The 118,524-nt window shown below is 43.7% G+C and overlaps 1 protein-coding gene across 2 annotated transcripts; it reads left to right on the plus strand.

Annotated features, from left to right (window-relative positions):
- Positions 1-16,714: 16,714 nt before the first annotated feature.
- TRIM2 (tripartite motif containing 2) lies at positions 16,715-99,523 on the plus strand. 2 transcript variants are annotated; one of them, XM_040418557.1, is made up of 12 exons: positions 16,715-16,823; positions 68,098-68,276; positions 69,951-70,188; positions 75,537-75,688; positions 76,028-76,208; positions 76,399-77,122; positions 81,220-81,323; positions 90,952-91,119; positions 92,056-92,224; positions 93,183-93,253; positions 94,364-94,504; positions 98,767-99,523. In XM_040418557.1, the coding sequence occupies exons 2-12, from the start codon at positions 68,143-68,145 to the stop codon at positions 98,917-98,919; spliced, it is 2,235 nt and encodes a 744-aa protein (XP_040274491.1). In that variant the 5' UTR covers positions 16,715-16,823; positions 68,098-68,142; the 3' UTR covers positions 98,920-99,523. The 2 variants fall into 2 exon arrangements, with proteins under 2 accessions (XP_040274491.1, XP_040274490.1); XM_040418556.1 differs by lacking the exon at positions 16,715-16,823 and adding an exon at positions 40,457-40,587.
- The last annotated feature ends 19,001 nt before the right edge of the window (positions 99,524-118,524 follow it).

Below are 118,524 nucleotides of genomic sequence, written 5' to 3' on the forward strand. Positions count from 1 at the left end.
TCTGCATAAAATGACTCCTCTCCCGGTGCTGCAGGATCATGTGCAGACCTGCAGTCTAACCATCAGAAAACATCTGCTGTATCAGCAGAAAGAAAGATTCTCTATACAGGTCTATGAGAGTCTGGATGTGACACAGCAGATGTATCAGTCCAGTGGACAGACTGCAGGTCACACGGTCCTGCAGCAGCGGGAGCCAAGTCATTTTATGCAGAATTAAGAGGCCGCTAAGGGCTTTCACTGTACTAACCTAACACTTGGCAATGTTACAAAAGAAGGGCCCAACTAAAAAAAATCCACAGTGCTTCTTAAAAAGACAAATGTAATAGCTTCATCCAGCCCACCTGAGGATTTCCTGGTGGACACAATGGTGGGTCCCAAAGGTCCAGCTGAAAACATCCCCATTTGCAGATGTCTTAGGCCAATTACTTGACACTAGGGTCTATTTCTTATGGGTTCATTCACAAATATCCTATTAGAGCTTACTCATGATGTGTCCAATGTGTACAATGCTAAGGTTTATGATGCTACAGTCCTGTTTTTCAGGACTGTATGAAAAGTGAACATCTTCTTTATAGACTGAGCGTTGGCACTCAATCAACCTAACCTATTCCCTCCTAACATTACATACAGCAATACAAAACTTACAGGGTAAGGCTCCATTCACACGTCCGCAAAATGGGTCCGCATCCGTTCCGCAATTTTGTGGAACGGGTGCGGACCCATTTATTCTCTATGGGGACGGAATGGAGGCGGACAGCACACGGTGTGCTGTCAGCATCCGCATTTGCGGTGCGCGGCCCCGATCTTTGGGTCCGCAGCTTTGCAAAAAGATAGAGCATGTCCTATTCTTGTCCGTAGCTTGCGGACAAGAATAGGCATTTCTATGGGGGTGCCGGGCTGGTGTGTTGCGGACACGCAATTTGCGGGTCCGCAACACACCACGGACGTGTGAATGCAGCCTAAGGCTACTTTCACACCTGCAGAACTGCCACCTGATCTAGCCGAGAATGCAAGGAATCAGCCGGACACGAACTGCAGCATGCAGAAGTTTTCTGTCCTGCTGATTCTGTGCATTTTTGCCAGATTGTGGCCAGGCATTCCACCTGCATCTAGCAGTGCCGGATCCCGTGAATCAATAACACAGATGTGAAGGTAACCTACATACCGCTTACATCCAATGATGTATTTTTTTATGTAGATGTTCTCTTCCCTCATGTTCTCCATTCAGACCAGACCGCCATGATGATTTCTGTATGCCATCTCTCGTCTCTGCAGAGTTTGACAAACACACATCTTAGTTTCCTACTTTTTCATCATCGTCGTCCCACATTCTCAACACCCCATCCTGCGACCGCCAATACGGTGTCCACTGTGCTCCACAAAACTATACTGCAGAAACAAATAAACCCCCTGAAAATACTAGTTATACACAGATAGTTATTAGCACACAGTGCCCTAAAAATAACTGTACCCAGCAAATAGTGCCCCTGACACTAATAGTGTAAACATAATATCCCCCAAAAAGAATTGTGCTAAGCTGATACTGTGCCAGGGCGCACCCATAGTAATAGTGCTTCTCAAAGTCCCACCAATAGAAATAACTATCTGCCAGAGTAGTAATAGTGCCCCCAACAGTAATAATGTCTCCACTGTGTCCCAGAAGTAATAATGCTCCCATAGTGCCCATACTATAATTCATGTTCCCCAGTTGTAATAAACCATAATGCCCCCACTGGTAATAATTCTATTTATAATGTGCACCAGTACAAAAAAATGCCCCATTGTGTGGCAGTAAAAAAAAAACAAAAAAAACTTTATCTTAGTGATCCCAGTAGAGCCAATCTTTCCATAGTGCCCTCATAATGTGTGCCAATGCCCACTACTGTGTGCCAGTACAAAAAACCTTTCTTAGTGTACCTAGTTCAACTTAGGTGCCCTTGAGCCCCTATAATTTGTGCCAGTATAAAATACTCCTATATAATGCCCCCAGTAGATTCCCCCATACTGCTCCTCTCACCCACTTCTACATAGTTCCCCCCATAATGTGTGCTAGTATATGGGGCCCCAAGTAGATGCCCCCATAGTGCTCCTCCTCTCCTCTCCCCCATACTGGGCAACTGCATAGTGTAAAAATAATGAAAAAAATAAACACACATACCGCACCACCATGCTGCTTTCAGCAATGCAATACAGGCCTCTCCTGGCCTCAATATTACCAGTGTTGACTCTTCTTGCTGTAATAGTCACTATCAGTGGTTAATACTCAGCATCAGTTACCAATACAGAAGTCTAAGAGAATTAAGAAACAGCTAAATATTATAATTAAAGGCTTCACACAACTGTAAAAGTTATATTTTTAGGCAAATTTAGTGCGACTCCTCTTTAAAGGGGAACTGAAAACTCTTTCTTTCCTGAATTCACATCCTGATGTTGTCTTGAAAATTACAGAAAAAGATACAAAACATCCTGCACAAAAAGATAACTAAATATGCAGGTGTATATGGCAACATTTATGAGAAAAAAAATCACGGAAAATAATGCAATAACACAATAGATGCAAACATTATAAATGGACTAAGCCCTCACTCTGATATGATAAAATATGAGACTCTAAGCCAATATATTTTGATCAAAACACATCTGTGCCCGCCTACCCACGCCAAGGTGGTCTCAGTCAGGCAGGTCCTACTCTAAACAAGCTATGCCGTCAGGCATCTATGTTCAGGAGAGCAGACCCTGCACATATTGTATGCTGCTCCTAGTTACCTCTGTGTGCATCAAACAACCAATGAGAGGAGGAGCACACACACCTATATGTACCACCTAATCAAAGTTGCATGTGGGATAGGTGGGGCACAAAGTGCACCAGAAGGCTACTCCCCAGATAATAGGAGCACGTTCACACTTAAAGATGCCACTCTTTCAACCATATAAATTTATCAAAAATCACAGAAAAAGATAAAAAAAAACATCCTGCACAATATGATAACTAAATGTGCGGGTGTACATGGCAACATTTATAAGAAAAAAAAAATCACGGAAAATAATTCACTAACACAATAGATGCAAACAATATGGACTCATTCTCATATGATAAAATCTGAGACTCTCAGCAAATATATTTGTGCCCGTCTACCTGCACCAAGGTGGTGTCACGGTTCCGCCTGTGACAGGGACCAGAAGATCGAGGAGACTGGCTGCATGTGATTAACAGCCTCTTTGGTTTCCCTTTGCCGTGTTGTTGCTGGGGATGACCACACCTCTTGTCTGAGGTGTAGCTTAAGTTGTCATTCCTTCTGCTCTATTTAGTCTGGCCTCACCCATCATGCTATGTGGTTGATAGCTCCTTTTGGCTGTTGAAGCGCTGCTATTGGTTCTCCTCTGGGTTCCTGCTCATTCGCATATGTCGGAGTTAAGTGTAATTCTTTCCTATTTGTTTGTGGTTTTCCCTTCCCTTTTGGTATTAGTCGTGAGGGGGTCCCCTGTTCCTTCATCTGTTTCCAGGGCCCTGTAGGGTGAGACAGGGCCTTAGGTTCCTGCGTATGAACATTCCTACCATCAAGGTCTGTTCATACTGTTAGCAGTCAGGGCTTGGCGTAGGGACTAGGATAAGGTGTGACCATTTCCGATTTCCTAGGTTCCAGACCTAATACCTTTTCCCTTCCCTTCTGTGTTCAGTGTGGAGTGTATTTACCACACTGCGCCATGACAGGTGGTGTCAGTCAGGCAGGTCCTACACTAAACCTACCTATGCCGTTGGGCATCTATGTTCAGGAGAGCAGACCCTGCACATATAGTGTGCTACTCCTAGTTTCCTCTGTGTGCATCAAGCAACCAATGAGAGGAGGAGCACGCATGTTGCTGGGTCTATAGGAAGAGTCACTATTGTTCGGGATAAAAGTGGCTGATAAAGATGCATACACATTCACCTGACTATTGGGGCTGTCATATGATGTGCCTGCAAATCTGGAATAATAGCCAGCTATTTAGGACAACAATCACGCCATCGTTATCATGGGTGTAGCACACTGTCATATATTAATTCATCCAGATAGCTAAAAATATATGATACATAAGCTAGTAAATATTAAAGTTTCATACAACAATGCACATATGTAATACACTGTTATATGTGCTGGCCATGTCCAGCTGCAGAATCCCATCTGCTAAAAAGTAATTGCCGTCTGCAAAGTTCCACTCCAGTGCCTTAAATCCTGCAAATGCAGAATTGCACCCAAATATGCAATCTGCTTCACTTCCCGTACTGCAGTATATCACAGGAAGTTACATTAAAAGAAACTGCTATAACTTAAACAAATGATTCCCTTCTAAACATCAATAAAATAACCGTTTAACCCTTAAAGGGGTTCTCCACTGCTTTATAAATGATGGTCTATCCTAAGGATAGGCCATGAATATCTGATCGATGGAGATAAGACACCAGAATTCTTGCTGGTTGGTAGGTGATCAAATACTAATTTCATGCAATAAAATGCTAATCAATTATTTAAAAATCATGCAATGTGATGTTCTGTATTTTTTTAGATTCCGTCTCTCACAGTTGAAGTGTACCTGCGATAACAATTACAGACCTCTCCATTCTTTTTAGGTGGGAAAACTTGCAAAATCGCCCGTGTATCAAATACTTATTTTCCCCACTGTATATGTGTCAGTCTCAAAACTTTTGGCCACAACTGCAGTTTTTACCTAATGCCCCCAGCCTGCCTTAGTATGTAAAAGATTCCTACTTACCTGCTCCCAATGGCTCTGGTTCCTGGCTTGTATTCTTCTGTCGCAGCATAGGCGTGGTCACATGCTCTCCTGCAGCCAACCTCATACACACAACAGGATTTAGGACAGAAGTAAAAAGGCCTTTTAGAAATGAATGATAGGGTTCTATAAGGGGAATTTATCATGCCCTGCATTCCAGAATATTAATTTTTGGGGCCTGCACTGGCCTACAGTAAAAATTTTATCCAGTGACCACCTAATGTACCTCCAGCCACATCATCACAAGTGCTTTTCTGTCAGGTTAATGTCTAATTTTTAGAGCCTGTACGCATAAAAATGGCCCCTGATTAAAATACATATTTTCTGTGGGAATTTTGCCAATGATCCCCCTCTGATATGTCATTGTCCATGTTGTGGGACTATATGTGCACTTCTAGTAAGTATTTGGTGACTGCCATTAAAGTCAATGGGGCCCGCCGCGAACACGCGGTTCGCGAACATTTGATCGCGAACGCACGTTCATGAACCGCCCGGCCTATGTTCGTCCATCACTAATCTCGGACTTTGACATCGCACTCTGTCTGGTTGCACAGTGCGCATGTCTTGGGACTTTGACTTTCTTTGCTAAATGTTCTCTCTACACAATTATGAACTTTACATCTAAGTGCTTCTTTTGGGTATAATGCACGTCTTTAGACTTAGGCCTCTATCAAACGAGCGTGACGGATTGGCTTCGGATGCGTTCAGTAAAACTCGCACCATTTTGCGAGCAAGTTCAGTCCGTTTTGTCTGCGATTGCGTTCAGTTGTTCCGTTTTTTCCACGCAAGTGCAATGCATTTTGATGTGTTTAACGCGTGTGATAAAAAACTGAAGGTTTACAAACAACATCTCCTAGCAACCATTAGTGAAAAACGCATTGCATCCGCACCTGCTTCCGGATGCAAAGCGTTTTTCACTGAAGCCCCATTCACTTCTACGGGGCCAGGGCTGCGTGAAAAACGCAGAATATAGAACATGCTGTGTTTTTCACGCAACGCAGAATGGATGTGTGAAAAAAAACGCTCATGTACACAGACCCATTGAAATTAACGGGTCAGGATTCAGTGGGGGTGCTATGCGTTCACGTCACGCATCGCACCTGCGCGGAAAACTTAGTTGTCTGAAAGGAGCCTTAGAGGAAGGCTAGCTGATCCATAGATCCCATAGGATTATTCTTCACTTATTGTAGCGCTGATATTAACTTGTGCTTAGTTCTATTATTAACTTATTATTATCTATGAATTATTGGTTTTTATCCCATAGTTTTTAACCTATTTTTGTCTTAATTTAATTATTAATGAAATCATAAATATTCTAATATTTATATTTAGTTATTTATTTTCTGGGAATTAAAAATATTATATTAAACCTATTTTATTAACTAATTTGAGATCATATCTCTTTGAAGGGAGGAAAGGAAAGGGATGTATTATTGGCCCATATGTGTTTTTTTTTATATTATTATTATTAATCTTTTCAACTGTTCTATTAATTTTCCGATCTGCTTTTTATACCTAAGTTTTGCCTTTTAGTACATAGTGTGGGTTTACTGATTTTATTCATTTATACGTGTGGTATATATCTTAAGGCTTCATTCACACGTCCATATAAAGGGTCCGCATCTGTTCCGCAAATTCATTCACTATGGGGACAGAATGGATGCGGAGAGCACACATGTGCTCTCCACATCCGCATTTCCGGAGCGTGCCCCCGATCTTCCAAGAGCTGTTTTGGTTATTCCACGCAATCTTTATGTTTTTTGGTGCGCTGAATCTGAAAATGACCTCCCTTTTGTCATAGGACATGACGTTTCCTGACAATTTAGGTAACTATGTTAAATAAGGCAATACCTCAAAATAAATGGAAATAGACTTATAAAATGTAAATTAAAAAATAATATTATTATTATTATTATTATTATTAATTCATGAAAATCCTTTTTTGAACTGAAATGAGCTCACCTTCACACATTAAACTCGATTCTTCTTCCCTGTGAGGCTCCTCTTGGTGCATTTACGCTTGTGAGTAGCATCTGGAATGTCTCTCTGAAGCATCCAACAGTAGTCTGCCATCATTGTAATGCTCCATTTTCCCTGGTATCTCCTTTCCATCTCTTTAATGTCTTGGTGGAATCGTTCACTTTGTTCCTTACTCACAGCTCCCAAATTTTCAGGAAAGTAGTCAAGGCGAAACATGTCGGGGGGGGCAGCGTTAAGGCTGGGTTCACACTTGAGCGTTTTACAGCGCGTTCAAACGCGCTGTAAAACGCTCAACACATGAAAACCAATGCTTCCCTATGGCCCTGGTTCTCACTTGAGCGTTTTACAGCGCTGAAAAACGCGCTGTAAAACGCCCTACGCTCAAACAAGTACTTGAGCTTCTTTGGGGCGTTTTGACGCGCGTTTGTGGCCATAGGACATTGCAGTCAATCACACAAACGCGCGTCAAACTCGCGTTTACTATTGCAAAAAACGCGCCTCAAAAACGCGCGTTAAACGCGCATATCAAAGACGCTCAGGTCTGAACCCAGCCTTAAAGTGATTTTAGGCAGATTGTGGACTGGGCATTTGCAAATACTCAGAAGCATACGATTAATGTAGCGCGACGGTTAATGTAGCGCAGGGACAGAGTGAGACTATAGTAAGCACGGACAGAGTGAGACTATATCCCTGCAACAGCCACATTACACTGTGAGGGAAACAGTGTTACTATTATAAATAACAAAAAGTAACCAGGCCCCACAGCTGATATTTTTAGATATTTTTATTTAGTCAGTAGTTGTTTCTGTTTACTAACAATAATAAAAGTTATGTTTTAAGATGTAGTAAAGAGCACATGTAATGAAAAGGCCTTATTGGTCTTATTGACCTTTTGAAAATAATGAGAGTTACAAATATGCCTTGACATGTTTGTTGGAACTGCAGGGGGCTGTCTTTGATTGCAGTGATGATGTGACTGAAGAAACAAGACTGTTAAAGACTCTGGACAGGAAGCAGAATACATGGAGAGATTTCAAAAAATTACATCCATTACGGTAAATCATCCACGCGATTTTTGTAAATAAAATGGTATAGAACAGTGGTGCCCAACCATTTTTCGTCTGAGGGTCGCACTAGACTTGGTATAAATTTCGCGGGCCGGAACCAGGTAGCTTTGCCAGAAAGAAATGCAAACGCTATGAGGGGGCACGTGTGGGCATAACTACTGTGAGGGGGCACATATCTGGGCATAACTACTGTGAGGAGGGCACATATCAGGGTATAACTACTGTGAGGAGGGCACATATCAGGGTATAACTACTGTGAGGAGGGCACATATCAGGGTATAACTACTGTGAGGGGGCATGTGTGAGCATTACGTCTGTGAAGAGGGCACATATCTTGGCATTATTACTGTGAGGGGGCATGTGATGTATACATGTGTGTAATGTATGTAGTGAAGTATGTGATGATCACACACTGCACTACATACATTACACACATGTATACATCACATACTGCGCTGTCACCTTCTTCTGCAGGTCTACCTTGATGTCTGGTCTTTAGGCTTCAGTCAGATCCTGTACCGCCATGCTTGCGCCGTGTGCCCGACACCACCAAGAGCTGGCCCCTCCTCCTTTCATCTCCCGCCGGCTTCTCCTACAGCAGGGCGCTCTATCGCTCTAGTGCCCGGCTAATCTTAACAATCAGGGGCGTAGCTGGAAATGACTGGGCCCCATAGCAAAACAAATGATGGGCCCCCCCCTCCCGGATCTCCCACCCCCACATACCTATCGGACCTCCCACCCCTTCCAGAGCTCCCACCCAAACACCCCTCCAGGACCTCCCACCCCAACATCCCCTTCAGTGTCCTCCACAGATACCACCCCCCCCCCTTCAGTGTCCTCCACAGATCCCCCCCCTTCAGTGTCCTCCACAGATAAACCCCCCCCCTTCAGTGTCCTCCACAGATACCACCCCCCCCCCCTTCAGTGTCCTCCACAGATACCACCCCCCCCCCTTCAGTGTCCTCCACAGATACCACCCCCCCCCCCTTCAGTGTCCTCCACAGATACCACCCCCCCCCTTCAGTGTCCTCCACAGATACCACCCCCCCCCCTTCAGTGTCCTCCACAGATACCCCCCCCCCTTCAGTGTCCTCCACAGATACCCCCCCTTCAGTGTCCTCCACAGATACCCCCCCCCCCCTTCAGTGTCCTCCACAGATACCCCCCCCCCTTCAGTGTCCTCCACAGATCCCCCCCCCCCTTCAGTGTCCTCCACAGATCCCCCCCCCCCTTCAGTGTCCTCCACAGATCCCCCCCCCCTTTCAGTGTCCTCCACAGATCCCCCCCCCCCCCCTTCAGTGTCCTCCACAGATCCCCCCCCTTCAGTGTCCTCCACAGATCCCCCCCACCCTTCAGTGTCCTCCACAGATCCCCCCCCCTTCAGTGTCCTCCACAGATCCCCCCCCCCTTCAGTGTCCTCCACAGATCCCCCCCCCCCTTCAGTGTCCTCCACAGATCCCTTCCCTTCAGTGTCCTCCACAGATCCCTTCCCTTCAGTGTCCTCCACAGATCCCCTGCATGACACGGCTTCGCGGACTGCATTTGGCCCGCGGGCCGTAGGTTGGGCATCACTGGTATAGAATATTCATATATAGGCCATGAATGTGTGATACTTTTTCTTGATGGTCGTGTCCCTTTACTAGGTAGGGTTATTTGCTCAGGAATCCCATAAAGTAGTGATAAAAAACAACAGCACTATGCGTATATTCACACATTGCTCTTGATGTGCGGTTGAGAACTTCATCTGAGAATCGTACTTGCTGTGGTATTTGTGATGCGGTTTTGGCCCACACAGTTTTAACAGGTGAAACCCATTTATTTTAAAATGCTGGTGGATTGCAGTCTATCAGAGATATTGATGAAGCAGTGAGTGTGAAAGAGCACTTACTGCCGTGGAGCACCGCAGCCTCTTCAAAGAGCTGATCTGTGGCGGCAGGGCCAGACTGGAAAGTAAAGTGACCCTGGAAAAAAAAAAAAGTGGCCCCATGATGTAGATGGGTCCAGATTGACAGAAGGCAGGGCAACACAAGTAGGCAGGAAAAAAAGAAGTAGTCGGGGCAAACAGTACCATAGTGGAGGCACTAAATACCACCCTAGCAGAACCAAATACCACAGTGCTGCACAATGTACTGCCCCAGCAGAACCAAATACCACAGTGCAGTAAAATATACTGCCCCAGCAGAACCAAATACCACAGTGCAGCACAATATACTGCCCCAGCAGAACCAAATACCACAGTGCTGCACAATGTACTGCCCCAGCAGAACCAAATACCACAGTTAAGAACAAAAAACGGTATGAAACCGTATCATCGTGCTGAGGACAACAATACAGTTGAATTCAGGAGGGCACCTGTGGCTGCCGGACAGCCATATAAGTATCTGATCCTCCTAGCATTTTAATTAATCAGATTAATATGAAATTAGCCAGTGGCGTGAGGAGGGTTCGGGGGGCCCCCTGGGCATTGCCCCACTGAGAAATTTCCCTGTAGGGTCTATGGCCAGTCCACCCCTGGGTGGCAGGGCCAAAAGTCAGACGTAGTCAGATACTGATGACCTACCCTGAGGATACGAAGAGATTTACTTTCTTCATTGATCTCTAACAAACCCCTTTAAGCATCGCACTCTCAGCTGTTGGAGATCGAGGGGCTGACATACTTTTCTGGCATATGAGCCCACTGGTCTCTCTTTCCAGCCATGTTCTACATGGTAAGGGAGACATGCATGTTCCTTTATTTGGCTGGACTTCTTTCTTTCATGTACTCTGGTCTAGGGTTTGGTCAACATTCGGAGAAGAGGAAGCTCTGTCTTTTGAAGGGCCACATGCTTATTTGACTATTTGATAACAATGACTTTGAGTTCTTTCATGTCACTGACAGTTTCCTGAATGTCTGCACAGACACCTTCACATCACAATAGCAGTTCCCAGGGGACTAATGCAATAGTGTATGCTTTGTATGGGAACACTCAGGACGCAATTGACTGGAAGTATACAATTTGTGTAACACAGTACTGAGCCATGTGTTTCATTTAGATCTTTTTAATGAAATATTAAAAAATGATTTACTCCATTGCCATATGTAGTAGTTATTAAAGCACATATTACACCAGCAATAGACATGGCACAAGGCGTACACGCTGGTCTAATTACATAGATGGCAATTAGACAGTTGAAGAACAGCTATTTAGTGTTGCAATATTTCTCCAAGGAATACTGTTTAAAATGGTACTTTATATCGCCGGAGGAAATCACTTTATATAAAATCACACAAGGATTAAATGGAGCTATTTGGTGGTGAATGGTCTGAAAATATGGAACTTACACATACCTGCACATATAAGGCCAATGCATGCTGGCTATACTTGAGGATATTGTGCACCATAGACAATATATTAGAAGTTTAGAATCTATTTTGCTTTTTCAAAGAAATAATATTTTTCTATAATGAAGGTATTTTCTGATAACGACACTGTTAGAGTATCACTAGTGTTTGCATGACTCTGACACAGCATCACTCCCGCTATTGCAAAGTAAATGGGATCTGAGCTGCAGTAACCCAGCACGGCCACTACACTCTGAACGGAGCTGTGCTTCCTGTTCCATTGACCGCACTAGTTCCAGCAGGAAATAGCTGATCGGACTGTATGAGGAGTGTCAGACCCTCACTGCTCGGATATTAATGACCTCTCCTGAGGATAGGTCCTCAATATCAGGAGCCTGGAAAACCCCTTTAACTGACAGTGTGATCTGGATTCCAGGTACTTTGTGGCAAGATAACTAATCAATTTAAAGGGGTTGTCTCACTTAAGCAAATGGCGTTTATCATGTAGAGAAGGTGAATACAAAGCACTTACTAATGTATTGCGATTGTCCATATTGCCTCCTTTGCTGGGTTTATTCACTTTTCCATCACATTATACACTTCTCGTTTCCATGGTTACGACCACCCTGCAATCTTGCAGCGGTGGTCATGCTTGCATACTATAGAAAAAAAGCGAAGGCCTCTCTGGTGGCTGGGACCACGAGAGTGAACATAGACCGGCGCGTTTTCCTATAGTGTGCAAGCACGGCCACCGTTGCTGGATTGCAAGGTGGTCGTAACCATAGAAACGAGCAGTGTATAATGCGATGGAAAAATGAATCCAGCCAGCAAAGGAAGCAATATGGACAATCACAATACATTACAAAGTGGCTTGTATTAATATTCTCTATATGATACATGCCTTTTGCTGAAGTGAGACAACCCCTTTAAGGTTTAGGGTACTTTCACACTAGCGTTTTCCGGTATTGAGTTCTGTCCTAGGGGCTCAATACTGGAAAAAATTTGATCGGTTTTATCCTAATGCATTCTGAATGGAGAGCAATCCGTTCAGTATGCATCAGTTCAGTCCCTCTTACGTTTTTTGGCCGGAGAAAATACCGCAGCATTTTTCTCTCCGGCCAAAAATCCTTAACACTTGCCAGAATGCCGGATCCGACATTCATTTCCATTGAAATGTATTAATGCTGGATCCGGTACTAAGTGCGCAAACATTTAAAAATGAGAAATAAATAAATACCGGATCCGTTTTTCCGTATGACAACCGGAAAGACGGATCCTGTATTGCAATGCATTTGTCAGAGGGATCCGCATCCAGATCCGTCTCACAAATGCATCTGTTTGCTGCAGTATTTTCTCCGTCCCAAATTCCGGAACTAATTTCCATTGAAATGCATTACTGCCGGATCTGGCATTAAAATTGCAGCATTGAAGGATCCGGTCTTCCGGTCTGCGCATGCACAGATCTTTAAAAATGTGAAAATAATAAGTACCGGATCCGTTTTTCCGGATGACACCGGAGAGACGGATCCAGTATTTCAATGCATTTGTCAGACGGATCCGGATCCGTCTACAAATGATATCCGTTTGCATACAGATTTCCTGATCCGGCAGGCAGTTCCGGTGATGGAACTGCCTGCTGGATCCTCACAAAGCAAGTGTGAAAGTACCCTCAGAGGCAGGATCACACCATTACCATCTGCTGTAAGTGTAGACAGCTCTGTTAGTGTAGGCAATGCGCCATGCTCACATTCTAGGACAGGTTGCTTGTGGCCATTTTAAATCAATCATTCTCGGAGAACCCCTATAACGATTTACTAGGCTGCTCCCTGTAGCACGTTAACCAGAACATTACACTGAAACCTAATCACACAAAATACCGCCTCTGCAGAACCAAATACCACAGTGCAGCACAAAATACCGCCTCTGCAGAACCAAATACCACAGTGCAGCACAAAATACCGCCTCTGCAGAACCAAATACTACAGTGCAGCACAAAATACTGCCTCAGCAAAACCAAATACCACAGTGCAGCACAAAATACTGCCTCTGCAGAACCAAATACCACAGTGCAGCACAAAATACTGCCTCAGCAAAACCAAATACCACAGTGCAGCACAAAATACTGCCTCAGCAAAACCAAATACCACAGTGCAGCACAAAATACTGCCTCAGCAAAACCAAATACCACAGTACAACACAAAATACAGCTTCTGGGAAACCAAATACCACAGTGCAGCACAAAATACTGCTTCCGCAAAACCAAATACCACAGTGCAGCACACAATATCGCCTCAGCAGAACCAAATACTGCAGTGCAGCACAAAATACCGCCTCTGCAGAACCAAATACCACAGTGCAGCACAAAATACTGCTTCCGCAAAACCAAATACCACAGTGCAGCACACAATATCGCCTCAGCAGAACCAAATACTGCAGTGCAGCACAAAATACCGCCTCTGCAGAACCAAATACCACAGTGCAGCACAAAATACTGCTTCCGCAAAACCAAATACCACAGTGCAGCACACAATATCGCCTCAGCAGAACCAAATACTGCAGTGCAGCACAAAATACCGCCTCTGCAGAACCAAATACCACAGTGCAGCACAAAATACTGCTTCCGCAAAACCAAATACCACAGTGCAGCACACAATATCGCCTCAGCAGAACCAAATACTGCAGTGCAGCACAAAATACTGCCTCACCAAAACCAAATACCACAGTGCAGCACAAAATACTGCCTCAGCAAAACCAAATACCACAGTGCAGCACAAAATACTGCCTCTGCAAAACCAAATACCACAGTATAACACAAAATACAGCTTCTGGGAAACCAAATACCACAGTGCAGCACAAAAAGTGTCCATGGGAACTTCATGATAATATCAGAGAAGAGAAGTCAGCGTATAAAGTAAGAGTTCACTTTGCTGGTGAAAGTCTCCATGATCAGAAGATTTTCCTGAATTCACGGATTGTTGTAACATAACACCACTATCTCCTAAGTCCTGAATGAAAGGGCTTGTCCATGTGACAGGCCTCAGCAGGGTGGACAGTGCTGATACAGCTTTGGGATGTGACTGTGCAGAGCTGATAAGTGCTCAGCTACCGAGAAAAGAAACACGTTCGCTTTATTGTATTGCATGGGCAGATTTTCTAATGAGATGGTGGCCGAGCTTCAGTCAGTTCCTGCTGGCTCTGGCATCTAAGATAGTTTCACACTATTAGGCCTCATGCACACAAACGTTGTTTGTTTCCGTCTCCGTTCCGTTTTTTTTGCGGATAGGATGTGGACCCATTCATTTCAATGTGTGGTGTCCACATCGGTATGTCTGTTCTGTAGCCCCACAAAAAAAAAAATTTGAAAATGTCCTATTCTTGTCCGTTGTTACAATGGATCCGCAAAAATACCCGGATGGCATCCGTTTTTTTTGCAGATCCGCAATTTGCCGACTGCAAAACACATACGGTCGTGTGCATGTAGCCTTAAAGGAATGCCCCTCAGGCTTTTTAAAGACACCCCCAAGCTCAAGAAGAAAAATTCACTGGGGAATGAACAGAACATTTACCTGGTGACCTCCCTTTTTATCTTTTCTGCTGCAGCTCCACAGATTCTTGTCTCCTCTTCTGTCATCCAAGATGGCTGCACAGCTTCTCAGACTACTCGATGTACACTGTGCATTAGTTGTCCAAGACTCCTCCTGCTTTTCCAGCCCTGCTCTTGGATTGGCCAGCACTGCACACATGAGCAAAGGCAACAGGAAGTGTCTTGGGCTACTGTATGCATCAGGTAGTCTCAGAAATTGTGCAACCATCTTGGTTAACGAAGGAGGAGCCCAGGAATTGGTAGATGTGTAGCTGGAAAGAAAGGCGCCAGGTAAGTGTTCTGTTCGCTCCCCAGTTTATGTGATGGTTGCTTTAAGGTGCCCATACTCATTATTTGGCTGAACCCCTCAATTTTAGCATCACTAGTCACCTCTAAATGCTAACATGTTTTTTAGGCTACATGCACATGACTGTGCCGTTTTTTGCGGTCCGCAAAAAACGGAAGCCGCCCGTGTGCCTTCCGCAATTTGCGGAACGGAACGGGCGGCCCATTGTAGAAATGCCTATTCTTGTCCGCAAAACGGACAAGAATAGGACATGCTACATTTTTTTTTGCGGGGCCACGGAACGGTGCAACGGATGCGGACAGCACACGGAGTGCTGTCCGCATCTTTTGCGGCCCCATTGAAGTGAATGGATCTGCACCCGAGGTGTAAAAAATGCGGCTCGGATGCGGACCACAAAAACGGTCGTGTGCATGAGGCCTAATTGTGCTCCTCAGTGGATTAAAAAGACAGAAAACCGCAACCTGGTGTGAAGACGTTCATGAGTAAGGACTGGATTAGTCTGAAAGGTATTATTTGGCAGTCATTGCCTGGAACATGTTCACCCCATGTCGCAATTTTACGCTGTTTTAAGGCATGTCATTAAAGAAGAAACTATTTGGTGTGACACAGCATTTTGTCCTCTGTAATTTGGATCTGTTTCTATAGAACCGGAGGCACTGTATGTGCCTATAGCAGACAGTCTACGGGCGCTGTATTATAGATTTGTGCAGCTATCATGACTCCTCTTCATACACTTCCACCCTTAGGCCCCTTTCACACGAGCGAGTTTTACGCTCGGGTGCAACGCGTGACATGAATGCATAGACCCCGCACTGAGTCCTGACCCATTCATTTCAATGGGTCTGTGTACATCAGTTCTGCGTTGCGTGAAAAACACAGCATGTTCTATATTCTGCGTTTTTCCCGCAGCCCTGACCCCATAGAAGTGAATGGGGCTTCAGTGAAAAACACATTGCATGTCCGGATGCAATGCGTTTTTCACTGATGGTTGTCTAGGAGATGTTTTTTATCACGCTCGTGAAAAACGCATCAAAATGCATTGCACCCGCACGGAAAAAAACTAAACGCTATCGCAGAAAAAACTGACTGAACTTGCTTGCAAAATGGTGCGAGTTTCACTAAACGCATCCGGAGCCAATCCGCCACGCTCGTGTGAAAGAGGCCTAAGGCATTACTTGCGGATTTTGTTGTGGACTTTGACGCGGATTTGTCCCAGGTGAATTGCAAAGGATGAAATCTGCACTGAAAATCGGCGCAAACAGTTGACATGCCGTGGATTTCAGGTCAGTTTCCACGCAGAAAAATTTCTGTGTAGTTGAGATTTTAAAAATCTCTTTTACTTAGCTTGTATTATATCCAAAAACCTGCATGGAAATTCTGCGCATAGTGCGCACCATGTGCGTATACTCTTCGGGACACAAACCACTAAATATCTGCCTCCTCCTCAATAGGTCTATAGATTATTTCAGTCTCCAATGTGATAAGCCATTTAGCATTAGTTAGCATAGTTCTAAGCACGGTGCCGATCCCTGATAGACTGTAACATTAGCACAGCCGCCGCCAAAGGCACTTTCTAAGAAAGATGAGCAGTGTAATGGCATGGCACAAGGCAGGAGCCACCATTGGCTGACACTCCCACCATCCTCCTCCTCCCTCCCTGAGCTGACAAGCTGTTTGTGCTGAGAGGAGCCTTTCACTCTGCGGCTGAATGAGGACATTGGGGCTGATCTTTCACAGGACCCACATCAGATGGTATTTGAGATGCACATGATAGGATGAAGCCATGGAGTACCAGTGAGTACCTCTCCCTGTCCGCTGTGTAGGCACACAATGTGCTGCTATATAGTGACTGACTTTCCATTCATAGAATTGTCCCAGCAGCTGTTACCGGACAGCACTATCTATGAGGCTCCACTCTACATGGTCATATAATATTCCTGCTCGCCTACTGGCTTTTAATACTCCTGATACTGATCGTGGGGGCTTCCTGAGTACTAGGCTGTTAATTACTTAGTATGATCACATACTGGCAGGCATTAAAGGGGTTGTCCGGGATTTCAATGTTGGATGGCCTAGATTGGTGGGTTTCCAAGACCACCATTGATTAGCTGTTACCATGTAGCAGGTGATCGGTGGAGGGAACAGGGTGTCGAACCCAAGTTGATCTGATCTTGATAAGGATAGACCGTCAATATCAACCTTCCAGACAACCCCTTTAATGCAGTGCTGTCAAGAATAATTCTATACCTTGTGATACAAGTAATTATAGACACTATAAAGATTTTGAAGCCAGGTATAGATCAGAAAGGGAGAGTAAATATACAGGACAGGTACTACCTCATCTGTTTTCTGAATCCACTCCTGGTTTTGGCTCCAAAAACTGCATCAGAAAACCTGAGCGTGTAACCCCAGACTAAAACTAGAGCCGTCAAGCTGGTAAAACTTTCATTCAATCCTTGGTTAGGTTTTTCCTGGAAAAGCTGGGTGACAATCAATATGGCCACCATAAAAGGTCCCTCAGGGATTCTCGCACAGCTTTCCTAGAAGCTGCTAATCTGCTTAGGTAAGTAGCAATAAAATGCCCACCTTCTAAGGGCTCATGCACATTTCTGCAGTACTTTTGCAGAACAACAATAGGACATGTTCTATTTATTTGCGGGGTCGCGGAATGGACCTGTGGATGTGGACAGTACAATGTGTGCTGTCCTCCTTTTTTGAGGCCCCATTGAGATGAATAGGTTTGCACCCAATCTGCAAAAAACACGGATCAGATGTGGACTGAAATTATGGTGATGTGCATGAGCCCTTAGACTGTCTTATTTTTTTAGTCGCATTTACTACTGAAAATTAGCCTGTTTTGAAGGCATTTTCACCTCGTTCGACTATTTAGATATTTTTTTTGACTAATTGAGAAGTTTTCTAACTTTTGAGTGTATTTTACAACCTATTTATGTAGGTGCGCCTTATTCTGTGCCCGATTTAGTCTCAATATCAGTCTAATTTTCACTCCACTCCAGGGCTGGCGTACTTTTCTACATCTGTTTTGAGTGGTGTGTTGTGCCACATTTTGGCAAAAAGGTCGCTCTTTCATGGAGACGTGTGCCTACTTTCAGCTCGCTTGCACCACATTTTCATGTGCATACTAATTAGACCAGTCTTGGTGAATATGAACCCGTCATACTGATAAAGAACCACTAGAGGTCAGACTAATGCGAATACACCTAGTCTAATTCATGAAGTGCTGTGAGACTTTTGATAAATAGTTGGCAAAAGACCAACAGGTGAAGCAACTACGCCTAATTGAAAGCCTAAAAATAGATAAATGTGGCCCATGGTGTTTTTTACTTTCAATATGCAGCATGTTCCAGCTGATCCATGTTGTTCCTTTTAGGCCTCATGCACACGACCGTTCAGTTTTTTGCGGTCCACAAACCGCGGATCCACAAAAAACAGAAGCCGCCTGTGTGCCTTCCGCAATTTACGGAACGGGCAGCCCATTGTAGAAATGCCTATTCTTGTCCGCAAAACGGACAAGAATAGGACATGTTATATTTTTTCAAAACTGACTGTAATTGCGTGCCTACTAGCACGATTTTCCCTGATTGCAGACGCAACGCTTTCAGACCTAATCCGGACACGCTCGTCTGCAAGGGGCCTAAGGGTTACATAGCATCATAAATCAATATAATGCTATGTGACCCTGGCAGTGCTGAGTTCAGGCCTGTTGTGTTTTTTTTTTTTTTTTTTCTTCTCCCCCCTGTTCTTCTGACAGATCAGAAGAACAGAAAGAAAAAAGAAAAACAGCACATTTGGCATCCGTGTAAGCCATTTCCATCTGAGATCTGTTTTCTTCTACAGACGGCAACACACCAACTGTCATGTGCATGAGCCCTAATGCACAGGATACTTTTTCTTTCTTTTTTTCACCCTGATCAGAAACGGTGATGCTCTGATTGGTTGCTATGGGCAACTAAGACAGTTTTCGCGTTAGACAGCTTTGATGAATGAGGCCCAGTACTGTATGTCATTTTGTACTGTGATCTTGTGTGGAATTTCATTACACGATATGTATCGCCCTGGAGCCCTGACTTTACCTGCCAAGCTTGCTATAGAAGGGTTTCTGTCATGAGAAATAACGTAGACTGACATTAGGGATGTGCTAATATGAGCAGAACATAACAGTATGTTTTATAACTCCCTGCCTGCCGCCGTTCTCTCAAGGCTACATGCACACGAACGTTGTTTGTTTCCGTTCCGTTTTTTGGGGGTTTTTTTTGCGGATAGGATGCAGACCCATTCATTTCAATGGGTCCACAAAAAACGCGTGTGCTGTCTGCATCAGTATGTCCGTTCCGTTGCCCCGCAAAAAAAATAGTGCATGTCCTATTTTTTTCTAGTTTGCGGACAAGGATAGGCATTATTACAATGGATCCGCAAAAAAAAAAAAACAATGCCATACGGAACGTCATCCTTTTTTTTTTTGCGGATCCCTTGTAATAATGCCTATCCTTGTCCGCAAACTAGAAAAAAATAGGACATGCACGGTGTGCTGTCCACATTTTTTGCGGACCCATTGAAATGAATGGGTCCGCATCCTATCCGCAAAAAAAACTGAATGGACACGGAAACAAACAACGTTCGTGTGCATGTAGCCTAAAATAAACACTTTTAAATATGCTAATGATCTAGGTGTTACTGGGGCGTTGCTTCAGCATCTAGAGGCTCCGTCTTCTCGCCCTTTGGCACGCCCAGGTCCAGTTGATTGACTTTCCAGTTCTCCTCAGTGTCCTGTAAATCCTGCACCGTCCAGTTTAGTATTCAGCGCAGGCGCAGTGAGGAAGCCGGCAGCAGGAGCGCGTCATTCACTTACTGCACCTGCGCCAAATTCTAAACTGGACGGCGCGGGATTTACGGGACACTGAGGAGAACTGGAAAGTCAATCAACTAGACCTGGGCGTGCCAAAGGGTGAGAAGACGGAGCCTCTAGGTGCTGAAGCAACGTCCTAATAGCACCTAGAGGCTCATTACCATATTTTAGAAGTCTTTATTTTAAGAGAACGGCGGCAGGCAGGGAGTTATAAAGCATACTGTTATGTACTGCTGATATTAGCACATCGCAAATGTCAGTCAGCTACATAACCTTATTTACAGACGTTAGGACAGAAACCCTTTAATAAGTTAAGTGAAGCTTGCGGACGAGCGTTGTTCTCATCTGTGTGCACATGTACTGATCACTATTGGGTGCCTTCACTCGTGGCAGAAAATCCGCCAGATAATACACAAGTGTGGATCTTTGCGATGGTGCAGATATCTATGTGAACTTTGATGTGGATTTCTGTGCAAATTACAATTCAATTAAGGCCTCTTTCACACAAACGATACGGATTGGCTCCGGATGCGTTCAGTGAAACTCGCACCATTTTGTAGGCAAGTTCAGTCAGTTTTGTCTGCGATTGGGTTCAGTTGTTACATTTTTTACCACGCGGGTGCAATGCGTTTTGATGCGTTTTTCACGAGCGTGATAAAAAAACTGAAGGTTTACAAACATCTCCTAGCAATCATCAGTGAAAAAAACGCATTGCGGATGCAAAGCGTTTTTCACTGAAGCCCCACTCACTTCTATGGGGCCAAGGCTGCGTAAAAAACGCAAAATATAGAACATGCTGCGTTTTTCACGCAGCCCAGAACTGATGCGTTAAATAAAACGCTCATGTACACAGACCCATTGAAATGAATGGGTCAGAATTCCGTATTTCCGTTCCACAAGAAAAAAAATAAAACATGTCCTATTATTGTCCGCATTTCGGACAAGGATAGTACTGTTCTATCAGGGGCCAGCTGTTCCGTTCCACAAAATATGGAATGCACATGGATGCCTTTCGTGTTTTTTGCGGACAGCAAAATGCATACGGTTGTCTATGAGCCCTAATTAAGAGTAACTGCAGTGCGGCACCCCTGATTTGGCCACGAACTTGTAATGGCACCTTTTAAAGGGGTTATCCAAAAGCTGACTGTAAACCCTAGCCTGTTATACCTGTTGAAAAAAAAAATCATGCTCTGCTTTTCCCCCGGTTCTCCGTTCTGGGGCTCTGGCTTCCTTTAGGAATCTTCCAGTCCCTGTCCTGTGATCTCAGAGATGGACAAGGTCATGCGTGTTACTGCAGCCAATGGCTGGCCTCAGTAGTGACCTATCCCTAAGTGGCATGTGACCCAGCAGTGACGTGCTGCTTGGTGACATGTTACCGCTGGGGCCAGTCATTGGCTGCATCGTCTGTCTGTTTACAGGACGGCTACCAAAGACCCCTGATGGGAGGCAGGAAGCGGGAATGGACCAGTGGGGAGCAGGGGAGTTTGTATTCAACAGTTACAGCAGGCTGGGGATGTAAGTTTAAAAAAAAAGTCCAAAAAGATGGATAGCGCTGTTTTGCCAACACTTTCTGAAGAAAATGCAAGTGTTAAGAGACGCAGGCCAAGATCTACTAATCCTATAGATGGAGTAAACGGACTGTCTACACCTGCAGCAGATTTATCACTGCGGGGCACATTTACTGATGGACTTGCGACACTTTTAGGGCTCGCGCAAAAAACGGATCCGCGAAAAATACGGATGATGGCCGTGTACATCCCGTATTTTGTGGAACAGAACAGCTGGCTGCTAATAGAACAGTCCTATCCTTGACCGTAATGCGGACAATAATAGGACATGTTCTATGTTTTTGCGGAACGGAAATACAGAAACTGAATGCACACTGAGTAACTTCCGTTTTTTTTATTTTTTTTTTTATTGCGGACCCATTGAAATGAATGGTTCCGCATACGGTCACGGAAAGAAAATACGTTCGTCTGCATGAGCCCTTAGACATAAAAATTGTCGTAAGAAACCCTGACACAAAACACGGCAAAAACTGCAGGTGGCAAGGAATGGCATGTGCTTATTCTGGCATTTTTAACTGGTAGAAACAAAATGGAGCCAAACTGGTGTGTGAGGACTCTCAGGGATGTTCATGTCTAATGAATTGAAATACTAAGCATCAACTTTGCTAGTTCCGTAAATGTCAGCTTCTACTTTTCCATGGGCAGTCTTAATTTAAAGGTCACCTGTTGTTCATCCCCCTTTCAATGGTTTATTCATTCATTTATTCTACATTTTTTTTTGGGGGGGGGGGGGAATCTTTGGGAGCAATGCTGCTGGTATTGTTTCAGGAGTCTGTGGGCCCTAAATTACCAGAAAGTGACTGTAAAATGTATGATCATGGGTACAATGGATTCATTGTGGGGAAATGTTTGACCTTCCGATGACTATGTATTCTCTTGTGTTCAATCATTTATTTCTGTGGTGTTGTTTTTTTATAGTTTATTAGATATAGTTTGTTTTCTTATAAAGTTACCTCCATTTATATTGTAAGTGTTAAAGCAAAATATCTGTTTCAGGTTATGGCCATATGGGGCAGATTATAACGAGATTATGTGACAAAATACGTGTTGATTCCACTGCAAAATCTGCATGTTATGCCTCTTTCACACGACCGTATGGCTTTTTCAGTGTTTTGCGGTCCATTTTTCATGGATCCGTGGTTCCGTTTTTTTTTGTTTCCATTGTGTTTCTGTTCCATTTTTCCGTATGGCATATACAGTAATTACATAGAAAAAAAATGGTCTGGGCATAACATTTTCAATAGATGGTTCCGCAAGAACGGATACGGAAGACATATCAATGCATTTCCGTATGTGTTCCATATTTTTTTTTTTTTTTAAGGACCCATTGACTTAAATGGAGACACGGAATGTGATTTGCGGGCAATAATAGGACATGTTCTATCTTTGAACGGAAATATGGCAATGGAATGCATATGGAGTACATTCCGTTTTTTTTGCAGAACCATTGAAATGAATCGTTCCGTATGCGGAACAAAAAAAACGGCCCGTTTACGGAACGGAAAAAACGTTTGAGTGAACGAGCCCTTAGGCCTAGTTCACACGAACGTTGTTTTTGCAGGTGTACGGCCCGTTTTTTTGTGTTCCGTATACGGAACCATTCATTTCAATGGTTCCGGAAAAAAAAACAGAATGTGTTCCGTATGCATTCCGTTTCCGTATTTCCGTTTTTCCACTCCGTGGAAAGATAGAACATGTCCTATATTTGGCCGCAAATCACTTTCCGTGGCTCCATTAAAGTCAATGGGTCCGCAAAAAAAACGGAACACAAACGGAAATGCATCCGTATGATTTCCGTATCTGTTCCGTTTTTGCTTTAAACATCTATTGAAAATGTTATGCCCAGCCCAATTTTATCTATGTAATTACTGTATACTGTATATGCCATACGGAAAAACAGAACGGAAAAACGGAATGGAAACGGAAACACAACGGAACTCCAAAACGGATCCGTGAAAAACGGACCGCAAAAAACTATAAAAGCCATACGATCATGTGAACTAGGCCTTATGCTCAGATTTTTGCAGTGTATGTTCTGCTGGTTTCTTTCTGCATTGCAAATCTATTGTGGATAGGAACTCTGTTTCTGCTGCAGGTTTTTTCTACGGTGTGAGATTTTGTAACCTCTCTGGTATAATGAGGGTATGTTTGCGTGGATTTTTTTTTTTTTTCGGTCCTGAAATAAACCTGTTCAGGTTTTTAGGATGCATTATTTTATTTTTTTTCACACCTTTTTTATGTGGATTTGAAATGGATTTTCATTCCTGCCCTTTTTAATGGGAATTGAGGACACAGAATCCACACCTAATCTGCATTAAGAATGGACATGTCAATTGTTCTTTGTAAAACTGCACGTGGAAAAAAAGCGCAATACGTTTTAACATGCAGCTTCCCCATTAAAATCAAGGGGGAAAATATGCATGCATTTTTGGCATGGAATCTGCGCAAAAAAAAAAAAAACCTCACCACGCACGTACCCTTAGATACTGCTGATTTTCTACTGGCAAATCCAAAGCAGAAAAAAGAGGATCGGGATATGCAATGATGGCGAACCTTTTAGAGACCGAGTGCCCAAACTGCAACCCAAAACCCATTATTTATCGCAAAGTGCCAACACGGCAATTTACCCTGAATACTACAGTCCAATAGTATATCTTTCAAGCACTTTATCATTTAGCTAGAATAGCCGGCCTGCATTCAGTGCGCTGCCTGTGCTGTTCATAGCATGTCCTGCGCTGATAAATGGCAGGAAAGGTCTAAGGCATATTGGTACAACATCGACTTTTTCCAGGGTGTGGGTGCCCACAGAGAGGGCTCTGAGTGCCGCCTCTGGCACTCATGCCATAGGTTCTCCACCACTGGGATAGGGCATAACTATGGCTACTTTCACACTCGTGTTTTGTGCGGATCCGTAATGGACGGATCCATTCAGATAATGCAACCGTCTGCATCCGTTCAGAACGGATCCGTTTGTATTATCTGTAACAAAGCCAAGACGGATCCGTCTTGAACACCACTGAAAGTCAATGGAGGACGGATCCGTTTTCTATTGTGCCATATTGTGTCAGTGAAAACGGATTCGTCCCCATTGACTTACATTGTGTGCCAGGACGGATCCGTTTGGCTCAGTTTCATCAGACGGACACCGTCCGTCTCCAAAGCGGAATGGAGACTGGACTGGTGAAAACTGATGCGTTCTGAGCGGATTCCTTTCCATTCAGAATGCAAACTGATCCGTTTGGACCGCTTGTGAGAGCCCTGAACGGATCTCACAAACGGAAAGCCAAAACACCAGTGTGAAAGTAGCCTAATTGGTGAGGGTCTGACTGTCGGGACCCCACCAATCCCAGGAATGAGGATCCTAAGTTGCTCTGATTGGCAAGGGTCCAACCACTGGGACCCCCACCGATCCGGATAATAGGATTCCCATCCTGATAGAGAAACAGGCCTAATGCTCACAACACCCTGGTGCTCTTCATTCTGTATGGGACCACCAGAGACAGCTGAGCACATTGCAGTCCCATAGAGAATGAATGGAGTAGCAAGGACCATGCTCAGCCTGCCTCTCTATCAGAGTTGCACCCTATAGAAAAAGCACTGACCTACGTGAGCTCTCGCGGTTCTGGTAACCAGAGAGACCGGCGCTTTTTATATAGTGTGCAAGCACGTCCACCGCTGATGGATTGCAGGGTGGTCGTACTATGGAAACAAGCAGTGTATAATGTGGTGGAAAAATGAATCCAGCCAGTAAATGAGGCAATATGGGCAATCACAATACATTAGTAAGTGCCTTGTATTAACTTTCTCTACATGATAAATGCCACTTGCTGAAGTGACCCAACCCTTTTAAGGGGATTGTCCAGAAAATCCAAATTAACTTGAAACTAGCTCACAATGGGGTACAAAAATTGAAAAAAAAAAAGCATACTCTTCTCTCTAGCCCAACGCTTCAGCACTGCCCAGGCTCTCTCCCACCGCTACTTCCTGACCCCTCTCAACATGCAGGAAATGCTACTATGTAGTAACCCTCCTGAGCCACTGATTGACTGGGCAGGGACTGTGTGTTGAGAAGGACCAGAGCGCGGGGAACCTGGGCGGCATTGGATCTTCTTTTTGACTGCAGAAGTGACATGCCAGTATACTGCAGCCTGCCTGTGGTCTTGTACTATATACTGCTGAAGCAGTGATTGGCTGCTGCAGTCACATGAGGCAAACGGGCGCATCATCGCAGGCGCGAAGAACATGATTGCTGCTGTAGGGAGGATCAGCAAAGCAGAACTGAAGCAAATGGGTTTGAGTGTGTATAATTTCTTTTATTTTAACACCTTTCCGGCAGTGTTTTTTTTTTTGTTTTGTTTTTTAACTCTGACAACCCCTTTAATGTATTCAAAGCACAGGTTGCCAGTAAAGCACTAAAGTAGATAGGACCACCATCCATCTTATGTATGTGGTTGTAACTTCCTGTGCTTTTTACTTTTATTGCGTTCAGACTTGGACTAGAAGATCATTATTTTTTTTATTTTTTTATTTTTTATAGCTTTTTTTCCCCCTCGTTTCTGAAAAAGATCAAGTTACTAATCTGCACATTGAAACAATTCCCCATAACTCATGAGAAGTTCTGAAAAGAAGCACAATTCTTCTGAGGGCTACACTAGAAAATCTGTTCTGTGTTCCAGTCGCTGAACAAGTGAATGATGCCAGTGTTTCAGTGGTACCAGTTTGTGCTTTTGGCAGTCATGCCTCTCTACAACTTAAGCAAGCAGCCAACTTTTTTTTTTATTTTTATAAATTTGCATTCTAATATTATAATATTATCCAACGAGGATTGGCTGCCATGTTGGATTTTTTTTTGATTGATCATTTATTGTTGTACCAAAGGTTCGTGTCTCTGGAGTTGGTGGGCGACTATTCACTCTTTCACACCCACAGGGGCCTTTGGCCACAACAAATGGCCATTTTATGGAAGGCACCAGGGGTGTTATCTGCTATCTGACCAATAGTTACTAGTCCAGTAGATGTTTTTTTTTGTCTACTTTCAGCTCTGCTGTGAGGCATCTAACATAGTAACATAGTAACATAGTACATAAGGCCGAAAAAAGACATTTGCCCATCCAGTTCGGCCTGTTATCCTGCAAGTTGATCCAGAGGAAGGCCAAAAACCCTGTGAGGTAGAAGCCAATTTTCTCCACTTTAGGCCTCATGCACACGACCGTTGTGTGCATCCGTGGCTGTTGTGCCGTTTTCCGTTTTTTTTCGCGGACCCATTGACTTTCAATGGGTCCGTGGAAAAAACGGAAAATGCACCGTTTGGCAGCCGCATCCGTGAGCCGTGTTTCCTGGCCGTGAAAAAAATATGACCTGTCCTATTTTTTTCACGGCCAATGGTTCACGGACCCATTCAAGTCAATGGGTCCGTGAAAGAACACGGATGCACACAAGATTGGCATCCGTGTCCGTGATCCGTGGCCGTAGGTTAGTTTTTATACAGACGGATCCGAAGATCCGTCTGCATAAAAGCTTTTTCAAAGCTGAGCGTGAAAACTCAGAACCGACAGTATATTCTAACACAGAAGCGTTCCCATGGTGATGGGGACGCTTCTAGTTAGAATACACTACAAACTGTGTACAAGACTGCCCCCTGCTGCCTGGCAGCACCCGATCTCTTACAGGGGGCCGTGATCAGCACAATTAACCCCTTCAGGTGCGGCACCTGAAGGGGTTAATTGTGCTGATTACGGCCCCCTGTAAGAGATCAGGGCTGCCAGGCAGCAGGGGGCAGACCCCCCCCCCCCCCCTCCCCAGTTTGAATATCATTGGTGGCCAGTGCGGCCCCCCACCCTCCCTCTATTGTAATAATTCGTTGGTGGCACAGTGTGCGCCCCCCCCCTCCCTCCCGCTATTGTAATAATTCGTTGGTGGCAGTGTGCGCCCCCCATCGGCCCCCCCTCCCTCTATAGCATTAACAACATTGGTGGCCAGTGTGCGGCCTCCCATCTCTCCCCCCCCCCCCCATCATTGGTGGCAGCGGAGTTCCGATCGGAGTCCCAGTTTAATCGCTGGGGCTCCGATCGGTAACCATGGCAACCGGGACGCTACTACAGTCCTGGTTGCCATGGTTACTTAGCAATAGTACAATAGTAGAAGATTCATACTTACCTGCTCCAGGCTGCTGCTGCGATGTTCGTGTCCGGCCGGGAGCTCCACCTACTGGTAAGTGACAGGTCTGTGCGGCGCATTGCTAAATGAACTGTCACTTACTAGTAGGAGGAGCTCCCGGCCGGACACGAACCTCGCAGCTCCCAAGCTCCCAGGTAAAGTATGAATCTTTTACTATTGTACTATTGCTAGTAACCCGCTGCCACCAATGATGGGGGGGGAGATGGGAGGCCGCACACTGGCCACCAATGTTGTTAATGCTATAGAGGGAGGGGGGGCCAATGGGGGGCGCACACTGTGCCACCAACGAATTATTACAATAGAGGGAGGAAGGGGGGGGGGGCGCACACTGTGCCACCAACGATTTATTACAATAGAGGGAGGAGGGGGGGGGGGGCCGCACTGGCCACCAATGATATTCAAACTGGGGAGGGGGGGGGGGGTCTGCCCCCTGCTGCCTGGCAGCCCTGATCTCTTACAGGGGGATATGATAGTACAATTAACCCCTTCAGGTGCGGCACCTAAGGGGTTAATTGTGCTGATCACGGCCCCCTGTAAGAGATCGGATGCTGCTAGGCAGCAGGGGGCAGTCATGTACACAGTTTGTAGTATATTCTAACTAGAAGCGTCCCCATCACCATGGGAACGCCTCTGTGTTAGAATATACTGTCGGAAATGAGGTTTCACGATCTCACTCATATCCGACAGTATATTCTAACATAGAGGCGTTCCCATGGTGATGGGGACGCTTCAAGTTAAAATATACCATCGGATTGGAGAAAACTCCGATCCGATGTTATAAAAGGGACTCCAGACTTTACATTGAAAGTCAATGGGGACGGATCCGTTTGAAATGGCACCATATTGTGTCAACGTCAAACGGATCCGTCCCTATTGACTTGCATTGTAATTCAGGACGGATCCGTTTGGCTCCGCAGGGCCAGGCGGACACCAAAACGACTTTTTTTTCATGTCCGTGGATCCTCCAAAAATCAAGGAAGACCCACGGACGAAAAAACGGTCACGGATCACGGGAAAACGGAACCCCGTTTTGCGGACCGCAAAAAAATACGGTCGTGTGCATGAGGCCTTAGGGGAATAAAAAATTCCTTCCCGACTCCAATCAGGCAATCAGAATAACTCCCTGGATCAACGACCCCTCTCTAGTAGCTATAGCCTGTAATATTATTAAAGGGGTTATCCGAGTTATGGGAAAAAAAATAAAACCTAACAAAATTAATCAGGATATACATATACATTAGTCAAGCTTGATTTTTTGAAAAAAGAACATCCTCACACCTTTTCCAGGTTCTGTTATTGCTGTGTTTACATGCAGCAGTAACAATAATGACTCATCTCTCCCTCATGAATATTTGTGGGAGGGGTTGATTTCAAAAGAAAACCCTCCACCCCGCCCCCCCTCCCCCCAATATAATAAATGGGGATGGAGTGGCAGCACGGTGGGACATATGTACTAGCGGCAGGGCCAGTCCGGCAAGGTGACAGGCTATTCAACTGCTGTAACAGCCTGCCGATAATATAAAAGTATCATAAGCCAGTGTTTCACAACCAGTGTTCCTCCAGCTGTTGCAAAACTACAACTCCCAGCATGCCTGGACAGGCATGCTAGGAGTTGTAGTTTTGCAAAAGCTGTAGGCACAACGGTTGGGAAACAATGCCATAAGCTATATTAGATTCATATACCTATATCTTGATAGAGATATAGGATTTATATATTAGCTAATAAACTTTTGAATAAACACCTATTTCTGTTGTAGCTGATATAACCTTATTATACATTATTTACTTTTTTCTTCAAGTGGGCGGTCTTCACTGGAACGGAGCAGCCAGCCATACAAGTGCCGAATGAAGAGCTGCGGCAGTGGTGAGGATCGCGCATATGCGATCAGCTATTAGCCGCAGGGAGGAACTTGGAGGGAGCCGCGGCACAAGTGAGGATCGCGCATGCGCGATCAGCTATTAGCCGCAGTTAGAAAGTTGGAGGTAGCCGCGGCACAAGTGAGGATCGCGCATGCGCAATCAACTCACAGCCGCACGGACTGTAAGGCTAAGTTCACACGAACGTGCGTGACCCGTGGCCGTATTGCGGCCCGCAAATCGCGGGCCGCAATACACGGCCACAGTTCCGTGTGAATTCCGCATCACGGATGCGGACCCATTCACTTCAATGGGTCCGCTAATCCGGAATCGCGGAACGGCCGCACGGGACTGGACCCCTCGGAAGCACTACGGAGTGCCTCCTGGGGTTACGTCCCGTTGTTCCGTTCCGCTAAAAGATAGAACAAGTCCTATCTTTTCGCGGAACGGCCGGATCGCGGACCCATTAAAGTAAATGGGTCCGCGATCCGATGCGGCTGACCTACGGCCGGCGAACAAGCATTGCGGCCCGCTATTTGCGGGCCGCTTCACAGGCACGGGTCACACACGTTCGTGTGAACCCGGCCTAATGCAGAGAGGTGGGGGCGTGGCCAAGGCTGATGACGTTCCGTTGACATGGCTTAGTCACTCCCACAAGCAGAGAGCTCCATGTCAACGGAACGTCACAGCTGATGACGTGGGCGGTCACATGACTGTTTAGTGTAGCAGAGAAACGGCACAAGATAGGTACAGCAAGTGATTTAGGAAAACTAAGGTATAGGAGAAATAAAGCCATAAAGATAAGGTTAAGTTAACTCGGATAACCCCTTTAAGCTCCAGAAATACGTCCAGGCCCCTCTTGAATTCCTTTATTGTACTCACCATCACCACCTCCTCAGGCAGAGAGCTCCATAGTCTCACTGCTCTTACCGTAAAGAATCCTCTTCTATGTTTGTGTACAAACCTTCTTTCCTCCAGACGCAGAGGATGTCCCCTCGTCACAGTCACAGTCCTGGGGATAAATAGCTGATGGGATAGATCTCTGTACTGACCCCTGATATATTTATACATATTAATTTGGTCTCCCCTCAGTCGTCTTTTTTCTAAAGTGAATAACCCTAATTTTGATAATCTTTCAGGGTACTGTAGTTGCCCCATTCCAGTTATTACTTTAGTTGCCCTCCTCTGAACCCTCTCCAGCTCTGCTATGTCTGCCTTGTTTACAGGAGCCCAGAACTGTACACAGTACTCCATGTGTGGTCTGACTAGCGATTTGTAAAGTGGTAGGACTATGTTCTCATCACGGGCATCTATGCCCCTTTTGATGCAACCCATTATCTTATTGGCCTTGGCAGCAGCTGCCTGACACTGTTTTTTGCTGCTTAGTTTGCTGTTTATTAAAATTCCTAGATCCTTTTCCATGTCAGTGTTACCGAGTGTTTTACCATTTAGTATGTACGGGTGACTTGCATTTTTCCTTCCCATGTGCATAACTTTACATTTGTCAGTGTTAAACCTCATCTGCCACTTATCTGCCCAAGCCTCCAATCTATCCAGATCCCTCTGTAGTAGTATACTGTCCTCTTCAGTGTAAATTACTTTACACAGTTTAGTGTCATCTGCGAAAATTGATACTTTACTATGCAAGCCTTCAACAAGATCATTAATAAATATATTGAAGAGAATAGGGCCCAATACTGACCCCTGAGGTACTCCACTAGTGACAGTGACCCAATCTGAGTATGTACCATTAATAACCACCCTCTGTTTTCTATCACTCAACCAGTTACTTACCCACACACAGATGTTTTCTCCCAGTCCGAGCATTCTCATTTTATATACTAACCTTTTATGTGGTACAGTGTCAAATGCTTTAGAGAAGTCCAGATATACGACATCCATTGATTCGCCGCTGTCAAGTCTAGAACTTACCTCCTCATAGAAACTGATTAAATTAGTCTGACATGACCGATCCCTCACGAAGCCATGCTGATATGGCGTTATTTGCTTATTTCCGTTGAGATGCTCTAATATAGCATCTCTCAGAAAACCTTCAAACAGTTTACCCACAACAGATGTTAAACTTACCGGCCTATAGTTTCCAGGCTCTGTTTTTGGCCCCTTTTTGAATATTGGCACCACATATGCCACGCGCCAATCCTGTGGGACATTCCCTGTCAGTATAGAGTCTGCAAATATCAGAAATAAGGGTCTGGCTATGACATTACTTAATTCCTTTAGGATACGGGGGTGTATGTCATCCGGTCCTGGCGATTTGTCTATTTTAATCTTTTTAAGTCGCTGATGTACTTCTTCCTGGGTCAGACAGGACACTTTTAATGGGGAATTTATTTTTGCATTCTGCATGTCATCTGACAATTTATTTTCCTCAGTGAATACATTGGAGAAAAAAATATTTAACAGCTTTGGTTTCTCCTCGTCGCTCTCTGCGACTCCCCCCTCATTACTGTTTAAAGGGCCGACACCTTCAGATTTATACTTTTTAACATTTATATAATTGAAGAACATTTTAGGGTTAGTTTTACTCTCTTTGGCAATTAATCTCTCGGTCTCTAGTTTGGCCGCTTTTATTTGTTTTTTGCATGTTCTATTTTTTTCCTTATAGTTTTTCAGTGCTTCCGTGCTACCCTCCTGTTTTAGTGTTTTATATGCTTTCTTTTTGTCATTTATTGCTTTCTTTACAGTTCTATTTATCCACATTGGTTTCTTTTTGTTCCTTAACCTTTTATTCCCATATGGTATGTACCTCTCACAATGAGTTTTTAGGATGTTTTTAAAGATATCCCATTTTGTGTCTGTATTTGTGAGGACTTTGTCCCAGTTAGTTTGGCCTATGGCCTCTCTTAGTAGGCTAAATTTAGCTTTTTTGAAGTTTGGTATTTTTGTTCTTCCCTGTAGAAACGCTCTTTTGAATGATAATTTGAAGGTTATTACTTTATGGTCACTATTTCCCAGGTGTCCCCCAACCTGCACGTCTGATGTTCTGTCAGGTCTATTGGTTAATACTAAGTCCAGTATGGCCGTCCCTCTAGTCGGGTCCTGAACCAGTTGGGAGAGGTAATTGTCTTTGGTTATTGCCACGAACCTGTTTCCCTTATGAGATATACAAGTTTCAGTTTCCCAGTCTATATCTGGGTAGTTGAAGTCCCCCATAATAACCACCTCATTATGATTTGCCGCCTCGTCTATCTCGTTTAGTAGGAATGCAGAACAGAAGATCTGCCAGAAGCTGAACTTGTAGATCTGGTTTGGTTAGGTGTTGCATGCCGCAAAATGTTTTACCAGGTAAAATCTGAAACTTGGATTTAATAAAAAAAAATCCAGGAAGATTAGAAAGAACATTCTTCAAGCCCCTGAATAAGTACTAATGTGTATGAGCAGGGTCATTTCTAACTAGGCCTACAAGATGTGCTAATGGTATAAAATGTTACTTGGTATGTGGGTGCAATTATGGACTTGAATGGACATTCCAGTATCCTTAGGCCATATTCACATGCAGCAGATTTCATTGCAGAATCATCTTTGAAAATATGCAAATATCAGCACAATGGATATAAATAAAAATGAAACCATTCAAAAGAAAAATTTCTGGACCAGAATTTTATATCTGTGGCTAGATTGAAGGGAACCTGTCATTGGGTTCATGCTGCCTGATCCATGGGCATTATAAAATATTGAGAAAGTATAGTTTGAATACAAGCCAGGAATGGGGGGATGAGTCAGCTGTGTGGCATCTCCCTGCCATGCTTGATTGACAGGTCTTTCCTTGGGCAAACATGGAGAGCAGGGCAGGGACAAGTGACTCAGCAGAATCATCTCCTCATTTTCAATTAATTTTTAAAATGGGGTCCACATTTACTAATCTAGGAGTACCTAAAGGTTGCAAAATGTGGTGCAAATTGGCAAAATTTAGTGCGTTTTTGGAGTGGTGCCTTTTAGAAGAAGTTTCTATCCTTGCATCACATTTATCGTCTAGTCTGAGTCACTGTGATTGTTGGTTTCTTAGACAGGCTAAGTTTATGACCTCTATAGGATAGCAAATTTGTCCCAATGTTTTCTTTGAAATGGCTTAGCGTTTCAGAGTTAACCGAGCTCCCTGTCATGAGGGACCCTGTCAGGACTTCATCCTGCCCCTGGTTCAGACAGCATGAACCTGATGACCGAGTCAATTGAGCTTGTGACCCTCTATGAATAAAACTGTTCACTTAGGCTACCTTCACACATGTGGCACAGCAATCCGACAGGCTGTTCCTGAAAAGAACGGCATGTGGAAGTTCTCTGAATCCGGCATAGCTGGATAGTGCCGCATGCCTGCCAAACCTCTTGACTGTAATGGGAACCAACGGGAATCCGGCAGCTCCTTAGCATAAATGCAAGGATTTAGGAAGTCAAAAATTGCTGCGTGCAACTTCTTTTTTTCCTGCTGAATCCTGGCATCTATGCCGGGGAGTGGCCAGATCCCTGCTGGTTCTCATTATAGTCAATGGGGTGTGGCAGGCAAGTGGCACTTTTTGGCTATGCTGGAACCAGAGACCCCTGGCAGGCTGTCTTCTGCCAGAACAGCCTGCCGGATTGAAGTGCCGCATGTGTGAAAATGGCCTAACCTGCTGTATGGCCAGCAAATCATTGATTTCAGTTGAGCCATTGCAATTGTTCAGGGCATGTCTGATGAACATAACATAAGATAATACAACTTGACAGTGCCCTTGTAAGGACAATAGCCTAGAATGTGTAGTGGGTGTTTCATTTCAGGAAAAACGTGGATAGATCCGGCACCCAAATAAAAACTCCAGAACTGTTCTGAGTTAATAAAGGAATTAGTTTTTATTTGGGCGCCGAATCTATCAAATTTCTTTTTTATTGGTGTTTCATTTAATGTGTCCTAATAGAAAACATGATGAATCTGCTCTTGTCTTACACGTGGCTGTATATTCACTAATATACAGTAAGTAATGTAAAATATGCAGTAGAACTTGTTGAGATCCTGAACTGAAGAGAATGTTATGTGGAACCAGATTCCTAAGCCTGTTTTCTGTTCCTGTAAAATATATGCTTAAAGGGGTTATCCAATACTGCAAATACCACCCACAATGCCCGGGCCCCTCCTATAGTCGATATTTACCCGGTCTCCAGATCCCTGCACGCCCACCGCTGCATCTCCCCGTCGTGCAGATCAAAACATATGGGGGGGGGGGCTAGTAGTTATTCCCCCTTCATGCCACGGCACAGTATTTATGCCCACATTGTAATATGCCCTGTTATGTGCCCCCAGTAATTTGCCGTCTTGTGCCCTCACACAAAGTAAAAAGATCCGCAATACATGGGTCCGGTCCGTGGCCATTCCGCATCACGGATGCGGACCCATTAATTTTAATGGGTCCACAAATCAGGAGATGCGGAACGGAACCACGCAACGGAACACTACGGAGTGCTTTTTGAGGTTCCGTGCTTCCGCACCGCAAAAAGATAGAACCAGTTCTATCTTTTAGCGGAACGGAGGGATCGCGGACCCATTCAAGTAAATGGGGCCGCGATCCCTATGCGGCTGCCACACGGCAGGTGCCCGTGCTTGGGGAACTGCAATTTGCGGTCCACAGCACGGGCACGGGCTTCACACGGTCGTGTGAACAAGCCCTTACCTTGTTCCTAGCAGCAGCAGGACATTGGCTGCTCTGGTCTGTGGAAGAGGTGGAGCTGAAGCTAACTGTCGATCGACCCCCCCCCCACACTGACCAGAGGTGTGGAGAGTCGGCAGGGGGGAGGAATGATGAAGCAGGGAGCCAATGCTGGCTCTTTGCTTCCTCATTACAGGCAACTGTCTCTGCTTCTTCCCTGCGCCGGACGGAGGAGTGGGAGTCTGAAAGCCAAGCTGTTCAGCCACTCTATACAGTGATGATGAGTGCTCCATATAAATGAAGCTAAATGAGTGCTGATAAACTTACTATATCGTCCATCAGTGCCTGCTACTGACGAAAAATCTGCCAGTGTAAATGTGCCTTTACTCTCAGTAAGGCCCCAGGACCATATTTTTCATCCATGGGATGCCTGCAATTTCTGAGGATCAAACGCTGACCCATACATTTTTATGGGGCCATGAATACATACTTATGCTCTATGGATCTGGGTGGCCATTTCGCAAACTATAGAACATGTCCTATTCTTGTCCATACTACAAGTGAGAATAGTCCTTTCTATTGATGAGTGAGAAAAATGCAGAATGTGCAAGGAAGGTATCGGTATTATGCTGATCCCTGGTTTGTGGACTGAAGTACAGATACAGTCCTGTGCGTGACGATACATAATCGTGCTGAAGATTTTTTGCTATTATGGAATGGAAGGAAATTCATACACGAAAAACAAAGGGGAAAATGGGCTAAACTCATGAGTTGTTTATTTAAAAAACAGGATAATGATAACTTAAAGGCTATGAACACCTTTTGGGGCATATTTTTATAATTTCATTTTATTCTTTTTAAATAAAAATCATTGTTTCAGTTGGTCTTTACTAAAGATGTTCAGTTATTTTTGTACTACGGCCTTCAGTTTCAGTGTATCTGCAGACTGACTTGCTTTCTATTTTACTGTAAATCTGTCAGACAGAAGCTCTGACAGCTCAATGTGTGAACTTATCTCTGAACTCCTGACAGCTCATAAGCACTCACACAAAGCTAAATTCTTATCAGTTTGATAGGAATATGGCTTAATGAGTGGTAATATTGCATAGGTCTCTCTCATGACACTAAAACAACCTTGACTCATCAAGGCGCATGGGGGGGGGGGGGGGTAGTCCTCATTCAAGATTTCAATGTGAACTACAGTAACATTGACAGTGGCTGCCCTTTCTAATCGGGAGGCATTTGGCAGATTTTTCAAGCCGACCCAGTGCACTTGCTTGGCTTGGGACCACCACAGTGGCACTTTCCACTCTGCAATGAAGTTAAAGGCCAACTCTTGATTTAATTCCATGGATACAAAGTGATAGTTATATCCTGTGGATATGCTAAAAATGATCTAGATGGCAATACTTTAATACACCATTAAAGGGGTTGTGTCACTTCAGCAAATGGCATTTATCATGTAGACAAAGTTAATATAAGGCACTTACTAATGTGTTGTTATTATCCATATTGCCTCCTTTGCTGGCTAGATTAATTTCCCCATCACATTATACACTGCTCGTTTCCATGGATACGACCACCCTGCAGTCCAGCAGAGATGGCCGTGCTTTCCCATTATAGAAAAAAGTGCGCACTCCCACGGTCCCGACCCCCCAGAGAGGCCGGCGCTTTGTCCTATAGTGTGCAAGCACGGCCGCCACTGTTGGATTACAGGGTGGTCGTAACCATGGAAACGAGCAGTGTATAATGTGATGGAAAAATGAATCCAGCCAGCAAAGGAGGCAATATGGACAATAACAATACATTAGTAAGTGCCTTGTATTAACTTTCTCTACATGATAAATGCCAATTGCTGAAGTGAGACAACATCTTTAACTCTAACATTAATTCCATGACACTAAGGCTACATGCACACGACCATTCCGTTTTTTGCGGTCTGCAAACCGCGGATCCGCAAAACACAGCGTCCGTGTGCATTCCGCAATTTGCGTAACTGCACGGACAGCCATTAATATACCTGCCTATTCTTGTCCGCAAAGCGCAGACAAGAATAGGACATGTTATATTTTTTTTTGCGGGGCCACGGAATGGAGCAACGGATGCGGACAGCACATGGAGTGCTGTCCGCATGTTTTGCGGCCCCATTAAAGTGAATGGGTCCGCATCTGAGCTGCCAAAACTGCTGCTCGGATGCGGACCAAAACAGCCGTGTGCATGAGGCCTAAAATGGACAAGAATAGGACATGTTCTATATTATTATTATTTTTTGCGGGGCTACGGAACAGACATACTGATGCGGACAGCACACTGTGTGCTGTTTGCATTTTTTGCGGACCCATTGAAATGAATGGGTCTGCATCCCATTCGCAAAAAAAATGGAACAGACACAGAAACAAAATACAGGGAGTGCAGAATTATTAGGCAAGTTGTATTTTTGAGGATTAATTTTATTATTGAACAACAACCATGTTCTCAATGAACCCAAAAAACTCATTAATATCAAAGCTGAATATTTTTGGAAGTAGTTTTTAGTTTGTTTTTAGTTTTAGCTATTTTAGGGGGATATCTGTGTGTGCAGGTGACTATTACTGTGCATAATTATTAGGCAACTTAACAAAAAACAAATATATACCCATTTCAATTATTTATTTTTACCAGTGAAACCAATATAACATCTCAACATTCACAAATATACATTTCTGACATTGAAAAACAAAACAAAAACAAATCAGTGACCAATATAGCCACCTTTCTTTGCAAGGACACTCAAAAGCCTGCCATCCATGGATTATGTCAGTGTTTTGATCTGTTCACCATCAACATTGCGTGCAGCAGCAACCACAGCCTCCCAGACACTGTTCAGAGAGGTGTACTGTTTTCCCTCCTTGTAAATCTCACATTTGATGATGGACCACAGGTTCTCAATGGGGTTCAGATCAGGTGAACAAGGAGGCCATGTCATTAGATTTTCTTCTTTTATACCCTTTCTTGCCAGCCACGCTGTGGAGTACTTGGACGCGTGTCATGGAGCATTGTCCTGCATGAAAATCATGTTTTTCTTGAAGGATGCAGACTTCTTCCTGTACCACTGCTTGAAGAAGGTGTCTTCCAGAAACTGGCAGTAGGACTGGGAGTTGAGCTTGACTCCATCCTCAACCCGAAAAGGCCCCACAAGCTCATCTTTGATGATACCAGCCCAAACCAGTACTCCACCTCCACCTTGCTGGCTTCTGAGTCGGACTGGAGCTCTCTGCCCTTTACCAATCCAGCCACGCGCCCATCCATCTGGCCCATCAAGACTCACTCTCATTTCATCAGTCCATAAAACCTTAGAAAAATCAGTCTTGAGATATTTCTTGGCCCAGTCTTGACAATTCAGCTTGTGTGTCTTGTTCAGTGGTGGTCGTTTTTCAGCCTTTCTTACCTTGGCCATGTCTCTGAGTATTGCACACCTTGTGCTTTTGGGCACTCCAGTGATGTTGCAGCTCTGAAATATGGCCAAACTGGTGGCAAGTGGCATCTTGGCAGCTGCACGCTTGACTTTTCTCAGTTCATGGGCAGTTATTTTGCGCCTTGGTTTTTCCACACGCTTCTTGCGACCCTGTTGACTATTTTGAATGAAACGCTTGATTGGTCGATGATCACGCTTCAGAAGCTTTGCAATTTTAAGAGTGCTGCATCCCTCTGCAAGATATCTCCCTATTTTTGACTTTTCTGAGCCTGTCAAGTCCTTCTTTTGACCCATTTTGCCAAAGGAAAGGAAGTTGCCTAATAATTATGCACACCTAATATAGGGTGTTGATGTCATTAGACCACACCCCTTCTCATTACAGAGATGCACATCACCTAATAAGCTTAATTGGTAGTAGGCTTTCGAGCCTATACAGCTTGGAGTAAGACAACATGCATAAAGAGGATTATGTGGTCAAAATACTAATTTGCCTAATAATTCTGCACGCAGTGTATGTTCGTGTGCATGTAGCCTTACACAGCTATAAAGTTTTGATAGATCACAATATAGGTGACAAATCATGTTTAGGCTACATGCACACGAATGTTTTGTTTCCGTTCCGTTTTTTTTTGCGGATAGGATGTGGACCAATTCATTTCAATGGGTCCGCAAAAAATGCGGACAGCACACCGTGTGCTGTCCGCATCAGTATGTCCATTCCGTAGCCCCGCAAAAAAAATAGAACATGTCCTATTCTTGTCCGTTTTAGGCATTGTTAGAATTGATCCGCAAAAAAAACACGGATGCAATGCATTCGTGAGACGGATCCGCATCCGGATCCGTCTACAAATGGTTTCCGTTTGCATACAGATTGCCAGCGACGGAACTGTCTGTCGGAATCCAGCAACGCAAGTCTGAAAGTACCCTTAGGCCTCTTGCACACGACAGTATGGCTTTTTCAGTATTTTGCGATCCGCAAAAAATACAGATGACGTCCGTGTGCATTCCGTTTTTTTGCAGAACGGAACAGCTGGCCCCTGATAGAACAGTACTATCCTTGTCCGTTATGCGGACAATAATAGGACATGTTCTATCTTTGAACGGAAAAATGGAAAGATGGAAACGGAAGGCATACGGAGTACCTTCCGTTTTTTTTGCGGATCTATTGAAATGAATGGTTCCGTATACGGTCCGCAAAAAAAACGGAATGTAAACAAGAAAAAAAACGTGTGTGCAAGAGGCCTTAGGGCTTGTTCACACGACCGTGCTGTGTTTTGCGGTCTGCACATTGCGGATCCGCAAAACACAGATGCCGCCTGTCTGCCTTCCGCAATTTGCGGAACGGACGGCCCTTTATAGAAATGCCTATTCTTGTCCACCAAACGGACAAGAATAGGACATGACATAATTTTTGCGGGGCCACGGAACGGAGCAACTGATGCGGACAGCACACTGAGTGCTGTCCGCATCCTTTGTGGCCCCATTTAAGTAAATGTGTCCGCACCCGAGCCGCAAAAAAATGTGCCTCTTATGTGGAACCAAACCACGGTTGTGTGAATGAGCCCCAACTCTGTTTTCAGTACAAATACCGGGAGATCCGTCCTTGCTTCTCTCAGCTGCAGCCCACGCATGTTTCTGCTTTAACTGCTTCCCTGTACGGGGGACTGAAATAATAATTACATTAGATAGTCGTTACTAGAAAACATATGACGTAATGCCATTGTAATGAGCCAAGGGGAACCAGGTGGTTAATCTTTTTGCTCTTTCTGGCACTGAAAAGGTTAACTCCGAAAGGCAAGGTAGGAGGGAATTTGTCAGCTATTTTTAATATGCAAGTGGTTGATATTAGCTCAGCCTCCCATGTCACTGGAAGGAGTATGTGCTTCATCACAGATGACCAATGCAGAGGCAGGACTGTTGTTGTCCTCGTCATGGTGGGCGCCTGCATGTAAACAAGAGCGAGGGCACAGCTGCTGACACCCCTGTACTGTGTTCCCAGGTAAGTGTCCCTTCAGACAGGCAGGGATTGGAGCCCCAGAGTTACCCTGTGGGGGCATGCTTTGTGGGTACGCTCAGGAATGCCTGTGATTTTTAAGTTTTACTATAGTTTTGCTTCAGCACCCGCAGTATTTTTCATAGTAACGTCTATGTTCCCAGCAGGGCGTGGTGCGACATCGTGGGGGCTGTTTATACATTTCACATATAAACCACTATAAGGCGACGCAGATAAAAGCATTGTGACGTTTCCTGTTCAGGCGTCCCGTGCTGTGTGCCTTCAGGAGGCGATGCTGGATAGAAGGATCAGGAAGCGAGGGGGGACATGACCGTTCTTTGTCGTCCGTCCAGTGCCAGCAATCTGGTGTTGTGTGCAGGATGGGTCTAGTCTTTCAGGCTTACATATTGGGAATGCAGTAGAGATACTTTACATAGTCTTCTTGTGCTGTTCAACATTGTCTATAGAAAGAAAGGGTTCTTTTCCATACAGCACAAGCTTGTTTGGCGGCATTTGCATCTCTCAGCAGAATGACAGGTGCCCGATTTGTCAGCAGTATATCAACCACACATCACTGATTACACAGGGAGACAATCGGTAGAATGGAATGGGAAGGTGACGGCAGTATCATTCCTCTCCCATATACTTTGCATCTGCCTGTGTAATGTGGTGATGCAGATTAGCACGGATTGATGCGTTCATAGGCTGGGTTGCAGTTAGTACTAGTTCACACGAACGTGTGTGATCCGTGGCCGTATTGCGGCCCGCAAATTGCGGTCCGCAATACACGGCCACAGTTCCGTGTGCATTCCGCATCACGGATGCGGACCCATTCACTTCAATGGGTCTGCAAATCCGGAATTGCGGAGCGGCCGCACGGAACGGGACCCCTCGGAAGCACTACGGAGTGCTTCCGTGGGGTTGCGTCCCATACTTCCGTTCCGCAAAAAGATAGAACATGCCCTATCTTTTTGCGGATCGCGGACCCATTAAAGTGAATGGGTCCGCGATCCGATGCGGCTGACCTACGGCCGGCGATCGTGCATTGCGGGCCGCAGCACGGGTCACACACATTCGTGTGAACTCTGCCTTAACTGGGTTGCAATTAGAGGGGTTTTCCACGATATTTTAACTGATAACCTATACGCTGGATAGTAGAAAAGGGAATGAAAGCAGCACACACCATGGTCTCATCGGGTCACCAGAATGCATCAGGCGCCAAAAACCAGATATATGCCCAATCCCTAAACTAGAGGTATGGTATCACTGTCATATATGTGCTCTGCCCCAATTCCTTGGAGGTGGAGATTTATATGTCATGTACCATTGGATAGATGGACCCTTGCTCCCGGTGCCCCGTTTGTCGTTATGTCCGCAAAGCTTTATATGTTACCTTGGCAACGGTGACGCAGTGTGATGTCACATTTGCGTGCGACTCTTGGTCTTGGTGCCGGCGCTGCAGCTTGTAGAGTTACGCATTGTGACGGGCTCACGCGGGACTTCTGCGAGATCTGCAGCGTGGTTGCCGTGGGGACATGTAAACAGTGAGTAGCGCGAGCCTGCGCAGTACAGGCGGGGACGCGATTGTCGGGCGGGAGTAAGTGATTCCAAGGTGCAACCTACCCAGGTGAGACAGTTGATTTATGCAAAAGAGGGATTACTATTGTGACCAATCACGATTGGTTTTGTGAGGCAGGTGAACGTATACTATTGGCTGATGTCATTTGAGGAGGGTTGGTGGTTATCCTATTTAATGTTGGTATATTTCACAGTTTGATTATGCTTGATAAAGGCTGGTTACAGCCGAAACGTTGCACTTTATTTGTATACATGCTGTGAAGCTTTTGCAAGAAAAAAGAAAAAAAACGGAGATCCTGCTGTGACTCTTCTACTTCAACCTATACGCTGGATAGGTCACCAGTGTATGATCGGTGTGGGTCCAACGCCCAATACCCCCGCCGATCAGCTGTTTGAGATGGCACCGGCACTCGCAGTAGCGACGCGGCCTTCTCTCAGCGCACTAAGCACAGCGCCGCACATTGTATAGCAACTGTGCTTGGTATAGCAGTCACATGGCCTAGGGCCATAGGCAATTCTTTCAGAAGGCCACGGCACTAGTGCTGGTGCCTTCTCAAACAGCTGATTGGTGGTGGTCTCAAGTGTTGGACCCCACCAATCAGATATTGATGACCTATCCTCTGATATCTGATCAGTTGATATATCTCAGATAACCCCTTGAAACACATTTAGGGCTCATGCACAGGACTGTTGTTTTAGTCCGCAGAACATGTCCTATTCTTGTTCATATTAAGGACAAGGATAGGACAGTTCTTTTATTAGTCGGATGTTCCCTTCTGCAAAATGTGGAAGGAACACGACCAGTATCTAGGAACGGACCAAAACAACGGTCGTGTGCATGAGGCCTTAGGCCTCATGCACACTACAGTATTGCTTTTTCAGTGTTTTCGTTTTTTGTTTCCGTTGTGTTTCCGTTTCCTTTCCATTTTTCCATTATGTTTTTCCGTATGCCATATACAGTAATTACATAGAAAAAATTGGGCTGGGCATAACATTTTCAATAGATGGTTCAGCAAAAACGGAACGGATACGAAAGACATACGGATGCGTTCAGTTTTTTTTTGCGGACCCATTGACTTAAATAGAGCCAAGCACCGTGATTTGCGGACAAGAATAGGACATGTTCTATCTTTTCACGGCACAGAAATACTGAAACGGAATGCACACGGAGACACTTCAGTATTTTTTGCTGAACCATTGAAATGAATGGTTCAGTATATGTTCCGTATACTGAACTCAAAAAACGTCCAGTATACTGAACGCAAAATACTGTCGTGTGCATGAGCCCTTATTCTTACTGTCAAATTTGATGGAATCTGCAATAGAGGCTCTGATGCTGATTTTGAGCATAGCCCAAGACCTGTATTTCTCATAGTAGAATGATGGTACAACTAGAGGCCTTAGAATGGAAAATGTCTAATGCTCTTCATTGTTGGTCAACTACCTGGTGTTCTGCAGTGCAATAAGCGTATAAGCATATTGTAGTCAGCCATTTGTTTGAACCATTATGTATCCGAATGTGGGCGCTATCCAGCTCAGCTCGGGCTGTGCAATGTATTGAGGAGCTGCCTCTACGTCCATCCTTTAGAGTTTTATTGGATGGATAAATGAGACATGTTTATAGTATTATGCAAATGACTAGACATTTGTTCATTCAGGACCTGCAGATCCCATCTGTATTACTAATCGCCTTAACCATATTCATCCATTATTTCTTTGTCGGTTTCATGGCCAATTACCTTGCATGGCATACTGTTTTTTTTTTTTTTTTATTGTTCTACTTGACCCTGCTAAATAAAAATTATGCAAATTTTCCGCTATAAATCTGAATGTATACTAATATACCAGATAACCTTAGTTGGAGAATTCATAAATAATTTTTGAGGCCTAAAATTATCTTCTTTGTGTTTTAAGTGTAGATGGTGGCATATGAATAATGTTGAGAAATATAAGATTATGCCCGTAGGACAGCACAGAAAATTTCACTGTGATACAATAAAACTTGGATGACATATGACCGGCTCGCCATCGGTGATTCCTGAGCCAAAGAGTCGGAGTGCCCCTGGCAGTTTTGCTGGGAACTTTAATTTTTGCAAAGGGTATACACACATTTGGACATCGATGCCAATGTACAAGGCCTGAAGGAGCAGTATAGAACGTGTATGGTCGGCTTTAGACCAGTTTTTTTTTATGCAAGAACCCAGTACAACAAACTTTTGATCTTTTTGACTATGACAATATTGAAAACTGATTTGAGTCTGTAATATGGTGCACCCTCCTGAACCTAGAAAATCATAGAAGTGCCACATGTAGACCATAACTAGACTTTTTCTGTCCGACTTGGCATAATGGGCCCACCGCAAAATTAAAAGATGATATCAATTGACGCGTGTACTCAGGGCTAGAGATAGGGAACAGCTCTGCAGAGGAAGGTTTGCTCCTTTTGGCCAAGTGACAAAAATGAGCCATCGGCATCGGGTCTCTATTGGCTGTGTGATATGCAGGTATACAAAGCATGATTTTGAGTAGTCACACTGACTAAAAGCAAAATAGAGTAACCTCTTTTGTCAAATGCATCGCAGTCATGTGCTGAGATTCCTTCTTGTACTTATCTTCTGAAAACAAAAGCAAATTGGTGTCATAAATTTTGCAAGAACAATGTGTATAAATAATTAAAATGATTGCCTTACTTAAGCAAATAACACTTATCATGTAGTCATAATTAATACAAGGCACTTCCTAAGGTGTTGTGATTGTCCATATTGCTTCCTTTGCTGGCTGGATTCATTTACCCATCACATTATACACTGCTCGTTTCCTGAGGTTACCAGCACCCTGCAATCCAGGAGTGGTGGCCGTGCTCGCACACTATAGGAAAAAGCATGGCCTCTATGGTGGCCGGGACCATGGGAGTAGACATAGGCAATGTTGTGCAACAGCTCCAATCCCAGCCACCTTGTATCTGTGCTGCAGCGGCGGCCATAACCCCTGAAAACGAGCAGTGTATAATATGATGGAAAAATGGCTCAAGCCAGTAAAGGAGGCAATATGGATAATAACAATACAATAGTAAGTGCCTTATATTAACTTTCTCTACCTGATAAATGCCACTTGCTGAAGTGAGACAGCCTCTTTAAGGCCTCCACAGCGTGACATCCTAAGAATCTCTTTAAAGCTTGGAATCTATGCAAGGTATTTATTTCTTGTTTGCTGACGATTAAAAAAAAGTATGTGACCTATATTAGACTGTGAATTTTCACATCTCATGGAACATTTCGTTTCTGAGGATCACAGCAGGGTCTCTGTACGTACATTGAATAAGTTTCCAACGCTGGAGGAAGTGAACATGACATAATGTGTGTTCAGACTGATAAAGAGGCTTGTACAGCCTCAAAACGCGCTATGCTAAATGTAAAATAAATTATTACCCATTTCTTACACTCATACAGACATCTATCTGAATTCGACCCATAGACATTGAATGGAGTTGAGCACCACCTTGATAGATGGCTGCACATCTTCATGTGCTTAGGTATGTGGTGCAGGTCCTGGAGGTCCTAGTTTCTGCATATAGGTTAGGACAGTGTACTCTGTAGATAATGCAATGCAGAAAACTGTATTGAAGCGTTAGTACAGGCTGTGCGTTTCAGGCAAAAAACATTTATCACGCCAATGAAGTTACGGTGAGTGGCCAGTCGTTGCCCAAGGAGCTTTATGCCATGAATGGAGTGGTGGTTATTCATGCACCCTACCACTCTATTTAAATTGGGGAACCCCATTTTTGTGATTGGCAGGGTGTCCCAGCAGTTGGAACCCTAGAGATCATACATTTATGTCCTATCCTGTGAACCGGTGATGAATGGTGTTTATAGAAAAAACCCTGTAAGGCAGCCAAACCCTCCAATTTCAGAAGGACTGTCCGACCACATAATGGCCCACCGTTACTAATGTGATTGCCACTAGACTTTGTTGTAAATTGCACCAAAATGTGGCACAATGGTGCATTTGGTTTTAGAGAAATCCACTGTGCCATGTAATAGGCCAACCTGAACCAATGTGTTTTTGGGGCATGTCTAAAACTGTGGTTGTTGGGAGTTAACTTGTCTGGGGTAGAGCATTCCAGAGAATTGGTGCAGCTCAAGAAAAGACTTTAGGACAAGAGTGAGAGGTTTGGACTGAGAAGCAGTTTAGGGGGTGCAGCACTGTGAAGATCTTTTGTGGGTGAGAGTAACGAGTGAGAAGTTTAAATTAAATCCTATACTGTATTGGAAACCAGTGCAATGACTGGCACAGGGTGGAGGCATCGGAGTAGTAGTTAGACAGATAGATGAGCCTGGTTGCTGCATTGTGGATAGATTGGAGAGGAGAGCATTTAGTGATGGGAAGACCAATTAGTAATGAATAGTTGGTGTGATCTTTATGTAATTGTTCACCACCAGCGGTACACCTGCTTTTTCCCAGGATGCACTTAATAAAGGCTTGAGAATCTGCACAGGTGTTTGCACATTTTGTCCAGCTAGGATTTGTACAGTAGTCTGAAAAGCATGTCCTTCAAATGGTAAGGACACCCTGATTGATTCACTGTAAGTGTGCCTGCACACAGTGTAGATTTGTGTGCAGAAATCTGCACTGAAACTGCACAAAAAATGCACATAAATCTGCACTATTTATCTCGGCTTTTAGTGCAAATTTTCTCTTTTTATGTTAACAACCCGATTGAAAACCACTCTACAGAAGGTGCGGAATCGCACAGACAATTGACATGCTGTGGATTTGAAAATCTGCACAACAGGTCAATGTCCACACCTAAGAAAAAAAGCAAAGTGTACATTAGATACGTCTAATCTCATTCACTTTGCTTTTATTGTATTACGCTGTAGATTTTCCACTCAAAATCTGCGCAAAAAACATGTGTAATCCGCACCATGCGCAGCCATCCTAAACCTCTAGACTGTAGAGAACCTTTCATGTATCTGAACTCCAGGTACATCAGTCTTCTGTCAGTCTAGTTGTATACACAATGGGGACCATTCAGGGGCGGATTGGCCATAGACCCTACAGGGAAAATTCCCAGTAGGCCAATGCCCAGAAGGCCGCCTAAACCCTCCTCTTGGCCAAAAGCATATAATGATCTGATGCACTCGGCATTCATTAATTTAGGCAGTATTTTGTGCTGCACAGTGGTATCTGGGGCTACGTTTATTTTTTTATTTTTTGTCCAGGGCCACTTTAAGTTCCCTGTCTGCCCCTGGGGTCATTTTATTATTCAGAAAAACACCTATATTAGGCGTATTTCAGGCGCAGATTGCGGAGCAACGATTAATGGTGCCGCAGTCTGCGACTTCTCACTGCTCACGCCAGGTCTAAATAAGTCGGCGTAGCGTGGGCTTGGAAAGGAACGGGCCGGCTGTGAATTCTTACTATTATAGCATTCTCGAAATCTTTTTTTCTTGTAGTTGGGCTTTTCATTTTCCATGTTTCTATGTATTTTTGTTTAATATCAGTTTGGTTTAGATGCATGCGTTGCACCCCATATGCTCTTTGCTGTTTACAATTCTTTTCTTTTTAGTGTTGTTTTTTTTTTCTTCTTAAAGTATATTTTAAAGTAACATCTGGCTGTATAACAAAAGTGAAAAAAAGCTCTGTATTGTGGTTTTCTGGTTTAAAAAAAATAATAATAATTTTGGAGCATGCCATGTTTGCAATTTTTTATTTTTTTTACTTTTCTCTCACCACTTTTGAAAAGTGGGTGGGAAAAGAAGGGTGGTTAGCTAGGCGAGTAGGTATACGCCGGATTTCTTAAATGTAACTTTTAAAAATGACCTAAAAACTTTTTTTTTTTAAAGAGGTGCCAAATATATAAAACAACGTGCAACGTTTGATAAATTTGTCTTGATAAAGCCTCAAGCGAAACTGACTGCACAAATTCTTGTGGCTAAATTTACCCCAATGTGTGGAACCACTGTAAGGGCTCATGCACACAACCGTTGTTGCTTTCTACTCCTCATTTTGCAGACCGGAATGGCCAACCCATAATAGAACAGTCCTATCCTTGCCCGTAATGTAGACAATAATAGAACATGTTGTATTTTTTTGCAGAATGGACATACAAACACGGTACGCACATGGACTCCTTTCAATCTTTTGCGTCCCCATTGAAGTGAATGGTTCCGTCTACGGGAGGCAAAAAAAAAACATAACGGAAACAGACAAAAAATACGTTCGATGCATGAGCCCTAAAGCATTTTTCTATTTCATAGGGCTGATGGCAGCTCTATTACAGCACTGTACAAAATGACACCATAAGGCCTCATGCACATGACTATTTTGTGGTCCGTGGGTCCCATTGTCATATGGATGTGGACAGCACACAGTGTGCTGAGCACATTTTAGTGACCCCCGTTAAAATGAATGGGTCTGCATTCAAGCCACAAAAAAATGCAGATCAGATGTGGAAATAAATATGGTTGTGTGCATGAGGCCCTGTCTAGTTTTATGCATCCATATTTCCTGACCACATCAGAAGTATGTTTGTAGGGCAAAGAAGTAGTCAAACCTATACTTTGAATGGGCCAAACACCCTAGAAGAGTGCATGGATAATTGTAGCTTGGCTGACTATGATGTGTTGCTGGAAAGTCAACAGCAGATGGGTCTAAACATATGGCTGTGTACAGTATAAGGTTGTAAGAAATAACAAGAAAACTTCCCCTGTAAGCATCCGTCTACCACAAAGCCCAAGGCCTCATTCATAACAACCATATTTTTGGTCCTTGTCCTTTCCACATTTTTTTCATCACACATGGACTCCTTCATTTCTATGGATCTGCAAAAAAAAAAAAAAAAAGGGGTAGCATGCATTTGGGCCATATATTATAGAACCTGAGCTGTCCTATTTTTGTCCGTTTTGAGGACAAGAAAACAAGATTTCTTTCCAGCGAGTCCAGTGAAAATTGCGGGATGCACACAGACTGCATCCGTATTTTGTGGATCCATGATTTGCAGACCGCAAAGCGGATACGGTCATTTGCAAGAGGCCTTAGGGTGTATTCAAATACAGTATATCTATTGGTGCAATTTAAAAATGTAGTCAAATTTGTATCTAGAAAAAAGTGTTTCTGCCATTATTTACACTGGTTTCGCAATGTTGTATTTGCCCAGCAATTTTTACAGGTGAAACCTGTAAAATGTGTTTCACCGGTAAAACCTGCGTGAAGAAGTACTGCAGCGGAAAATTGGCAAATTGAAGTAAAATGAATGCTTTTTGTTCAGATGTAGCTTTGATGCAGTTTTGAGCCGCATATCAGCTGCTATGTCTGCTGTGACCATAGAAAGAACAGCCGGCGTCGGAGTTCTTTTCCCTGCTGTATCGGTCACCTGGCACACGTTATTGCGGATGTCTGATTTAATTTGACAGATGAACTCTGCTCTGTAAAATGAAAGCAATAACCTTGGTAAAAGGATGGCAAGCAGATAGTTCATGAATTAATCATTAAACCAGCTATGCACTTTAGGTTTTGCTTTAAAGGGGTATTCCCATCTTAGAAATTTATGGGATATCTCAAGGATATTAAAGATGCGGGTCCCACCTCTGGGAGCTGTACAGATCTCCAGAATGAGGGTCCCTTGACCCATCAGCCCACCTCGTGAGGCGCCAGGTGACCACTGTATCCAGAAGGATGAGTGAAGAGGTGGCCCCTCATGTGCTCAGCTCTCTCCATTCACTTCTATGGGGGTTATGGAAACTGCTACTTGCAGTAATTAAGTGTGGTCACCATCTTTCCATGCACACTCCTGGATGTGGGTACCAGCAGCCACTGCCCTAGGAGGTCAAGGGACCCCCATTCTGGAGGTGGGACCCACATCTAGCAGACATTTAGAGTATACCCTATGAATATTGTACTGGAATTATCCTCAGCAAACAATTTCATTTTCTACATTTTGTCCTTTGTAGGAGTAAACCCGAGCCACTGGTTGCACCCTGATGGGTATAGATACAGGCACACTGGTACACAGGGAAGCGCGGATGATAGTCCAACAGGACACAGTGCCCCTGCTGTTAGCTGAGCAATGTAAGTGGCAGGGCCAGGCACAGTATGTGTCCCAGTCTACACCCAGCAGTGCCATCATTGGCACTTCCCCTATATTGCTGACCTCGACCTTCTCACTTTACAACAAACATATTGAAATCAATGGGGGTCATTTACAAAATGCGCTAGGCAGTTTTTGGCACATAAAAAGCTACTTTTTAAATTTTTTTACATTTTAATGCCTGTACAACAATAATTTTATTCTGTTCTCGCCACTTGGGAGTGGCAGGGGCTGTGACATCGGGCATGACACATTTACTAAATTTCTTGTATGGGAGCGGGTGTAAAAGTGGAGTAAAAACTACTCCAGTCGGGCACGGACTGCTGGAGATCCGCCTAATTTATGTCATAAATTATCCTTGTTCTATGGTAACGCAAGAACAAATCTAAGACCGGCGTACAAAACATACAAATCTTGTTAAAAATTTAACCAAATGAGATACACATGCATATGCCATTTTCCTTTCATGTTATTATGTATATAGAAAAAATAACCTAAAGGTCCCCATACACCTTCAATATCTCCCAGACAGCTAGATGGCAGATTATAAGCCCCATGCTGTTGAATGGATCAGCAGCACATATGCGTGACTGTTTAACTAGTGAAACCAGGGAACCCCGGGCCCTCATTCTTGTAATCAGTGGGGGTCCTTTTGGATCGGGACTACGGCAGTTTTGTGGTGTAGAACAGCACTGAAATCTACGCCCGGAGTCCATTTCAGTTCAAGCTACACGGTGGGGTTCCGATCTGTGCTTCCGTTCCGCAAAAAATAGAACTTGTTCTATCTTTTTGCGGAACAGACGGATCACGGGCCCATTTAAGTTGAATGGGTCTGGATCCATCCCGGCCGCTGCACGGACTTTACCCATGCATTGGGGACCGCAAATTGCAGTCCCCAATGCACGGAACGGAACCACTACAGCCGTGTGCAAGAGACCTAAGGATGAGTGAGAGAGGAACAAATTAAAAACGGATGAATTTCATAGACTTTTTATTTTTTTATCCCAACCCCTGCAGTGCCCCATAGTATAGTTAATGCCCCATTTCTGCCCCCCATTATAAAATGTCCCGTTTCTGGCCCTGCTATTATAAATTGTCCCCTTTTTAGTGCAGACAAAAAAATGACCTCTGCCATAACCCTCTCTTCTCTCTGCAGGCAGCAGGACCATCGTGTGACGTCATCACGCTGGGAGCGCAGGTCCTGCTGCCTCAAGTGAGGAGCGAGTGTTCTAGCGCGTGCAAATGGAAGAAACAAGTGTTGTGTTTGTTTGTTTTTTCGTTTTAACCCCAGAAAGGCCCTTTTTGTCACAGTTAGGGTTGTGTGCATGAGGCCATTAGCGAGAGGTCATATCTGGCCTTTATACTTTCTCTCCTTTTATGATCAACTCTTGATTTTAGCCTTCAAACCTGCATCAGAAAACGTGATCGTGTGATCGTGTGGCCGTACCGTTGCAGGAATTCTCTTTTTTTTTTTTTATGTTTCCTTGACTCATTTTGGAACATTGCTTGGCTTGTAATAAAAATCGTTACTGGAGATTTGTGTGCGATCTGGATGATTTTTAGTCTTTATGGGCTTTCTTTGTGTGGCACGGAGCCTCTTTTCTTTTAGGTGAACTTGTTGTGTGGTCATTGTTCCTTGACTCGGCTCCTGCTGTAATAGCCCCCCTCCTGCCGCTCGCACTAGCCCACTCATCTCCCTCACTTAGCTGATTGATGCTGGAAGGGTGGGAAACGACGACGAATCTCTTTGCTGATCACTGCTGCATCCCTTTCCCACAATGCTTTGCTTGGGCTGCTGCAGTCTTTCAGTACCAGCTTCGGGAGGTTAAAAGATGAACTGAATCCACACCGAGGAATCCTATCGGGGACTCCAATGTAATCGGTGACCCAGAACTGATTTTTTTTGTTGTCCTCCTCACCTGATGACGACACATCTGCCGCCCGTCTTCTAGCTGCTTCATTTTCATCATACGTCACTCCTGTACCAGGAATACAGCCTCTCTCATTAATGCAGCCTCCTCTATGGAAATGGCTTTAATGCTGTGATTGGCGTCCCTGCCTCTCCCATCTGCACATTTGGGAATCTCTCGTAGCAGCAACAGTTATGCTGAAACCACTGGGGTTTTTTGTACCTTGTATCTGCGACAGGATTGCGGCACTGGCTGACTGCTGACTCTGTATTTCTCTGCGATGATGATGGGTAGGTTACTGCTGTTTGGGTGACATTGCAATTTTGCAAGAGAATGGGGGTTTTATGTAAGTGCACCTGCCTGTCCAGTGTAATACAGCTGCGTGTATGGAGGACGTGATGTGAAAGCCTTGAGCAGAATACAATGTGGAGCGGTGCGTATATGAATATACTGGAATACATTTCCATATGGAATATCAGATTTTAAAAGCATTGTGAACAAAAAGCAGCTTTCCTCGGGGACTGGCACTCCTCCCTCTTTTAATTGCCTGTCTTGAATCTGGAGGCACAAGGGATTGTTGGAAGCCTCTCTATTCACAATAGCTTGTTGGATGAATGGAGATAGCAGCCCCCTGACCTTGGTAGCCTGGCTCAGTGATGTTCCTGGGTGGGAAGCAGCTGGCATAGCAAAAACGACAAGCTCTTGGCAGCTGCCCTGCATTCCCCGGGAAGCCACTGGAATGACTTCGGGTACACATTTCTATTACATAATATAGGTGTTGATGTTGCATTAATAATGCTTGATGAGATTGGTCTGAAATGTTAGTGTACTGTATAGACCTTTACATGTGTGGTCTTTACCCCGTCCACGCCCTGATGTATTTTGGGCCTTCATGCCCACAGCTAAATTTCATCTTTTGGAATGCACCGTTCTAGGGGCATATTCACACGTAGCATTCATTGGGAGGGGGGTAATGCAGGAATGCACGCGTTCAGTATCCGTAGCTAAAACGGTTCATTTTTGGTGGAGGTTCCTGAAGTTAGGTCATCAATTTGTACAGACTGGTAAACCCCTTTAATCCTCTGTATACATTGTGTAACATATCATGTCATCACTCAAGTACAGAAAATATGGATATGGACAGAACACATATACATTGGTTTTAGTGTGTTCATTCACACATTTTTGTTTTTCTGTGGGTCACTGGAAAAAGAATGGCGATATGCCCTGCTTTGGTCTGACCAAACAGGCCCATAGACATCTATAGGTCTGTGAACACCACTGGACGCCATTCATGTTCAGACTGTATTTCGCTAACCGTTGTGAGGAGGTGCTTGGGAAATCCCCCTTTCAGCCTACCAGTGGAAAATGGATCACACACGCACAGCAAAAACCAGACACGCTGACCAAAAACAGGCTTGTCATGCACACAGGGAGATTATAGATTGTCTGCTGCCTGAGATAAAAATTAAAAGGGCCCCACATCTTCCAGTGCCACATTCTCAATCCAACCCCTACACCCCAGCCCTAGTGCTAAAGAGCTATTTGGATGGACATTACATTCAGTACTACCAAACATACAGGAGAATACAGCACTACATACCTATTACATCCAGTGTTGTCACCTCTGATACAGACTTTCTCTTTCCTCATCTTCTCCATTTGCTCCATGGAGCAACTGGTTTGCCACACAGACATCTTAGGTTCCTCACTTTTCCATCACCCTCCTCATCCTGGTGCCCCAACAGTGTTATCCTGCCACTCTCTCCAATGCCCGAAAAATGCTGAATATAGAACATGCTGCGTTTTTCACGCAACGCAGAACTGATGCATGGAGAAAAAAAACCGCTCATGTACACAGCCCCATTGAAATGAAAAGGTCAGGATTCAGTGCGGGTGCTATGTGTTCACGTCACGCATTGAACCCGCGCGGAAAACTCGCTCATGTGAAAGGGGCTTTAGGGGGAAGCCTCAGCCTAGCTTTACCCATGGAGGGCCCAGTATGTCACCAGATCTCCAAAAAAGGCCTTTGCCCTGCGTTATTCAGCGCAGGGCAAAGAAGAGCATCGGAGTATAAAATTCTCCAATGCTCGTATCAGGGGAGCTGCCTGAGTGAAAACAGGGATACTGTATGTCCGGTTAAGCTCTGAACCCGGACAACCCCTTTTTAAATGCACTTTCTGGCATGTGAAATGCATTTATGTGATGCAGGATGTCTAAAATTGGCGTCAGTGGATTAACAGTTGTGTAATGGTAACTGCCCATTAAATCGGGTGTTGCTAGACATTTTTTATAGAGGGACATTTAAGTAAGACACAAATAATATCTTTGGAACAAATTATTTTTTTCTTTGCATTGCCATATTCTGACCTCTTTGGGAGGTGAAGTGGTAAAAAAAATGGCGAATTGGCCATTTTGATCTTTTTTTCCGTTACGGCATTCACACATCTCTCATTAGCGAGTGCCATCTTTAAAGATTCGACTTCTGCCGTGCACATACGGTAGCAGTTGGGGAAGTAGTTGGGGTGCTTAGTAGCTTTAAGTACAAAAAACCCTATATTTTACACAGGGTAGATCTATAGTGCAGTGGTAAATCTCCTGCCTGCCCACCAAAGACCTGTAAAATAGTTTACTAAGTAATTGTTGGGAATTTATCATGAGGAGAATATTTAAAGTCAGTTTTGCCTGAGTCTGTGTTGGAGTACTTTATGCCACATCTATCAAATGTCTCATGTTACTTGATAAATTTGTCTTAACCTTAAAGGGAACCTGTCATCTACTTCATGCTGACCTCACTGAGGTTTCACTGATGAGCTAAAAGTGGTTGCTGAGAACCAGCATCATAATTATTGCAGCCCAGGCCTTGAAAAGAGTCACATCCACCTGAGAAGAGTCATGGTTATTCATCATCTCCTGCACTCTCACCCTGTCACGGATGGTGTTGCAGAAAGCTGGAACTTATAAATAAACATCCGACTGGCTTGATCCCAAACTAAGGAGCATATGGGTGAGCCCTATAAAACCTCTAGAGCTCTCCCTGACTGCTATGTCCATGCAAAGATCTTTATGGTAGACGATTGCATGTCCACGTACCTTATACTATGTGACACCGGAAAACCCTATAATAGTGAGGGGACACGACCACCGGCTCCCTGCACTTAATACGGACGGAGTCAGGGTCACCTACAATCAAGCCAGCAAGTAAACACAAATAAAGGAAACAGACTTATCTGAGGAATCAAGAGAAGGAGTGAACAACTCATCCAGGAAGAAGTATAAACCGCAAAGTGAGGCAGTATGGGATGGAATATAAAGGGAGACAATCAGTGCAAATAGATGACAGCTGGGAGAAGGAAAGGAGATGACAAAGTGAAACCAAAACAAAGAACTTCATGCAAGAGGTAGCGAAGAACGTCTAACAGACCTTCTCCCAGAGCTGGCGGTGACACACCCATCTGCTGATGATTGGCAGTTCTCTACTAGAGAGAAAGGGAGAAAACTAGGTAGAAGACTGTCAGTCATCAGCAGGTGGGCAGGAGAGCAGGAATTCATGAATAACCAGGACTCTTCTCAGGTGGCCGGGACTCTTTTCCAGGCCCAGTCTGCAATAATTGTGATGTTGGTTTTCAGCAACCACTTGCTTATAAATGACAGACCGCTGAAATCAACTCATCTGTCTGTACTTCATACTGCCGTTAGTATGGGCAGCAGAAAGTTGATGACAGGTTCCCTTTAAACGTAACACTCACCCTCCTTTTTTTTTTTTTTTTTAAAGACAAAAAGTCTCAATTATAAATCTGGAGTGAAACTTATTAACATAGCTAACCCTCCCCCCCTTCCCATCCACATTACAAAACGAGTGAGTGGTGTAAAAATAAAAAAACTCAACATTTTGTGTAATCACTTAAATTTTGCGCAAGTGAGTGCAAACAGTCGTAAAAGCCCTATTTTTGACTTTTTAAGGCCAGAATTCTGAAGGAAAGGTATAATAAATGAGGGCCCATGTGCCAACATAGAAGGGAAGCCTCATTAGTATTCACTGAACTGAATAATTATGATGATAATAAAGTGGCTGAGACAGGGCCCCTGAGTGCAGTACCGCTACAGCCCTGATGACGGCCCTGGGCCTGTGTTCTCATTTATGAATGGAGCAGTGGACATACATGTTATCCATTCAACTCTATGGAGCTGCCGGAGATAGCTGAGTGCTTGTATGCGGTTATCTCCAGAAGTCCCATACAGCTGAGTGGTGTGGTGGGCACACGTGGGAAAATGGCCCCCGTTCTTGAGCCTTGCGGATGAACCAGCATCAGACACATCCATTATCCACAGGGTATAAATCCTTTGGTATGCAGTGAAGACTGGGCTCAGCCTTGTAAAATGACATTTAATGTTCCTTTATGATCTCAAGCCTTGCTATAGACCCTATAAAAAGTGTGACCAGTAAAATGTGCACATGCATGCTGCGGTGTAGTGTAACATCATGATTGAGACTGTACAGATCCGTGTAGCAAAGGTCAGAGACAGATTTCTGTAAATTATTAAATTGCAAGTGCATCAATAGAGGTGCACAGTGTCGTGCTTTTGATGCCAGATGGAGATGCACCTTTAAATGACCCCAGCATGTGTAACAGATGGGTCTGAGCTATTTCATAAAATTAGATCTTATCTCTCAGCCAGTGAGTCTTTGGCAGAGCTGTATTTTATCCATGGGTTGACACCAGCCAAAAGCAATTTGTGAATTTGTGCATTATTTGCATTTATCCCTGTCTTCTGCACAGCAATCTGTTTGGGATTCGCAGAATATTTATATATATATATATATATATATATATATATATATATATATATAACCTCTACAGCACTCTCCCCTTAACACTGACCTCCATAGCAGACCATCCGCTTAACTGTGACCTCTACAGTTCCCTGTCCCCTTAACAGTGACATGCCAAGCGCCCGCCCCTTTAACAGTGACCTCCACAGCATCTTGTCCCCTTATCAGTGACCTCCACAGCGGCCGCCGCTTTATTAGTGTCCTCCACAGTACCCCATCTCCTTAATAGTGATTTCCACAACACCCCGTCCCCTTAACAGTGGTCTCTACAGCAATCTGCCCCTTAACACTGACCTCCATAGCAGGCCTCTGGGCACACAAAAGTTATTTTTTTTCCGTTTCCGTTTTTTGCGTTCCGTATATGATCCGTATACGTAACCATTCATTTCAATGGGTCTGCAAAAAAAAACCTGAATGTACTATGTATGCATTCCGTTTCCATATTTCCGTTTTTCCGTTCAAAGATAGAACATGTCCTATTATTGTCCGCATAACGGACAAGGATAGTACTGTTCTATCAGGGGCCAGCTGTTCCATTACGCAAAAAATGGAATGCACACGGACGTCATCTGTATTTTTTTGCGGATCTGTTTTTTTGCGGACCGCAAAGTACTGAAAAAGCCATACGGTCGTGTGCAATAGGCCTCACAGTAGCCTGCCCCTAGGTTAGCCAAAGGTCCGGTTTTAGGCTGGACAGTCCAGCTTTTAGACTCCCTATCCTCCGTCCAGGCCCTGCACCTGACTATGTTCTTTTGAACAGCTCACTCTCAGACAGCAGCACTGTGCTGTCTGAGCATGAGCTGCAGTGAGAAAGTCACCATCCCTCCCACTCCTTCAGCTGATAGAAGTAGATTTTTACCTTCATTTTTTTTCAATCCCTGTCGGCTGTGGAGTGGGGGGGCATGGCCTAACTGGATCAAGGGCGTGACTTAGCGGGACCTTGGGGCGTGTTTTTAAGTCCGTCTTTTGAGGGTGGCACGAATGGCGACCCTACCTGCCCCCTGAACTGTGACCTCCACAGCACTCCGCTCCCTTAACGGTGTCATCCACAGCGCCCTACCCCTTTAAAGCTGACCTGCAGCAGTGAAGAAAAATGGCTGGGTTGTTATGGAAACCTGGTGTAAAACTGTGTGTTAGGGCTCGTTCACATGAACGTACTTTGCGTTGCGTATACGGGCCTATTTCCTGCATTCCGCATATGGTCCGTATACGGAACTATTCATTTCAATGGGTCCGCAAAAGATGCGGACTGCACTCTGTGTGCTGTCCGCATCCGTTGCTCCGTTCCGTGGCCCCGCAAAAATTATGAGTCCTGTCCTATTCTTGTCCGTTTTGCAGTCAAGAATAGCCATTTTTATAATAGGCCTCCCTCCTGTTCCGTTCTGCAAATTGCGGAAGGCACACGGACGCCATCCGTGTTTTGCGGATCCGCAATTTGCGGAACGCAAAAAATGGCACGGTCGTGTGAACGAGCCCCTATGTGGAGACTAAGGACCTGCGAGTTTCTATTGGCTGATAAGGGTAATGTGACAGTGTGTATGGCAGTTGGGATATGAAGAGAAAGACCTGCAGGCTTCTATTGGCTAATGTAGATCATGTGATGTGCCATATTTGCATTTTTTTTTGGGCAATATCTCAGAAACAGTACATCCTAGAGAGCTGAGACCCGGTCTAAAACCTTCCCAGACACCTGATGTACCTGTGTGCCAAATTTTGTGATTGTAAACACGACGATGCTGATTCCTTTAGCGGACATACATGCATACATACACTCAGCTTTATATATTAGATATATATATATATATATATATATATATATATATATATATATATATATATATATATATGTAGTTATATATAGTTTTATGTTAAGACTTTCAGTATAACGTGTAATTTATTGGTATCTGCTCATTCTAGGCCTAGGATCAAGTCCAGTGGGCGGTCTTACTCAGTGAATGACAACCTCCCTTGTATGACTCTGACAACTATCTTACCATGTAATCTATGAACAGGACCGGCCACTAGACTCAAGCCCAGAAGGAACAGATTTAAAGGGGTATTTCGGTGCCAAAAAGTTATGCCCTGTCCACCATCTAATGAATGGTGAATAACTTGTAATGGAATACCCCTTTTAAATGTATGAATTAATAATATGAGCTCATCAGCGGTATTTCAGCAGCCAGATTCCAGCCTCACCATGACTAAATAGCCTTTTTATTCCCAAATGAATATAGAGCACACAAGCATACCCTTCTGAATACAAATTTCTGTTCTGCTTTCATCTTCTCTAGGACTTTTAGACTTTTTATGTTTCTGGAAACACACTATAAAAGGGGATGCAGTGAACTGTGGTTGACCGAGTACTGCTTGAAGCACATTTCCTTTTTCTATGAAAATCTTTGTATCTTCAGGTGTTTAATAAAAATGATGTGTTTATTAGGGGTTAACTGCATAAATGGAAAGGTAAGTTATGTCTAGGTTGCTAGAAATACTCTTGCAACCATATAGGCTATACATTTGGATTAAATGTGGTGTGTCTGACACATCTCAAATGCGCTAATAAACGTTTGGTCATTTAAGCGCTGGGGTCCTAGGTTTGGATCTGACCAAGGACAACCTCTGCATGGAGCTTGTATGTTTCCACCATGGGTTTTCTCCGGGTTCTCCGGTTTCCTCCCACACTCCAAAGACATACTGATAGGGACCTTAGATTGTGAGCCCCATTGGGGACAGAGTGATGCTAATGTCTGTAAAGCGCTGCGGAATATGTCAGCGCTATAGAGGTGAGTAAATAAATAAATGTTTGACTCTCTCTACAATTTAATTGGGCATGTTTCTGTATCAGATGAGGAAGAAACTGGAGATCTCATGGTTGACTGCCAGGAAGAGCTGAAAGAGGGATGAGAAACGATCCTCTGGGTGGCACAAATATGACGCCCATGAAGGGAACACAGATACTGAATGCCTGGAAAGATGGAACTCTTTGGGAGGAATTTTTACACTCCAAAAAGTTACAAAATAGGGCCCCAGTGACTGTTTGGGTTACTTGTGCAAAGAATTTGCAACTTTTTGCATTTTATCACCACTCAATACAGTTTTTAAAAGCGGGTGGGAAAGTGAGCATGGTTAGCTATGTTAATGAGTTTTTCTCCAGATTTATCACTGCAGCTTTTTAAAAACTCCCAATGCAAACTCAAAGAAAACTGATTTCAAATCTTACCCTCATGATAAATTCCCCCTTTATGTTTTTGTAAAAAGATTAATGTCTAAATGCATACTAGACTTGCTGTATTTCGGATGAGTTCAACATTTCAATGTTAAGCCAGCATTCATCCAGCAGATGGAAAGGGGAAGAGGGGGATCAGACATGTTGAGGAAGATGAGGCACCACCATAGGTGTCTGAAAGCAACTTATTTTTTACTGACCCACGGTCAGTAAAACAAATACTGAAATTTAAACAGACATTTAAATCAATGGGTACGTGTGCTGTCCGCAGAAAATGCAGTCAGCACACGTCAGTGAAAAACGGAAATGTGAACAAGGCCTTAGAATAAGAGGAATGGTAACACCCATTTGTAAGAAATTTTCAAGAAGAATAACAGAGGCATGGTACAGAATTCTAAGAAAGGATGCTCCAGAATATGTTTGTCATAGGCAAATCACATACTTACTAAAACAGCACTGATGGGTCAAATGTCATGATGTGTATTTAGCTTTATTTATAAGTTGCAAAATGAAAGTCTAGTTCACATGGTCAGTGATTGTGATCCAAAACCAGGTGCAGGTCAACCACACAGAACAGGTACAACCCTTTCCATTATACCTCATCACTCCTTTCCAGGTTTTAGCTCACTGATGGAAATCGGAGACCAAACACTGACTGTGTGAAAAAGTCCTTATGAAGAGAAGCCAATCTTTTTTTTTTTTACCAAGAATACTACACAAGTGCATACAGCAGGGTCACGAAAAGAAGTGGCGCAGAAGCATTTCTCTTTGTTTTGTCACACAGCAAATGCCAAGAATTTGTACAGCAAAATCTCACGACCCATACATACCAGACATGCAGTGAAATAGAAAAGGTTGACTTGAGACCATCATTTAGCGATTGCTTTCCGTTACTTCTGTGACACGAGTGCAGACTGAAAATGGTATTCCAAATGGCAAAGCCCAGACCCCATGGACACCATTAACATAAGATGTCTAAATAAGTCATCTGTACAATGGACAAGGCTGAATTATAAATAATTTGATATGAAGGTGGCTTTTTCTTTTATCGTTATTTTATAGCTCAAAAAGTTAAAAGGGCTGGATATTTATAGTATTTTGATAGGATATGCCATAAATGTCCAAGAGGTGTGGGTCCCAAGCTCCTATCTCAAGAATGAGTCCCAACCGTGAATGGAGAGGATGCTGCACATGCACTGCTTTCTCCATTCACTAATAGTGCACTCATTTCAGAAAAGAGTGTTGTACACATGGGACAACACCTTTTAAATGGGCACTGTACTTTCAATAAACTTTATAAATAAAATAGAACAGGTGAATATAAGAAACTTTGTAACATATCTGATCAGAGAAAAAGGCTTCTACTTTCAGGTTCTTTTCTGCCCCCCCATTTTTGCTGGGCATGCATATTTTAGCACTGCTAGGAAAGGATGTCTATGCAGTTGGATCCTGCCTATAATGAATTCTGTTAGACTGGATTTACAATGCATCATAGCCCATGCTGGGGGGTAGAAGTATGAAACTCTCAATGGCATTCAAATGTATACGGTAATGAGTACATTTACTTCAATGAGGCAGAGACCAAAGGATTCATTTGGAATGTATACTTCTGGCAGAAAGACCAAAAACAGATGCCAGCCTAAATTCATCTTTAGAGACGTGATAGATCGTCAGCTTACTGAGGGATCAGGTTACATGTTGCCTATAGAAGTGTATGGAGAGAGTAGGGAGGAGAAGGTGGCAAAGACAAAGGTGGTAATACCTTTTCTATCTCATCCGGTGTTAAATTCACAGCTACACTGCCCAGTAACGCTTTATAATATTCTCCATGCTGCTGCTTCTGAAATCGGGATGCAGGATCTCTTCTTTGCTTGTGCAGTGTATAGGTGACATCATAGCAGCTAGTCTACAAACTTACAGGAAACTGGAAATTAGAGAAAGAGCCTATAGAGGGCTAACTATACACTTTTTTAATAGCCGATTTGTGCAACAGCTATTCCTAAAGAACTCCACACATGCACACTTAGTTCGGCCAAGTGTATATGTGTTGTCCATGAGGAAAGGAAAAAATCACGGAGACATGCACTACGTTGATCCGTGATGCGGACCAAGCACGCCCACTGAAGTCTATGGGTCCGTAAAAATCATTGACACACATCCATGTTGTGTCCATTTTTCACTGAAGTCTAATAGGAGATTCTTTGGAAATAAATTTTCAGCTGAACAACGTCTGTGAATTACGGATGACACACGGACAGCTTCACGGATGAAACACGGACGTGATACTGACACCAAAATGTGAACGAGGCCTAATGCTGGCAGTACTAATTATACTATGGCAGTAGGAACGCACAGGAAACACCCAGTTCTCAATTTTTTTATATAATTTATAGATTTTTAGAAGGAATAACAGAGTAGCAGTACAAGACAAATTTCTAATAAAGAGTTTCCAGAATTGGTATTCCGTTGGGAATGCAGGTATTTACTAAAAAAGGATATGTCAATACTGGTGACAATGACAAGCCATCTTGGCCTGGGTTTATGTGGAGTAATTTTAGCTTCATTCAATCAGATGTCAGGCTGAGATCTGTATTTAAATGCAGAGACTGAACTAGAAAAAAAATGTTTCTCCATCAACAAAGTATAGCCTAGCTTATTTCCCAATGAGTGCTTGCATGGTTCAGCCTCATTTCAATACTAGCTTTCTTTAAACCCATGGTGACATTTGACGTTACTGTGCATCATAATGCTGGAAAGGGTTTATGGAGTGGGAACAGAAACTGTGCCCGATCCATCTGCAGCAGGTGCCGGCTGCCACACACCTACATGACTGGGATCGGAGATAATGCCAGTCCCGGTCATTTAAACTGTCAAATGCTGCAGTCAATACCAACTGCGGCAGCTAAACAGTTAGGGACAAAAAAGTGTTCCCTCCGTCCTCAATTGTCGCTCCCCACACCCCTGGCAACACAATTATGGGGTGTCAATCATTGTCCTGGCAGGGCTTAAGAAGAAAATGTCACAAACAGCATAGGGTTACAATGCTAAATGACTGCAGTTTATGATATAGGGCAGTGGTGCAAGAGGCGGCACTCAGAGCCCTCTCTGTGGGCACCCGTGCCCTAGAAAGTCTATGGCAGGCATACTCAAACTGCGACCCTCCCGCTGTTGCAAAACTACAACTCCCAGCATGCCCGAACAGCCTACAGGTATCAGCCTACAGCAGGGCATTATGGGAGTTGTAGTTTTTACAACAGCTGGAGGGCCGCAGTTTGAGGATGCCTGGTCTATGGTGTACCAATATGCCTTAGACTTTTCCTGCCATTCATCAGCGCAGGGCGCACTATGAACAGTACAGGCAGTGCACTGAATGTAGGCAGGCTATTATAGCTAAGTGATAAAGTACATGGAAGATATACTATTGGACTGTAGTATTCAGGGTAAATTGCCGTGTTGGCACTTTGCAATAAATAAGTGGGTTTTGGGTTACAGTTTGGGCACTCTGTCTCTAAAAGGTTTACCATCACTGATATAGGAGGACTAAAAATAAAAGTAGTAAAAAAAATTTTTTACCTATGAAAATAAACATACTTTATATTGCTGCTTCTGAAAATTTGACTCAACATAAGGTTTGACCTTATTATTGGGGAAAGTCATTGTAAACATCCGGTAAGCTGCTGTCATGGGTTCTGCGACATTTCACAGCAAAAATAGCAAAGCATGCAGCACTATTCTTGCCGTCAAAGTGAGAACTTCAAAGGACCCCATTAAAGTCAAAGCGTTTGTGGGTGACTGTTTGGATCTGTGGGAGCGAGTGTGATGATCGCCTGGGCAGATTTTACAGTAGAATAGTTCTTGGTTGTAAGCAGCGTTTTTCAGTCCGCAATGGGGTGTGGAGCAAGACAGACCCGTCCTGACACACAATGTAAGTCAATGGGGACGGATCCGTTTTCTATGACACAATCTGGCACAATAGAAAACTGATCTGTCCCCCATTGACTTTCAATGGTGTTCAAGACGGATCCGTCATGGCTATAGAAGACATAATACAACCGGATCCGTTCATGACGGATGCATGCGGTTGTATTATTGTAACAGAAGCGTATTTTCAGATCCATGACGGATCCGCTAATAAACGCTAATGTGAAAGTAGCCTTAGGCCCCTTGAAGACAAGCGTTCCTCCCGCAGCGAGTCCGCATCGCAGCTCCTGGCCTGACCTCCCAGCACTGACTGGATTCACATAGCATCACAAATCAATATAACGCTATGTAACCCTCACAGTTCTGGAATGAACTGGATAACACTGGCAGCATTGTGCCAGTGTTATCCAATACATTCCAGAACTGTAAGGGTTACATAGCATCATAAATCAATATAATGCTATGTGACCCCCAGCAGCGCTGGGAGGTCAGGCCGGGAGCTGCGTTGTGGACCCGCTGCGGGAGGAACGCTTGTCTTCAAGGGGCCTTACAGTACCAAATGCAGAGTACTCATCAGGCAGTCTGAGAAGTGGTGAGCCATCTTAGGAGCCTTCAGCTGGAAAGAGGAACAGGAGAGCACCATGTAAGTATCCTGCTCATTCTCCTGATTTTCTTTGTTCTTAATCTGGAAGGTCACTTTATGGACAGTTTACAGTACAAACCCAAAATTACTGATAACCTTTTTTTATTTCTATGAATGTGATCCCTCCAGAAGTGGGGTGGAAGGTGCAGAACTATGATGTACAGGGCTCTTCTAGTAGACTATGCATTACACTTTTTTCTGTGCACCTTGATGCTGAGATTGCTTACTCGGTAGTATTTGTTGGGTCAGACAGCCTGTACTGTAGTAATGTGCCTATGATGCAAATGTGCAGCCAGAAATAAGCTTGGTGTGATTTGCATCATGACTACCGTATATCATGCCTCAGTGTTTCCAGGACCAAACACTTTAGGTGCTCACGGACCTGTCGACTGAACCGTCATTCTTATCCAGGTTATATCTATAACAGGAAATACAAGAATGGTTATACCTTCTGTAGGGAGTAAAGCCCTGGACCACAATATTTTCAATGCAGATTCTCTGATATCTGCTTCTGGACATGTCTAACTCTGGCCACAGACATAATGGCACCATTTACTATTGTGGCATGATTTGCACCAAAATTTGGTACAATTTGGCGCATCTCCTTTTAGATATAGTCTGAAGAAAGTAAGCCAAAAATAATAATGCAAATATATAAAGATGTGATGGCACACTCACATGTGGTAAAAAATGGAATAATGAGTATCTTGATTATGATAAAATTATGTTTAATAATGATAAAAAAAGAAGAATAAAACCCCAAAAATGGTTATGGAAGGTATGCTGTATGGTCACAATTGGAAGGTATTTTTGAACTTGTGGGATTCTATGTGCAAACGGAGTACATATAAAAGTCAAAAAGAATAATGCACTGCACCAATTCCGCAGTGAGGATGTGACTTTGTTGGAACGGGGTGTGACACCGTGGAAGAAAAGGGCGTGGCTTGGGATGCACCATTTTGTGCCTAAATTTGGTCACAAAATTCAGTTGAAAAATAAGCCAACCAGAGTTAGAAAAAAGTGTTTAGCCGTGCACCAAATTTATCATCCAGCAGGCGCCACTAAGATAAATCTTGTGCAAGACATCTCTACACAGGCCGATTATCGGGGGAATTCCAAGGAACATCTGTTCACAAAAATTGCCCCATCTAAAGGTGCCACCGATAACCTGATGAACAAGCAAATGTTCACTCATTGAGGGAAAGCGTCGCTGATGTGGAAACCAAATTCATAATTTCTGAGATTTTATTTAAAAAGGGATCTACTGCCTAGAAACAATGAATCTGTGTGGGGACCAGTGCTTGCAGTAGTGATCTTTCATCAACGTACACAGGAGATGATTGCCACATATACAGTTGCAAGAAAAAGTATGTGAACCCTTTGGAATGATATGGATTTCTGCACAAATTGGTCATAAAATGTGATCTGATTTTCATCTAAGTCACAACAATAGACAATCACAGTCTGCTTAAACTAATAACACACAAAGAATTAAATATTACCATGTTTTTATTGAACACCATGTAAACATTCACAGTGCAGGTGGAAAAAGTATGTGAATCCTTGGATTTAATAACTGGTAAAACCTCCTTTGGCAGCAATAACTTCAACCAAACGTTTCCTGTAGTTGCAGATCAGACGTGTACAATGGTCAGGAGTAATTCTTGACCATTCCTCTTTACAGAACTGTTTCTGTTCAGCAATATTCTTGGGATGTCTGGTGTGAATCGCTTTCTTGAGTTCATGCCACAGCATCTCAATCGGGTTGAGGTCAGGACTCTGACTGGGTCACTCCAGAAGGCGTATTTTCTTCTGTTTAAGCCATTCTGTTGTTGATTTACTTCTATGCTTTGGGTCGTTGTCCTGCTGCAACACCCATCTTCTGTTGAGCTTCAGCTGGTGGACAGATGGCCTTAAGTTCTGCCGCAAAATGTCTTGATAAACTTGGGAATTCATTTTTCCTTCAATGATAGCAATCCGTCCAGGCCCTGACGCAGCAAAGCAGCTCCAAACCATGATGCCCCCACCACCATACTTCACAGTTGGGATGAGGTTTTGATGTTGGTGTGCTGTACCTCTTTTTCTCCACACATAGTGTTGTGTGTTTCTTCCAAACAACAAAATTTTAGTTTCATCTGTCCACAGAATATTTTGCCAGTACTGCTGTGGAACATCCAGGTGCTCTTGTGCAAACTGTAAACGTGCAGCAATGTTTTTTTTTGGACAGCAGTGGCTTCCTCTGTGGTATCTTCTTATGAAATCCATTCTTGTTTAGTGTTTTATGTATCGTATATTCGCTAACAGGGATGTTAACATATGCCAGAGACTTTTGTAAGTCTTTAGCTGACACTCTAGGATTCTTCTTCACCTCATTGAGCAGTCTGCGCTGTGCTCTTGCAGTCATCTTTACAGGACGGCCACTCCTAGGGAGAGTAGCAGCAGTGCTGAACTTTCTCCATTTATAGACAATTTGTCTTACCGTGGACTGAGGAACAGCAAGGCTTTTGGAGATACTTTTATAACCCTTTCCAGCTTTATGCAAGTCAACAATTCTTAATCGTAGGTCTTCTGAGATCTCTTTTGTGCGAGGCACCATTTACATCAGGCAATGCTTCTTGTGAAAAGCAAACCCAGAACTGGTGTGTGTTTTTTATAGGGCAGGGCAGCTGTAACCAACACCTCCAATCTCATCTCATTGATTGGACTCCAGTTGGCTGATGCCTCACTCCAATTAGCTCTTGGAGATGTCATTAGTCTAGGGGGTTCACATACTTTTTCCACCTGCACTGTGAATGTTTACATGGTGTGTTCAATAAAAACATGGTAACATTTAATTCTTTGTGTGTTATTAGTTTAAGCAGACTGTGATTGTCTATTGTTGTGAATTAGATGAAGATCAGATCACATTTTATGACCAATTTGTGCAGAAATCCATATTATTCCAAAGGATTCACATACCTTTTTCTTGCAACTGTAAATGCAGCTCTCACCTCTTCTCATGATCAATAATTGGGGACAAATGGTTTGCTCCCGATAATTGCCTGGCCATGTAAATGGGCCTTAAGTTTACAAAGTCTATTAAAAAAGATTAGCAAATGTTCCTCATTCATTCTACAGTCCCAATACACTGATAAATGGGAAGAAAGCTGTGATATACCATGATGACAAAGTGGTTTTATTAACAGCATGTTTTAAAGAAAGGTTCTTTAGAGGTTGTAAATGCTGTGGTTTTTTTTTTACTTGTATTACTCATTTTATATCCATCCAAATACCATACCTGATTTTATGTAACATCATTTTTTATCTCTTTCTTAGTGTGCAAGGTGGAAGGGAACGTAACCCACATGTCAGTGGTCTAGGATGGCCAGTGAAGGTTCCAATATCCCCAGCCCTGTGGTGCGCCAGATTGACAAGCAGTTTCTAATCTGCAGTATATGCCTCGACCGATACAAAAATCCCAAAGTACTTCCTTGTCTTCACACGTTTTGTGAGAGGTGAATTGCATACTGCTTATTCTTTGAGCTTTGCCATTCCTGGTCATTTAAGCTATGCTTCATATGTGTGTAATCCTCAAAGTTGCTGCCATATCCCATTGCACCAGTGATAAGGTTTAAGATGCGCATAAACATTACTACCTGTTTCTAGGGGTAACAAATCCTACTTCAAAGGTTGCATTCGGGCAAGAATAAATTGGACAGGTTTTCCTGTTTATCTTGTTTTCCTAGAGATGAAAGTGTGTGTTATTAGGATATTGGAAAATGTCAGGTGAACCAAAGAACATTGGCGCAGTTCTATCTGGCAGCTATATGCTACTGGTCCTTTTGTGTTTTTTTTTATTTAAGGGAACCTGCCATGATGAAGATGCAGCATGTTATAGAGCTGTGCAGATTACTATATAATTTTTATAAGAATAGGTTCAGTACAGTTTACTAATGTAAGTTAGCGATCATTGATAAGTACCACCTGCTTGACTCCCAAACCCAGACTGCGCAGAGATTCAATATTAATAAATTAATACGTTACACTGAATCTTTTCACACAAAACTATATATTAATCTGCTCAGCTCCTCCTGCTCGATCACATGCTGCCTGCAGACTGGACACTGTGTTCAGTGTGACGGGTTCTCTTTTTAAATATTCTCGGTTATTGGTCACACTCTATGATGAAACAAATTGGGCTACTTTCACATCTGCGGCTGGCTATTCCGCCAAGGAATGCTGATTCTCAACATATTTGCTGGGTAGCTACTGGATCTCCGCCAGCCCCCATATAGTCAATGGGCTCCAGCGGGCAGGCAGCAGTAATCCAGCATTGACGAATCCAGAGAACTCTAGCAGGCTGTTCTATGGCAGAACAGCCTGCCGGAGAGGCATTCTCAGGTGTGAAACTAGATCATCAATACTGGTCCACACAATCAGGTGTGCACCTAGCCTTTCTGCTGCTTGAGGCGAAAACTAAAATGGTGCCTCTCCCTCCCCAATGCCAATTTCTTAACCTAACCCCTTCCCTTCGACTGCCCTTCTCTTGCCCCTACCTGGTGCTGCCTCACCTGGCCTTATTGGTGGTGCAGCCCTGCACACAATATTAAAATAGCCTGGACTGTGGATATATCAGCCGACACATTTCGTTGGGTGCTGATGAATAGGGTCTGACCCTCCATCAAGTACCAGGGACCTCTTTGAGCAGTGCCCTGGTGGGAGGGCATCCTCTCAGATCCCTATATAAAAAGAATGACCTAAAATTCTAGAATAATTCACAGCTAGTTGTATGATCTAATTCTGCTCCAGAAAACCCTGTGAATAATACTTTAGCTAAAATACTTTCTAGTAATAAAAAACATAAATGATGACACAATTGCTAATTTCAGCCAAGTTAATATAAGGCACTGACTTTTTGTTTTATCACCCATATTTCTGCGACCAGCCAAGCTGCTAATTACCGTGACCCATGATCTTGCTGGTTAATGTCACTGGACATTTTGACCTGAGTGTAATGCCTTGGTTTAGTTTCAGAAATCTTATGTTAATAAAGTTAATATGTTTATATGTTAATAAACTCTGCTCATAAACTGCTCAGAGATGGTGTGGTGACAGGCGATGCTGCCAGTATTTTGCCTTGATTCTGGACAAGGTGTCATTTTTGTACTATCCTTTCTGTCACATTTCAGGTGTTTGCAGAATTATATTCCAGCTCACAGCTTGACCCTCTCTTGCCCGGTCTGCCGCCAGACCTCCATACTACCCGAGAAGGGTGTCTCTGCGCTACAGAATAACTTCTTCATTACTAACCTGATGGACGTGCTGCAGCGGAGTCCAGATAATGGTATAGAAGAGTCCTCCATTCTGGAGACAGTAAATGCTGTTGCTGCCGGAAAGCCTTTGTCATGTCCCAATCATGATGGAAATGTAAGAATTTTTTTATTTTTTTTTAACATGCATTATATATAATGTCTATTATATAAATGATGCTATGATAACCATCTAAACCAATTGCTTTTGTTGACTCTCTGCAATAGTGATGCCCTTCTGGCAACGTAGGTGCTGCATGCAGCATTGTGTACCTGATGTCTAGACGTGGGCCTAAAGGCAAGGCAAACCCATAGACCTCTTTCAGATGGGCGTTGTGGGAAAATGTGCGGGTGCGTTGCGGGAACATGCGCGATTTTTCCGCGCCAGTGCAAAACATTGTAATGCGTTTTGCATTCGCGTGAGAAAAATCGTGCATGTTTGGTACCCAAACCCGAACTACTTCACAGAAGTTCGGGCTTGGGATCGGTGTTCTGTAGATTGTATTATTTTCCCTTATAACATGGTTATAAGGGAAAATAATAGCATTCTGAATACAGAATGCATAGTAAAATAGCGCTGGAGGGGTTAAAAAAATAATAATAATAATTTAACTCGCCTTAATCCACTTGATCGCGAAGCCCGGCATATCCTTCTGTCTTCATGTTAGCTGTGTGCAGCAACAGGACCTGTGGTGTCGTCACTCCGGTCATCACATGATCCATCACCATGGTCATGTGATGGACCATGTGATGACCGGAGTGACGTCACCACAGGTCCTGTTGCTGCACACAGCTAAGATGAAGACAGAAGGATATGCCGGGCTTCGCGATCAAGTGGATTAAGGCGAGTTAAATTATTTTTTATTTTATTTTTAACCCCTCCAGCGCTATTTTACTATGCATTCTGTATTCAGAATGCTATTATTTTCCCTTATAACCATGTTATAAGGGAAAATGATAATGATCGGGTCTCCATCCCGATCGTCTCCTAGCAAACGTGCGTGAAAATCGCACCGCATCCGCACTTGCTTGCGCAACCCCATTCACTTCTATGGTGCCTGCGTTGCGTGAAAAACGCAGAATATAGAACATGCTGCGATTTTCACGCAACGCACAAGTGATGCGTGAAAATCACCGCTCATGTGCACAGCCCCATAGAAATGAATGGGTCATGATTCAGTGCGGGTGCAATGCGTTCAACTCGCGCATCGCATCCGCGCGGAATACTCGCCCGTGTGAAAGGGGCCATAGGGTCCGACTGCTTTGCCCCAGAATATTGATCAGGTCATATTACGCCTATAAAAAAAATTTGCCCCAAAGTAACACCTGTGTATATTATATATCACATACACCGCTAACAAAAGAATTACCGCAATACACAGGACTCGAATATAAAAATTGTAGCAATATTAATTCAAAATGCACAATCAAAATTAAAAAAGTATCATCAGCAGCAAACATATATAGATATCCTCGGACATACTGATGGTACTTTATTATTGGCAGGCATAAAAAAACACCACTTTAGCCACGTAATGGGAAAATGTAATGTCCACAAATATATACCAGAGAAAGTAATAAGTATAGTAATAGGAATACAGACCAGTAAGGCCCCGCACCGGATATGGATAGGTGTGTATATGGATGTGTATTTATGCCATTATAAGGATAGGGTGTTGTTTGTATTATACTATTAGTACAATCAGTATGTCCCTGGATATCTATACATGCTTGCTCCTGATGATACTTTTTAATTTTGATTATGTGTATTTTGAATGAATACAGTGTTACAATTTTATATACTCAAGTCCTGTGTATTAATTCTTTTGGTGGAGGTGCAGCGCACATTCTAAGAAAAGAGGCTCCAGACGTGTTATTCTATGGAACAGATATGTCAGATATGATAGATCCTCATTAAAGGGACATCTCTGTCTGAAAGGGGTATTTTTTAAAAACTGAATATTCCTAGAAAACATTTTGTAAAGAATTTTTGGCTGTTTTTCATTTTGCGTTTTGGCAGTAGTATACCATTGAAAATTAAATGCAAAATATTGTCCTTTTGTAGCACAGAGAGAGAAAACACATGACTGATTTTGTAAACACACTGAAAAAATCAGCATGGAATCCATGTGTGGTTTTTTTTTTCAGCGCTTTTTATTTTTTTTTGCATGTTTTTTTTTTTTAAACAATTGGTGTTCACTTACACACTTAAGGCTTCTTTCACACGGGCGTTGCGGGAAAATGTGCGGGTGCGTTGTGGGAACACCCGCGATTTTTCCGCGCGAGTGCAAAACATTGTAATGCGCTTTGCACTCGCGTGAGAAAAATCACGCATGTTTGGTACCCAAACCTGAACTTCTTCACAGAAGTCCGGGCTTGGGTTAGGTGTTGTGTAGATTTTATTATTTTCCCTTATAACAGGGTTATAAGGGAAAATAATAGCATTCTGAATACAGAATACATAGTAAAACATCGCTGGAGGGGTTAAAATAAATAAATAAATTAACTCACCTTCTCCTCTTGTTCGCGTAGGTCCCGGTCTCTTCTTTACTTCTTTAATGATGAGCTGTGGGCTAAAGGACCTTTGGTGACGTCAGATCACATGCTCCAATCACATGGTACATCACCGTGGTGATGGACCATGTGATTGGAGCATGTGATCTGACGTCACCACAGGTCCTAGCCGATAGTTCATCTTTTGAGAAGTAAAGAAGAGAGCGGGAACTACGCGAACAAGAGGAGAAGGTGAGTTAATTTTTATTTATTTTTTTAACCCTCAATTGATCACCTACTAAGCATTCTTTATTCAAAATGCTATTATTTTCCATTATAACCATGTTATAAGGGAAAATAATATAGTGAATAGACTGTCACCTAGCAACCATGCGTGAAAATTTCACCGCATCCGCACTTGCTTGCGGATGCTTGCGATTTTCACGCAACCCCATTCACTTCTATGGGGCCTGCGTTGCGTGAAAAACGCAGAATATAGAGCATGCTGCGATTTTCACGCAACGCACAAGTGATGCGTGAAAATCACCGCTCATGTGAACAGCCCCATAGAAATGAATGGGTCGGTATTCAGTGCGGGTGCAATGCGTTCAACTCACGCATCGCATCCGCGCGGAATACTCGCCCGTGTGAAAGGGGCCTTACAGTACTAAGCTCATTTTCAGCTCACAGCAGAAATGCTCCAAAATCAGCGCCAAAAAACTCAGTGTGAACTGGCCCTTATATAGATAAGTAACCCACTATTAGTTTACTGCTGCTGCAAGGGAAAATGACAGATCAGTAGAATTGGGATGGCTGTATAACTGCTTGATTGTTATTTTGATAGACCTAGATAAAGATGATCACAGAAGACCATTGCCCTTATCAGTATAATTTGTGATGCTCTAACGGAGTCACTCATCCCCTTCCCTCTCTGGTCACAGTCATTTAGATCATTCACTGAGAAAGTCAAGCGAAGCTGTTTGCGGTACCAATCTCCTGTCAGTGAATGAAAATATTTGCAAAGCCAGAAAAGTTGTCTCGCTCAATGCTGAAGAATGGAAACAAGTGTATCCAGTGTAGGCATGTCCTCTCCTGCATAACGGAAACGGGACGGATCTATTTTGCAGCCCATAGACTTCTATTATGACGGAATGAATAACGGAATGCCTCTAATTGCATTCCATTATGAATTCCGTCATAGAATTGCGTTCTGCTCCGTGGTAACGGAATCCATAATGCAATTCACCTTTTACCACCAAACGAAGCATGAACGAATTTCATAAGCAGAAATTCACTCATCTCTAATCCTAAGTAAAAAACTAAAACTGATATTAAAATATAATGAGATCCAATTAGCTGCTAACTTGATGGTGATGGATGAGATGTTTCTTGATGAGGGGCAAACAGCCTGAAACAGCTGTCTGCAGATGAGGTGCTGGTTTATTTAATATCCGAGTTCTGTCTGAAGGCCTATTTAAAGGGTCGAACACTGTCTTATAGGATAGCTGCCTTTAAACTGGTGGCATTAGAGGCCGAGCTTGTTAGGAGCTCATTTGCATCCCTTTCTTCTTGGCATTCACATGCAGTTCTGTAGATGAAGGCATGCAGTATTATTGCCCCAGTTACTGGTATCCTGGATTGCATGAAGAGTAGTTTACGTTTTGGACGAGTGGATTCCTGTCTATATAGTGTCGTGTGAATGGACAATGAGCAGAAGGAAGTGAAAGGGGCTGATTAAATAGGATCAGAAGTAATTCTGCTTGTCATCTGTACAATCTTGTTAGTTGAACCCACCTAATCCTTTTGACCTTTAATTATAAGAAAATGTTAATTCCTGAGTACTCTGTGTTATGATTAGAGAGTTGGACTGGCCCCAGTAGCTTGAGATTTTCTAGACCTGTCTACTGAAATAAGAGGGCATGTGCAACAAGATACCATCTAGATCACAGATAAGGGTGTTATAACATCCTTTTCGTCAAGTTTTCCTGAGCAGTGTCCTCTGGCATGTCCCTTGTATTATGTACTATGGGGGAAGATCATTTATGGTTTTAAGGACAATTAAGCCTAATAACACAAATCTGTACTTCAATAGTTCTGCAAATTGGCATTAGCCATCATAATGGCAGACTTTGTAAACCCCCATAGTAGAAAAAATGAATTAATGGGATATATATCTAGGTGTAGTGCTTAAGGGGAATGGTCATTTCATTGTCTGTTATCATGTGTTATTAAATAATAATCATTATAATAATAATAATGGAGAGCTACAATAATAGTGCATTTTATGGGTTTTCCTGCCTCGGGGTGTTGTATTATTATGTGACAGCATGCACAGACAATTAATGGCCATACTTCTAAAGCCCCACACATTAAAAGTACACTACACCTAGATATACCTTATGAACTAGAGTTTTCTTCTATGAAGGGATTACAGAGTTCTATCATCATGATGGCAATGACGCCACTGCAAATGCCGCTACGTGTGACAGAACCTTGAAAGGGCTCATACACTTTAGATACCTATTCACTGTACAGTCCTCTCGCCTGACTCCCCCATACAGGTGCATGCTCAGCTAGTACATGCATGTGTTTTCGATGGAGAGAGCAGAGTAAGTCTCTGTTGCTAGACACCTCTGTAGGTGGCCTACCTTCCGCAGGGAGAGTCTAGTGACCCATATACACATTAGATAGTCAGCCAGTCCCACCCGATACATTGTCACAACTGTCTACAACTGGGTTTTCTCCAGTATTGTAATGTAACACTGTGTGAGGAAGAAATCAGCCATGTTCTTCTAACTCCAGACAAACCCTTTAATAGTTGCTATAGCAAAAACTATTGGTTCATGTTTGATTAGAAGAAGATAAACATTACAGTAATCAAGCAGATTAAGTGTTTTTTTTTATGTAAAAGTTTTTATATAATGTATGATTAAGAATAACTAATCTTTTGCCGCTTGGTTTTCTTTGTGGCAGGTGATGGAATTTTACTGCCAGTCATGTGAGACTGCAATGTGCCAAGACTGTACTGGAGGGGAGCATGCCGAGCACCCCACCGTGCCACTCAAAGATGTGGTGGAGCAACATAAGGCCGCTCTGCAGGTTCAGCTGGATGCCGTCAAGAAGAGGTATCTGTTTCTTTCCGAGCAGGCCTGCTCTTTGATGTAGTGCCCTGCTCCATGACGTGATTAATTGGACTTTGTGTCTTGGTTCTTTGCCATAAATAAATGTGTTTCTTACCAAAAGCAATTACCATTACATTGCAAATAACTAGATCAAATGCACAATTTGACTCCTTGACCAACAGCTTACTTCTAGAGCAGGGCTGTAATACTGAAATATACAGAAAAATATAAATATCCATGTACTCTTTGGAATCTTGCGTGATTTAGATGTATTTTTGGTGCATTCGAATTGTGATTGTTTTAGTAGATATACTTTTGTAAAGTTTCTTTACATCTTTTCAGATTACCAGAAATAGACTCTGCACTACAGGTTGTATCTGAAATCGTCAATCAGCTTGCTGCACAGAAGTCCAGCATTGTTGATGAAATTCATTCAACCTTTGAGGACCTACAGAAAACGCTTAATGTTCGGAAGAGCGTACTGCTCATGGAACTGGAAGTGAACTATGGGCTGAAACATAAGGCAAGCTACTTATTTAGAGGAAAGAATAAAATTGCATGCATATGCAGCTCACGTTTCCAATATAGTATATACAATCTGATCTGTAAAGAGTGTTATCTCTCAGTAGCCAACACTGTGACTTGTGTGTTTAAGGAAGGGCATGGCTTTCTAGTTAAATAGCTAACCACTGCGTTCTGTACTTTGGTCTTAGGTCCTCCAGGCCCAGCTAGACACCTTAATTGAAGGACAGGATAGCATTAAAAGTTGTAGCACGTTTACAGCACAAGCACTTAACCATGGAACGGAGACAGAGGTCTTACTAGTGAAGAAACAGATGAGCGATAAGTTAAATGAATTGGCCGAGCAGGATTTCCCATTACAACCGCATGAGAATGACCAATTGGACTTCATTGTGGAAACTGAAGGCTTGAAAAAGTCTATTCACAATCTTGGAACTATACTGACTACAAACGCTGTGGCTTCGGAGACTGTGGCCACTGGTGAAGGGTTGAAACAGAGCATGGTTGGTCAGCCTATGTCTGTTACAATTACTACAAAGGACAAAGACGGTGAACTGTGCAAAACTGGGAGTGCCTATATTTCAGCCGAGCTGTTTACGCCTGACGGTAGTGTCACAGATGGAGAAATTCTAGACAATAAAAATGGCACCTATGAATATTTGTATACAATTCCAAAGGAGGGGGACTTTACTCTGTCTCTGAGACTATATGATCAGCATATCAAAGGAAGCCCCTTTAAACTGAAGGTGGTGAAGTTTGCAGATGTGTCCCCCACAACCGAGGGGGTCAAGAGAAGAGTGAAGTCTCCTGGCAGTGGACACGTCAAACAGAAGGCAGTGAAGAGACCAGCAAGTATGTACAGTACAGGCAAGAGGAAAGAAAACCCAATAGAGGATGATTTGATATTTCGAGTAGGTAAGTCAAATCTGTTAAATAATACTTGTGCAAGTAAAACCATTTTTTTTTCAAATGGTACCCTGAAGAATGTATAATGTAGAATTGTGGTGACAAGTAATAGGGTATAAGATGACAACTCTGCTTTAGTGAGGAAGTAGGAGTGAACCTTACCACTTATCAAACCTGAATCTTCCATGTAAGTAAACCTTGGAGAGGCAGATCATAGTTGGAGCTTTGGTGGAGCTACTACATTGTGATGAAAAGGAGTTATTTCTACCAATAACAAAAATAAGTTGTTAGATAAAAACCGTGTAAATCAGAAATCAAGCCAGCACTACCCGGTCCAGTCCGCAAACAATCCAATCTTTATTTGGCTTCATATAAAAATATATCTCAACATGGAAAGATCTTAACAGATCGTAGTCATGGTGGGAGTTAGATATATAAATCCAGTATGCCTGCATCTAAGGCTACTTTCACACTGGCGTTTCTGGGTGCGCTTGTGAGATCTGTTTCAGGGGTCTTAAAAGCGATCCAAAACGGATTGGTTCAGCCCCAATGCATTCTGAATGGATAAGGATCCGTTCAGAATGCATCAGTTTGGCTGCGTTCGGTCTCCGTTCCACTTTTGAGGCGGACACCAAAATGCTGCTTGAAGCATTTTGGTGTCCGCCTGACGATGCGGAGCCAAACTGATCCGTCCCCACTTGCAATGTAAGTCAATGGGGACGGATCAATTTTCACTGACACAATATGGTGCAATTGAAAACGGATACGTCCCCCATTGACTTTCAATGTAAGTCAGGATGGATCCGTTTTGACTAAGACTTTTTTTTTTTTAAAGAATAATGCAAACTGATCCGTTCTGAACGGATACAAGTGTTTGCATTTTTGGTGCGGATCTGTCTGTGCGGATACAAGACGGATCCGCACCGAACACAGGTGTGAAAGTAGCCTAACTCATACCTTGTCTAAGATGTGTTAGATCGAAACATGTTGGTTGCAAAACCGCTTTCCATGTGGATATGTATATTTTTATGAAGCCAAATAAAGATTGAAGATTTTATATTCATCTCAGTGCTGGGCATCTTTTCTCTTTTGCTCCTTGATAAAAACTGTGCCTGATCCATCACTAACCATGTACAAAGTATTGTAATTATTGTATAATATTGTGGCTGGTTTTTGCCTTATACCAAATCCACACAACATACTTTGCTCATTCATTCCTGTAACTTCTACTTGTGGTTTACTTTCTAAAATACTGCACTTTAAATAGAAAATAAAAGAATTAAAAAAGTAACCTTAAAATAACAGTAAAGCAAGGTAAATACAGTTGTGAAAAAGAAAAAACGAATTAAAGAAGAATCTGATTTATTCACAAAAAGAACACAACCAACTCTATAAGTCACAAACCTAATTTGATAAAACAGCATACTGTATTGAATCATATATTGTTACCATTGATGACTGTAGTGAGAGGTTCGGATTAAGGTGGATTTGCACAACGTATAGCAGGAGTAGGGTGGTAGACACAGATGAGTGAGGAAAGATAGGTGGGTGTAGTACTGTAGTGAGCTTTGTGGGCGAGAGTGAAAAGTTTAAATTTAATCTTATACTGTATGGGTAATTAATGCAATGACTGGCAGAGTAGTAGTTAGACAGATGGATGAGCCTGGCTGCTGCTTTTAGGATGGATTTTTTAGAGGGGAAAGTTTAGTGAGGGGAAGACTGATTGCGTTACTGTTATCATGCTAAGAATGGATCAGGACAACAATGAGAGTTTTTGTAGTTTCCACAGAAAGAAACGGGCGGATTATAGAGATGTTTTTGTGGTGCAGGCGGCTTGAGTTGGCAAGCAATTGAATATAGGGGGTGAAGGAAAAATCAGTGTCATCTATGACACCGAGGCGGTGGGTGTGCTGACTAGGAGTTATGGTAGTACCACACACTTAGAGGGAAATATTATGCTATTATGCACGGATCAGCAAATTATGGATACCGACCATATGCATCCTTCACTTTCCTCAGTCCCTATTTTAGAAATGGCTATTCTTGTCTGCAAAATGGACAAGAATAGGGCATATTCTATAATTTTGCAGAATAGCCACATGGATGCAGAGAGAATAAGGATGACATCTGTTACTATAATAGTAGATTGTAGAATTGGGATGACAGATTATTTATTTTATGCGCATATTCCACAGAACTTTACAGCCATTAGCTTCCAACTGTCCCCAATGGGGCTCACAATCTAAGGTCCCTATCAGTATGTCTTTGGAGCGTGGGAGGAAACCGGAGAACCCGGACGAAACCCACACAAACATGGGGAGAACATACAATGTCCATGCAGATGTTGTCCATGGTCGGACTCAAACCCAGGACCCGAGCGCTGCAAGGCACCAGTGCTAACCACTGAGCCCAAGTGCTGCCCGTTACAGTTCTGTTGCTCTCTTGATATTCCTAGATAAGGGTGTCCACAGAAGAGCACTGCATTGATCAGTGTAATCTGTGATGCTCTGAGTCACTCATCCCCTTCCCTCTCTGGTCACAGTGAATGGTCTGAGTGAGAAAATCAAGCGAGGCTGTTTGCCATGCTGTCAGTATATGTATATATAGGTTGCTACGTAGTGGCACAACTACATCATATGTGCATGCTGTATCTCACTATTAGGGCTTGTTCACACAACCGTGTGCTGCCTGTGCCTGTGCTGTGGACCGCAAATTGCGGTTCGCAATGCACGGACACCGACAGTGGGGCAGACGCATGCGGATCGCGGACCCATTCACATGAATGGGTTCGCTATCCGTCCGTTCCACAAAATGATATAGAACTTGCTTTATTTTTGCGGTGCGGGAGTATGGAACGGAATCCCATGGACCGTTCCGTGCTTCCGTTCCGCATCTCAGGATTTGCGGACCCATTCAAGTGAATGGGTTCGCATCCGTGATGCAGAATGCACACAGCCGATGCCCCATGTATTGCGGATCCGCCGTACGCGGCAACGGAGGGGCAGCGGCCGCATGAATGAACCCTTAATCTTGTCCTGGACATGCACATCAGTCTGTATGTTTCTTTTGTTGTAGAAATATAAATAGTTGTAATCTGCTCGCATCAAAGTTTGTGTAAGGAAAAAGGTAAATCCCTTTTCTCTCAGCCGCAGTCAGAGACAGACCCAGGTGCTACCATCTTGATTGAAATTCTGAGCAACTCCTTCCCGCCCTGCTCAGTCTGTGTCTTTTATTTACTCACAAAAGATGTAAAAGGGGCTGGCCCAAGACAAGGATACAGGAAGTGATAACATGCAGGAAGTGATGTCAAAGGACAGGGAGGGGCAATCAATGTGGCCGGGCAGAGAATGCACACACCCCATCCCTGTATAAGGAAGGATGAGTCATGTCCATTGTCCGATCAGCCAGGTGGCCGCCCACCCCCCATCACTGTCAGCATGGACCTCATTCAATACTGCTCAAAGCGACCAGTATCTAGTGAAGATCATTCTACTGGTTCTTATAGGTTTGAGATTATCTGCGAGACATTGCTACGGCTATTGTCAGTATACGGTACGAGTATACCGACCAGGCAGATATGCGTGTCTTAAAAGCAGATATGTATCCAGAAAGGGATAGCGAAGCCGCAGCAGAGGTATAATATGCATCTCTCGTTATGCAGACTTCACTTCTCTAATGTGTATAGACATTTGAAGGGAAGAAGCCCAGTGCTTACACTTAGTGCTCACAAACCGGCAAACGCCCCCCTACACTCTGAGAACACGTCTCCAAGCCCATGAGAAGGTTTTCATACTGACAGTTTTACCACTGGTCCCGATTCAGCCAAAGTACCCTCTGCTAGAGCGCTCTTTGGCTAAATCCGACACAGGGAGACAGATGACAATCTATAAAAACACACACACACATCCTAAAGTAAAATGTCCGCATAATAAAATTTCCACAACACTTTCTCTACTAGTCTGTTACAGATGCAAATTTTTAGCAGGTTCCTACCGTGCCCACCACTGTTTGATGTGCACCACGCACATGTTTTCCTATTGAAAGGGAATGATGTACAGAAAGGGTTTATTGTGATTCGGCTTTCTTTTTATTTTAATCATATTTAGGTACAAAAGGAAGAAATAAGGGAGAATTTACTAATCTTCAAGGAGTAGCTGCATCGACCAATGGAAAAATATTGATAGCGGATAGCAACAACCAATGTGTCCAGGTATGTTTGTTTTCTATTCCTGAGTGCTCATATTCATTCTTATTGGTGGGATTGTTAGATTGGTGGGGGTCCGACTGCTGAGACCTATTTTATTGGATCCTGTGGATAGCTGATAAATGATGTTTGTGGGTCAACCCCCAAACAAAGCTAGAACCCCCCTGTACCTCCATCGAACCAGAGATCTCTCCATGCATTGCTCCAATTGTTCTGCTAAATTTATTTCAAGCTGGAAGCTGAGGGCATGTCCTTTCTGCGACAGCTCTCTCCCTATTCCAGCTCAGGAGGGCAGGTCACAACTTTTAACAGTAAATACAGCTGGCAGCAGGTGAACAATGGAACTAAACATTGTGACCACCTCAGTAGGTGAACACGGTGGGGTGCCATTATAACGGAATAAAGAGAATATCTCACAACTGGAGCATTTGTGTAACAGAAAATTACAAAAGTAACTAGTTTTTTTTAATGCCGAATTATATTAAAAGAACATTTAATGGTGGCACAACTCTTTTAGGTCACTACTGTGGCATAAAAAAGTCACCAATTATGGAGCAAGCCATATGTGCACCATAATATGTGATTTTATTTTTTATTTTTTTATTTTTTTTAGGCTTCTTGCCACTTTTCTGACATGGCGAGAAATAGGTGCTGGAGCTTAGCGGGAGGGGGCAGGGCTTTACACGGCCCACTGGATTTACTATAACTTATGCTAGAAACTGCGGTAAGTTATAGCTGACATCTGCGCCAGTCCCCAAGCTGGCATAGACTTCAGTTTCTGGCACACCGCAGGGCAGAGATGCCCTTTTAATGAATTAGGTGCATCTCATGCCAGTGCTTGTAGTAAGGACTCAATTCATCTTAGATATATCTGAACATCGCCTTTTTGGATTTCACCTTTTCAATGTAGTGATCACCCAGTTTCACTCCGCAGCCTGTGATTAAACCTGCCATGCTACCCACTTGTTCTTCTCTGACCAGCTGCTCATGTAATGGGTTGAGTACTGCATTAATGGAGATGCAGCTCTGCTTTCATACTACAGGATATGAACTCCTTTCACATTCTGATCTCAGAGCATCGAGTGGAAATTTCCACTGTATTCATTTGCCTGCTGACATTAGAGGAATGATGTGGATGTAAATCATTTTAGTGCAGTACTTCCTGTGGATTGTGGCTTCAGGCTTATTGGTTTGAAATCTGAATGCATTTCTACACCTCACATTACACCATGATGTCTATTACACACATAATAAAGTGTATAATGGTATATATGTGTGTGGAAGTGTGCAAATGAAGGAATAAATGAACCAAGATGAGGTTTAGTGTAGTAAAACCAAATGACTATTATAATGGGTTTAAGCCCTTGTCACGATCACCCTCGCTGGGGTTCATGTGATGTGTGGGTTTGGCTTGGCGGCCAATACAAAAACAACCGATTTATCTAAATTATTACTATTCCCCAGTAATACCTCAGCACTGCCTCCACTAAGGTTTGTTTCACGAGCTCACACTCTTACAGGAAACCTTCAGTTACTCCCTGCTATCTCTATATAATGCAAATTTGTTAGTTACTTTGTTATTACAATTTCCTCCCAAACTGTTATCTAAGCAGGTAGCCTTATGTGCATCGAGCTTAGCATGTAGATCCGTTCAAGAACACAAGACGGAATTTATTAAATGGAGTTTAATATGACGAAAACAGTTACAATGTATGTGTGTGTGTGTGTGTGTGTGTGTGTGTGTGTGTGTGTGTATATATATATATATATGTATAATGTATGTGTTCTGCGATCACTCAAACACGTAACCATCGATTTCAACGAAACTTGGTATACACATCCCTTGCTACCTGGAAAGACATCTTGTGGAGGTCACAGCTCTCTAGGACGTACCGTTCCTGAGATATTCCCAGAAAATGACCTGCATTAGCCAATACAAGCCTTCAAGTCTTTCTCTTCATATCCCAACTGCCATACACACGGTCACATGTCCCTTATCAGCCAATAATCGGTAGGTGGGCGGGCGGCGGGACGTTCAAATCTTGGCAAAGCTCCTCTCCTCCTCCTTTTGTGCCCGGGGAGCAAAGGAGAGAGGAACGCTGCCGCTGCACGTGTGGATCTCAGCCAGCATCACCCCATCTGTGCCTCAGAACTCATCCGTGCCCCAGCACCCCTCATCTGATCAGCCAGGTAATTAGGGAAAGGCTAGGGAAAGGTTGGGCTAGGCAGGGATATAAAAAGGAAAGTTAGTGGGAAAAAAAACTTTGATTGCATCACCCTAAATAGGGTGTCTGGGGTCCACAGCACAGCTGTGTGACCCTAGACCCCCCAGGGGTGCTGCCGCTCGCCCCTCCCCCCCCCAACTTTTTTGGGGCACAGGCAGTTTTGTTTTTTTTGGTGCGTACGCTGACTGTGGCCGGCACTCTTAGCGTCCGGCCACTGTTAGCGCATCGCACACCCCACCGCTGATCAACTTCGGACGGTTGATCAGCGGTTTTAGATTTTTTATTTTTTTTGTCACATTTTTTCCCCTTTTTTTAGTTAGTCTTTTTTTTTTCTGTTAGATTTAGGGATAAGTATGCGAACACCTGTGCCCCCCCCCACACACGCACACTGAATAAAGATTTACACACACGCGCGCACACACACGCAGACACACACTCCCCTATGGCCCGCCGGATGTTCTCGGCCGAGGAGGCATACGCCCAGCTTGCCTCTGAGTCCAAGAGTCCTAGTGAGGACGAGGATGACCCCACTTTCCTGTTGTCATCCGCATCCTCCTCATCATCTAGCGATGATGAGCCCCCAAGGCGGCGGAGACGCCGCCAGTCGGAGCAAGGGGACCACTATGCTAGGGACCCTGTGGCCCACCCTAGTACGAGCAGCTCTGGGGCTCGTACTAGTTTTCCGGCCCACCAGTTAAATCCACCGGAGCCCCCTGCTGGTGAACTTGTCTGGTGTACCCCAGAGCGATTTGAGCCCGTGATTCCTGATTTTGTAGGCCAACCAGGAATCCAGATTTCCACAGTGGGCTTCACTGAATATGACTTTTTTTGTCTTTTTTTCAGTGACCAACTGGTAAATCTAATGGTGGAGCAAACAAACCTACGCCCAACAGTTTGTTCAACACCCGGGCTCCTTTTTGGCTAGGCCCGGTGGCTTGACCCTGGTCAGTGCAGCCGAGAAGAGGACATTTTGGGGCCTTGTGCTGCACATGGGCCTAGTCAAGAAACCTAGTGTCAGGCATTACTGGAGTGGGGATGTCCTCTACCAGACCCCACTTTACAGTACGGCCTTTGTACCCGGTTTGAGGTCATCCGGAAATGCCTGCATTATTCAGATAATGCAGCATGTCCCCCCCAAGGTGATCCTGCCTATGACCGCCTGTACAAAATCAGGCCGGTCATCGATCACTTTGTGGCCAAATTTGTACAGGCCTATGTACATGGAAGGGAGGTCGCGGTTGATGAGTCTCTCATTGCGTTCAAGGAGAGACTCATTTTCCGCCAGTATGTTCCCTCTAAGCGGGCGAGGTATGGCGTGAAGCTGTACAAACTTTGTGAGAGTACCTCAGGGTACAGTTACATGTTTTGTGTGTACGAGGGGCGAGATTCCCGTATTCAACCCCCAGAATGTCCCCCCACTCTGGGTGTTAGCGGGAAACTTGTGTGGGACCTTATGCACCCACTGCTAGATAAAGGTTATCACCTGTACGTGGATAACTTTTATACTAGTATCCCCTTGTTCTAGTCCCTCACCGCCAGATCCACGTCCGCTTGTGGGACCGTACGTAAAAATCAACGCAGCCTCCCTGCCCACCCCCTCCAGGTACCTATCCCCAGGGGTGAGACCCGTGCACTTACCAGTGAAAACCTGTTCCTGGTCAGATATAAGGACAAGAGGGATGTCCTTGTACTGTCCACAATTCATGATAACGGCATCACCCCTGTCCCTGTTCAAGGTACTGCCGCAACGGTCCTTAAGCCCGATTGTATCATGGACTACAATCGGTATATGGGAGGAGTTGATCTCTCTGATCAAGTCCTCAAGCCATATAACTCCATGCGCAAAACCCGGGCATGGTACAAAAAAGTTGCGGTCTACTTGGTGCAGGTTGCCTTGTACAACTCTTTTGTGCTGTCTCGGAGCGCTGGCAACACTGGGACATTCCTTCAGTTCTATGAGGCAGTCCTCAAGGCCCTGATCTTTTCAGACCGGGAAAGAGCAGGCTGGAGTACCTCGGGAACTGGAGGCGCCCGGATCGTCCCTGGCCAACACTTTTCAGGTGTGGTCCCCCATACTGGAAAGAAGGGACGGACCCCAAAAAAGTGCAGAGTGTGTTGCAGGAGGGGGATACGGAAGGACACCACTACTCAGTGCAACATGTGCCCCGATCATCCGGGCCTCTGCATTGACGGTTGCTTCAGGGAGTACCACACTTCCATGGAGTACTAAATTTATATCCCAATTTAGCCACTGACAATCGGATAAAAAACTGGTTCTCAGTCTTGAGACACTAAAACAAACAAACCAAAAATTTAAAAAAATATTATTTAGTAAAACTAAAATAAATAAAAAAGTTGACTTATTAGGTATCGCCGCGTCCGTAATAATCTGCTCTATAATTAATTGTAATAGCAAGCGATCAAAAAGTCATATGCCCCCCAAAATAGCGCCAATAAAACCGTCCTCTCATCCTGCAAAAAATGAGCCCCTACATAAGATAATCGGCTAAAAACTAAAAACAAAAAGACTCTTACACTCACCTAAAGAATTATTAGGAACACCTGTTCTATTTCTCATTAATGCAATTATCTAGTCAACCAATCACATGGCAGTGCTTCAATGCATTTAGGGGTGTGGTCCTGGTCAAGACAATCTTCTGAACTCCAAACTGAATGTCAGAATGGGAAAGAAAGGTGATTTAAGCAATTTTGAGCGTGGCATGGTTGTTGGTGTCAGACGGGCCGGTCTGAGTATTTCACAATCTGCTCAGTTACTGGGATTTTCACGCACAACCATTTCTAGGGTTTACAAAGAATGGTGTGAAAGGGAAAAACATCCAGTATGCGGCAGTCCTATGGGCAAAAATGCCTTGTGGATGCTAGAGGTCAGAGAGAATGGCCGACTGATTCAAGCTGATAGAAGAGCAACGTTGACTGAAATAACCACTCGTTACAAACCGAGGTATGCAGCAAAGCATTTGTGAAGCACAACACGCACAACCTTGAGGCGGATAGGCTACAACAGCAGAAGACCCCACCGGGTACCACTCATCTCCACTACAATTAGGAAAAAGAGGCTACAATTTGCACGAGCTCACCAAAATTGGACTGTTGAAGACTGGAAAACTGTTGCCTGGTCTGATGAGTCTCGATTTCTGTTGAGACATTCAAATGGTAGAGTCCGAATTTGGCGTAAACAGAATGAGAACATGTATCCATCCTCTGATGGTGCATTATCCTGCTGGAAATAGCCATGTCACAAAGCTCGAATCATTTCAAATTGGTTTCTTGAACATGACAATTAGCTGTACTAAAATGGCCCCCACAGTCACCAGATCTCAACCCAATAGAGCATCTTTGGGATGTGGTGGAATGGGAGCTTCGTGCCCTGGATGTGCATCCATCAAATCTCTATCAACTGCAAGATGCTATCCTATCAATATGGGCCAACATTTCTAAAGAATGCTATCAGCACCTTGTTGAATCAATGGCACGTAGAATTAAGGCAGTTCTGAAGGCAAAAGGGGGTCCAACACCGTATTAGTATGGTCTTCCTAATAATTCTTTAGGTGAGTGTATATACAGTTGCAAGAAAAAGTATGTGAACCCTTTGGAATGAAATGGATTTCTGCACAAATTGGTCATAAAATGTGATCTGATCTTCATCTAAGTCACAACAATAGACAATCACAGTCTGCTTAAACTAATAACACACAAAGATTAAATATTACCATGCTTTTATTGAACACACCATGTGAACATTCACAGTGCAGGTGGAAAAAGTATGTGAACCCTTGGATTTAATAACTGGTTGAACCTCCTTTTGGCAGTAATAACTTCAACCAAACGTTTCCTGTAGTTGCCGATCAGACGTGCACAATGGTCAGGAGTAATTCTTGACCATTCCTCTTTACAAAACTGTTTCAGTTCAGCAATATTCTTGGGATGTCTGGTGTGAATCGCTTTCTTGAGGTCATGCCACAGCATCTCGATCGGGTTGAGGTCAGGACTCTGACTGGGCCACTCCAGAAGGCGTATTTTCTTCTGTTTAAGCCATTCTGTTGTTGATTTACTTCTATGCTTTGGGTCGTTGTCCTGTTGCAACACTCATTTTCCATTGAGCTTCAGCTGGTGGACAGATGGCCTTAAAGAGGACCTTTCACTACAATAAAAAAAATCTAAACTAAGCATACAGACATGGAGAGCGGCGCCCAGGGATCTCCCTGCACTTACTATTATCCCTGGGTGCCGCTCCGTTCTCCCGGTATAGGCTCCGGTATCTTCAGATTTTTGGCTCAACTGGCCAACCAGCTCAACCGGCTCGTCTCCTTCTCCCAGGCTGGAGTGCTGGCCAATCGCAGCGCTCAGCTCATAGCCTGAGAGAAAAAAAAAACTCTCAGGCTTTGAGCTGAGCGCTGCGATTGGCCAGCGCTACAGCCTGGGAGAAGGAGACGCCGGCAGGCTCCTCCGAGTTGAGCCCCGAAAATCTGAAGATACCGGAGCCTATACGGGAGACGGAGCGGCGCCCAGGGATAAAAGTAAGTGCAGGGAGATCCCGGGGCGCTGCTCTCCATGTCTGTATGCTTAGTTTAGATTTTTTATTGTAGTGAAAGGTCATCTTTAGTTCTCCTGCAAAATGTCTTGATAAACTTGGGATTCATTTTTCCTTCGATGATAGCAATCCGTCCAGGCCCTGACGCAGAAAAGCAGCCCCACACCATGATTGCCCCCCACCACCATACTTCACAGTTGGGATGAGGTTTTGATGTTGGTGTGCTGTGCCTCTTTTTCCTCCACACATAGTGTTGTGTGTTTCTTCCAAACAACTCAACTTTGGTTTCATCTGTCCACAGAATAATGTTGCCAGTACTGCTGTGGAACATCTAGGTGCTCTTGTGCAAACTGTAAACAAGCAGCAATGTTTTTTTTTGGACAGCAGTGGCTTCCTCTGTGGTATCCTCTCATGAAATCCATTCTTGTTTAGTGTTTTACGTATAGTAGATTCACTAACAGGGATGTTGGCATATGCCAGAGACTTTTGTAAGTCTTTAGCTGACACTCTAGGATTCTTCTTCACCTCATTGAGCAGTCTGCACTGTGCTCTTGCAGTCATCTTTGCAAGACGGCCACTCCTAGGGAGAGTAGCAGCAGTGCTAAACTTTCTCCATTTATAGACAATAATAAATAAATGTCTTACCGTGGACTGATGAACAGCAAGGCTTTTGGAGATACTTTTATAACCCTTTCCAGCTTTATGCAAGTCAACAATTCTTAATCGTAGGTCTTCTGAGAGCTCTTTTGTGCGAGGCATCATTCACATCAGGCAATGCTTCTTGTGAAAAGCAAACCCAGAACTGGTGTGTGTTTTTTTATAGGGCAGGGCAGCTGAAACCAACACCTCCAATCCCATCTCATTGATTGGACTCCAGTTGGCTGACACCTTACTCCAATTAACTCTTGGAGATGTCATTAGTATAGGGGTTCACATACTTTTTCAAGCTGCACTGTGAATGTTTACATGGTGTGTTCAATAAAAACATGGTAACATTTAATTCTTTGTGTGTTATTAGTTTAAGCAGATTGTGATTGTCTATTATTGTGACTTAGATGAAGATCAGATCACATTTTATGACCAATTTGTGCAGAAATCCATATCATTCCAAAGGGTTCACATACCTTTTCTTGCAAGTGTGTGTGTGTGTGTGTGTATGTATGTATGTATGTGTGTGTGTGTGTGTATATATATATACACACACACACACACACACACACACACACACACACACACACACACACACACACGTGAAACTCGAAAAATTCAAATATTGTGCAAAGTTCACTTATTTCAGTAATGCAACTTAAAAGGTGAAACTAGTATATGAGATATATTTCAAGCCTTTATTTGTTATAATTTGGATGATTATGGCTTACAGCTAATGAAACCTCAAAGTCACAATTTTGAGGTACCCTTTGCTCAGGGGGTATGGATTAATTAGCTGACTAGAGGGTGACACTTTGAGCCTAGAATATTGAATCTTTTCACAAAATTCAAATTTTAAGCTGCAATAATGCAATTCCTTTTAATTTGCATTACTGAAATAAATGGACTTTTGCACAATATTCTAATTTTTTGAGTTTCACGTGTACGTGTGTGTGTATGTGTGTGTGTGTGTATATATATATATATATATATATATATATATATAATATATATATATATATATATATATATATATACAAAAAATGGAACTAAAGACATACAGAAATATATTGCACAACAGTTTCTAAAATTAAAAGAAAATAAACCCAGAAACCTAACACTCACGTTGATGACCTAGGCTAGATTATTGAGTTTTATGATGCCAGTCCTGTGTTATCTTGGGTTACTGAGATGTGACAGCTAGAAGACCACTTCAAAGGCCCTAGATGAGCAGACACAAATCTGAAAACACAAACATATACACATGACTCACAGGGAGGGAAAGAGCTGGGACCCAAATTAATATCAATATTGCAACAGCTCTGAATGGGGTTCTCCGGGGCTATAGATCTTGATGACCTATCCTCTGGATTGCGCATCAATATTAGATTGGTGGGAGATCTGGCACCTGCACCGATAAGCTGTTTTGGGCTGCAGTGGCATGATACACCTCTATCCTGAAATACTACATCCACTGACTTCACGTCCATCAGTCTGAATACCGGGTTTCCATTCTAGTTTATGGACTGGCACATCACTTCCACAGGCCAGGACAGGGGAGGTGCTATGGACAGAGCCAGAACTATTCATCTCCCAGGCACACGTGCAAACTCCTTAACCCACCTCATCTGCGCTTACGTTATGAAGACGAATGGTTATTTCCCTGTCAACAGCTTCTCATCCATTCTGGGCCATGGAAGTGACATGCCCGTCCATATACCAGACCAGAAACCTGGTATTCAGACTGAAGGATGTGATGTCATGTGAGATTTTTAAAGATAGGCTTGTCACATTCCAGAGCAGCCGAGCCACACAACTTCGAGATGGTAAGTATATCGGAAACCTTTTTTTCTGCAGCCAAGTTACAATTACCGTAATTAAGGTGGGTTGTATGGGTTCCCTTTAAATAGATCTGACTTGATAAGGCTGTTGCACTCCATATCTGAATGGCTGTATAATCCTTTAAAAAAAAAAAATCCATCTTGATATTAAAAAGTGCATTTTATGAGTGAAATTTTTATAAGTAAATCATCATGCCTCAAATGTATGTTGATCTATTCTTTACTTTTTCATTTTTATGGAAACTTTCAGAAACACAAATTGAAAAAAAAAAGTAAATATAAATGTACAGATTCAGGAATTCACAGTAGAATCACTGTAATAAGAGTTTTATAAAAGCTTCAACAGTTATCAATAATTTATATTGCAGATATTTTCAAATGATGGCCAATTCAAAAGCCGCTTTGGCATTCGAGGAAGATCGCCAGGGCAACTACAAAGACCAACAGGGGTGGCCGTGCACCCAAGTGGTGATATCATTATTGCAGACTATGACAATAAGTGGGTCAGCATATTCTCCAATGATGGCAAGTTCAAGGTAAACCCATTCTAAAGTATTAGAACCATATTTCTTCCTCTAACTACTCTAAAACATCAAAAAGCCAGATAAAATAAGTTACTCAGACCTGAGTAATAAGCACCAATGTTGGATTAACGGAGTGGAGAACGTAACTCTCACTTACTGTGGCATGTTAAGGTTGACCAGATAGCTAGCTTTATTAGATTTTTGGATTCTTGCACCTTTGTTGTAGCTGTACGGTCCATCATACTCCTTTTTTTTTTTTACTACTGAAGAAATGTTCACAGGAATCGGCCTTTCTAGAAATTATGCCTAAGCTGGTTGTGCTCCATGTTTGATGAGATTTAACCTGGTCACCCAAGCACCAGACAGTGGATCAGACCTTTTACAGAGGCCTGGTGGCTCAGTGGTGGACTCTGTTCCCTTGTGGTACTAAACTGAGAGTAAATTAATTTGCATATCGATAATGATGTTGTATTTTTTATTCTCAGTAACCTTTTTATGAATTTGTAGTTTAATCTTAGATTTCATAACAATGACTGAAGACTGTAGAGTTGTATGACCCGAAATATATAGCTACTTTCTGATAGAAACAATGCCTCCCTTGCCCATGGACAAGGTCTAGTACTGCAGCTCAAATGAAGGCGTGCTGAAGCACAATACTAGAGCCCACTTCTTACCAAGAGTGGCACTGTTTCTGGAATATAGCAGCCATATTAAAGCACCACTTAATTGACTCAATGATTTCATGTTTCTCTGGCTGTCAGGCTCACTTCCCTCTCTAAAGCGATTAGTTTTGATGTTGTGCTCGTTCAGTAAGATAAACACCATATATTGGTCAGTTGTGGTGATCCATCAACCTATATGTGAATGAACCCTTAAAGACACAGGTCTCATATGAAGAAGCGGGAGCTGTTGATTTCTTGTACTGATGGTTATGTATTTACTTGACAGACAAAAATTGGATCAGGAAAATTGATGGGTCCCAAAGGTGTATCGGTTGATCGCAATGGACACATCATTGTGGTAGACAACAAGGCTTGCTGTGTGTTCATCTTCCAGCCCAATGGTAAAATAGTAACCAGGTTTGGAAGCCGAGGAAATGGGGACAAGCAGTTTGCAGGTACATTTAATGTAATGGGTAGATCATTTATATTTATATTAATTCTTATTAATTTCCATATTATCATTATGAAATGGAATCTGTCACTAACTACCTCCCTATCCAACTATTAGCATAGACACATAGCTGTGGTTCACCTGATTAAAACACAGTTTTATTTTGTTGATCCAAGGCTCAGTCTCAAAGTTATATTCTTTGCTTGATATGCAGATAAGGCCTTTGGTGCAATGAAGGTGTCACCATTGCTCTTGTTGCACCAAACTCCACTCATTTCTGTTGGTAGACAACAAGGCTTGCTGGGTGATGCCCTCATTTCACCAAAGGCCTAATTTGCATACTTTTAAAAAGTATCATAACTCAGGAACCGAGCCTCAGATCAACAAATGAAATGTGTCTATCCTAATAGTTAGATAGGGTTATGGCATACTGCTAGGATATGGCATAACATTGGTGGCAGTCTGACCTCTGGGACCCATGGCAATCCTGAAAACTAAGGGATGAGTTCCCTTTGGCAGTTCTCCTTCACAGCCAATGTGCGGGACAATCTTTGAAGTAGCCACAGTTTTAGGGCCATTCACACGACCGTATTTTTCAGTCCACATCCGTTCCGCAATTTTCAATTCAATGGGGCTGCAAAAAATGCAGATAGCACACCATATGCTGTCCATATCCGTATGGCCATTCTGTGGCCATGCAAAAAAAATCGTATGATTTAGGGCTCATGCACACGAACGTTGTTTGGTCCCACATCCGAGCCACATTTTTTGCGCACATTTTCCAATTATCTGGGACAAGTCATATGTTCAGTCTCAAATATATTCCTAAAAATGTTACATGTCCGCTGCAAATGTTAGTAAACCACTCAGATCATATGAAGCAATTACTTCAATATTGGGTTTACAGATTTCTGTTACTATTTGCTAAATGTTAACGGCCTGTAACCTTCTCCGTTTTCTAGGACCCCACTTTGCTGCTGTAAACAGCAATAATGAAATCATTGTGACGGACTTCCATAACCATTCAGTTAAGGTAATGGATTTTTACTAACTAGGATATTAGGATAGTGTGTTGCTCCTGGGTCATGTTCACATGCAGAGGATTCTGCTCCTAAATCTGTATTTTATACTCCATTCACACACTCAGAAATATATATGCGCAGAGTAATAAACCCGATAAGTCAACGTTCATTATGGCCACAGCTCCCAGACTGAAAGGCATGTGCTTTGCTCCCCTTATTTACAATATAGCTAATCTGCATTCAGATCCACGGAGGAATCTGAGCTGTGGATTTTGTCCACGGATTACCGCTAAACATTCACATCGGATATGCCTATGACAAATATGTGCCTTATGAACATGGCCTAAAAATAAACGGTCAGTATAAACACGGAGACAGTGGTAAAGTCGTATTTTTGTGCACATCGCCCTGGGAAAGCTATTTTATAAACTGTTATCTGAATGGCTTTACTTGACTACCAAAATAAAAGATTTAAAGGGGTTTTCCAGGCTCCAGATATTGACACCCTATTCTCTGGATAGGTCATCAATATGAAACCGGAGAGGTCAGACACCTGTCGGCTTCATGCTAGCACTGTTGGCTGCAGGGAACAGCTGATCGATAGGGGTTCCAGGTGTCGGACCCCAAATGATCTGATATTGATGACGACTTCTCCTGAGGATGGGTCATAAATATCATGAGCCCAGAAAACTCTTTTAAAGGATATTTACATTTTTGCAACCATTAGTATTGCTCCTAATGCAACTTTGCAAGCAGACTTGATCACAATATACAATATTTACAGCTCCCTTTCAGACCTACACATTTGTAGGCTCAACCATGAAGACACACACAGGAGCAGTATATAGAAAACAGAGTTTTACAAACTTGCATTTTTCATTGAATTGGAACAATTGGCATTGGTAGAAAAATAATTCCTGGTTTAAGGAGGACCTGTCTCCTCTCCTGACAATTGTAGCAACTATTTGCATTCCCATGTAATAACATTTTGGAGCATCTATTCCTATGACTCCATATTGTGCCGTTCCTTTATTATTCCTGCTATCGATGTGTCCTAAATGTCCAGATGGGATGACCCCTTTACATTGTATTAACTTGGACATTTTATTTTTATGTTACAGGTATTTAATCAAGATGGTGAGTTTAGCTTGAAGTTTGGATCAAACGGAGAAGGAAATGGTCAATTTAATGCACCAACTGGAGTGGCTGTGGATTCCAATGGAAATATAATAGTAGCTGACTGGGGAAATAGCAGAATACAAGTAAGAACTCATGTGTTCCAGAAATATACACACTGCTTAGGAGTACAAAGATCATTCTCACTACCAACCATTGCAGCTATATAATCCATCTTTAAGACATACCTGTAAAATAAGAACTCCGGCTAGCAGACATGAAAGCCACTACCAGTGAAATGAGGTATAGTGCCCTCTGCTTTATGTACATATGTGCAGTGGGCCACAAGGGCAGTGTAAATGATAGGAGTAGTTATACTTACAGTTCAGATGCTCCCTGGGCCATGGAGTGATGGGAAGGGTGCACCTCTTCCTCCTTCGGGTCACAACCTGGTATTGTGATTCTCCTGCCTGGTGGTGTTTCGGTGTGCCCTTGGGGTTGAGAGGTGCAAGGCAGGGTCCCTAGGCAGCAGGCATTGGCTGATGGTGGTGGAGGCAATGATGAGGCCAATTTAACAGTGGAACATTTCTTTACAGCAGTTCAGTTCTCAGCATACATAGACTGGCAGATCTTGCACAATGTGAAGTTTCCACAGTTCTCACCGGTTACACAGTAGTAGACAACAGGTCAAGATGTCTCTTTAAAGCAACTTTCCACACACTGCACTTCTCTAGCTGCGTTTAGCATAAGCATCCAGAAATAAGGGTGCGCAATACTTGTTCCACTTTGCAACCATGGGAGCCCCCTGCATGTCAGACTAAGTTTTGCACTCTCTGTAGGGTGCTGTACTCGCTGTTGAATCGGCACTTTCCTGTGCCGGATGCAGGTTCTCAGTCTGCCACTAGTATATGTCCAGGCACTGGAGGCGTCTATTCTCCCAGACAACTTGGCCATGGTGTCTATAAATCTTTTTTTTTAAGACAGCTACTCTCCACAGTCTTTAGCTTCTTCACACTTCCTCTCCACTTTTCTCTGGCTAGTTTTGCCCCAGGGCTGTCTCTTTTTGAGTTTGCTCACTACACTGATACACCAATTTTTGGCTTATATCTGTCGCAGATTCAGTTGCAAAGGGGATTTACGGCTGAATCTGACTAATTCCCCATCCACGGCACATACATCAAATAGGGGCGTGGCGTGGTCGAGCCAGCCGACCAGGTCTCGTTTATAATTTTCTACGCCTGCTTTAGGTGTAGAAAATGATCTAAATCTATGCCAGCAAGAGGATGTACCTAAGTTATGTAGAGGCCAGCAAGAGGATGTACCTAAGTTATGTAGAGGCCAGCAAGATGATGTACCTAAGTTATGTAGAGGCGCTGGCCTCTATATAAGTTAGGCGCACCAAGCTGGGGTATTATGACTGGCGGTTAAAAAGCCAGTCTTAATAAATGACCCCGTGAGTGTCTAGATATCCACTGTCTCACACTACTCTACTGTCTCATCTAGCTTCTCCTCCCTATGGGAAAGATATCCAAGCCCCACCTAGCAGCGGATTGCTATGGCCTGTTAACTCTTAACTGCCTTTTACACAGGAATTGCATAAACACAATAAAGCACATTTGCAGTGGACACTGAGGTAGCAGTGGGACGCTGCACATGCGCCAGATGCTGCTGGAGATAAACGTATAATTTCTTATACTAAACAATACAGAAAGATCCGTATGTGGAACGCTGAACCCAGCTGCATAATGGCATACTGCTGGTATAGGAGACTGCAAACCTAGGGACCAGTTTCCTGTAAAGGAAGGCGGCATCGGTGTATGGAATTGGACTTCTTTCGCATCCCTGGCATGCACTGCTGGCTTTGGCATTTGAATATTCTAAATGGATTGAATGTCATCACAGGAGTGACAGGCCGCTGAAATTGGTTACTACACTGTACTGTCCTCAGTGAGGGCAGCATATGGAAGCCATCAGGTCCCATTCAAAATACAAGAGAATTTTTTTTTCTGTCAGATTCTATACAGAGCAGGTCTGTAGAGTACATCTGAAGCCAACAGTTAGAGTAGAAGAAGAGTTGTTTTGGCACAGAATAGGTCATCAATATGGGGTCAGCCGAACAGCTGTTTGAAGAGAAGCTATGGGACCAGCTCCCATCTGTTCAGGTGAATAGGACGGATCCGACCCTTAAGGGTGCATTCACACGACCATATAAAAAAATCTGCATCCGTTCCGCAAATTTGATGAACAGGTGCGGACCCATTCATTTCAATGGGGCCGCAAAAGATACGGACAGCACACCGTGTGCTGTCTGCATCCGTTGTTCCGCTCCGTGGCCCCACAAAAAAGATAGAGCATGTCCTATTCTTGTCCGCAACCGCAGACAAGCTTAGGCATTCTCTATATGGCGCAAATCGCGGAACGCACACGGCCGGTATCCGTGTTTTTCGGATCCACAATTTGCGGACGGCAAAACACTTACGGTGTGAATGCAAAAGTGAATGGGGACACCATAGTTGTAATTACACTGCCCACTGCTCCAATTGTTGGTGAGCAGGGTCTACAGACCTTCTCTTTATATGGCTGATAGGTGCATAGTAAAAGGCGGAGAACCCCTTTAAGAGTGAAAGAATTACCAGGCCTGATGTTACACGACCCTAGTAACTTTGAAAATTGCCAGAAATTCATTCTAATCCCAACTTTATATATGATACTGGAAAATCACAAACACTTCTATCCTGATGTTAGTGTTACAGGCTATAAATATATAAAAAAAAAACACACCAAAAAGGAGGTTTTTTTGAATTGAATGAAACTTCTGTGGGTGAATGTAACGATGATATTTGTAAGTGATTACAATATAACAGCAAAAGTACAGTATTTTACGCCATATAAGACGCCATGGTCCATAAGAGGCACCTAGGTTTTAGAGGAGGACAATAAGAAAAAAAAAAAAATTTCATTAGAACTCAGGTCAGACCAGCAATCAGAACCCCAATGTTAATAAGAACCCCAACAAGACCTCAGATCAGACCCCCCAATAAGAGGCCCATGCCTCTAATCACCGCCCCATTGCCTCTCATATTAACACCCCAGCAGTCCCCATTGCTCATATTACCCCTCATTGCCTTATATCAGCCCCAGCAGGCCCCCATTGCCTCTCATGTTAGCCCCCATATGCCTCAGATCAGCTCCCAGCAGCGCCATATTGTCTCAGATTAGCCCCCAGCATCTCTGTATTACATCCAGATCCGTCCCCAGCATCTCCATATTTCCCCCTGCATCACCATATTGCCCTAGCATCAGTCCCAGCATCTCCATATGCACCCAGCATCAGTGCCCAGCATCTCCATATTATCTGATGTTTTCTAAAATAAAAAAAACACTTACCTCTCCTGCTCCTGGACGCAGCACTCCTCGCAATCCTCTCATCCTGCTGTCGGCTGCACACAGAGTGAGATCACAGTGCGCACCCTTCACAGCTGACAGCAGAGGACCAGGATTACAGAGCCTTCACCGCTTCCCTGTACTCTGGTACTAATGAGCACATCCATAATGGAAGCGCTCATTAGTATTCGCCCCCTAAGACGCAGTGGCATTTTTCCCCTTCTTATGGGGCCCCATTATGGGGTGAAAAATACGATATTAATGTTTACTGGGAAAACTGAACAAGCAAAACGAGACCAAGGGGTCTCGTTTTGCTTTATATTTAGTGAGTCTCAGTGACACCTAATCCTTGGAATAGCCACTGACACTCCTATTTTTTGATCGGAAGGATCTCGGCGGTACCTACCTCCTCTGGAATAACCGCCGATACCCTCGACTTAGATATCTCCCCCCTTACTAGGGTTCCCTTGAGTAGGGATTAACAGGGACTGGATAGTAATAGTTTCGTGGACAGGGAACCTCCACCATCAGGGGGTCGCCCTGGGCTGAGCAGGCTAGGGGGGAAAACTAGGGTGAGATAATTCTGCCCTTGCCCGGTCCATAAGACTCTGCTCCTCCCTCCCCAGTTTTTTCCTTTTTCTTGCTATCCTGTTACTGTAGATTTCTTGAGGGGGGGGGGGGGGGGGGGGGGGGGGGGGGGGGGGGGGGGGGGGGGGGGGGGGGGGGGGGGGGGGGGGGGGGGGGGGGGGGGGGGGGGGGGGGGGGGGGGGGGGGGGGGGGGGGGGGGGGGGGGGGGGGGGGAATACTCCCCCTTAGGAAATTTAGGTACTCGCACGTCTCTCCGCACTATAGTGGTATATATATATATCAATACCCCTCTTTGATATAATAAAGGTATTTTTAAAAGTCACCTTCTCCTTCAGTTGCTTTTTCTCTTTGATACTCTGGTGACAGAAACATCCTAATACTAAACTGAATGATTGTTAATGTTTTTCCAATAAATATATCATGTTTTTGTTTTTAGGTTTTTGATGGAAGTGGATCATTTTTGTCTTACATCAACACTTCTGCTGACCCATTGTATGGTCCTCAAGGACTGGCTCTTACTTCAGATGGCCATGTTGTTGTAGCAGACTCTGGAAATCACTGTTTTAAAGTTTACCGGTACTTACAGTAACTGGAAGGTCACTGTTTTTTGGGATTAACTGCACTCAATATGAACCAATGGATCTTCTAGCAAGATGGATGGAAATGGTTTCCAAGTCATTTTCTCTTATTTAATCTCCATGTGACCATGTTTACCTTTTAGGCGGTGGCTTGTGTCTATGTTGGACTGCTTCACCACTACACAATGGAAAGTTAACTTTCCAGTGTAAAATTGGATGCCAATTAACATGTTACTGGAAAGTCTGAAACACAAATTTATAAACCCTGATCTTGTGCACTTAGGTCTTGACCTCTTAGAGAATGAACTCATGGACATGGTGCTCCTCAGTGGAGCTTCCACATTCTGTAATTAGTTGTTGTCATACATCATTTGCTCAGCACTGAAATCCAGACGTCTTCTAGCTCTGTGTGTCCTGGTAGGTATTGTATTGAAACATAGGAAAAAACCTTGGTCTTAATATTAATGTAACATATTAAATGTACATGTGTATTCAAAAACTTTACAAACTGTTGTCACATTTGTAATAATGGCCTTAGTCGTCTCTACACGGCCATTTCCAGTTTATGTGCACTTCTATTTATCCTGTGGTACGTTGATAAAGCATCATGAAGTACATGCTGTTTCATGTCATGCATCTTTTTCCATTTTGTATATAGAATTGAGAATATACAACTTCAGATGAATGTTGATTGTGTATCAAATGAGGTCAAATTCGGATAATTAGCAGTGGAGCTATGCCTTATTGACTGATGTCCACTGATACCAAAAATGATCAATTATGGAAACCTTGCATGCTTTCACTGTACTTCAAAGCGTACCTGAGCTTTCCAAAAAGGTTTGCATAATGCTGTTCTGTCTAAAGTCTTTTTCAGCCATATTATTCCCTGTTTCAGCTCCACAGCTAGATGCATTTCACTCAGAAGCAGGGGGTGTCCTCTCTTCTGTGACAGTTGCCAGTACTGTACTGCTGTGACAAACCCTTTCCCTTACTACTTAGCTCAGAGAACAGATAAGGAAGGAGAAATCACACCTACAGAAAGGCTTGAGGCTCCCATTATCTTCAAAAGCTGTGTAGAAGCAGTTCTTTTATCAGGCTCACAAACTCAGCTAGCTCTGACATTTACTGTGAACCATCTTTTGCGTCTCTGTTACCAGGGGCAGATCTTGCCTGACAACAGGCAGTGGACTGTAAATTCGTGGCCATGACTTTTTTCAGGTGGATGTAGGCATATTTATTTTTTTTAATTTTTTTTAAAAGTGGAGCTATGCATATTTTTTAAATGAAGTGATTTAGCGATTTGCTATTTACACCATTTCTATTAATGAAAAGAAGTTGTGTGAAAGCACAGTGACTCTAAGGCCACCTGCCACTAGTGCAGAAGAACACACATAAAATCCACACGAATTTCCATGTAGATTTATGTGCGTTTTGCAGCACATTCGCACCAAAATCTAATTGCGGATTTTGGTGCAGATTAAATGCGGTTTTTGCCACAGACTCCCCCTTCCATTGAAAAGGGTAAAATCTGCAGCTAAATCCGCAAGTATAATTGACATGCTGTGGATTTGGAAATCCGCAATTTCTGCATGGAATCAATCCAAAAAGTGTACATGAGATTTGTGTAATCTCATGCACTTTGCTGGTACTGTACTACGCTCAGGTTTGTCCGCACGGAAATCCACGTGGAAAAACTGTGTGTATAACGCTGCACCTAAGGGTGGTTTTACACTACTTTTTTTCCCAAAAAAATGCCTTTTTTAAGCAAAAAACACCATGGCCAGATGTTATACAATTTAGTCAATACAATGTATAAATATATATATAAAATGCCCTACAAACACTTTTTTCGTCGTACAAACGTTTTTCTATTTTTTTTCCCCTATAGAGTTATGTATTGAATAAAACGTTTAAAAAAAAAAAGAAACTAAAATGTGTGAATTAAAATGCCACCCAAACAAAATCATTGTAAAAAAAATCCATGGATTTTATGGTGTTTTTTTTATAAGCCAAAAAAAATGTAAAGAAAAAACGTAGTGTGGCAGCACCCTAAGGCTTCCTGCACATGGTGCCGAGGATTATTTTGCTGCAATTCCACACCGTAATACAGTACATGCTACGTAGATGATATTTATCTACAGGATGCAGACATTTTTATGTTGAAATTTATCTCAGGCATAAACTTTGAAATCTGTAGTGTGTTGTTTCTTTGTGCCGATTTTCGCTGTGGATTTCGTCCTTTACAGTGCAAAGGGTTAATCTGGGGCAGATCCGCAAGGAACACATGTCAATTTTTGTTTGGATTTAGTACGGAAACATAGCGATATCAGCATTGAAAATCCACATAAAATATATTTGTGTGCAAGTAGCTTATGGGTATCAGATTTAAGGCCCTTGCACAAGACCGTATGCCCTCCGAGACATACAGTCCGTGAGCGGGCCATATGTCCTGGAGCAGCATTAATCGTGTGCACGAGAGCACACAGCATCATAGATTACAACGTCGGGTCGCCTGTGGGACTATTGTCCCGCACTCTTATGATCTTATGAGTGTGGGACAATAGTCCCGCGGGCGGCCCGCTGTGTAATCTATGATGCTGTGTGCTCCCGTGCGCACCGCTCAATGCCGCTCATGGACCGTATGTCCCGGAGGGCATACAGTCGTGTGCAAGGGCCCTTACTGTGGATTTTTACTGCATCAAATCCACAGCAGGAAATCCGTATCAAATCATATGGATTTTGGTGCAGATTTACTTGAGGATTCAATGCAGAAATTGTTGCTGATCCTTTTTGTTGTGGATTTAGATTCTAAATTCAGGAATGCTAAATAAATATTACATCAAGGGGGGAAATCTGCAAAAGAAATTGACATGCTGTGGATTGCAAAAATCTGTATGACTGCTAAATTTTCCCATGGAAACTTTATGCAGCAATAGATGAAATCCAAATAGCTGATTTTACGTCTGCAGATCCAGACCGAAAATCCACAGCGATTCTCTGAAAGAGCCTTTTTTTTAGGGTTGTCCCGATACCACTTTTTTAGGACCGATACTTTTTTTCAAGTAGTCACCGATACCGAATACCGATACTTTTTTTAAATGTCATGTGACCGTTTTGGGGGATCTGTGGATCTGTGGATGACGCACTGTCATGTGGGGGATCTGTGGATGGCACTGTTATGGGGACCTGTGGATGGCCACTTTATGGGGGATCTGTGGATGCACTGTTATGGGGGATCTGTGGATGGCACTGTTAGGGGGATCTGTGGATGGCACTGTTATGGGGGATCTGTGGATGGCACTGTTATGGGGGATCTGTGGATGGCACTGTTATGGGGGATCTGTGGATGGCACTGTTATGGGGGATCTGTGGATGGCGCTGTTATGGGGGATCTGTGGATGGCACTGTTATGGGGGATCTGTGGATGGCGCTGTTATGGGGATCTGTGGATGGCACTGTTATGGGGATCTGTGGATGGCACTGTTTTGGGGGATCTGTGGATGGCACTGTTATGGGGATCTGGGGATGGTACTGCTATGGGGTGGGATATCTGTGGATGGCATTGTTATTTGGTGGGGGGATCTGTGGATGGAACTGTTATGGGGAGGATCTGTGGATGACACTGCTATATGTCATCCACAGATCCCCCTCATAACAGTGTCCCCCAATACACCGGGCCCCCGCCGCTCACCGAAGTATTTATAAACGTGAATCCTTATCCTGTTATTAAGTTGAACTAACGCTGTGCTCTCCCATGTTCCCCTGTATCTCCACAGCACTTACTTAAGCTTCCATAGCAGGCAGAGCGGACGGCACCAGTAACGTCACTCACTGACGTCGCGCGTCTGCTCCGCCTGCTTCACTCATAAAGTGGGCGGAGCAGGCGCTCTACGTCAGTGAGTGACGTTACTGCTGCCGTCTGCTCTGCCTGCTATGGAAGCTTAAGTAAGTGCTGTGGGGATACAGGGGAACATGGGAGAGGGCAGCGTTAGTTCAACTTAACAACAGGATAAGGATTCACGTTTATAAATACTTCGGTGAGCGGCGGGGCCCGGTGTAAGAGTACAGTGACTGCACCGGGCCCCGCCCATAGTTACGCCCATAGTATTCTATTTATGTATCGGGGCGGGGTATCGGCGGCTGAGTACCGCCGAGAAAACTCGGAATCGGTCCCGATACCGATACTAGTATCGGTATCGGGACAACCCTACTTTTTTTAAATTTATTTTTTTAATGAAAACATTTTGGGCTAAAAATCATTTTTTTTCAATTGGTCTTTATTAAAGATATTGAGCCGTTAACTATTTGTCTAGCTATGTGAATCCTAATTTCACTTTGTGCCATAACACTTATCTCTAATTTACTAAGAGGTTATACACACTTATTTAAGCCTCATTCTTATCAGTGAGGTAAGGATTGAGCTTTGATAAGTTTTTATAAGATCAGAGAGCAGATATAAGGAGCCAGTCAGCTCCCTGTCTGACGGAAGAGAGAGAAAATTTAGATCCTGCTAGTATAGCATCTCAGCTCCGTACGGAGAAAAGGGCTCCATATTTTTAATATAGACCAATTTAAAAAATGATTTTTACCTCATAATGAGTACAATGCAATAATAGAAAAAAAATTCCCCCAATGGTGTACATAGCCTTTAAGGTGGATTTAGACGGGTCGATTCTGCAGCCAATTTTCGTGAAGGAAGTGTTCCGTCCCGACAGTTGGCTGCTAGTTCAGTGAAGGAGAAAGCCGTATTTACATGCTGCAATCTCCTTCACTGTATGAGGACGGGGGATCGCTACGAGTCCTCATACAGCTCCATGATTCTGAGCAGCAGATCGCTGTTTAGACCACACAATCTGCTGCCCAGAAACTGATTGGTAGTGTCTGTATGAAAGATCATTTCAACGCTCGTTCATCGGTTGATTTACATGGGCAGATCGTCGGGAACGACCATTCGCAGGAACAGGCGTTCCCGATTAATCTGGATAATTATTGGCTTGTGTAAATTTCACTTTAGACTTCCTTACATGGACTCATTGGAGTCTTTTATTGTAATTACAGCAAAGTAAAGCCTTGTATGGGATTAATAGCCATAAGGGTGCTTAATGGAAGTAATGGCATGAAAGGGGTATTGTCATCTGGGCCTTTTGGTAGTAAACTGTGTACACTCTGGCCGAGTTAAGAAAACATCCAAGTCGGCTGTTCTCTGCCATTTCCGTAGCTCCAATAGCTGTGAAGGGAGATACACAAATAGCATGGCACAGCAAGCTGCAACGTTTCTGGTAACGGTTGTGCATATAGCATAGTTAGTTGTGCAAGCTCCCATTACTGCTACAGGGGATATGAAAACAGCGGAGTGCAGCCAGCTCAGGTGTTTCCGTAACACCATCTACGCCTGGCCGGCACTACATTTCGGTTATACCCATCTCTACCATGACTGCGATTCGAATACCCCTTTAACAAAAAAAAAAAGGGGGGGGGAGGAGTAAATAAGATAATGAGTGATTTTGTATAAAATTGCTTTTGGGAACATTTGCTAAAAACAAGAAAAACTTAAATCTTTCATAGACTGGCTTAATGCAGTGCAGGTGTGCACTATATTTCCTGTGAATAATGGCCAGCAGAGTGCTTATCAAAGTTTTTCGAATACAGAGAAATAGTGGAGCTCGGAAAATGGTCCAGAATTTTGATATTCAAAAGTGGAAGCCGCTGCCAGGTTGAACATTTGCTGTATTTAATTTGGATATTAAATGTTATTCTAGAAAACCTAGAAATGTATTACTATCCGGAACCATATTGTGGTCAGTACAAATAGCGCATTACACACTGCATTTGTTCCTAGAAACTCTCAAATCAGTGGGGAATACACAGCAGAAAACAGCATCTAATAGAAACTACTGAAAAACCAGCATGAGTAAGGATTTGTATCCACAGGATAGGCCATAAATGTCCGATAGGTCAGAGTCTCACATCTGGGATCCACTCCTATCTCCAGAATGGGACAACAATGTGCCTGGCCGGTAATGGAGGGGTGACCACATGCATGGTTCTTTCCATTTACTTTAAAGGGGTTATCTGGGGACTCAAAAAGATTTTTCTTTTAATTGTCTCATTCATTGTAATGTGCCTTAGATGCATATTCTTACTTTATCTGCCCCCATTCAAGTCTCAGTGCAGTCTGGAGGTTCATTATCATGCGCAGGCTGCTGGAGGTCTTTCTGTGATGTCCTTATCATGCCCAGGCTGCTAGAGGTCTTTCTGTGATGTCATTATCATGCCCAGGCTGCTGGAGGTCTTGCTGCGATGTCATTATCATGTGCAGGCCACTGGAGGATTGGTTGTGATGTTATTATCATGGGCAGGCCACTGGAGGTCTTGCTTAGATGTCATGATCATGTGCAGGCCACTGGAGGTCTTGCTGCGATGTCATGATCATGCGCAGGCCACTGGAGGTCTTGCTGTAATGTCATTATCATGCGCAGGCCGCTGGAGGTCTTTCTGCAATGTCATTATCATGCGCAGGCCACTGGAGGTCTTGCTGCGATGTCATTATCATGCGCAGGCCACTGGAGGTCTTGCTGTAATGTCATTATCATGCGCAGGCCGCTGGAGGTCTTTCTGCAATGTCATTATCATGCGCAGGCTGCTGTAGGACTTGCTGTGATGTCATTATCATGTACAGGCTGCTGGAGGACTTGATGCAATATCACTATCATGCGCAGGCTGCTGGAGGACTTGATGCAATATAATTATCATGCGCAGGCCGCTGGAGGACTTTCTGTGATGTCATTATGATGCGCAGGCCAATGGAGGTCTTGCTGCGATGTCAATCATGCAACATTGACTCAACAGACATGAAAAGGCAGGAGATGCCCGCTCAATCTATCACTTGGACCAGAAAGTGAGGACTTGGTAAGCGTCACATAGGCAGCGACAGGGAATCAGTGACATGAATTAAGTATTTAAAAAATAATAATCAGTTCTACCACTCAAACAATTTTAACCCCCCAGACAAACCCTTTGATCAGCTCCGCAGTTTCCTGGCCACCTGGTGGTCGGCGCTTAGTCTCATCTCACCTATCTATAGAAAGTAGTAGGAGCCCCATTCATAAACTCAATTTATTCAGTTACATTTTGGTACTTTATGGTTCATTATGACATTTCCTATTCTTAACATAGAAATTTGAAAGAGTTCTTTATTTTACTGAAAAAGCAGCTTTCTTCTCTCCTGACATGTCATCTTCTAGTGAATACTTGTATTCCCCATAATAAAACTGTTCTGGAGCATCTTTCCTTAGTATCTACAGTCGTGGCCAAAGTTTTGAGAATTACACAAATATTAGTTTTCACAAAGTTTGCTGCTAAACTGCTTTTTGATCTTTGTTTCAGTTGTTTCTGTGATGTAGTGAAATATAATTACACGCATCTTCATCCTTTTCAAAGGCTTTTATCGACAATTACATGACATTTATGCAAAGAGTCAGTATTTGCAGTGTTGGCCCTTCTTTTTCAGGACCTCTGCAATTCGACTGGGCATGCTCTCAATCAACTTCTGGGCCAATTCCTGACTGATAGCAACCCATTCTTTCATAATCACTTCTTGGAGTTTGTCAGAATTAGTGGGTTTTTGTTTGTCCACCTGCCTCTTGAGGATTGACCACAAGTTCTCAATGGAATTAAGATCTGGGAAGTTTCCAGGCCATGGACCCAAAATGTCAACGTTTTGGTCCCCGAGCCACTTAGTTATCACTTTTACTTTATGGCACGGTGCTCCATCGTGCTGAAAAATGCATTGTTCTTCACCAAACTGTTGTTGGAAGAAGTTGCTGTTGGAGGGTGTTTTGGTACCATTCTTTATTCATGGCTGTGTTTTTGGGCAAAATTGTGAGTGAGCCCACTCACTTGGATGAGAAGCAACCTGTCACGGAACCATGAACCAGACGTACAACAAGAGATAAGTGAAAACAAGAAGGCTTTATTGAAAATAAAGCTGTAAAGCAAAAGTCCAAACGGATGGTGAAACCGAGCAGAGGTCTTTGCGAAGCCAGAGGTCAGGAACCAGAAGGGTAGTCAGACGAAGCCAGGATCAGGAACCAGCAGGGTAGTCAGACGAAGCCAGGATCAGGAACCAGCAGGGTAGTCAGACGAAGCCAGGATCAGGAGCCAGAAGCAGCAGCAGGTCTTAGAAGCATGTGAACACAAGAGGACCAAGCAAGGAACTGAAAGCCACAGAACCTCCTATATAGATGAGCTAGGCATCCAGCTCCTCCCAGTGGGAAGGAGGAGCCGCAGGGTGGAAGGCTACAAGAAACCCAGAAACCAAGATGCCGCCAGCACATGTCAAACGAAGGAGAGCTGCAAGAAGGTAAGACCATGACACAACCCCACACATGAATGTCTCAGGATGCTTTAACTGTTGGCATGACACAGGACCTATGGTAGCGCTCACCTTTTCTTCTCCGGACAAAGCCTTTTTCCAGATGCCCCAAACAATCGGAAAGAGGCTTCATCGGAGAATATGACTTTGCCCCCAGTCCTCAGCAGTCCATTCACCATACTTTCTGCAGAAGATCAATTTGTCCCTGATGTTTTTTTTTTTGGAGAGAAGTGGCTTCTTTGCTGCCCTTCTTGACACCAGGCCATCTTCCAAAAGTCTTCGCCTCACTGTGCGTGCAGATGCCCGCTCACACCTGCCTGCTGCCATTCCTGAGGCAAGCTCTGCACTGGTGGCACTCCGATCCCCGCAGCTGAATCCTCTTTAGGAGACGATCCTGGCGCTTGCTGGACTTTCTTGGACGCCCTGAAGCCTTCTTAACAAGAATTGACCCTCTTTCCTTGAAGTTCTTGATGATCCTATAAATTGTTGATTTGAGGTGCAATCTTAGTAGCCACAATATCCTTGCCTGTGCAGCCATTTTTATGCAACGCAATAATGGCTGCACGCGTTTCTTTGCAGGTCACCATGGTTAACAATGGAAGAACAATGATTTCAAGCATCACCCTCCTTTTTAACATGTCAAGTCCTGCCATTTTAACCCAATCAGCCTGACATAATGATCTCCAGCCTGGTGCTCGTCAACATTCTCACCTGAATTAACAAGACAATTACTGAAAATGATCTCAGCAGGTCCTTTAATGACAGCAATGAAATGTAGTGGAAATTTTTTTTTGGGATTAAGTTAATTTTCATGGCAAAGAATGACTATGCAATTCATCTGATCACTCTTCATAACTTCTGGAGTATATGCAAATTTGCTATTATAAAAACTTAAAGCCAGCAACTTTTCTCCAATATTTATGTAATTCTCAAAACTTTTGGCCACGAATGTACATTGTGCTATCCCTCTTTTGACACGGTCATTACTGATAGAAAGCATCAGCGCAGTGAAGAACACTCCATCTTGAAAAATGACCCTTGGTGGCCGACTCATTGGCAAACCACTGCCTCACAGTTTATCGGGCACTGGAATGAGCGGTCTTGAATCCCGACATCTTGGGAATGGGACGCACACAAAACATAGAAAAAAAATCAGTGGAGTAGCAGGAACACATTTAAAAAATTTAGTGGAGCAGGTCCTCTTTAAAGCCTCCTTCACACGTCAGTGATTCACGACAGAACACGTAGCCGTTAATTTTTCATGTGTGTATTCACAATCTGTGTTTTAGCATGGTCCGTGGTTTTAGTATGGAGGCATGCTCTATGTTCATTACGCCCATTATAGTCTATAGATCCGTAAAAAAACACTGATGCAACGTCCGTTGTTTCACGACCATAAGGAGGAGATGCAATGAACATGAATTTTGAACTGTACAGTGTCCATGAAACACGGAAGACACTGACCGCAAAGAAACTGACACATAGAGCAAACACTGATGAATCACTGACCATCTTATCACGGATTTGCATGTGTGAATGAGGCTTAAAGTGTGGCTGAGTAGAATTGAGGGGCATCTGGAATACGAACACCTGACTGAATGAAGCCGTATAAGAAATATATGTACCTGATATCCATAGTGGTGAAATACAACAAGACTGCCATCATTTTCTTTTCTTGGGGGAAATATTTTTGGTAGCACGTATTTCCTAATGCTTTATAATTCCAAAGACTTAACTGTTTTTATTTTTTAATATAAATTGTGAAAAGCATCGGATTTCCTGAAAGTATTTTGAAATCTATTATTTACACGCAATGCAAAATATGTGCCTGTTCTTTTGCAGGTATATTTAAAAATGCACTTTAATATCTCCTATGTTAAAAGGTTTTATGGTAAAGCCTAGCATATTAGCCATATGTGATGTCCCCACTTCATCGTGCTAGCAGGTTATTGCAAAGGTTGATAGTTATACTGTTGCTGTATATAAATCATGTTTCATTTTTGCCTAATACAGATGTGTGCTTAGTATTTCATATATTTTATTTTGATGAGCTCCACAAGGTTGGACGCATACCGCAACCTTCATTGATCTACATTTTCTACCCAGGCCCACCATTTTAATTGAAAGGGAAACTATATGTAAGGGCAAAACATAGATGCCATGCTCTCCTTGTGCAGGACCTGAGGATGTGGGCATGACTCAGGGATTGAGTTATTTTCTAGCGCAGCAATGTCATTGTTAGCTTTGTGCAGGGTTAAAGGTGTTTGTCACAAACCTCATTTATCACCTAGTGATCTACATCTCCAGTTTCTAGAATGGGATTTTGATTCTTCCTGGTAAGAGCACTTTCATTAACCCACACAGAGGAGAATTTATTAAGACTGGTGTTTAATATGCCACTCTTAAATTGACTCTCTGCTCAAGAAAAATAAAAATCTAGGGAACGAACAGAATCTCTTTTTTATCTTCAGCTGCAGATCCATCAATTTCCAGCCTCCTCTTCTTCTGCCATCCAAGATGGCCGCACCACTTCTCAGACTACCCGATGCACATTGTGTACCAGTAGCCCAAATCGCCTCCTACTCGTCCAGCCCTGCTCTCAGATTGGCCACAATCCAAGGACAGCAGGAAGTGTCTTGGACCACCAAATGCACAGCATGCATCAGGCAGTCAGAGAAGCCATCTTGGATGACGGAAGAAGAGTCCAGGAAGCTAGAGATCTGCAGATGGAAAGGAAGGCAAGTTTTCTGTCTGTTCCCCGGTCACATGAATTCTTATTTCCTCGACCCATAGGGTCACTAATGAGAAGGCATTGGCATCTGGGTGTGCTAGAAAAGCAGCTTTTATTTGGTGGAGATTTGTGTTATAATTTACTGCAGTTTCTGGAGTGAATTATAGCAAATCTTTCAGGTTTTAGGACAGCCGCCCACTTATTTGAAAAAGCAAGAATTTTTTACATATTTATTTTTAAAGGTTTCAAATTTTTACACAAATCAGCAGGTCACATAAAAAAATGACCCCCATAAAGTTGTATATGGAGTGGCAGTATGGATGCTTGAACACTTCTAAATACAAAGATATAGTCATGAGCAGGGAGCCCTGTAATAGTGATTGGTGGGGCCCCAAATGATTGTCTTTGTAGGGAAAACACTTTAGGGTACAGCCACACGTTCAGGTCTTCGGAATGCAGTTTTAGAAGCTGAAATCGGGAGTTGATCAGAAAAAGGGATAAAGTATTAAAGGGGTGATCCGGCCTTTTCCTGTGCCTCTGTCTCACTCTGGAGATCGGGAGAGTGGTCTCGTGACTGCGGAGACTGGATTTCCTCTGAGATCCCCTCTGTCAGAATCCTCACCCGAATGGTCGTGATGTCTGACCCATGTGATCTTGGAACGAACTGGTCGATGCTCTCAATCCACAAGTAGGGTAGGTGTAGCCCACTGCTTGCCATATTGAGGCTGTGCGAGAGGAAACATTAGGACGAAGCAGCAAGCGGAGGATGGAGAGTGTACTGGGTGGCGTTTTTGTCGTAGGCATTTACATTTCTGGCTGAGCTTGCAGCATAGAGCGCTATGGGAAGTGTTGTGGCTGCTGCTCATCTACACCCTCAACCTGGAAGTTCAGGTTGTAAACAATGGAGGACAGGAACACTATTAGGCCTCCTGCACATGACCGTATGGTTTTGCGGTCCGTTTCAACGGATCAGTTTTTTTTGTTTCTGTTCCATTTTGCCGTTTGTGATCCGTTTTTTGAGGATCTGAAACTGAAGCATACAATAATGTTTAAACATTAAGTACATTAACAAATTGAGCTGGACATAAAATTTTCAATAGATGGTTCTGCAAAAACGGAAACTGATATGGAAGACATATGGATGCATTCCGTATACATATTTTTTTTTTTGCGAAACCATTGACTTGAACGGAAACAGAATGCATACGGAGTACCTTCCGTTGTTTTTTGCGGACCCATTGAAGTGAATGGTTCCGCATACAGACCGCAAAAATACGGAACGGAAAAAAATACGGTCGCGTGTAGGAGACTAGACAAAGTTTAGAACAATTAAATGGCAATTTTAGCATCCTGCACAACCCCTTTAAGGACAGATATGACTTTTTTTTTTTTTTTACTAACCCCTGGTTTTGGCTTCCAAACCTGCATGCAGAAACCTGACAGTGTGGTTGTACCCTTAAAGGCTATGTACACCTTTGGGGGCAAGTTTTTTAATGATTGCATTATACTCATTTTGAGCAAAAAATATGGTGTTCTTTTTTCTGTACAGAGCCGAGGTGCTCTAGTAGCACCCTTTGGATTTTCTGTCAGTTGAGGAAACTGATGGGCTCCTTATCTCTGACCTCCTAAATACTCATTATAGCTGAGTTCTTATCTTAATGATAAGAATGTGGCTTAAATAAGTGTGTATGACCTCTTAGTAGTCTACAGATAAGGTTTATTAGATGACCAGCACAAAGTGAAAGTGACAGTACCAGGTACACAGCTAGAAAAACAGTTAACCCTTTATTTTTAAAGGCCATACAATCATAAAAAAACAAAGTGTACATAGTGTTTAAGTCCATATTCATATGGAGGAGTAAATGTATGTGCATTATTTACAACAAAGCTACCAACTGTATTTTACAGTGAGCACTGTGTAGCAAGCCTGTACAAGGATGCATAGTCCATAATCCTGCAAAAGGATGAAATAAGACTTGGTCAGAAGATGAAATATTTGTAAGGGTACTTGCACACATTTTGCGTATTAGATACAGATTTGCAGCATGGATTTTTGTGTGCCAAATCTGCAGAATAGTACAGAACCAGCTAATTAGACAGTAGCTAAATGAGATCTGGAACAAACGTTTAATCTCAGCGAAAGCCCCATGAATATCTGCATAAAAACACTGGTAGGTTAGCTCTATCCACATAATGCTAGATAGTGGAGAATGTGCTACATACAGCATTAAAGGGGCTGTCCCTAGATTTTAACTATCCACAGGATAGGTGTTAAGTGTCTGACCCTCACCAAAACTCAGGTCATATGTCCTCCTGTATGAATGAAGCAGTGACGGAGCATGCGCATTGCTACTCCTTTCATGTACGGCGCTCCCAAAGAGATGTATAGAGCGCTATTGCTGCTCAATTCATAGAGGGGGCACAAGACCCTCATTCTCTTAATCATGGGGGTCCCAGAAGTTGCACCCCACCAATGGGACACTTACTGCCTATCCTGTGAATAGGCGAGAAGTTTCAATCTTGGGACAAAACTCACATATAGGTATTAAAATAAGTCTTTCATAGATCTGACTGAATTGCGTATGACTCCATCAAACCACACAACTTTGTATAAAGATGATGAAAACTTCCCATTCCATAAAACAATTGTTCCACCGACTTCTGAAATTCCTGTATAACACAACCAGTCAATAAATATTTGGATTGTACCTAAAGATTTGTCTACAGTGTGTTGGATGACAACTATAGCCTTTCCTGGGTTAGGTTTGCAAAGCTCATGTATTGTGGACCTTGTATAGACCAATAACCCACCACTACTACCCTCCTATATGTTCACATCCATTTACTCATTATCACAGGGTTTTTTGCATGGATTAAAGGGAGTGTGTCAGCACAATTTACTGTATTGAATCACAGGTCTTTACTAAAAATGTGGTGCCTGCGCAGTACAGCTCTTGTCTTCTGGTCAGGAAGCAGTGCTGTACGTCGCCTACGTAAGATTGTGGTGGACAGCATAGGTGCGAGATTAGAGGGCCAGCATAATTCAGATGCCTGGCCCTGTCAATTAAACGAGTGAAAAGGAGGGTCTTCTTGTGTAAGCAACGGAGATAGGGTGCACTTAAAGGCTAGGAAACATGTTCAATGCACCAAACAGCTAATTTGCATATTCCAACAAAGTTGTTTTCCAGGTAAAAGCAAGCCATGGATTGCAATAATAAAGGTGCAGGTCTAATACTGTGTGAAAGCCCAGCCTGGCACTGTGTTTGGGTTCAATATGCTAAATCTGAAAAAATTATTTAAGCCAAAATTCCACCTAAGCCCTTCACTCCTGTACTCAGAAACCAAGAGGTGCTGAATGAAGTATTGTGAGCAAGAACAGCACCATCGTGTGGTCATACATCATACGTATTAAGCTGAAATCTGAATTACTTGAGGATTTCACAAATTACATTGTATTGAATTAAATCCACGTTGACACTTCGGGGTACCTTATCCGTTCAGGGTGGAGTTTCTGTGGGTTGCGCATGAAATACCGGTGACCAGATACCCAAGGGCCGCTAAGACAGAGGCCTGGACGGGAGACGGTCAAGTGTGTCATGCGTTTCCAGGAAAAGGCGCAGGCATTGTCGCGGTTGGTGCATGACAGTATGGGGCAGGCCCAGATCGACCAGAAGCGGGGGGGGGGGACGGACCAGGTGGGTTAGCAAGCATGGATACTGGTTCCCGTACCTCCGGATAAGCTTCACGGGCCCTCCCTCGCGCACCAGCGGCTCAATGCCAGGCCTTCCCTGTGAACCTGATGCAGGCACGCCCTCCCCGAATGCCACCCCTTCCGGGAACTGTTCACCAAAACGCTTGGAAGGACGGCGTCCACAGAGATGCCGTTAGGCATGGAGTATGCCCCTGCCACTTCTAAGCGGATGGTCAAGCTTCTTAAGGGACTTGAAGGGTACACAGCCGCGTACCTGGAGGTCATTGCCGGTCTTCGGTCCTACATGGAGGATCCCCAAGAGCATCTGGCGCAGGATTCTCCCAGGCAGGGCTTGACCCTACGCCCAGGAAAGTGCCAGCCGTGCAGGCGGGGAAGCTTTGGAACCGTAGCCTTGGAGAGTGGATGCCCAGCACATCCTGATTCCCCCTCCGGGACAAGAACCAGGTGATCTCCTTCCTGGCACCACCGGGTACTATAGTGGGTTCGTGCCCAACTATAGTAGCCCTGGCGAGGCCCCTGACAGACCACACCAGAGGAAACTGCCCTCTGCACTCAATGGACAAACTACTGCGAGACGGCCTTCCCAGGGGTTGAAGGACAAACCCATTCCAGCTTCCTCCGTACCCCAGGCAGCAGACTTTACGCGGCTGTTCATAGTACCACCTGACGCCAGTAATTGTGGCCTCAGTGTCATGCTCAATCAGGGTGACTCCATTGGCCAGGAACGAATGTGAGGTGGGGTACGCAGGAGCTTGGCGCTCCAGCCGTACCCTGTTGTCATTCACCACCAGAGGGGGTGTGGATGGGGAAACACAGGAATGTGCTGCCCCTAGCGCCCTCTGAAAGAGGGAGGTTTGAGGAATATGGATTTTTTTACTGTCAGTCATGTTCCCACACCCACCATTTGCTGAAAGGTAGCAGACCACCAACTTTTCACACTTCCATTCAGCCAACCAGGAACCCAGCTAATGAAACTGGAAAAGCGTCCCTGCAGGGGGTCTAAGCCTTTCACCACTTCACTCAGATTATCAGACAGGTTGGAACCGGCGATTCATAAGGAATTATGAATCGCCCATGCATTACATACATAAACCAGATACACATTTGTGTCCCTGTGGCCATGACGAACAGGCCCGTGGTCATGCGGTGGGAGGCCAGGGAAGAGAGATATACATATCTTCACCACAGAAACCAAATAACAGTGCCATGCTTGGACTCTACTGGTAGCGACATTCTGGAGCCATGAGCCCTAATTGGTTTTTCCCAGAGGCCGGGAGGGGAGGGACCAGCTCAGGTTAAAAGGCTTGTGCCAGCAAGCGAGCGTGTCTTTTCTCTGAAGGAGGGTCACATCGTGCCATGTGTTTAGAGGGACCTGCAACCTGCTGACATCACTGCCCTCCATGTGAATACAGCTAAGAACTCATCACAACCCAAAAAGACTCATCCATCTGGTAAACTGACTTTTGTTCTGCTTAACCCTGTTGTACCCCATCATCTGTATTTGTAACCTCAGACCACTGTATATATTCCTTGTGTGTATAGTGTTATTTCTAGGGAGCCCTTAAGGCGATTAAATATATAATTTAACTTGTGCCATCTTGTATCTCGATCACGAATCCTACGTCCGTGTGTCCAGCCTGGTTATACGCTACCGCGGGTTGGTTTCTTATCCTATATAATCCCGTTAGCCGACCGTGCTTATACAAAGAAACTGGTGGCAGTCTTCCCGGGCTGAGAACGCGCTGTTTCACTGGGGCAGTGAAAAAGCTCTCTCAGCTTGTTGCCTCTCTGTGCCATGTGGACAGAAGTCTGTGAAAACTGTACCAAAAATGACCTTTACCCGCTCCTCCAGGAAGGTGTAACGTCACGCCTTGTAACCAGTGACCATACCGTATCTCGTGAGCTCGACGTAGTTGACATCAAGATGGCACGAGGGATGGTATTCGTCACACAGCCCCATGCCATCATACATGTCCCCCAGCCAGCGCCATCAGCCCCATGCCATTGCCAATTTGACACATCATCATGTCCCCCAGCCAGAGCCATCACCCCATGCTATATCATCCATGTCCCCCAGACAGCGCCATCAGCCCCATGCCATTGCCAACATCATGTCCCCCAGCCAGTGCCATCAGCCCCATGCCATTGCCAACATTATCATGTCCCCCAGCCAGCGCCATCCAGCCCCCCTCATTCCCACGGTAGATTCGGGCCCCTGCTAATATACTTACCTTTCCTGCAGGATGCGCAGCTGGCTGATGGAATCCGCAGGAGGACGGACCGAGTCTTCTTTTCCACATGCACTGGGAGGGACCCTGACGTCACAGACGTCAGCCAGCACGCTGATGATGTGTGAACGCAAGGCCCTGCAGCGCGGTGCAGAGTCGGGAGGCCACGGAGCGGTGAGTAGAAGTTTCAATTCACTACCGCCCGTGGTCATCTATCGCGATATAGCTAAAATCTATATCGTTGCCTGAATTTATGGCGATATTGTATATCGTTTATATAGCCCACCCCTAGTTATATAGTTAATACGGTTTAAAAAAAAAAAGACATAAGTCCATCAAGTTCAACCAATGGATAAGGTGGGACATGATTCCCAGAAGCAAGTGAGACTCAGATTTCCACACATTTCATAAGAATTAATGTAATTTGCTTTCAATAATTCATCTAAACCCTTTTTAAAACTGTCCATTCTTCCTTCTGTGACCACGTCCTGAGGAACTCTATTCCACAGATTCACAGTTCTTACAGTAAAGAAGCTTTGACACTTCTGGAGACTGAACTTTTTCTGCTCCAGTCGGAGGCAGTGCCCCCTTGTCTTTTAAGGGGATTTTACATGAAACAGTTTTTCGCCGTATTTTTTTGTACGGACCATTTATATATTTGTATAGGTTAATCATGTCCTCCCTTAGACGTCTCTTCTCAAGACTAAATTCAATTCTTTTAATCTTTCTTCATAACCAAGACCCTCCATGCCCCTTATCAGTTTAGTCGCTCTTCTATGTACCTTTTCCAGCTATAGAGCCTCTTTCTATGGACTGGTGCCCAGAACTGAACTGCATATTCCAGAGGAGGGCCGCACCAGCGCTTTGTAAAGTGGTAATATTACATCCTGCCCCCCGGGTCCATGCCTCGTTTATGCATGACAATATCCTGGTGGCCTTAGGAGCAGCTGATTGACATTGTATGCTGTAATTTAATCCACAAGGGACACCCAAATCCTTCTCTAGAAGTGACTCTCCCAGTGCTACATCACCAAGGACATATGAAGCACAGAGATTATTACTACCAGATGCAGAACTTTACATTTGTCCACATTGAACCTTATTTGCCAAGTTGATGCCCAATCACAATGTAATTTTATACATTTCCTAGTTTATTAATTGGCTGTGTTATTTGGGCACCTGAAGGGAATGTGCATTTTGCATATCTGGGGGGCCCTATACAAAGTTATGTCTGCGGGCCCCTATTGCACACTGCTCTGCCCCATTAGCCTCACTCATAGCTTGGCAGGTGCAGCATGGGCACCACTGCTAGTGCTGTGCCATTGGGGAGGAATCCCTGCCACCCTGTCGGTGTATCCTCCCCTTTAGTCCGTTTTTTTTTTAGTCAGGGAGGGGCCCCTGATCTCTGGGGCTCCAAGCATTTGCTAGGTTTGTGGTGGTTATGGTAAAGTCCACCACTGGCCGCAATCAGAGATTCCTCTGGCTAGTGCTCAGTCAGGGGAGCAGTTGAGTTTCATTTCCCAGTTCCTCCCTGCCTGAAATTTATAACTTCTCCCGCAGGATAATAATATCGTATCAGGGGAATCGCTCCTAATTTAATTTTCTCACTTTAGTTCACATCAGCGTTCAGCCTTTCTGTTCTCCTGTTCCGTTATAGGAGGAGAACGGAAAGGACGGATTCGACACATAACTGAGCGAACGGAGCCTACAGACCCCATAGACTATAATTGGGTCCGTTAGGTTCCGCTCAGAAGATGATTTTGGAGCGGAGACAAAAGTTGTGCATGCAGGACTTTTGTCTCCGCTCCAAAATCATCTTCTGAGCGGAAACCTAACGGACCCCATTATAGTCTATGAGGTCCGTAGGCTCCGTTCGGCTCAGTTATGAGCCAAATCTGTCCTTTCCATTCTCCTGCTCCTATAACGGAAAGGCTGAACGCTGATGTGAACTAAGCCTAAGGCGGCGCTGAGCAAAATAATTCTATGTTTTGTTTCAAAGCAACCTTGTGGGCTGGAAAACCTTTGGATTTCTGCATAGAAAACGTCGCTCTCTGCCGTATGACCGTCACAGGGCTCCGAGAAATGCCGGGCTCGGCTTCTGGAACACCGGATAATTTATCCTTTTCTCCAAGATGATTACTAATTCTAGTACAGTGGCTCTACCAACCTAGACCTATAGTTTAGGTGCCCTCTCCACGACGCACCCACTGACGGTAGAATCGCAATAGTAAAATAGAATCAGTAGTTTGGAGGGCACCCAGCCATCCCGTGCCGCAAGGAATCGCCAAATGCACACAAATCATTCCCTGCAAAACACACACAGAAAATCATCAACAGAAAATGGCCGCAAAGTGCAGCAAAAAAGAGCAAAGAGTATAGGACAGCAGCAAATAGCCCAGTACACCCCAAAGCCACAATCAGACTGACTGCCACATGTGGGATCACCCACAGACCACAACACCCGCAATTCCATGACCCCATGGCACAACTGACGACGTCACACAACATACACAATCTCTGAATGGCGCACTGGGCACATAAGACGCCGCCCCACAAACGCTGGGCATACAC

The sequence above is a fragment of the Bufo bufo genome, chromosome 2 (genome assembly GCF_905171765.1).
Source record: "Bufo bufo chromosome 2, aBufBuf1.1, whole genome shotgun sequence".
Classification (NCBI taxonomy): domain Eukaryota; kingdom Metazoa; phylum Chordata; class Amphibia; order Anura; family Bufonidae; genus Bufo; species Bufo bufo.

Bases quoted from the DNA above. Each gene is read 5' to 3' on its own strand.
- TRIM2 (XM_040418557.1), top strand. From the start codon at position 68,143: ATGGCCAGTGAAGGTTCCAATATCCCCAGCCCTGTGGTGCGCCAGATT. The intron at 77,123-81,219 runs GTAAGTCAAATC...AATCATATTTAG, and splicing joins TGATTTGATATTTCGAGTAG to GTACAAAAGGAAGAAATAAG. The intron at 94,505-98,766 runs GTAAGAACTCAT...TTTTGTTTTTAG, and splicing joins GGGGAAATAGCAGAATACAA to GTTTTTGATGGAAGTGGATC.